The sequence below is a fragment of the Syzygium oleosum genome, unplaced genomic scaffold (assembly GCF_021117445.2).
Source record: "Syzygium oleosum isolate NSW1041296 unplaced genomic scaffold, Sole_v2.1 Sole_v2.13, whole genome shotgun sequence".
In the NCBI taxonomy this organism is placed as follows: Eukaryota; Viridiplantae; Streptophyta; class Magnoliopsida; order Myrtales; family Myrtaceae; genus Syzygium; species Syzygium oleosum.
The window spans coordinates 2,428,143-2,529,191 of NW_026607497.1; the positions used below are offsets into that span (position 1 = coordinate 2,428,143).

The 101,049-nt window shown below is 41.8% G+C and overlaps 5 protein-coding genes, 1 long non-coding RNA gene and 3 pseudogenes across 9 annotated transcripts; 2 read left to right on the forward strand and 7 right to left on the reverse strand.

Annotated features, from left to right (window-relative positions):
- Positions 1–1,230: 1,230 nt before the first annotated feature.
- On the reverse strand, positions 1,231–2,318 carry LOC130139631 (disease resistance protein RFL1-like). Its single transcript, XM_056317022.1, has one exon. The coding sequence runs from the start codon at positions 2,316–2,318 to the stop codon at positions 1,323–1,325; it is 996 nt and encodes a 331-aa protein (XP_056172997.1). The 3' UTR covers positions 1,231–1,322.
- A 6,611-nt stretch (positions 2,319–8,929) lies between these two features.
- Positions 8,930–12,124, reverse strand: LOC130139632 (uncharacterized). Its single transcript, XR_008817728.1, has 2 exons — positions 12,006–12,124; positions 8,930–10,090 (listed from the first exon to the last, which is right to left on the reverse strand). It is a non-coding gene; the product is annotated as an uncharacterized LOC130139632 (long non-coding RNA).
- Positions 12,125–19,947: 7,823 nt separating this feature from the next.
- LOC115687674 (3-deoxy-manno-octulosonate cytidylyltransferase, mitochondrial-like) lies at positions 19,948–24,753 on the forward strand (annotated as a pseudogene).
- Positions 24,754–37,911: 13,158 nt separating this feature from the next.
- On the reverse strand, positions 37,912–38,812 carry LOC115687673 (disease resistance protein RPS5-like; annotated as a pseudogene).
- Positions 38,813–48,918: 10,106 nt separating this feature from the next.
- Positions 48,919–50,080, reverse strand: LOC130139817 (disease resistance protein RFL1-like). The gene has a single exon (XM_056317534.1). It carries the CDS (start codon positions 50,078–50,080, stop codon positions 49,166–49,168), a length of 915 nt encoding a protein of 304 aa, XP_056173509.1. The 3' UTR covers positions 48,919–49,165.
- Positions 50,081–57,196: 7,116 nt separating this feature from the next.
- On the reverse strand, positions 57,197–60,095 carry LOC115687643 (uncharacterized). Its single transcript, XM_056317535.1, has 3 exons — positions 59,969–60,095; positions 58,063–59,078; positions 57,197–57,515 (listed from the first exon to the last, which is right to left on the reverse strand). Exons 1-2 carry the CDS (start codon positions 60,046–60,048, stop codon positions 58,538–58,540), a joined length of 621 nt encoding a protein of 206 aa, XP_056173510.1. The 5' UTR covers positions 60,049–60,095; the 3' UTR covers positions 57,197–57,515; positions 58,063–58,537.
- Positions 60,096–71,319: 11,224 nt separating this feature from the next.
- On the reverse strand, positions 71,320–76,526 carry LOC115687645 (uncharacterized). Of its 4 annotated transcripts, none has more exons than XM_056317531.1 (3): positions 76,382–76,488; positions 72,859–72,995; positions 71,320–72,662 (listed from the first exon to the last, which is right to left on the reverse strand). In XM_056317531.1, the coding sequence occupies exon 3, from the start codon at positions 72,653–72,655 to the stop codon at positions 71,570–71,572; it is 1,086 nt and encodes a 361-aa protein (XP_056173506.1). In that variant the 5' UTR covers positions 72,656–72,662; positions 72,859–72,995; positions 76,382–76,488; the 3' UTR covers positions 71,320–71,569. The 4 variants fall into 4 exon arrangements, with proteins under 4 accessions (XP_056173506.1, XP_056173508.1, XP_056173507.1 ...); XM_056317533.1 differs by having other exon boundaries at positions 71,320–72,665; XM_056317532.1 differs by lacking the exon at positions 72,859–72,995 and having other exon boundaries at positions 76,382–76,526.
- Positions 76,527–81,659: 5,133 nt separating this feature from the next.
- On the reverse strand, positions 81,660–86,756 carry LOC115687642 (disease resistance protein RPS5-like; annotated as a pseudogene).
- Positions 86,757–98,414: 11,658 nt separating this feature from the next.
- On the forward strand, positions 98,415–99,610 carry LOC115687634 (E3 ubiquitin-protein ligase RMA3-like). The gene has a single exon (XM_030613265.2). The coding sequence runs from the start codon at positions 98,713–98,715 to the stop codon at positions 99,433–99,435; it is 723 nt and encodes a 240-aa protein (XP_030469125.1). The 5' UTR covers positions 98,415–98,712; the 3' UTR covers positions 99,436–99,610.
- Positions 99,611–101,049: the final 1,439 nt, after the last annotated feature.

The following is a 101,049-nucleotide window of genomic DNA, read 5'->3' on the forward strand; positions in this document are numbered from 1 at the left end:
AAGCACACTAACCCCCTTTCTTATCAACCCATCACAGCCACTTCCCCAATCGAATTGACCATAGTTTCTTAGAAAAATCACTTAACAGCAGTTACCCATTTCCCACGTACCTCATCCCGCTTCTCCAAAATTGCAGCACAAGCTAAAGTCAAAACCTTTTTCTCTAAAAAGCGTAAAGTAGCGATCTTGCATTTGCCCTTTAATTCGAAGGAAAAACAACAACGAACAACAAACCCAAAGTACATCGAGCCTCACCTGGATCGCAGAGCGAGTAGAATTCATCCACATCTGAAACAAATTCACCCCAACACCAACAACGGCGTCAAGCCAGAAACAAAGAACTAAAAGAAACACAGACGGTGCACGCATTCAAACTCGGACCCAAGAAAAAAAGAGAAAAAACGCATGCATGTGAAGATCCAAAGAGGGGGGCGACCGCGCAATGATCAGTACCATAGGTGAGGGCGTGGACGAGGGCAGTGCACCGGGCGCTGTAGTCCTTGAAGATCTCTTCTACAGTGCGAGGACTGGAGAGGAACCACGTCCAGCGAGAAGCGGCGCCGATCTTGCGGAGAGACGAGAGGAGGAAGAGCCAAGGCGAGCTCAAGAGGGTGCGCATGCGGCGGCGCGTGAGCCCGAACGAAGACGAAGACAGAGGATGTCGCTTGAAGCCTTGAAGCGAAGCCCACCTCCATCACGAATGAGCTGGACCGCAGTTGATGAAGACAGAGGAAGAGCCAAGGCGGACACCGAACGGAGCGAGGAGAGGCGAGAGGGTCTCGTCGAGTCGTGGGTGTGGGGAGTGGGAGAGAGAGCGCAATGGAGGAGCGAGGGGAAATTTGGGAAGAAAAAGAAAGTTAGGGTTTTTATTTGTTTTAGGCTTGCGGTTCTGGTTCCGGGTCCGGTTCCGGTTCCGGTTCTTGTAGGAACCGTGAACTGGAACCGGAACCGGCGGTTCCTAAAAAATTAGAACCGGGAACCGGAACCTCGCACCCTAGAACCGGGAACCGAACCGGATCCGCCGGTTCGGTTCTTCGGTTCCCGATTCTACCATGAAACCGTGCTCAGCCCTAATGCAAATGACATCAAGAGAAACACCCACACCCACCCTCCAACGAAAAGACCAAAAAGAAGAAAGAAACCCTTTAGTCCAGATGCTGCAATGATCCAGAAAATGAAAGAATGAAAACTAAAAATTTCTTCTGATTTACATCAGGTTAAATGGAAATGATGCGAAGAGAGGTGCTTGTAAAATCCTCTCTAACTTGAAACATCTGCAGATCCCGAGTTGGTTAATGGAATCACAGATGATCGTGCCCCTCTTAACGTCCCCAGACGAATTCGTCAACGGCCTCAGACCCCCACCGTCCCTCTTCCAACATGCCCAACCCCTCTGATTCTAGTTTTGATACTTCTTCCAGCCCGTGAGGGATCTCCTCGGGAGGAGTTGGTACATGGACAAGCTCGTGGCAATCCATTTGCTCGCACACCTCCCTCGATCGTGATGTCACAATCATTTTGCATCCATTTCTCTCGAGGGCTATACCCACTTCTTCCAGAGAGTAAGGTTTCCCAACATCATCCAAGATAAGGAGGAGTTTCCTACCCTGCAATGCCCCCTTCAGTCTTGCGCCCCAGTAAACAGCGCTCGCCCCCGTCAAATCTAGTTCGAGATAGTTCACAATATCAGTTTGTATCGTACCAACAGTGCCTTCTTGCGATACAGCGACCAAACAAGCACCATCGAACCTTGGACAATCTTGCACTATTTGATCATGTATATGCTTCGCGAGTAAGGTTTTGCCCACTCCCGCCTGTCCCCAAACACCCACTCGGAGCACCTCTTCGTTCATCAAGCAATCCCAGATCTCATCCCTTTTTGTTTGAGAAGCTTGTCCCACTAATTCACCTGGTTGAAGTTCATAGCCTCGGGCCGGTTTCACATCCAGCGTGAGACCGTTATCAAATCTACCCTTCTCGTACAATTTGTCCACTTCAGTCGCAAGGGCACGCACCTGATGCGCCAACATGAAACGAAAAAGGAAATGACTCTCTCTGACTCTTCGTCCTAACTCGTGGACTTGATCCTCCAGCCATCCTGCTCGTTGCATCCACAAGTGAACTTCTGTCTTCCTTTTCTTTCCCGGTCTCCTCTCTTCCTGCTCTAGTTCCAAACTTATGTCAGCCTTCTTGGCTGACGCCGTTTCCATATTCCTTTGCAGAGCATCCATCTTCGCTTCGACTCTGCCGAGGTTGCTGACCTTTTCAACAACACTGATGGCATTGTTGGCGATTCCCACAAATTTGTTGACGTCCATAGTATTACTGCTGAAAGCATTGGGGGGAAAATGTTGTTAATTAATATTTCCACGTACAAAACTTTTTAGCGGTTAGAAAATTCAATCCAAAAAGCAAAACTTATATGTGAAACCAGACCATAAGAACATAAAGAGCATATAAACTCAGTAAAGAAGCTATCTAGATATATTAACATTAGCTTTCTATTTTGACTTTTATTCGATAATTGAGTACTCCAATATTTCCGAGTGTTAGTTGCTAATTAGGATTCGAGGTGCAAGAGAAGAATGAAAATGGAAGGACTCTAGAGAAAGAAAAGCATACAGTCCATGATGTGGTTATCTTGATGGAATTTATTATGGGAGAAGCTGCGGGGAATCAAAACGACAACTCAATTCGCTTCTGACGCTGCAATAATTTGAGGCAAAGAAGCAATTGGCAAGAGTCGGAACGTCCCAAGGACACATTCTTCCTTCGTTGGGAAATTCCAAGCCCATGAGCTACCCCGAATAACCCTGACCCTGCTAAGGTGCAAATCGAAACTTGGGTGGCTGACTCCACCTGCAATAGTCTTTGGGTGCGCTTGGACGGGCGAAAATGGTTCAAAAAGTCCTAAACTTATTGCACTTTTGTCCTAAACATTTTAATTATACAAATTGAGTCATAAACATTTTCACGTTTTGCTAATTGAGTCCATTCGATCAATTTTGGTCGGAAATCACTGACGTGGACGTTGTACGTCTTATGTCACACGGCCGGAATAGGACGGGCAGCGCTGACGTGGATAATTTTTAACACATATTTTAATATTTTTTTTGAATGAATGAATTAATTAATTTCTTTTTCTTTTCTTTTCTTTTTTTTCCTTCTTTACTTTTTTTTATTTTTACTATGGCCGGCAAGGGTTGCCGGGCCCTCGCCAGCCATTGGGCAAGGGTCACCAGGCTCTCGCCTAGATTTGGGTGAGGCCAGCCTCGCCCAGATCTGGGCAAGCGCCGGCACCTGCGGTTGCCATGGTCTGGGCGAGGCCCATGCCAGCAAAGGTCTTGGCCTGCGAGGAGAGAGGAGGCGACTTACCGAGAAGAGGTGTGTGCTCGCAAGGGAGGGGTTTCTGGGTCTGCGGCGACGAGCTCGCTTCTTTGTCGAACACCGTGTTTGAATCCGAGCTAAGACTGATCCGATCTCGTTCAAATCCGAAACTGGGTTGTGACAGTAAGAATTTCACCTGAAGAAAGACGCCAACTTTTTCGATTTCGCGCAATAATTGGTGCTTTACATTTGGGTCAGGATTGCACTCAAATCGAAAGTGATTCGAAGTTCTCGCACGGAGATGATGGAGGACTCAGGAGAGATAAGCGAGAATGAGAGGCAGCGAATGATGGTTAAGATTTCTCTTCCGGTCTTCAGCTTTTGGGTCGTTGATGATGAAGATGGTGGTGGGTCTGAATGCGAGGCTGGCCTCGCCCAGACCGGTCGAGGGCGAGAGCTCGGCGACCCTCGCCGGCCACAGTAAGAAAAAAAGTAAAGAAGGGGAAGAGAGGGGACCGGGTTACTGGGGATCCGGCAAGCCTCGCTCCAGCGTCGGTGAGCTTTGCATGAGCGTTGACCAGGCAACCAGTGGCGACAGTGCGAGTGTCTGCGAGCCTCGCGCGAGGGTCGACATTGGCGAGCTTCGCGCGAGGGTCGACCAGGCAACCAGCAGCCACCGGGCGAGCTAGCGTCGACCATGCAACCGGGCGACCAGAGGCGAGCATCGGCAAGGCGACGCCAAGATGGTACGACCTCAGGGGAGCTAGATTTGGACCCTCCTCGCACGACCCTTGGGCGACTACTGGTAGAAAGGAGAAGAATGAGAATCGGAGGCTTTGATGGGGGGTTGAAGTTTGAGAGAGAATTTGAGATTGGAAGAAGAAGAAGACGACCGAAGACGAAGATGGGCATGAGCCCAAATGGAAGAGACGCAAACAGGTGAGGGAAGGCCTTATCAGCTAATGGGCCACATGCATGGTATGAGATCAGTACAAGGAACATTTCTGTCTTTTTCTTCTTAACGAACGTCGTTTCACTAGCTACTGGCTCGAGCAATTCGAGGTAGTTCAAATGTCTCGAGGACAATAACAAAGGAGGACAGCCAACCAAAAAAGAAAAATAAAACAAAAAGAGGAGAACAGAACTAGAGATGGGGAGAAAAATGTACAGAATTTGGTTTTTACCAAATCAAATGACAATCGACCAGTAGTACTAGTTACGTGGAGAGCGCAGGAAAACTTACCAAAAGAACAGAGAGCTCCAAATTTGCACTAATCTAAGGCAGTCTCGCCCTGGTGAAACCTTGCTGATATTCCTCCCCGGAGATCAATTCAACAATGGAGTCAGAGAGACAACGGAGCTGCGGGAGAGGAAGTGCAGTCGAGATAAAGAGTGAAGTGGACAGATATAGATTTTTTTAGGACGCTGCCGGAACCAAGAAGTCTACGGGGAGAATCGCTGGGAAAATTCTTGACCCGGATTTTCCTTATTCTGCTTTTATAATCACATTGTATGAACTTATTCTTGCATAAATATGCAGGCACGAAATGATCATCAATAGTCTCGCACCCACCTTCTTGGAAGAACAGCCAAAGTCTTGGGGTCACATCCGAGGGATTTTCGCCCCCAAAAAAACTTAGATTTTATGTCAAAAACTAGTTGACGCCCCATGCATCGTCCCGATAAATACATAGTGAAAGATAGGGTTAATACGATGAAAATTCTAAAACTGATACATTTATGATAAATTTACTTCAAACTAATTTTTTGACCACAAAAAATCATAAATTAGTACACTTTGGCTGTTCTTCCACAAAAAATCATAAACTAATTTTTACCGTCAAATTTTTGAATTGGATGACATGTGGCAGTTGATAGGTGTATCAGTTTAGGGTTTTACTCTCTGTTTGTCAGCGGTGTACTAGTTTGTGATTTTTCGTGGTATTAATCCAATTAAACGAAGGGTAAATTTATCACAAATGTATCAGTTTGAGATTTTTGGTGGTTAAAAAATTAGTTTATGATAAATTTGTCATATGTGTACCAGTTTGGAAGTTTTGGTAGTCAAAAAATTAGTTTTGGGTAAATTTATCATAGGTGTATCAGTTTGGAAATTTTCGTAGTATTAACCCTAAATGATATTTGAGACTATTTCCGATTCAGGATCATATCATGTGATATGACAAATTTCTCAATCATATGAATTTTGGGTGCGTTTAGTAAATCTATATTTTGTGAAAAAAAATTTCTAAAAAATAATCATTTGTATTGCTTATAAAAATAAATCGACGAAAATGTTTAAACGCAAATTATTGTTGATGATGAAATTTTTCGTTAGCTAATGATTCTAAGTGATACATATAATCGGTTTCAAAAAAATATTTTTCAAATTATTAATTTTAGGTGAAACAAACACATCATCGGTAGGAAATCTCTCTTTTGTAGTAAAACCTACCTATTGCATAATATTCTCGTCATGGGATTAAACATCGCAGAAAAACAGTAGAACTTACCACGAATCCTATATTCGCCTTCTCGGAAGATAGCTCAAAGACCGTGGGAGGGTCACGGCACGACTTGAGACTTGCTCTGACGAATGTCTAGTCTACGGGGGATAGGTTTATACTCTTTATATTTTTCCTTTTCGGAACTGAAATGAAAAGTCGTTTTTTTTGGTCGAAAATTGAAAAGTTGTTGAAACAAACAAGATTAAGTATTTGGGTTGATACTAAGAAAACCCCAAATTGATACACATGTGATAAATTTACCTCTAAACTAATTTTTTTTATCACAAAAAATCCCAAACTGGTACACATGTGACAAATTTACTAAAAACTAATTTTTTTTATCATCAAAAACCCCAAATTTTTTGTCAAAAGTGTAATTTACCCAAAACTAATTACAAGCTAGTTTAGAGTAAATTTGACACAGGTGTACCAGTTTGAGATTTTTGGTGGTCAAAAAATTAATTTGGAGTAAATTTGTCACAAGTGTACCAGTTTGAGATTTTTCGTGATATTAACTCTAAAAAATATTTGAGACTATTTCCGATTCAGGATCAAATCATGTCGCATGAATCGACGTCTTTGGAAGATATGACAAATTTCGCAATCAAATGAATTTTGGGTGCGTTTAGTAAATCTATAATTCGTGAAAAAAAAATTCTCAAAAATGATCATTTATATCGCTTATAAAATAAATCGACGAAAATATTTAGACGTAAATTATTATTAATGATGAAAATATTTTCAGTTAGTTAGTGATTCTAAGTGATACATATAATCGGTTTTAAAAAAATATTTTTCAAATCATTAATTTTAGGTGAAACAATCACATCATCGGTACGAAATCTCTCTTTTGTAGTAAAACCTACTTATTGCATAATACTCTCGTCATGGGATTAAAAATCGCAGAAAAACAGTAGAACTTGCCGCGAATCCTATATTCGCCTTCTCGGAAGATAGCTAAAAGACTTTGGGAGGGTCACCGCACGACTTGAGACTTGAGACTTGCTCTGACGTATATCTAGTCTACAGGGGATAGGTTTATACTATTTATCTTTTTCCCTTTCGGAACTCAAATGAAAAGTTGTTTTTTTTTGTCGAAAATTGAAAAGTTGTTGAAACAGACAAGATTAAGTATTTGGGTGATATCACGAAAGCTCCAAAATGATACACATGTGATAAATTTACCCCTAAACTAATTTTTTTGATCACAAAAAATCCTAAACTGATACACATGTGACAAATTTACCAAAAACTAATTTTTTTACCACAAAAAACCCCAAACTAGTACACCTGTGATAAATTTATCCTCCGTTAGTTTGCATTAAATTGGATTAATATCACGAAAAATTACAAGCTAGCACACTATGACAAACGGAGGGTAAAACCCCAAATTGGTGCACCCATTAACTGCCATGTGTCATCCAACTCAACAATTTGACGGTAAATTTTAACGGAAACTAACGGAGGATAAATTTGTCACAAGTGTACCAATTTAGGGTTTTGGTAGTTTTGGGTAAATTTGTTACATGTGTACTAATTTGGGATTTTTCGTTGTATTAACCCTAAGTATTTAGCCCAATTACAATGATCCATTTAGAAAATACAATATAGAAAATCTTCCTGCAAATAAATGATGTGAGACGATCATAAAAAAAAATCATATATAATATAATAGGCCATGTTGGAAAAATGCTATTAGAGGATTATTAGAATAGTTATAGGCGGTTTTTACAAATAATTAAATTTTAAAAAATAAATATAATATATAAGAACGAAAATTTTATGTCCTATTTATAATTCCTATCACTTTATGATTGACTAGAACAAACTGTGAATTAAGAATTGGAAAAATTTCAAATAAGGACTCGAAGTGCCCTCATTTTCTCAAATAAGGATCTGAAGTGGACTTTGTGTCAAATAAGGACCTGAAGTGCTCTCTTTTCTCAAATAAGGGCCTAAAGTGGTTATAACAGTTTCAAATAAAAGGTCTCACTCCACCGGCTCACCGGCCGACGAAATTTTCTGGCCTATCAAGGGCATTTTCGTCCAAAAATAATTTTAATATAAATTTAGTTAAATTAAATTTCAAAAAAAGAAAAAAACAGGGGAGGGCTGGTCGCCCTCCCCCGCCTGTGGCCGCCACCCCATTGTCGGTGGGGCGGTGGCCATGGCCGGCGTTGTTGCTGGCGCTTCAGCGGGGGCTAGCGACCCTCACCAGAACCGGAACGGTCGGGCGACTCTCTCCTAGATCTGGCGAGGGTCGTCGGCCCTCGCCCAGGTCTGGGCGAGCGTCACCAGCCCTTGCCCTAGTCTAGGAGAGGGCCGCCAGACCTATGCCAAACCGGGACAAAGGCCGGCGGCCCTCGCCAAATCTGGGAGAGGGTCAGGCTCTCCTAGATCTGGCGAGGGTCACCGGGCCTCGCTGAAGCGCCGGCAACCCCGCCGACCATGGCCGCTACTCCACTGGCGATGGGGCGGCGGCCACAGTGGGCCGGTGGCCACAAGCGAGGGAGGGTTGGCCCTCCCCCTATTTTTTTTTTTTTTTGAGTTTGTTTTTTATGGAAAAAAAACACAAAAGGAAATAAAGAAAGAAAAAAAATTAAAAGACAAAAATGCCCTCAACTCCGGTAAGGTTAGACCCTTTTTTGAGACCGTGATAGTCACTTCAGACCCTTATCTGAGATAAGGTTCACTTCATATCTTTATTTGAGAAAATGAAGGCACTTTAGGCCCTTTTTTGACACAAGATTCACTTCATGTCCTTATTTGAGAAAATGAGAGCACTTCGAATCCTTATTTAAAATTTTCCCTTAAGAATTACAGTATATTTCTTAAAGAAAATGAGCCACTTCGATTAGTCTTGAAGAAATTCTTACAAACAATTATCTTTTGGTCAATGCAAATCTTACAAATAGATGAATAAAATTTAAATGATGAAAATGAGTAGATTATCAACAAAAATATTACATATAATTTCAAAACTTACAAAAGAAAAAAGCCTAGGTTTTGTTTCACCAAAAAAATCAGAAAAATTAATATTAGATTGACATCTAATTAACCTATCTTCATTTGGTAATGATAACTAAATGTTCACGTTTCTTTTTAATTTCGTCAAAGGGGTTGCTTCTCTAAGAAATATCAGATGAATTGCTATATGTTTGGACTCATTGAAGCCAAAAAAGGTAATTCCAATGAATTTTCAAAAGCAATCAAGACAATGCCAATCAACATTTAATGTATCCAACAAAATTCGTTAATGCAATAAAAATATTTTTGCACCTTACCTCAACTTTCAAACAAATGATGACATTTGCGCCTTGTTTCCTCCTCGAGTGCCCAATCAATCACTCGGAGTGTGGTTGTTCCCTTTGGATATCACATGGTGCAAAGCAAGTTTATATGCAAAATCGCCAATCTTCTTAAAATCAAGAACTGTCCCACATATTTTGAACTTAACTTGCCACGCATGCCGAGTCTCATAACGCCTTTCATGGGAGAAACTTTCTGGAACACGCAATCCCCATATTAAATTTCACTCCCCGCTTTTTAAAGTTTGCGTAACTTTTCTCACAACTTTGTGCCGTTTTGAGACGCTCTCGGACCAACTTATTTTTCTCTTCTAATTGTTGAATAAACTTTGGACTCTTTAGTCTCTTTTCACCAACACCATCCCAACAAATAGGATTTTTACATTTTCGACCATAAAAATCTTCAAAAAGAGCCATCTTAGTTAATCGATTTATAGCATTTTTACCACTTGACATTCGCGGCAGACCAATGATAATATGCTCCAACTGGTTTTCGATGCTCACTTTTCACTTGTTGACATCATTTTTCATGTTAATCCACCAGAAGCATTCTCTCAAATTCCTATTCATTTTAGTGTCCCAAAATGAATTGAGAATGTTAGCTTCTTGCTTTTTCAACTCTGAACCGATAGGAACGCATAGCCAACCAAGAATTGCACCCTTTCACGTGGATAGTGAAATTTACTTGTCCCCCAGCTTTTTACACCTTCTCTGATTTTCTGATTTTCTGCAACGGATGACCAATGCTCTGTTTAGATTGATTTTGCCAATCAAGGTCGGTTGTACTTGACGGTTAGCTAACCAAACACCAAATTAATGAACCAATATCTCAAGATCCAGCTTTCTCGTATCCTTGAGAATATATCTGTGACGTCGCTGACCTTTCGAACAAGACTGATGGCATGTTTGGTGATTCGGAGAATTTTGTTGACATCCACTGTGAGAATGCTGAGAACATTAGGGGGAAAATGTTGTCAGTTAGTATTCCAGGTTCAAAACTTTTTAGTTTTCAGCATGCGATCATCGAGTACTTCAGCATTTCCGAACTGTCAATTGTTAAATAGTGTTCGAGGTGCAAGGTAGTTCCAGTTGGGTGCCTTGAAAAAACACAGAAAACAGGACTATATAGAGAGTCAGAATGCTATAGAAACTAAGAAAAACGTACTAAATTTTGTTTACCAAATGATGTGGAATGTGATTATCGGTGAATTAAAGGGATTCACTCTTTGTATCAGATCCAACTTTTATAATATTAAAAAAAGACGACATAGGTAAGAACTGTGATTTTACGTCATTTAGTATAGAGTGTATAGTAACAATTCATTCACCCTAGTCCCTATTGACCAATATTATCATGTAGCCCACCAAATTCAGCGGTACATGTGGTATCAAAGTCCGTGCACCTGATCTATGCAATAATTTTCGAGTTTGATAGCATCTAGTTTTAATAAAAGTTATAGGTGAGGATAATAACCGTGCACAAACAGAGGATGTGACAGAGGAAGAAGTGTGGCAAGCTATGTTCCAGTTGGGTGCCTTGAAAACTCCTTGACTTGATGGCTTTGCAGGAATGATCTTTCAGAATTTTTGAGACTTAGTGTTGGGCCTTCAACAGCTAAAGAAGTCATCGGTATCTACCATGCAGGTGAACATCCTTCTCTACTAAACTTGAGAAATATCATTTTGATTCTGAGAAATTGACTCCCTGAGGAGTTTTATCACTTTAGTCCAGTTGGTTTGGGTAGTTTGTGTCCAGAATCATATGAAAATCCTGCGAATAGGCTGAATCTTTTACTTCCTGACAGCATCTCCGGTAATCAATGTGCTTTTGTCCATGTTACACTATTCCAGGACAATATTGTGATTGCTCATGAACGTTTTTGTTAAATGAGGATTAAGAACAAGGAACTGAAAGAGCGGTTTGCTGCTTAGATTGGTTTGAGCAAGGCCATGAGAGGTTTGAGCGGGGTATTTAGCAAAAAGTCATGGGAAAGAGGGGTTTTGTTGCTATTTGAATAACATGGATCGTGACTTGCCTTGTAGACTAATAATAACAGGGAAGGAGTCCAGCATCACAAGATATTTTTAGGGTTTCTCTTATGGCTAAAGCTTCCATCTCCAACTTCAGTTCCGTTCTGTCTTCAAAGTACTTGAGGGTTTCTGTCATGGCTAAAGCTTCCGCTTAAACAGTAGAGGAAGCGCGCTTGAACAGTAGAGGAGTAGAGGAAGCGCCCTTGAACAGTAGAGGAAGCGCACTTGAACAGTAGAGGAAGCGCGGAGCGCCAAATCGACAAGGCTATACAAATGCATGGGGACTTCTCACCATCAAACTAAATCTGGGCAGTGATAAGAAGTTGACTATTCTAGGTTTTACTATCGGTGGGCAACTTACAGCAAAATCTGCCTATTATTCTATGGGACTGTGCAGGAGATACCACGCAAGAAGGGAAATTCAAGCTCACATAACGTGAATCAGAAGGCAGGGGAGGCCAACTGGAGTGGGATAACAGGGTTATGGATGGTCCTCTCTTCTTTTTAGAAGCTTCTGTTTCTAATTGCTCTGTTCTGGAAAGTTTATTAGAACGAAGTAATTCTTTTGGCAAGGAAAAGAAACGTAAAGAAAAACAAACATAACGATGTATCTTTATTTGCTCGAGAATTAACAGATCTACAAAAGAGAGAACAGACAAACAACACAACACAGGACGTAAATTTTCTTTTCGGTCCTCGTGTGAAGGATGTGCCGAATAAATCGAGGAAAAATCGGTATGACAATTTACTGGCACCAGTTACATGAAGAGCGCAGGAAAATTTAGGAAAGAAAAGAGAGCTCCAAACTTGCACTAATCTGCAGTAAACTTACCTGCTAAATCCTCCAAATGAAATACCGCAACCAGAGATTAATCCAACAATGGAATTAAGCGGACGAGGAAGCTCCTGACGAAGACTACTCGGAGTTAAGAAACAGAGGGAGGAATGGCTTGCAAGAGAAGCCCGAGTCAAGGAAATTGTTGAAGTGAGGAGAAGCCTTTATACACGTTGGTCAAAGGGGGGTTCACCTTCCTGGAAGAGGGGCACGTATTACACCCCTCAAATTGCTTCTTCCATTTGGACCAAAAAACAAAATAATTGCTTCTTCCACAGCCTGCTACACATTAAAATACTGGAATAACAAAAACGCCCTCGACAGTATCCCAAGCTGCCTCTGATTGAAATCTTCTTAGTTGTCACAATCTCTCTCTTCTAGGATAGGTGTCACAATGAAATGAATAATAAATTTCAAATCGCGTCTTTACTTATTTTCCCTTTCACCGAGCTTTACTCCGTTTCTAATCCATTTTCATTTTGTTTTGCAACAAATGTTCCAAAAGATACGAAATTGTGATTGTTTGAGTTAACTTCAACTTAGGAGACGATCGAGTAATGTGCCTTGTTAATGTAACGGAGAGCCTTAATTGGATTTCGATGAGAGTTTGTACGTGGCTGAATATTACAACAAAGGAACGTGCCACTATATCCTTCTATTTCCTTCCTCTAATCGAGGGCTCCTTCTCGGTAATGGTACTTTTCATTCGAGTGTGTAATGAGTACTTCGGCTCAACAGGGAAGCAAAACGACGAGGAGGAGACTGAACTTCGGAGATGGAGGTTCGGCCAAAAAGATAAAACAGGAACTCTGGAGAAAACCAGTTGCCCTTATTCATAGAGGACAAGTTCGTCTATTTAAGTTTGCTAGGAACAAAGGGCGGTGGCAGGGGCATATTTGGTGTCAGTCGGGGGAAAAGCAGCTCCGTACTAAATTGTCCGAGTCGCACATAGAAAATCTACGAGTCAGCCATAGTTTTGTGCAAAAAAACAGGATTAATATCACGAAAAATTTCAAATTGATATACTTATGATAAATTTATTTCAAATTAATTTTTTGATCATAAAAAATCTAAAATTATACACTTGTGACAAATTTATCATAAATTAATTTTTTTATCACAATAAACCCTAAATTTATACATTTGTGACAAATTTACCCTCCGTTAGTTTCCGTTAAATTTGATTAATATCAGAAAAAATCACAAATTGGCATACATGTGACAAACGGAGGGTAAAATCCAAAATCGACACATTCGTCAACTGCCGCGTGTCATTTAATAAAGTAATTTGACAGTAAAATTTAACGGATGGTTTTCGTCAGCTTTTGCCGTAACACCGTTGAACCTGGTCGGACACTTTGTGTCCATCCTAGTTCGAAGGTTTTTGTGTTCGGCTCCCACTTGTACATTTGCGTTGAAAAGTTATAAACATCTTACCTTTACCAAAAAAAAAAAATTTAACGGATGGTAAATTTATCACAGGTGTATCAGTTTGGAAACGTTGTTGGTCAAAAAATTAGTTTTAGATAAATTTATTACAGACGTATCAATTTAGGAATTTTTTGTGATATTAACTCTAAAAAATATTGAGCAGGCCTATCTTGTGTCACTCCACTTTCCTCGTTGATCGCCATGTGTATGAGCAAAGCCCACTTTTCATTTTTTTTTTTTTTGTATCTTAATCTCTTCCCTACGTCACACACATGCACCCCACCCCCGCCGGGGGCGCCCGGCTTGCTCTCTGTGGCGTCTGTCTCCGCTACACGTACAATGCCTCCAACTCCACCCGTTGTCGCCCTTGAGCCGCCGCTGCCGCCCGCCGATGGCCACCAAGGAGCTGTCGCCCAGATCTGAACTGCTCTGTTTTTGCGTTCTATATATATACACGCAGAAGTTGCAGGGTTGTAACGGGGATTCTTGGTGAGGATAGGACCATTCGTGAGAGTTGCGAGAATTCGAACCCGTGGCTTGAGGGAGCTGAAGTTTGAAAAATAATCTTTGCTGCCCTGCCACAGGGAGCGGCTCCGCCAGTTGCCTCCCGTTCTGCGGCGGGCGAGAACACCACCGGTAGGTAGTGCTCCGCCTCGCTTGGGAACTTGGAGTTCTTGAAGTGCTCCTTCAACGCCTCCAAACCCTTCTTCCCGAAAAACCCAACTGTCATTGACGCCGAGGAGCTGTCCACCTTTGACGCCATGTTCTCCGATGTCACCCTCTGATCCCTCTTGCTCGAAAAAACCATGTCGGCTTCCCCTCCCTTTGAGCTCGACCACCGCGCCTTTCCCACCGTCGCCACCAGCGGAGTCGTCGGCACTGACTAGACTTGGTAAATGGGTGGACTGGATCATAAATGGTCTGATCCAACTTGACCAATTTAACCCGTTTATGACCAATTTATCATAATGCAAAAATTACCCAATCCAATCCATACCCAACCCATTTAACTAAATTTTGGAAATCTCATTTCTGATAATTATTTTAAAAAATTGTATTGCTAAAATATCTTCAAGCAATGCAAATCTTTTTAAAAAAATTGAGACTCCGTTTGTTTTACGGAAAATATAATATTTCTGGAAAATGTTTTTAGGAAAATGACAATATTTTTCGATATTTTGCTGAAATATGAAAATGAACTAGAAAATATTTTTCACCGTTTGGTATGAAAAATCATATTTTCCTTTATGCACTCATTTTAATATTTTATTTTTAAAAAATCATATTTTAATTAATTTTCTTTTTTCGTTTCCTTTTCCTTTTTGTTCTTTTTTTCTTTTCCTTTTTCCTTTTCTTTTTTTCTTTTTTCTTCTACCTCCGGCCAGTGGTTGACGGCTAGCCACAGGCCAGGGACGAGCTTGCCAATCTGGCGAGGCCGACACCTCGGCGGCCACTAGCGAACTGGAGTCTCGCCAGATCTAGCAAGGCTGAGGCCTCACCGGCTTTTGGCGAGTGGCCTCGCCAGATCTAGCGAGACTTGAGCTCGCCGAGCTAGGGTTGGCACTGGCCTCGGCCTCGCCGACTCGGCAAGCTCAAGTCTCGCCAGAGGCCAGTGAGGCCTCGACCTCGGTAGATCGGTGAGGCTCTCGGTGAGGCCAAGGCCAGCACCAGAGGCCAGTGAGACCTCGGCCTCGACAAATCGGCAAGGCTCAAGGCTTGCCAGTGGCCAGCAGGGCCTCGGCCTCACTGGATCTGGCAAGACTCGAGCTTGCCGAGCCGGGGCTGGCACTGGCTTCGGCCTTGTCAGCTCGATGAGCTTGAGTATTGCCAAAGGCCAGCAAGGCCTCGGCCTCGGCAGATCGGCGAGGCTCAAGGCTTGCTAGTGGCCAGCTGCCAGCGAAGGAAGAAGAAAAAAGAAAAAAAGAAAATGTAAAAGGAAAAGAAAAAGAAAAAGAATATAAAGAACATAGAAATCGGAAAATTAAAAATTGAAAATTTCACTTAAGCTTTTTTGGTAACCCATTTAATATCCATGTAGGACCCATTAAGTTAATAAACAATCCATTAATGACTCATTTAAGTCTATTTCTAAAACTAAACACAACCCATTTATAATTCACAATAATTAAATATGGGTTATTATATGGGTTCTTGACCCATTTACCACCTCTAGCGCTGACCGAGCTAACTAGATCTGGCTGGACGATGATGACGACGGCCATGGATGAGTGTCGCGCGAGCTAGTGAGAAAAGAAAACAGGCCGATGATGCTGCTGTTCATGGCCACAAGCCGGGATAAAGACACTAGGACTGTCATAACTTTCGTACGGCACTCACTTGAGTGCCATAACTTTTTTTTGGCTCACTTAAGTGCCACATCGGAGTAAAATATATTATTTGAGTGCCACTTCCAACGAAAATAGATCACTTGAGTACCATTTCTGGCGAATGAGCGACGTGGATTTTTTTAATGTTATTTTATTGATTTTTATTTTCTTTATCTTTTTATTTTTTATTTTTCCTTTTTTTTTTCAAGGTTGGCGAGAGTCGCCGGTGACCCTCGCCTGCGGTCGCGAACGCCCTTGGTGAGGCCATCGTGGCCTCACCGGCCGTGGGCGCGGCGGCGAAGGCTCTCGCCAGATTCGGCGAGGTTGCCTCGCCCGCAGCTGCGAAAGCCCTTGGTGAGGCCATTGCGGCCTCACCGGCCGTGGGCGCGGCGGCGAAGGCTCTCGCCAGATTCGGCGAGGTTGCCTCGCCCGCAACCGCGAAAGCCCTTGGTGAGACCATCGCGGCCTCGTCGGCGTGGGCGAGGTGGCGAGGGCCTCGCCCGTAGCGGTGAAGGTTTTCACCAGATTTGGCGAGGCCGCCTTGCTTGCGGCCGGCGAGACGGTCTTCGCGGCCTCGCCCACCGCTGGCGAGGCTACGACGGCCTCGCCCACCGCCGGCAAGGTCGCGACGGCCTTGCCCACTGCCTTCGCGGCCACGAGCATGGCGGCCCTCGCCCAATCTGGGCGAGGCCTTCACAGCCGACGAGGGTCGCCGGTGACCCTCGCCGGAATTGAAAAAAAAATTTGCAGAAATAAAAAATAAAAAAATTTAATAAAAAATTTAAAAAAATATTAAAATATTGTTCACATCAGCTCCGGCGAAATCACGTTAGATTTTCCAGCTGCCAAATAGCATTTGGCGCTCAAGTGATTACTTTTTCAATTTTTTGATATTTAAGCGAGAGTTATATAAAAGTTAAGGTACTTTTAATGTCCTTATCCCGCCCCGGGTCATGGTCGTCCATGAACTCAAAAGGCATAAAGAAACTGAAGAAAATAGTGGAGCACAGAGCGATGGAGGAGACAGAAAAAAATTGAAACGTGGGCCCATTCGGACACGTGCACTTAAAAAGTTGAGTTGAGATATGACCTACGTGACAAAGACACCCAACCCAATATTTTACTCAGTCAAGTCAGAAATGGTTAACTACCGAAATTTGTTCGAGTGACCACTCTTTTTATTTAGGAAAAGAGAAATAGGAAGTTTGAATTCTCGCATTTTTAAAGAGATTAGAGGTGAAAACATGTAATTTTAGATGTGGATTTCGACTCTTGCGCTCTGCAAGAAGTAGAATAAAAGTCTAAGAATGTGTTGCGAGTTACAGTAGGAAAGATTAAAAAAAAAGTCAAAAATGTTTGTTGACAAAAAAAAGTACATGGTTTTACGCAGTATGGTCTGAGTAAGACAAACGATAAGATTCTCGCGTACACCTTCGTGGAAATGGCCAAAGTTTCCGGCTTTCACATCATTTAATTGAATAACAAAATCCCTCCTCCGTCGTAGAGACCAACTTTTTGCAAAATACACTTGTCGTGGTGAGTTTAAAAACTATAGCAAAATGATGGAACTTGTCACGAATCTTGGATTCGCCTTCGCGGAAGGCAAGCTGAAAGTCTTGGGAGCACTTCATGATAAAGAGCCAGTTGACATTCGGCGCGCTGCTCAGATATACGTCACGTCTGGTCTATACGAGATGGTTTCAGACTATTTATCCCTTCTGTTGCCCAAGTCAAAATGAAGGTTCATTGAAACAAACACTATTAAGTATTTGACCCAGTTACGATGACTCCCGTTAAAATGTACATAATGTCTCTTGAGAGTTGTATGTATGTTCATATAGATCCTTCAGATGTTTGTTTTTTTTGTTGGTCGAAGATCCTTCAGATGTTGACAAGGGTAAATTCATCAATTCAATTGCGGGAGCCAAATCTTACTGGTGCATTTGTAGGAGAGGATAAGGAATCAAGTTGCCCTTCACATGGTTAAGGATATCGAATTGAGTAAATGGTCGATTAAGAAATATTCATACACATAATCCCTAAGCGTACTGACTAGTTTTTGTTTTACTTAAAATTGTCGATGAAATACCTTTCAAAATATGGATTGATCGATGAGTGAATTGACAAAAGTTACAAAGGGTCCTTTGTTGATTTTCAACAGGAAAGTCAATGACAAAAATTCGAAAGGTACGAAAACCGGAGGCAATTGCGGCCGGTCATGTAAACATAAAGATAAAGAACAAAGAATGTCGAGTTATGTAATTGATAAGAGGGTTTTACAAAGAGTACACTTGTACTATTTACAATATTTTACCGACGGTTATATATTACAGTTACATACAACGGTTACATATAGTGGTTTGGCATCTACTGAATTAATGGAACGATGGCATTGATCATTTTCGTATAATTTAGAGACTAAATTGAATATTTACCGATAGTTCAGGGATCACATCAAATATATTAAAAGTTCAGGGACGACAATGCACATTGAATCAAAGTTCATAGATCACTCGTATCATTTTCCTAAATATCTTGAGAAATAAAAGATATTGGAGGATAAAAGATAAATATCCATCATCACAAAACAAAAAATTACATTACATGTTTTACCAAATGACTGAATAAGAAGCAACTAATAGCAGATCATTAAGAAAATGTTATCCATTATTATAAAAGGGCTGATGAACAAAACAGAAGCATACAGCTATGATTTGGGTTGTCTTGGTGGAACTTACTCTAGAGGAAAACCTGCAACGACAACTTAAGTCGCTTTCGACGATGCCGTAATTTCAGGCAAATAAGCAATTGGCAAGAGTAAAAACGTGTTCTTGCTCCGTTGAGAAATTCGAAGCCCCATGAGCTAACCAATGGAGACTCGGGTGGCTGACTCAACATGCAATACTCTTCACGGTGGTGGTATGAACCATGTTATGCCATAATGCACACGTGCAAAAGTGAACTTTTTGAGAGCAATTTTAAAAGGAAAACAAGGAAATCTTTTTCTCAAAAGTAACCTATAGACTGAAAACAAGGTACTGTTGGATATAACAAAATCGAATGAAAGGTGGAAAATTTTTTGGCATAATTCGGGGGTAACGAAGCCATTCGAATAGATTTCTTTCTTCCTTTAATAAATGTTGTTTGACTAGTTACGGACACGATTAGATGAGCAGTTCGCGATAGTTCCAATGTGTCAAAGACATCACAAAGGAGGACATCAGCAAAAAACAAAAAAGCCTTAGAAAACAGGACTCGAGAGAGTGAGAAATGCTACGCGTACTACAAAAAACGTAGCAAATTTTGTATGTGGCATGTGACTATTGGTGAATTATAGGGATTCACTCTTTGCATCAGATTCAACTTTTAAAATATTAAAAAAAATGTTGACATAGGTGATTACTGTGATTTTACAACATTTAGTATAAAGTCTAGTCACTCACTTAAGCCCTATTGACCAATATTACGCATGGATTCAAAGTCCGTGCACCTGATCAATGCAATAATTCTGTAGTTTGATAGCATCTAGTTTTGATTAAGTTATAGGTGACGATATGAACCATGCAAAAACAGAGGATAGGACAGAGGAAGAAGTGAGGCACGCTATTTCCAGTTGGGTGCCTCGAAAACTCGTGGACTTCGATGGCTTTGGAGGAATCTTCCTTCAGACTCTTTGGGATGTACCGTAGTTGGGACATCAACAGCTAAAAAAGTCGTTGGTTTCTTCCATGTAGTTCAGCTTCCTTCTCTAATTAACTTGTCTCATATCGTTTTGATTATCGGAAATTTGACTCCCTGAGGAGTTTTATCACTTTAAACCAATTGGTTCTGTGTAGCTTGGTGACATCATATAGAAATAGTTGCGAATGGGCTGAATCTTTTTCTTCTTGACATTATATCACCTAATCAATGTGCCTTTTCGACATTATATGTCGATTGCTCTTGAACTTTTTCATCAGATGAGGATCAAGAACAAGGGGCTGAAAGAGGGTGTGAAGGGTGTGTGAATCAATCAAGGAACCCTAGGCATGACAATTTAGCAGTACTAGTTACACGGAGAGCGCTGGAAAATTTAGGTAAAAAAAGGCTCCAAGTTTTCACTAATCTAGAGCAGTCTTGCCTGATAAAAACTTGCTGATAATCCTCCAAATGAAATACCGCAACGAGGGATTGATTCAATAATGGAATTAAGAGACGATACAGGCAGAGTAAAGGAAGGGGATGGCCGCGAGAGAGAAGAAAGGTCGAGGAAAATGGTGAATTCAATAGAAGCAAAACTTTTCAAGTCAATGCCTGAAGCAAAAGTCTTGAGGCATGGCGTCTACGGAGGGAACCTTCCTGGAAGATGGTTGAGGCAGACAGACGACGAAACTATCATCAAGAGTCTCACATACAGCTTCTTGGAATTAGCCAAAGTCTTTTGGGTCATATCGGAGACGTTTCCTTGTCGCTTTCATGCGAATAGTTGATGCCTTTTGCATTGTGCGGCTAAAAATATATATATTCTATAAGATATTTGAGAACATATCTAGACACTTTTAGCTTTTCTGCTTCATCAGCATATCACATCGCATGAACCATGTATTCTGGAAATTAGGATAATTTTATAATCAAATGAAATTTCAGGATGCATTTATTTCTCGAAAAATTAACGATTAGACAAAGATTTTTTTTTTAAAATAATTACTTGTATCACTAACAAAATGAACCAAAGATAATTATCTTAATCAACAACGAAATTACTTAGATGTAGATTGTTGTGAATAATGCAAATATTTTTTTTTGAATAATAATTCTAAGTGATGTAAATAATCATTTTAGAAAAATATCTTTCAATTAATTGATTTTAAATTAAACGAATGCACTATCGGTTTGAAAAACAAATCCTCCAAACCTACTTGTTGCATAATACCCTTCTCATGGTAGATTAAAATTGCAGAAAAAACGTTAGAGCTTTATCACGAGTCTTGGGAGTGTTATGCACGACTCACATCGGAGACTTTTTTGTAGAAAAAACCATAGAACTTTCCCCGCGTTTGTGGTGTGTTAAGAACTAGTTGAGACTCAGGAACAAAATCTCTCCAAACCTACTTATTGCATAATACGCTTCTCATGGTAGATTAAAATTGCAGAAAAAACGTTAGAGCTTTATCATGAGTCTTGGGAGTGTTATGCACGACTCACATCGGAGACTTTTTTGTAGAAAAAACCATAGAACTTTCCCCGCGTTTGTGGTGTGTTAAGAACTAGTTGAGACTCGGGAACAAAATCTCTCCAAACCTACTTATTGCAAAATACCCTTCTCATGGTAGATTAAAATTGCAGAAAAAACGTTAGAACTTTATCATGAGTCTTGGGAGTGTTATGCACGACTCACATCGGAGGCTTTTTTGTAGAAAAAACCATAGAACTTTCCCCGCGTTTGTGGTGTGTTAAGAACTAGTTGAGACTCAGGACTCAGCCTTGCATTGCTCTGACAAGCATCTGGTCTGCAGAAGATAGTATTTAGATTATTTTATCTTTTCTGTTTCAGAACTCAAATGAAATTTTATTGAAACAACAAAATAGTATATAACCCCGTTACGACGACTCCATTTAAAATACACAATATATAAAAAAAATATCTTCACATATAACAGTGTTTAAAAAAACCATATATAGTACAATAGCCCATATTGGGCGAATAAATATTAGAGGATTATTGGAATAGTGGTTTTTGCAGATATGTCAATGTAGACAGTAAATAAATAATTACAAAACATAAAAACGACAATTTCATATATTTTTTATAGAAGAAAGGTATATTTTCAACATAATATACAGTTTTCCAGTTCATAAGTAAACATGGCTAAATGTCTAATTAGTTAAGACTATTATGATTAAATGCATAATTGTAGATAACTCTAATGATGTTATTTTCAAACGTTTACATCTGAAAATTAAATGTCAACAAAAATTAAAACAAAATTAGTGGCCTGTTATTGTAAACTTTTGGAATTATGACAAGATATGATTAAATGAATTGTCGAGGACAATTCCTATCACTATATGATTGATGAAGTTGCAGTAAGTTTTTAAAGGAGTTTCAGTATTCTATGGATATTGATAAGCCTTGAAGAAATTCTCACAACAAAGTATACTTTAGTTAGCACAGATTGTACAAATACATGATTAAAATAATAAATAGAAAAAATCAACAACAAAAAGTTACCTATGATTTCAAAATTAAAGGAAAAATATTGCCTAGGTGTTGCTTCACCAAGAATAATGAGATAAATAAATATTTTATTGGCATCTAATCAATCTAGCTAAATTTGGTAACGAAAAGTAAGACTTCACATGTTTTATCTTCGTCACAGGTGTTAATTCTTTGAGAAAAATCAAATAAACTGGTATATGTTGGGACTCGTTAGGAAAAATAAGGTAATTCGGATGAATTTTCTAAAGCGATCAAGACAATTGCGATCCACATTTAATATATCCAATAGAATTTGTCAACGCAATAACAATAATTTTGAACTATTGGCGTTCTGGTGAATTTTTTTTAAATGTTCAACTGTTATTTTATTTAGCTAATATTACTATCACATGGCTTATTTTTTGAGCTGCAAGAGGTTGTTCAAAGTATAGTCTGCATCATACTTTAACATATGTCTTATTTATATTTTATTTTAAATTCTAAACAATATCTCATTCTCCGATTTTCCCTTAATCTTGAAATTCATCCATCTAATATTTTAATTAAATGCAGTTTAACGATATCATCTCATGATACACTGCAGAATGTACTAAGGGGGGTTGCAAGAGAATGAGCTGCTCTATTAATATTGCACCATCCTTGAGTGGGTCATCAAGATTAGGCATCTGTATCAGTAACATCTAAGACACAACAAAACATCAGTCATCACGTGTCATCCATTTGAATTAGACTTGGCAACTACACGTGCTTGCGCAAAACAGGTCTGGAAACTTGGAAGTTCATCCACAAAACGGGTCATTGATCATTGGATATGCCTCTCAATTCTCATGCATACTTTGGAATTTGGATAACAGAGGTATGCTCGAGAAAATGAAGCAGTAGAAAGAGATGAGTTTCAAATTAGCTTAAAGACTCGTGGAACTAAAGATGCATCACTTCGATGCAGCATGAGAACAGAGCAAGCAAAACTTAAGATAAATCATCTCCTTATTGCTTCTTTCAGAGTAATCATGAAACTCAGATCAATTTATTTGTTCTCCTTCTTGGCCGTTCCTTTTAGATGAGAAGAATGGTATTTAATTCAATTTCACAGGATATATCAGAAGCCATAACATTACTTAGAAGTCTGTTGTACTCAATACCAAACGACAGAGCAAGGGCCAAATTTTATATAGCTTGGTTGTTATTGTTGTTCTGACGTTGAGCTACTTGGAGAGCGTTATGTTTTGTTGTGATTATTTCTAGGAGTGAACGCTGCAATGAAGCTCTACAAAGCTTGACAAAAAGTATGACATAGTCATCAACATCCAGGAGGATGAGCCTCTTATCGAACCCGAGATATTGATGGGGTTGTGAAAGCTCTGCAGGTAAATTGACTTCTCTTATTGCTACTATTTCTTATGGAAGGTTATTGCCACCTGCTTAAATTGATTCTCTGTTGATAACTGAAGTTTTCCTCTTCTAACTCTTCCAATGTCACTGCAAGTGGATGTTAAAATTTCTGATTCTTGAAGCTGAAGAATTTCCTCTAGGGTCACTTCACAAGATATAGCACCTTCCTCTATGTATCTGCAGTCATTTACCTTATGGTGTTTGCAAGCTGCCCCAGATGCAGTATTTAGCACTTCAATTACCTCCTTAAAACCTGAAAATGCATTTGATCCAGATCGTTTAAAATGTGTTGGCGATCGTGGCTATGCTATTTACTTCTCTAGGAGATTAATTCCACATAACAAGTAAGTTTCAATTTATCCCTGTTTCACCCTTATGCTCTACTATGATTGTGTATTGATTCTGCACTAGTCTCTCTATTTCTCAGAATTCTCTGTATATGTAATTATTAGTCATGATAGCACCCATCTCCCCGAATGAAACAGGTCTGGAAAGGTTGCTTCATCTTGGAATGAAGGTAGATTTTCAGTTTGCTTCTTGAATTTTGGTGAGGACCAGTGTTTGACGTGAATTTTAGTCCATCTTTGCTTCTGTTCTCTCTCAGAGCTATGATTCAAAGTTTCTGAAGATATATCCAGAGGTTCAGCCTACCCCGCTCCAGCTTGAGGATCTAGAACAGCTTAAAGTTCTTGAGAATGGTTATAAAATGATAGTAAACTGGACGTTTCCCTGATTCTTTTCATTAGTAAATCCTCGAGCTGCTTGGAAAATGCAAAGAAGTTTTGGTAGTTATGAAGATGATGTAACAAATTGGCAGTTGTTTATGGCCAAAATAAGGGTATTTGGTGCAATTTCTCTATTTTTGTGGATTTCCTCATGTAATGAGGAAGTAGATCTCATACCATGCTGGGGAAATCTACATCTTCAATGTAAGTACTTTTCTTGCTAAAATTTCAATCAACTCTCTTCTTGACTCTATCAGGATGCCGTTATCCAATAAAAAAAATCTGTATGCTAACATTCCTGAATCTCAGACGCATCACTGCTAATAGAACACAAACAAGCCGTTTCTTTTTCTGGCATTCTGATTGCACGGCTAATTTTTGTTTTTTTACTTAAACAGGTGACAAAGGTTGATCATGAAGCTCACGGTGTTGATACTCCAGAAGATGTTGATAAAATAGAATCATTTATGCATGAAAGGAACTTGTCCCAGGTTGGTGGGATTTTCTTGTTTTTCATTTTTTTGGGTCAATATGTACTTGCAAGTTACAGATGGCAGACTTTATCTTGCTCAGAATTAGTTAGCCTTGTTCAGCTCGAGGGTGAGAGAATTCGTGAGACACGGAGCACTGATTTTGTGGGGTGCTTTGCTTTGCTTTGCTTTGTAAGGTGATCCTGATTTATTTACTCATCCGGATGATCTATGTCACACCCCGAAACCTACCAGGATAGGGGATGACACGGCCGTCCTTTCATCTGAAGGACGCAGCCTCAAACCACCCAAAACTCCCCACGATATCGCTCTCGCTCTATTAGCTACTAATCAAAAAACCTGAAAAGATTGGGGAAAGAAAGGAGTGAGCAACCACAGCTCAGTAAGCAGTGCGTATCTCTTCTAAGCAGATCGAGCAACTACTATGCATATATAAAGTAATACTGAAAAACTCATAATTTAAACCTATAATATCATATACATATCATATTAAATATGAGTTATTGCATTTCATCAAAGCTTTATACAAATTCAGAAAATACTCATTTAAATCATCATAAACATCAATGGTCAAGTCCATTGATCAATCTCTATTAAAAACTACATCAATGGTCAATTCCATTGACTAATCTCAAATCACACATCAATGGTCTATTCCATTAATGAATCTCATCAAAAGCACATGCCAATGGTCCATTCCATTGGCTAATCTCATATCACATCACACATCGATGGTCCATTCTATCGATCAATCTATTGCTCAATATCAAATCATGGTCACGACACAAAGCCTTGTGACAAGGCTACCAAGATTCCCCCATTGGCAAGGTCTCCACCTACAAAGCTAGTAGCTCGGCCCAGAAGGATATCCTAAACTTGGTATGCATACCCCAAAACCCCTCAATGGGTCACAGTCATATTGAGCATCAAACAATCATCATCCAATATCAGAAATCCAATTCAGAATACATTTCACAAACCAAACAAATAATTTTCTCGCAACACTGCTCAACCTCCAGAAATACATTTCGGCATTTCTTGAATCATTTCCGAAGTCATTTCATAAACTAGTTCATAACGCAATATACATATGTATCCTTGCATAATACATTTATAAAAACAATTCCCAAATCATTTTCAAATACTAAAAAGTAGTAAATGCCCGATCCATACTTTTATGCAACAAATATGTTCTTTCACAACTCGTACGATTACTCAAATCCTTATTACTTTCAAAACATGAGTTTATAAACTCAAAGAAGAGATAGCACCACTCACCTGAGAATGCCCCATAACCAAACAACGTGGTTAAACTCACCGACGATCTCGTAATCCTATCAATTAAACGAGAATCGACGTCAAAACCAAGTAAAATACTATGACAATTACGAAACGGCTAAACGACGCTTAAACGCTAACAAGACAACTCAAAGGCGCCCACAAATTGCTTATCCAAAGCGATTATCCAAACCGTTCGCAATGCGGAGCTTGAGTGCGAAACTTGATTGCGCCATAACTTTCTCTACCGAACCCCGTTTCAAGCCACCTTATTGTCAATAGAAAGCCCATTCAGAGCACTACAAGAACCCTAATTTGGCCATCCCAAAATCGAGTCGAAAACCGACGAAAATCGGCCTAAAAGCTGCTGATCGCGCACTGTTCACCTTGTGCGGCCAACTTCAAAAATTCATATTGGGCAAACCGTAAGTCCAAATCAAGATCCGTAAAATCCCACGGCTCCAAGACACCATACACTACCAATTCTATATATATACGCAGCTCAACGACTCAAAAATCGGACTTCGCTGCTCAAATAACACAGAATTCCGAAATATGAGCCCTAACCCGGAAAATACTCCGATTAGACGAACGAGAAGCGTGAACACTTACCGTACATTGCGTTACGAACTCGAATCGGCTTGGCAAGACCCCGTGGCACCAAACCCTCTCTTTCTCTTCTTTCTTCTCCTTCTTCTTCTCTTTTCTTCTCTTTCTTTCTTTTCTGTTTCTGTCTCGGCTAAGGAGCTCTCGGCCTCCTTTTAATTTGGCCGAGTGTCCACTGTAGCTTCTTTTCTGCTTTTTGACTTGTTGACTTTTTTTTTTTTAAAACCAAATATTACATTCTCCCCTCCTTAAGAGAAATTTCGTCCTCAAAATTTGCACTTACCTCAATCAACAAACAGATAAGGATATTTGCATCTCGCCTTCTCCTCAGGCGCCTCTCTTTCCATGTGGTTCTGACATTGGATTTTCAAATAAGAAATAGTTTGCCACTGCAACACCTGATCTTTCGTATCAACAATGCGAATAGGTTGCTCCTCATACATTAAGTTACCCTTAACCTCAATGGTGTAAAATCTAGCACATGTTGAGGATTTGACACATATCTTCGCAATAAAGATGAATGGAACCCATCATGTACGCCGAATCTTATAACACCCTTCATAGTACAAAACCTTTAAGAATACATGATCTCTCGGACCAAACTCCACCTTGTGCCTTTTAAGGTTTGTGTAACTTTTCTAACGACTTTGAGCCGTTTTGGAGACGTTCTAGACCAACCTGACTTTTCCTTCGATTGCTGAATGAACTCGGGGTTAGTTAGTCATTTCTCACCAACATCATCACAACATATAGGAGTTATGCATTTTCGACCATACAGAACTTCAAAAGGTGTCATCTTAATGCTCAAATGATAACTATTATTATAAGAGGACTCTGCCAAATGTAGATGTTCATCCCAAGAACCACCAAAGTCAATGACGTAGGATCTCAACATGTCCTCTTGCATCTAGATCATTCTCTCTGACTGTCCATTTATCTGTGAGTGAAAAGCTGTACCGAAGTTGAGTTTAGTACCCAATGCTTCTTATAAATTCCAAAATTAAACACGAATCTGGATCCCTATTAGAATCGACACTTACTAAAACTCCATGAAGCCTCACTATCTCATTGACATATCACCTTGTCATAATTTCCAGTCAAAGGCTAAATTGATATGACAAAAAGTGTGCGAACTTGGTCAATCGATCAACAATCACTCATGTAGCATTTAAGTCCAATTTGCTCATATCCTCGAGAATAGATTTCCAAGTAATGAGTAAAGTTGTGACTTCCAGAAGACTTACAAGGCATTTGTTACTACGCTTGCCTTGCTTGTATTAATGGACGAACAAATCATAATCTTTCAAAAGCTCCAACCATCTCCTCTGCCTCATGTTCAATTTTGCTTGAGTAAAAAATATACTTTAAGCTCTTGTGATCCATAAAGACTCCGCGTTTTTCTTCATACAAGTAATGCCGCCATGTGATTTCATCTGTCTACAAGCATAAGCCCAACTTTACCATTTGCATCACCAAAATTCTGAAATTCCATTTTCCGTCCACTACTACTAAACATTTTCTAATTTCACATCTATTGCTTAGTCTTCCCATTTCGCATTACTATCCTCAAATCAATCCACCGAAAATTATTACTTACAATTTGTCATGCCTAAAAGATCACGCTACCAAAGTAGTCTAGCATCCAAACACCTATTCTTCTTCTTTTTATCAATTCCTACATAGTCTCTAATATCTCCAAAGTATCATCAATTAACAAAATACCGTTACGACAATTTTCTCCAGTACCATAAAGTTCATTATCATTCGCCATCACTTGAAATATAATCCGCAAAATATCCAAATAATCAAACATATCACAACCTGAATTTTCACACATTGTTGATTCTCCTTTCAACATTCCATTCACTTCTATTACGTACATAGTCCAAGAATATCACATCATCCACTTGAAGATTCGTGCAAATCAATTCTTATTTATTGCACAAAAACTTTTGAATACTTTTCCTGTCCTTACTAACACCTCGAGAAGAGATTATAGTAACACCCTCCACGCCAACCTTTCTCCATGGCCTTAGCAATCAATCCACCAATTTCCCTCTCACCATTAGTCGATATTGTTCCAACCCATGCAATCTCCTCTTATGTCTGTGCTCTGCTTTCTAAATTTGTTACCATTACACCAACTACTGGTGAGGCTATATCTCAGGTCTATTGCATTCATCCAGCTACAATTGACTTGCATCACTCAGTGAATATTGCTCGTATGAGGATTGTAGCGCATGTGGATCATTGGTTGCATTTGCAATTTGTTTTACAAGGCTAGGACCTGTCCTTGAACTCTAACACCCTTGTCATAGTAACACTGTCCTTTGTTACCTTGAGAGCATCAAAGCTTTGCTCAGTCACCACATTATGACTCCTCAAGCCCAAAGTGACCTTCATAGCAGATTCAAGGTCTTCTACACCCTTAAACATCACAGAACACGCCTCGATCCCAAATTTAAAATCTTTGATAGTATAATTCCTTGTCCAACTTGTTCTGCTTCTTGCGAGTTAGGATTTAGATCATAATAGCCCTCTTTATCTCCTCGTCAAAACCGCTCCTCAAAAATCTTAGGATACATTCTCGGTATCAAAGGCAACAACTCGCTTGCTTTTGTTATCCCTTACAAGGCAAAGCATGCTTCTAGTGCTTTCTCTGCATTGTTCTCTTGCCAAATTCCAACAATGGCATTCGCAATCAAGATCAAGAAAATCACAAGGGGTTCCACAACTATAGTTATTTGTATCTCTCCACCTTCCTCACCATCCAACCAAGCCAAAACAAAAGACACAATGGCAGCAACTAGTAAACTCCCAACTAAGGTTTCACTGAATTGATCTAAAATCAGTATAAAAATCGACACACCCCCGTGCTTCTCCAACTCATTAAGCCCGTAAATATGTTGCCTCTTTTCTACTTCTTAATTCAAAGACTGAAGCACTCACCTCTTGTTACCATTTTACCGAAAACCGCAACTGAAATTGATAGCCTCCACTAGTTCCACAAAAATTCTTTAGAGTAAGATCATAACCTGCTATTTAGAAGTTCACAAGCTGATCGCACTTATTTACCATAAGTAAATCTCTGTCTCAAATGTCAATTCAAGCTTATAACTTCTAAGATCAATTCTTATCATACCAAATATCGACACGTATCAGGACTTCCAATATAAATTCTCCTTTTCTACCAAGAAATAATAATCTATCTCAACCAGTCACGATGTAATTCTCAAAATCCCAACTTGCTATCTAGAGATCACAACTTATCAGAACAATGATTATGATTTATCACTTCCATAACATTAGTAGAGCGATTCTACTGACCAACTGCTTCAAATCCTCAAGTGCTATTTGTCTTTCTGTAGGCTCTCCTAGTACATCAATATGTCTTTGATGAACACCACTATAGATCTATTTGTACACTCTGTGAATACTCAGTTCATCAAAAACATGAAAGCATAAGGCACATTCATTAATCCAAGACGCATGATAAGAAATTCCTAATGGCCATATCTTGTTCCGAAAACAATTCTAGACACATCGTCTCCTTTTCGTTTTCAAGTTCAGAAAGTGTCATGCAATGCGGTGTCTTAAAGAAACTGATGCACCCAATATCCATTCGATACAGAAATCAATTTCTTTATTAGCAGATAAACCCGGTAGATTCTCAAGAAATACATCTAATAACAACAATACTTTCCAACTTCACAACATTCTTTCTTGTGTCTTTCATATCGGCCAGGTAATCACATTAGTATCATAATGTGAGGATAACCAATCAATCACCTGAAATAATATCGAAATCATGTATATTCAACTCCACTAGATTTCCATGCAACTCTTTATCATCCATTCGAAACACACTTCTTGAACACATGATTCGCAACTAAGAAATCACTACTTTATAAAGTGAAGTATGCTTCTCTAAATCAGGATCGATAACCATTTGGACTCAAAATGAATCATACATCTCAGTACTTAACAAAAGATTGACGCGTTCTAACATACTACCTCACAGCGTCCCATAGACTATGTACCCCAAAAATCATATCCTAAGCTCTGATACCACAAGATGTCACACCCCGAAACCTACTAGGATAGGGGATGACACGGCCATCCTTTCATCCGAAAGACGCAGCCTCAAACCACCCAAAACTCCCCACGATATTTGTGACATTCCGAATTTTGGCCCATTTTTGGGATTTATAAAACGGGTATTTCGTCAGTGCGCTTATAGTAAAAATCTCGCCCGGGAACTGATCACTCCCGGTTATTATTTTTAAATCTTGAGATTTCGCTAGAATCGCACTCGATCGAATTTGGCCGTTATTTAGAGCCCAAACTTTGGTGTCGAATTTCTTGGAAGTTCCGGGACGAAATAAATTGGACGGTGTCAATATTATCGTAGCCAGCGTTGAGATTGTCAGGAATAGTGAGAAAGTGGATTTTTGACCGGGTGCGAATTTGGACTAGTAGACCTCCCTCGTAGTGTGTTTTGGGTTATTTTCTTTTGGCCCTTTTTCCTAAATTATAATTAGGATTTTTGTGGACCGTGGGATAGTTTTCGGGTTCGAATCGTGACCGTTGGATCGCGATCATTGCTTTCTCTCTCTCTCTCTCTCTCTCTCTCTCTCTCTCTCTCTCTCTCTCTCTCTCTCTCTCTCTCTCTCTCCTCCTGCGCCGCGCGCATGTCTGCCCATGCATGCAGACGTCCCCTCTCCCTTCTTTTCCGCTCACGTCTCCTCCTTCTGTCTCCTCTTTTCTTTTCTTTTTCTTTTTCTTTTCTCCCTCTTCCCTTCCTCTTCTTCTTCGTCTCTTCTGCCCCCGACCCTTGCTTCTGCTTCTGCTTCTTCCTCCGCCCGACCGCACCTCGCCGACCGCCTCGCGCCGCCGTCGCTCCGACCGAGCTGCGCCGCCGCTCGCCAACCGCCAGCAGTCCCGTCGGTCGCCCCCGTCGCCTGGTCGCTCCCCTCTCTCCCCCGACTCCCGTCCACCTCCGCAGCTCCTCCCCGCCTCCGCAGCCCGCGCTGCTCGACCGCCTCTTCGCCTCCGCCCGACGCCGCCCCACGGTCGCCGTCGCGCCGCCGTCCTCCTCTCGCCGTCGTCGAGCCGCCGCGTCGCCCGCGGCTCCGCCCGGCGTTGCCTTCCTCCACTCCCGGCGCGCGAGCTCGGCTCGCCGCCGCTTGCCGCCGCGTTCGGCGAGTCCCGGCCGCGATCCGGTCGTCCGGCCCGGCTCCCAGCTCCGCCCGACGCCGAGTGTCGTTGTCGCCGCCGCCAGGTTCGCCCCCTCGGCCCCGGCTCGCCCCTCTCGCCACCATTGCCCTGCTTTCTTCCTCTCCCCTCTGGTCTCGGTTGCCGCCGTCGTGTCGCCTCGCCCAGCCCTTGACCCCGGCCAGCCGGCCGGTCGGCTCGCCGACCGGCTAGCCCGGCTCGCCCGGCCCGGCCCGGCTCGCCCGGCCCGCCGAGCCAGTGCGCCCCGCCGTAGCTCGCCTCCGTCGCCGTCCGACCGTCGTCTGGCCGGCCCACTTGCTAGGCCCGACCACCCGCCGAGCGGCTCGCCGGCCGAGCGTGCCCGGCCGTGCTCGAGCTCGCCGGTCGAGCGTCCGGCCGTGGCCGAGCTTGCCCGGCGCCGTGCCCGTCCGACCCGGGCGCGTCGCTCGTCCAACCAGGCGCGTCGCCCGGCCGTGGCCTCGGCGCCTTGCCCGTTCAGCCCAGGCACCTCGCCCGTTCAACTTGCCGTGCGCCCGGGCATGCCGTTCGGCCACCGCGCCAGCGCGCCAGCATGCTTGTCCGCCATTGTGCCCGCGTTGGCCGGCCACCGCGCCCGTTGACCCATGCCCGCGCCTAGTTCGGCATTGTTCACCCGGGCCATTTTAGGCCCGAGCCGATTTTCTCCGGGCCAAAACCAAGTAAGTAACTTCCTAAACCCTACCTAGTACTTTGGGTATTTTTAGACTTGTTTAGGATGTGTTTAGTACCGGCTTAGGACTTTAATTAGGCGTGGGCTAATTAGACTGATTGTGCTTAATTGGTGAATTATTGTGGCGAAAATTGTGCGGCTAATTTAGTGATTGACTGAGATAAATATGCCTGACGTCGAATTGTCGTGGCGCTTGTGGGTGAATTGGATTAATTGAATGTGCCGACATGAATGTCGGGTCAGTGGACCGATGTGGGGAGCATGAATTGAGTTGACTGATGTGGCGTGCGAGATTGACATTAGTGAAAGGGTGGTGATTGAAATTGATTTATATGACTAAGAGCATGGTGAATTTTGTATTATGGTGCATGTGCATGAGAAAAGCCCGGATCGATCGGAGGGCTGCCAACCTGAGGGGTGTTGACCCGGGTTGTGAGAAAGGACCTGTGGGGTGTTGACCCGGGTCGTGTGAAAGTAAGAAAGGTCCTGTGGGGTGTTGACCCGGGACAGAGCCCGGATTGATCGGAGGGCGGACTGTGGGGTGTTGACCGGGTCGTGTGAAAGTAAGAAAGGTCACGTGGGGTGTTGACCGGGACGAGCCGGATTGATCGGAGGGCGGCACTGTGGGGTGTTGACCGGGTCGTGTGAAAGTAAGAAAGGTCACGTGGGGTGTTGACCGGGACAGAGCCCGGATTGATCGGAGGGCTGACCTGTGGGGTGTTGACCCGGGTCGTGTGAAAGTAAGAAAGGTCCTGTGGGGTGTTGACCCGGGACAGAGCCCGGATTGATCGGAAGGCTGACCTGTGGGGTGTTGACCCGGGTCGTGTGAAAGTTGGATGGATGCGCATGTGAAATGTGTTTGGGTTGAATTGGATGAACGTACGTGTGTATGGCGCTCAAATGATTTTGATGTGTCATTGACTATTATTGCATTATTATGATTTGACTAATGTGCTATGTGGGCATGTGGTTGGATGGCGAGGTAAGTCCATTTATGTGAATTATATATATGTAATCGGGTAGATTGCATGTACGACTTGTCTGGGTACGCATTGGCCTATGTGGGGTATAGGGGGTTGCTTATTGAGACTCGTTCTCACGGTTATTATATAACCATTTTCAGATCTGCGACCGTGATTGATTGGAGACGACACCAGGGTATCTCGGGGATGGAGGACGGGTCAAGTTACCCCATATTTTGTGTGCCCCTCTTTTGTATAGCGAAGTAGGATACCCCACCACTATTCCCTTTTGATGTTGTGTATTTGGAATTATTGTTTTGTGCTATCCCTTTGTCATATTTTATGTATGCAGGTTGTTTTAATTTCGCTTCCGCTTGCCTTTATCGTTGGGTGTTTCGTTTGGGTTGGCGACGCGTCCTGGGACGTCGCGTTCAATGATTGACCATCGAGGGGTGTCGCGAGCCCGTTGGGGTTCGGGGCGTGACAATATTGCTCTCGCTCTATTGGCTACTAACCAAAGAACCTGAAAAGATTGGGGAAAGAAAGGAGTGAGCAACCACAACTCGGTAAGCAGTGCGTATCTCTTCTAAGCAGATCAAGCAACTACTATGCATATATAAAGTAATACTGAAAAACTCATAATTTAAACCTATAATATCATATACATATCATATTAAATATGAGTTATTGCATTTCATCAAAGCTTTATACAAATTCAGAAAATACTCATTTAAATCATCATAAACATCAATGGTCAAGTCCATTGATCAATCTCTATTAAAAACTACATCAATGGTCAATTCCATTGACTAATCTCAAATCACACATCAATGGTCTATTCCATTAATGAATCTCATCAAAAGCACATGCCAATGGTCCATTCCATTGGCTAATCTCATATCACATCACACATCGAGTCCATTCTATCGATCAATCTATTGCTTAATATCAAACCATGGTCACGACACAAAGCCTTGTGACAAGGCTACCAAGATTCCCCCATTGGCAAGGTCTCCACCTACAAAGCTAGTAGCTCGGCCCAGAAGGATATCCTAAACTCGGTATGCATACCCCAAAACCCCTCAATGGGTTCACAGTCATATTGAGCATCAAACAATCAGCATCCAATATCAGAAATCCAATTCAGAATACATTTCACAAACCAAATAAATAACTTTCTCGCAACACGGCTCAACCTCCAGAAAGACATTTCGGCATTTCTTGAATCATTTCCGAAGTCATTTCATAAACTAGTTCATAACGCAATATACATATGTATCCTTGCACAATACATTTATAAAAACGATTCCCAAATCATTCTCAAATACTAAAAAGTAGTAAATGCCCGATCCATACTTTTATACAACAAATATGTTGTTTCACAACTCGTACGATTACTCAAATCCTTATTACTTTCAAAATATGAGTTTATAAAATCAAAGAAGAGATAGCACCACTCACCTGAGAATGCCCCATAACCAAACAACGTGGCTAAACTCACCGACGATCTCGTAATCCTATCAATTAAACGAGAATCGACGTCAAAACCAAGTAAAATACTATGACAATTACGAAACGGCTAAACGACACTTAAACGCTAACAAGACAACTCAAAGGCGCCCACAAATTGCTTATCCAAAGCGATTATCCAAACCGTTCGCAATGCGGAGCTTGAGTGCGAAACTTGATTGCGCCATAACTTTCTCTACCGAACCCCGTTTCAAGCCAACTTATTGTCAATAGAAAGCCCATTCAGAGCACTACAAGAACCCTAATTTGGCCATCCCAAAATCGAGTCGAAAACCGACGAAAATCGGCCTAAAAGCTGCTGATCGCGCACTGTTCACCTTGTGCGGCCAACTTCAAAAATTCATATTGGGCAAACCGTAAGTCCAAATCAAGATCCGTAAAATCCCACGGTTCCAAGACACCATAAACTACCAATTCTATATATATATACGCAGCTCAACGATTCAAAAATCGGACTTCGCCGCTCAAATAACACATAATTCCGAAATATGAGCCCTAACCCGGAAAATACTCCAATTAGACGAACGAGAGGCGTGAGTTCTTACCGTACATTGCGTTACGAACTCGAATCGGCTTGGCAAGACCCCGTGGCACCAAACCCTCTCTTTCTCTTCTTTCTTCTTCTTCTTCTTCTCTTTTCTTCTCTTTCTTTCTTTTCTGTTTCTGTCTCGGCTAAGGAGCTCTCGGCCTCCTTTTAATTTGGCCGAGTGTCCACTGTAGCTTCTTTTCTGCTTTTTGACTTGTTGACTTTTTTTTTTTTTAAAACCAAATATTACAATCTACATAATACAGGGCTTGCAAACATCTTGGGGGCAGATGGTGATACCTTCTGATAGTAGGTTCTGGTTCTCTACTGCGCATGGAGTCAACATAAGTGCTAATGTATGCGGGAACGCGATATTACCTTCGGCTCCTTTCAAAGAAATGATTGTAGATTGGAAAATGATTGGTTCTCCGGTTATAAATGCTTCCCAATGAGACAATAAAAATTGACCCATTGTCGTTGTTAATTAAATAGATGCCAACGTTGGGCATGTTTTCTTCGGAGGATGCATGATCACTTTTGTAGATGATGTCAAAACCCTTTTTCTTTCGATTTATGCTGGAATAAGTCGTTAGAGCTGGTACATTAAAAGTTGTTGAAGAGCTGTATCAAGTACACATACGAAGGAGGAGAATGCATATATTCTCCAGCGTTACCATTGTTAATTATGAAGAAGTCCTAATTTTCTTGCCCGAATATCTGCTTCACTTCCCCAAAAGATAAGGTCGGATAAGGAGAGCAGAGGGTGTGCGAGAATGAGAGTAGAAAGCGAGTCATTTGATTATTGCATCTAGTTCTTACTCCGGAAGTCGGATAAAAGAGAGGCTAGCAAAAATATTGAAGAGTTGTGCACCAAGACAGGTCCCCGTAGAAAGTTTCACAATAGCTTCAAAGAGCACTTGTGCTGGAACATAAACAAAAAGCACTGGAATTAAGAACATGGATAGACAGAGAGAAAAGTTATTCGGCGCATCCACAAACTTTCAAGCTAAGCCCAGTCAATGCAAATGCCATCAAGAAAGCACCTCCCCCCCCCCATAAAAACAAAAAGGTAGAAAGAAACCCTTTAGTCCAGATGTCCTCGTTCAAACATCTAACTAGTCAAAATGCTGCGATGATAGGGAGAGGAAGAAAATGAAAACCAAAGTTTCTTTGGTTATGCGTGACGTTAAATGGGAATGATGCAAAGAGAGTTTATTCATATTTACAGATTTATTTATTCACAATTAAATTAGGGGGAAAATCTCCTTATGTCATTTGTTAAAATATATCTCGAGTTTGAGCCTGATAGATGAAACCCTACCCAAAATAAATTAAAGGAAAATCTGGAAGTTGAATATCTGTAGATGTCTACCGTGGAAATCTATATTTCCTGTTCAATTTTGGAGTGCAAAGCCATGTTGGAATTCTAATAGTGAAAAATAGACTTCAAAAAGGAAAGTGGATATTTGGATTTCAAGTTGCTGATTTGTTGAGTCCAACAAAGTTTCAGTAGATTACGGAAATCAATTTCCGTATAAACGTTGGTCAACAAAATAGGAAAGTGGACTTGGTTTCCTTCTCTAACTCAACATGTGTCAATAAAGGAAATAACAGAAGTCCAACTTTTAGTGGGACTTGGCAGAGGGCAGCATATATTGACTAATATATATATGCACATAATACAAGCCAGGGGATGCTTCTTCACGTAGACTTGAAGTGCCGAAGTCTTGTTGCGCTATTGTTGATGAAGAAGACTTCTTGAAGCGCCTCTGGCTTGCGAGTGCTTGGTGTGCCAAGACGTGCAGAGGGAATTCGTGAATTACATTCATGAAGTTAGTGTTGAAGCCGATTAAATTCTTGTGGTAAGAATTTGTGTATAATTCCTTCGCGAGATTGAGAGATTATTTCATGAGGAATTGTGGGACTAAACAATGCGTGAATTATTAAGTGTAATTGGGGCTTGGAAAACACTTAGAGTGTTTGAGTGATTCGAGTATGGTTGTAATCTCCGTTGTATCGCTTGATCTATAGTGGAATTCTGTGCTGCTCTCCCCGTGGACGTAGGTCACTACGACCAAACTATGTAAATCTGGTGTCCGATTTATTTTCTTATTTTGTCAATTTTATTGTTCGATTGCTTGACTTCCGCAACATTATTATTTACAAAACAGGATTGAAGAAAAAATATGGAGAATATCCGGACATGCCAAAGCGAAGAGGGATCGCAGATGATTGTGCCCCTCTAACATCCTAGTGAAATTCATCATCGAACTCAGATAGAATTGCCTCAAATTCTTCAATGCCGTCGTCGGACGGAATTGCCTCAAATTCATCAACGCCCTCCGAAGGAAATGTCTCAAAGGGAATCGCCTCAAATTCATTAACGTCCTCAGACAGTAACTTCAAATTCTTCAACGCCCTAAGACAGAATTGCCTCTCTAACGTCCCAGTCATATTCATCAACGCCCAGTGACCCACACCACCCTCTTCCAACTCCCCCAAATGGTAGTTTCTCAAGTTTGACACTTCTTCCAACCTTTGAGGCAACTCTCCTGGAAGAGTTGCCACATGGACAAGCTTGTGGCAATTCATTTGCACGCACACATCGCTGAATCTTGACGTCACGATCAATTTACATCCATTTCTTTCTAGGGGTATCCCCACTTCTTTCAGAGAGTAATAATGCCAAACGTCATCTAAGATGGGGAGGAGTTTCCTACCCTGCAATGCCTCCTTCAGCCTTGCGCCCCAGTAAACACCGCTCACCTCCTTCAAATCTAGTTTGAGATAGTTCGCAATATCAGTTTGTATCATATTAACAGTGCCTTCTTGAGATCCAGTGACCAAACAAGCACCATCAAACCTGGTACAATCTTGCACCATTTGATCATGTCTATGCTTCGCGAGAAAGGTTTTGCCCACTCCGCCCTGTCCCCAAACACCCACACGGAGCTCCTCTTCGTTCATCAAGCAATCCCTGATCTCATCCCTTTTGGTTTGAGAAGCTTCTCCCACTAGCTCACCTGGTTGCAGTTCATAGCCTCAGGCCGGTTTCACATCCAGCATGAGACCGTTATCGAATCTTCCCTTCTCGTGCAATTTTTCCACTTGAGCTGCAAGGCCACGCACATGATTCTCCAACACGAGACGAGAAAAGAAATGCCCCTCTTTAACATTTCGTCCCAACTAGTGGACTCGATCCTCTAGCGATCCTACGCTCTGCATCTACAAGTCAACTTCTTTCTTCCTTTTCTTTCCCGGTCTCCTCTCTTCCTGCTCTAGTTCGAAACTTATGTCTGCTTTCCTGGCTGACACCATTCGCATATTCGCTTTGATTCCACTGGTCTCGCTGACCTTTCCAACAACACCGTAGATGGCATCTTTGGCGAATTCCACAAGTTTGGTGACATCCATTGCAACACTGCTGAGAGCATTAGGATAAAAATGAAGTCAAATTTCCAGGTATAAAACTTTTTAGCTTTCAGCATTTATTTATTGACTTTGATCCAATGATCGAGAGTACCTCAGTATTTCCGAGTGGCGATTGTTAATTAGGATTCGAGGTGCAAGACAAGAATGAAAATGGAAGGAATCTAGAGAAAGAAAAGAAGCACACAGCCTTGATTTGGGTTGTCTTGGTTGAATTTTGCTATTGGAGATGGTGCCCGGGAATCAAAACGACAACTTAATTCGCTTTTGACGCTGCTATGATTTGAGGCAAAGAAGCAATAGGCAAGAGTTGGAACGTACGTCCCAAGGATATGATCTTCCTTCGTTGAGAAATTCCATGAGCTACCGCGAATCACCCTAACCCTGGTAAGGTGCAGATCGAAACTTGGGTGGGTGACTCCACATGCAATAGTCTTCATGCGGTGGTATGAATTACGTTGTGCCATAATCCACGCCTACCAAAGTAATCTTTTTGAGATCAGTTTTCAAAGGAAAACACGAAAAATTATTCTCAAAATTAACTTATAGATTGAAAACAAGGTATTATTTGATATAAGAAAATCGCATAACGCTTTTGGCATAGTTCGGGGCAACGGAGCCATTCGAAATCAATTGCTTTATTCTCCATTAAACATCATCTCACTAGCTATTGAATCAATTATACAAGCAATTCGAGATAGTTCGAGTGTGTCAAGGACAATTACAAAGGAGGTCATCAACACAAAAAAAGAAGAAGAAAAAACATAGAAAAACAGGCCTATAGAGAGTGAGAAATGCTATGGCTTCGCATGGCAACCATTCTGTGCTCGGGAACAGATTCTGATCAGAAATGATTCTTTTTGATTCTGTGCCCGGGAACTGATTCTGAGCATTTGAAGGCGTTTGGTAACGGCCCAAAATTTCTATTCCTGAAATAGTAAAAGAACAGAAATGCGTTTGGTAACGGCATAAAATTTCTTTCTATTAATAATATTTTAATAACATTTTAAATATTTTAATATTTCTTTCTTTTGTTTTTTTGTTCTCCTCCTTCTTGGCCATGGCCGGTAAAATATTTTTTAATTAATAATTTTTATTGAAAATATTTTTTTCTTTTTTTTTCGCCATGGCCTGGTCGCTGGCAATGGCTAGTAAAATATTTTTATTGAAATTATTATTTTTATTTTTTTTCCATGGCTTGGTCGCTGGCCATGGCCGGTAAGATATTTTTTTATAAATAATTTTTTTATTAATAATATTTTAATAAAAATATTTTTATTGAAAATATTTTTTTTATTTTTTTCGCCATGGCCTGGTCGCTGGCCATGGCCGGTAAAATTTTTTTATTAATAATATTTTTTTATTAAAATATTTTAATCTCGCTAGATACGGCGAGGGTGGCCCTCGCACCGGATATTAGAAGCTATATTAAAAACCAAGAAAAAGAAGAAGAAAAAAAACTGATTCTCATTTTTGTTCCCAGAATCAAGAAGCTACTTTTTTTTTATTCTTGATTTTGCTCCAAAACTGATTCTGGGCACAAATTTGCAAGAATTTGTGCCCAGAATCAAAAAATTAAACAAACGGATTTTTATTTCCAAACTGATTCTGGGAACAAAAGAACAGAATCAAATACTATTTGGCAAGTTGCCATGCGCAGCCTATATGTACCGAGAAAAAAGTACTAAATTTTGTCTGCCAAATGAAATGACAGCTTACCAGTAATAGTTACATGGAGAGCGCAGGGATTTAGGAAAAAAAAAACAGAGAGCTCCAACTTTTCACTAATCTAAAGCAGTCCCACCTGGTAAAAACTTGTTGATAATTCTTCAAATAAAATACCGCAAGCAGAGATTAATTCAGGAATGATATTAAGAGACAACATCGGGGAGAGTAAAGGAAGGAATGGCTGCTACAGAGAAGCCAAAGTCGAGGAATATGGTGAAGTGAATAGAAGCAAAAGTCTTGGGGCATGCGGTCTACAGGGGACATACCACCTTGGAAGATGGTTTTAGTAAATTTAAAATTATTAAGCCCTCTTTATCTCTTCGGCTTCGTCATCAGGTATTCAAGTTGCATCAGCTTACCTTGCATTATGGTCCGAGTTAGACAAACGATAGAGTTATCATCAACAGTCGTGCTTACACCCTTCTCGGAAGATAGCCAATATCTTGGGGTCACATTGGAGGCAATTTTTTCCCCCCAAAAAGGTCACTTTCATGTCAAAAGTAATCTACGTTATGGAAGGTTACTGCCACCGGCTTAAATTGATTCTTTGTTCACAACTGAAGTTTTCCTCTTCTAACTCTTCCAATGTCACTGCGAGTGCATGTCAAAAATTCTGATTTCTCGAAGCTGCGGTATTTCTTCTAGGGTCACTTTACGAGATAGAGCATTCTATGTTTCTTTAGTCATTTCCCCTTTTGGTGTTTGCAGGCTGCCCCAGATGCAGTATTTAGCACTGCGGTTACCTCTTCAAAACCTGGAGATGCATTTGATACTAATCGGGTTAAATGTGTTGTGGATAATAGTGGCTATGCTATTTACTTCTCTAGCGGACTAAATCCAGATAACGAGTAAGTTTAATTTTATCCCGGACGTGCGTCCGCGCCTCGGTCCTTGGACATGCGCAGAGAAGGGGGAGCCTCTCTTGTCCCACATCGCTTAGGGGGGAGTCATGGACTGGCTTCTAAGGTTCGAGATTCTCTATCTGTACATACGCGTTCTGAGCCTATGGGTGAAGGAAACAAAACCTTGAGGGAGGCAGCGGGGAGCTGCGGCTGCGATACATTCATGCCAGTGAAGCGTATTTACCAATAGAGGACAATATATTGGCTTGGGAGAGGGATGGTGATGCGTTCGCGCCTCTGCCCCTGCAATATGCGTTTTCTGGGTGAAGTCCAGAGGAACAAAACCATGAGGGCCCAGTGGAGCCCAAAGTGGACAATATGTGTACATTGGCGAACCCGAGGCGTTACAGGTGGTATCAGAGCCGACTCCTGATCGCGTGTGGGGTCACAGCGAGGGCACTGTGCCAGTAAGAGGTGGAGAGTGTGATGGCCCAGGCAGTGGTGCGCAGGGAGGAGGGATAGCGGTGCATCCACACCTCGGTCCTCGGACGTGCGCAGGAAAGAGGGGAGTCTCTCTTTTCCCACATCGCCTAAGGGGGAGTCCTGGACTAGTTGATAAGGCTTGGGGTTCTCTACTCTGTGTAACGCGTTTTAAAGCCGTGAGAGTCAATGGGCCCAAAGCGTATAATATTACACAATATAGACTCGGGGTGTTACAGTAATCACCCTTATGCTCTACTATGATTGTGTGTAGATATTTTGCACTCATCACTCTATTTCTTGGAATTATGTGTATATATAATAGTTTGTCACGAATGAAACAGGTCTTGAATTGTCACACCCCCAACTCTACTAGTACAGGGGCAATGACACAGTCATCCTTCCATCCAAAGGACACAGCCTCAAATATAACTATCATCAACCTGTTATCAAAATATATATACTTACATATATTTGATGAGAGAGTCATTTGGTTATAGTATTGGAGTTTCTATAAATTATCAAAAGAATAGGTACATTTGAAACTAACAACTAACTTAGAAGTTCGCCATAGCCATATTATAACTCATATCCAAAAAAATCCCACTATCAAAATGTCTTCCTGATAATGTAAAGGTTCTCATCTTACTTGCAGCTAGGTGCAAAACCTGAAAAACAAGTAAAACGAATAGAATGAGCAACCATTGTTTAATGAGTAGTACGTTTCTTTTAAGCCGATCGAACATTTACTATGAATCTTTATAAATTAATATCAAATCCAAAATACGATATACGTAAAATATAAAAAGTGGATGATATCTTTTCACCAAAACTTTTTATGTATAAGATCAATCAACAATATCAACTCAACAATAACAAATCAGCCATCAACGGTGTATTCCAATGATCAATTCCAATCAAATCAAATGTCAATAGTCCATTTCATCGATTAATCTAATGCTCAACATCTAACTATGGTCTCAATTAACACCTATGATAAAGGTGACCAACTTTCCTCCTTTGGCTAGGTCTCCAACTATATTAGCCGGTGATTCGGTCTAGAAGAACGTCCTGACAAGTAGAGGTGATTGGTTCCCGGTCCGGTCCGGTGGTTCCAAGGTGGAACTGGGAACCGGACTGGTTGGTCCTAGGACCGGGAATCGGACCAGACCGGGCCAATGGAACTGGTCACTTAGGGTTTAGTTTTTTTTTTTTGGTCAAACACTTAAGGTTTAGTTCACATTTTATTAATTTTTGTCAATGAAGTTTACTCAGGGTTTAATTCATATTTTACTAAATTTTATCACTAAATTTTTGTCAATGAAGTTCACTTAAAGTTTAGTTCAAATTTTACTAATTTTTTTGAAAAAAAATTAAAATATATATTGTCTGTCCGGTCCGGTCCGGTTCCCCCTTGGAACTGGGAACCGGACCCCCCGGACACCGGTTCCACTTTTAGAAACCAAGAACTGGACCGATACTCCCGGGAACTGGACCAAATTGGCCGATCCAGTCTGGTCCGGGCGGTCCGTTTTGCACACCCCTACTAACAAGTATGCATACTTACAACTCTCAATGAGTTCTAATCATAGCAACATGAGCATAATCCACTAACAAAATTCTCCAATAAACCACAATCAAATTTACAATCCATTTAAAAACTCAAGTTCAATAACCAAATCATATCACTTTTCACGATTTAATTTATCAAACATAGATACAACATTTCATAAATCATATTCAAAGTCAAGAACTTTTCATGTTTCTTTCATAAAAAGTTTTGCAAACCATTTACGAACAATCAACTCAAACTGTAATCAAAAGATATCTTGCCATTTCAAATAGACAATGCAGTTGTAAATGCTCGATCCATATGCAACAAAAAATGTGATTTCTTTACTCATAATATAATTAATTCATATCGCTTTCAATGAGTTTACAAATTCGAATAAGAGATAATACCGCTCACCTGGAAAAGCTTGAAACCAACTTACGAAGGTTACTCGAGCCGATGCATTTGTATTCCTATCAATTACTCGAAAAACAATATCAAAATCCGAGTAATACACTATTCTAACGAACAACTCGACTTAACTACACTTATTCATTGATCAATCAACACCTAAGCGCCAATGAAGAAACTCGTTTACAACGAATGGTCATCTGTCCTTTACGCATATTGTCCATTACGCGTAACTCGCACACAAAATTTCATAATTTTGTTCTAATCAAACCATACTTCAAAATTGATTTTCGTCAAATCCTACAACTCTACAATGCCCTAAACTATCATTTCCATATAAATCCACAGCTTAATAACTTCTCAATCGAGCATCGCAATTCAAAATTGACAAAACTTCGAATTAATGACCTAATTTCGAAAATTATTTCGATCAAATGAATAATGGGCTTGAATACTTAGCAGGGCGTTGCAAAACAAAGTTGATTCAGCTTGTCGGGATGACCGAAACGTGTACGCACAAAAATTTCTCCCTCTTTTCTTCGTTTCTGCTTTCCTTGTTTTTAACAATCTTCTCTCTCTTCCTTTCTTCTCATTATATGCTTTGCTCATTTATTCACTTGCGTGCAAGCTGAATGACAAGAAAACACTTAGAATGGGCTTAAGTGACTTGGAGTTGGGCCCTTTGTTTTCTTATCTTTCTTTTATAAGCCCAAATCTTACATTTGAGGAGAACAGGTGTTCAACGGGGGCTTTAATGTATCTTTGTTTCTGATCTGTCACAGTGATATGATTCAAAGTTTTTAAAGATATATCCAGAGCTCCAGCCTACCCCACTCCAGCTTGAGGAAGATCTAGAACAGCTTATAATTGTTGAGAATGGTTATAAAATCTAGGTACCCTAGACTTTTTACTTTCTCTTTTTATCAGTAGTAAATCCTCAAGCTGCTTGGAGGATACAAAAAAGGGGGTAAGAACAGCATTGGTGCCAAAACTTGTGTACGGAGGCCACTTTGGTGCCAAAAGTTCCATTTGGATCACTTTAGTGCCAAAAAATTTGAAAAACAATCTTTTAAGTGCCAACTCCGATCTGATTGGTCGGAAATCTGACATGGCAATTTTTTATTAGTATTTAAAGCCGACGTGGCTCGCCGGAGATACAGTGAGCACGCACAGTCAGCATTTTTTATTTTAAATAACTTTTTTTCTTTTTTCCTTTTTATTTCTTTTCTTTCTTTTTTCCTTCTTTTCTTTTTTCTTTTCTTTCTTCTCCCTTTGGTCACCGCCGGTGACCGGAGGCCGGCCGCCTGGCCTCGCCCGGACGAGGCCGCCGCCGCCCGCCACAGGCGAGGCCCGGCAGACCCTCGCCTGGGCGACGGCGGGCAAGCCCCGGCGAGGTCGGCCTCACCTCGCATGGGTGAGGGCGAGCCCCGGCAAGGGCTTCCCTCGCCAGATCCGGCGAGGCCGGCCGTCGCCGGCCACGGCGGCCCCGCCGGACGTCGCCGGGAAGACGACCCCGCCGGGCCGCCGTGGCCTGGGCGACGGCCGGCCTCGCCCGGATCGGCGAGGAGCCCTTGCCGGGGCTCGCCCTCGGCCATGCGAGGCGAGGCCGACCTCGCCAGGGCTTGCCCGCCGTCGCCCAAGCAAGGGTCGGTCGGGCCTCGCTCGGACGAGGCCGCCGCCGCCGCTCGCCACGAGGCGAGGCCCGGCCACGGCCGGCCTCGCCCAGATCTGGCGAGGAGCCCTCGCCGGGGCTCGCCCTCGCCCATGCGAGGCGAGGCCGACCTCGCCGGGGCTTGCCCGCCGTTGCCCAAGCGAGGGTCGGTCGGGCCTCGCCTGTGGCGGGCGGCGGCGGCCTCGTCCGGGCGAGGCCAGGCGGCCGGTGACCAAAAGGAGAAAAAAGAAAAGAAAAAAAGAGAAGAAGAAAAAAAAGAAAAAAATTCAGAAAAGTATTTAAAAAATCGAAATATATACGTGGAAATGCCACGTAGATTAATTTTTAAAAAAAATCCAACTAAGATTAAAAATTTAATTATAAATGCCACGTATTAATTTGGCCGGAATTTCTCGCCGTTGACACCAAAGTGATCATTTTTCTTCCGATTTGGCACTAAAGTGATCCAAATGAAACTTTTGGCACCAAAGTGGCCTCCGTACACAAGTTTTGGCACCAATGATGTTCTTCCCCCTACAAAAAAGTAAACTTTTGGTAGTTATGAAGATGATGTAACAAATTGGCAATTTTTTTTCTTTTTTTTGTGGCCAAAATAAAAACTTATCAGCCAACAATGTTCAATGTCATCTTATTAGTTAAGAGCACTTGGTGCAAATTCTCAATTTTTGAGGATTTTCTCATGTAAATTGAGGCTAAAATGAGGAAGTAGATCTCATATCATGTTGGGGAAATCATCTTCAAGATAAATACTTGCTAAACTTTCAATCACTTCTTTTCTTGACTCTTCAGGATGCTTTCATCCGACAAAAAACTCTGTCTACTAACATTACTAAATCTCAGACGGGTCACGAATGGAACACAAAGTAAGCCGTTTCTTTTTCTGGCATTCTGATTGCACGGCTCATTTTCTTTTTACTTATGCAGGTGATAAAGGTTGATCACGAGGCTCATTGTGTTGACACTCCAGAAGATGTTGATAAAATAGAATCGTTTATGCATGAAAGGAACTTGTCCCAAGTGTATGGGATTTTCTTGTTTTTTTTTTTTGGCTTCGGTTAATATGTACTTGTAAGCTACTGATCAGACTTCATCTTGCTCAAAGTTTGATAGCCTTGCTCGGCTCGAGGATGAGAGAATTCGGGAGACACGGAGCACTGATTTTGTGTCATGCTTTGCTTCGTAAGGTAATGTTGAGTTATCTACTCGTCCAGATTCTCTATAATATGCAGGGCTTACAAACATATTGTGGCATATGGTAATACCTTATGATAGTGTGACAACCCGGTCCGATGAGAGCGGGGAGTGATCGTCGGGGTCCGAGGACTTGAACAAGGAGCGGCTCCTGGCAGGCTTCTAGGATGGCGAAGGGGGCACGTCTCTCCTGTCCCACATCGCTTGAGGGGGGAGTCCTGGGTAACTTATAAAGGCTTGGGAAGCCTTAACTTGCAAGAGGCCTTTTCTGGGGGTAGTATGGGCTGCCATCGGAGGAACAAAACCGTGAGGACTTAGTGTCCAAAGCAGACAATATCTTGCGAGTTGGACCCAGGTCGTTACAGGTGGTATCAGAGCCGACTCCCGATCGCGTGTGGGGCCACAGCGAGGACGTTGTGCTCGAAGGGGGGGGAGAGTGTGACAACCCGGTCCGATGAGGGCGGGGAGTGGTCATCGGGATCCGAGGACCTGGACAAGGAATGGCTCCTGGCAGGGTTATAGGATGGCGAAGGGGGCATGTCTCTCCTGTCCCACATCGCTTGAGGGCGGAGTCCTGGGTAACTTATAAAGGCTTGGGAAGCCTTAATTTGCAAGAGGCCTTTTCTGGGGGTAGTATGGGCCGCCTTCGGAGGAACAAAACCGTGAGGACTTAGTGTCCAAAGCAGACAATATCTTGCGAGTGGGACCCAGGTCGTTACAGATAGTAGGTTCTGGTTCTGGGCAGCGCATGGAGTTGAGATAAGTGCTAATGTATGTGGGAACATTGAGGAACATAGTCAAACCTTGGGCTCCTTTTAAGGAAATGATTGTAGATTGGAAAATGATTGGTTCTCCGAGTATAGAAGGGTGAATTCCAAAAAAAAAATCCCAACTTTAGGTCAAGTCCCAAATCTACCCCGAACTTTTTTTTGTCTCAGAAAAAACCCCAAACTTTAGGTTAAGTCTCAAATCTGCTCCAAACTTTTTTTTGTTTCAGAAAAAACCTCAAACTTTATCTTATGTCCCAAATCTGCCCCAAATTTTGTTTTGTGTAAAACAATCAGCAAATTTTATTTATTTTAAAAAATATACTCCCGTTATCTAGTCCCAACTTGACGTGGCACTTCGACGTCCATAACAAATCCACGTCAGCAAAGTAATAGGGCAATAGGTACAGGCTGACGTCCCATTTCTACTTCGATAACATATCCAACCCAATATAAATTGTTGACCGACCTAGGATACGAAAGTTACGGACGTTAACAAATCCACTCCAAAGAAAAATTAATATAAAAAAAACCCAATTTTTAGGTTGAGTCCAGATTTGCCTCGAACTTTTCTTTGTAAAAAAAAAAGCCTCATTATTTTGTTAATGTGGATTTGTTATCGACGTAGAAGTGCCACGTCAAGTTGAGACTAGATCAAGAGAGTATATTTTGAAAATAAATTAAATTTTGATAATTTTTTTTACACAAAACAAAATTTGGGGCAGATTTGGGACATGAATTAAAGTTTGGGATTTTTTCTAAGACAAAAAAAAGTTTGGGGCATATTTGGGATTGGACCTATAGTTCGAGGTTTTTTTTTAGATAAAAAAAAGTTCGGGACATATTTGTGACTTGACCTAAAGTTTGGAGTTTTTTAGGGAATTAGGCCAATATAGAATAATGCTTCCCAATTAGACTCTAAAAATCACCCCATTGTTGTTGTTAATTACGTGGATGCCATTACGTGGTCTTCGGTTGATACTCTTGTAGATTATGTGCAAAACCCTTTTTTTTTTCGGCTTCAGTTCTGGAAGAGTTTTATCATAAGTAGACATAGGGAGGAGGAGCGTGCATCCTTCACCGTTGCCGTTATTAAATATGAAGAAGTCGTAATTATTTCGTTCGAAAATATGCTTTCACTTCTCCGTGAGATGGGGTAGGATGAGGCGAGCAGAGGGCTGTGAGAGGACGAGAGTTGAAAGCAGTCATTTCATTATTGCATTCAGTTCTTACTCCGGAAGTCAGGAAAAAGGGCGGTTAGTAAATAAATGAAGAGGGGTTAATTTCAAGTGCACCCGAACTTGTAATTAACATTTGAGGAGTTTCGCGATAAGTTTGAAAGAGCACTTGGGCTGAACATAAACAAAAAGCACACGCATTTGAACATGAGCAGGCAGACTGAAAAGTTATACGGTGCATACACAATTCAGACATCAAGCTTGTCAAATTGCTGCAATGAATCAGAAATGAAAAGAATGAAAATTAAAATTTCGTCTATCATGGGTTATGTTAAATGGAAATGATGAAGAGAGGTGCTTCTAAAATCCTCTCTAACTTGGGGACATCTGCAAATCCCGAGTTGCTCAATGGAATCACAGATGATCTTACCCCTCTAACATCCCAGTCAAATTCATCAACGCTCTCAGACCCACACCTTCCCTCTTCCAACTTCCCCGACCCCTCTATTTCTAGTTTTTACACTTCTTCTTCCAACCCTTGAGGTATCTTCTGGGGAAGAGTTGCTACATGGACAAGCTTGTGGCAATTCATTAGCTCGCACACATCCCTAGATCGTGACGTCACAATCAATTTGCATCCATTTCTTTCTAGGGCCATCCCCACTTCTTCCAAAGAGTAATATTTCTCAACATCATCCAAGATAAAGAGGAATCTCCTACCCTGCAATGCCTCCTTCAGTCTCGCGCCCCAGTAAACACGGCTCACCTCCATCAAATCTAGTTTGAGATACTTCGCAATATCGGTTTGTATCGTACCAACAGTGCCTTCTCGCGATACAGTGACCAAACAAGCACCAACGAACCTTGGACTATCTCGCACTATTTGATCATGTATATGCTTCGCGAGAAAGGTTTTGCCCACTACCGCCTGTCCCCAAACACCCACTTGGAGCACCTCTTCGTTTATTAAGAAATCCCAGATCTCATCCCTTTTTCTTTGAGAAGCTTGTCCCACTAGTTCACTAGGTTGCAGTTCATAGCCTCGGGCCGGTTTCACATCCAGCGTGAGACCGTTATCAAATCGACCCATCTCACGCAATTTGTCCACTTCAGTCGCAAGGGCACTGACCTGATCCGCCAACATGAGACGAGAAAAGAAATGCCTCTCTTTAACTTTTCGTCCTAACTCGGGGACTTGTTCCTCCCGCGATCCTACACTTTGCATCCACAAGTCAACTTCTCTCTTCCTTTTCTTTCCTGGTCTCCTCTCTTCCTGCTCTAGTTCCAAAGTTATGTCAGCCTTCTTGGCTGACAGCAGTCCCATACTCATTTCCAGAGCATCCATCTTCGCTTCGACTCCACTGACGTTGCTGACCTTTTGAACAACACCGAAGACATTGTTGGCGATTCCCACAATTTTGTTCACATCCATTGTCAGACTGTTGAGAGCATTAGAGGAAAGATGTTGTAGATTAGTATTCCAGGTAAAAAACTTGTTAGCTTTCAGCATTTATATTTGACTTTTATCCGATAATTGAGTACTTCAGTATTCCAGAGTGTTAATTGTTAATTCGTACTCGAGGTGCAGGACAAGAATGGAATGGAAGGACTCTAGATACAGAAAAGAAGCATACAGCCATGATTTGGGTTGTCTTGGTGGAATTTGCTATGGGAAAACCTGCGGGGAATAAAACGATAACTTAATTTGCTTTTGACGCTGCAATAATTTGAAGCAAAGAAGCAATTGGCAAGAGTTGGAACGTCCCAAGGATATGCTCTTCCTTCGTTGGGAAATTCCAAGCCCATGAGCTACCCCGAATCACCCTGACCCTGGTAAGGTGCAAATCGAAACTTGGGTGGCTGCCTCCACGTGCAATAGTCTTTTGGTGCGTTGGGAGAGCTTTCAGATAATGCAAGTCATTCTCCCAAAGTCCTTTCCCTCAAAGTTTATTTGCTCAGGGAAAGGTTTAAAGAGAGGGTGGGGTCACCGGGCGAGCCTTGGTGAGGCAACCAGCGGCGGCGACCAGGCTAGCATCGACCAGGCAACCAGAGGCAACCAGAGCTGAGCTTCGCACGAGGTCGACCAAGCAACCAGCGGCGACCAGGCGAGCCTCACTCGAGCATCGACCAGGCGACCAGTTGCAACCAGAGGTGAGCCTCGGTGAGCTTCGTGCAAGCGTCGACCAGGCAACCAGCAGAAACCGGGCGAGCCTTGGGGAGCCTCGCGTTAGCGTCGACCAGGTGACCAGAGGCAAACCAGAGGTGAGCTTCGCACGAGCATCGACCAGGCAGCCAGCAGAGAGCCTCGTGCGAGCGTCGATTGGGTGATCAGAGGCAACCAGAGAGGCGAGCATTGGCAAGCTTTGCGCAAGCGTCGATCAGGCGACCAGAGTCGAGCTTTGCACGAGTGTCGACCAGTCGGCGAGCCTCGTGTGAACGTCGACCAGGCAACCGGAGGTGACCATAGGCGAGGATCAGCGAGGTGACGCCGAGATCGAACGACCTCAGGCGAGCTAGATTGGACCCTCCCATGACCCTCGGCAACCCTCCTTGCACCACTCTCGGCGACTAGTGCTAGAGCGAGAAGAAGAATGACAATCGAAGGGATTGATGGCTGTTTAAGTTTCAGAGAATTTGAGATATGAAGAAGACGACGAAGACGAAGATGGAAGCGAGAGGCACAGTTTCGTATGAGCCGAAATGAAAGAGACGCAAACAGGGGTGGAGATTTTCGGGAGGGAAGGCCTTATGGGCTACTGGGGGCAACGTGCAGACCGTGGTTGTAAAATATGGGTTAAAAAAAAAAGGAAAATGGTTGAAAAGTCAAAAGAAGCAACAGTGATGCTCGGCTCGTTTTAAGAAGCCAAGAGCACGAACAGAAACAGAAGAAAAGAGAGGAAAAGAGGAGAAATGAGAGGAAAGGAAAGACGAAGAAGAAAAAGAAAAAAGAGAAGAGGGCTTTGCACCGTGGGGGTCTCGCTAAGCCGATTCGACTTCGTAACGCGACGCTCCGTAAGTATTCGCACCCCTCGTTCAATTAATCTGAATATTTTTCGGGTTAGGGCTCGTAATTCGGAGTTATGTGTTATTCGAGTGGCGAAGTCAGATTTTTGAGTCGTAGAGCTGCGTATTTTTATAGAATTGGTAGTTTATGGTATTGCGGAGCCGTGAGATTTTACAGAATCTGATTTGGACATACTATTTGCCGGATATGAATTTTTGAAGTTGAACGCGCGCAGTGAACAGTGCACGACCAGCGGCTTTTAGGCCGATTTTCGTTGGTTTTCAGCTCGATTTTGGGGCTACCAAGTTGGGGTTCCTGTAGTGTTCCGAATGAGCTTTCTTTTGACTATCAACTTGCTTGGATTGGAGTTTAGTGGAGCAAGTTATGGCGCAATAAAGTTTTGCGCTTAGGCTTCGCATTGTGGACGATTTTGGATAATCGCTTTAGACGAGCGATTTGAGGGCGTCTTTTAGTGGTTATATTAGCGTCTAAGCCTAGTTTAGCCGAGTCGTAGTTGAAGTAACATTTTACTTGGTTTTGATACCGTTTTTCGATTTATTGTTAGGTATTCGAGTGCGTCGGCTCGAGAAATCGCCGTAGGTTAGTTTTTCGGCTTTTCAAGGTGAGTGGTACTATTTTTTCTTTGAATTTGTAAGCTCATGTTTAGAAAATGAGATGTTATAGATATGTTATCATATAATAAATGACATTTTATTTGCATAAAACTAGATCGAGCATTTACTGTCATTTTGTGTATTTGAAATAGAAGATTCTTTTTTGTTTCGGTTTGAACTTATGGAATGTAAAGGGATTTGTGAAACCTTTTGTGAAAGACTTATGAGGAGTTTTTGAGTTTGAATGTGATTTTTGAAGGGTTATATATCCGTTTGCGAAATGATTTCTGAATATTGGTGTTTTTTTTATTGTGGATTGGATTTGCTGGTATGGGAGGATGTGGATTTTGATGCTTAGTGTCTTTTTGAACCCAATGAGGGGTTATGAGTATGCACATACTAGTCTAGGATATCCTTGTGGGCGGAGCCACCAGCTTATAGTAGGTGGAAACCTTGCCAAGGGGGGAATCTTGGTCGTCTTTCACGGGGTGTTATCTGTGATCATAGTTAGATTTCTGAGCATGAGATTGGCTAATGGAATGGACCATTAGCGTGTGCTTTTTGATGAGATTGACCAATGGAATGGACCATTGGCATGTGCTTTTTGACGAGATTGGCCAATGGATTTGACCATTGGTTTCTTCTTTGATATTATTAATTGGAATGAGTTTTCCTATTGTGAAAATGTGATATTTAAAGTAGCATATAACGTATTTTGAACCTGGAGTTTGTTATATGTTGGGTTAATTGAGCTTTCGTTTGATCTTATAACTGTGTGCATAGTGGGTGCTCGATCTACTTAGAAGAAATGTATTACTCACTGAGCTGTGATAGCTCATTCCTTTCATCTTACTTGTTTTTCAGGTTCTTCACCGAGCCGCAAGTAGAGTGTGAGAGTTTCGATATCGGGGTGGACATTTTGATAGTTGGGACTTTTTGGTACGAGTTATGCATAGATGTGGAACTTAATGTATTAGCTTGTTTCTGGTTATGTACTTAGCTTTTTAATGGATTGTAGTTAACTCTGATATTGTAACCAAATAAACTCTATATCATGTATATATGTGGATGCATATATTATGATATTAGATGAGTTTTGGTTATGTTTAGGCCGCGTTCTTTGGTGAAAGGATGGCGTGTCATGCCCTTGTTCTTGTTGAGTTTGGGGTGTGACAGTGGTGGTATGAATTATGTTGTGCCATAATCCACACGTACCAAAGTAATCCTTGAGATCAGTTTTCACACGAAAACAAGGAAAAATGTACGTTTTGCTTTGTTTACCAAATCAGATGACAACCTACCAGCACTGGGTTCCATGGAGAGCGCACGAAATTTGAGGAAAATAAAGAGAGCTCCAAATTTTTGCCCTAATCTAATCTAAAGCAGTCTCACCTGGTTAAAAACTTGCTTGATACTCCCTCGAATGAAAACTCGCAACAATGGACTCGAGAGACTATATAGGCAGAGTGAATGGAAAGAATGGCTGCGAGAGAGAGGCTTCTTTCATTTTGTATTTTTGGGGCCACAAGAGAAAAGCTTCAGTGGAGATAAAAAAAGTGAGCTGATTAGAAGCAGAGATTTAAGGCAACGACTGAAGCCAAAGTCTCGAGAGCTCCAAATTTTTGCACTCCTTCCAGGAAAATGGTTTATGTTCAGGGCTACGTTTATTTCGCGAAAAATGAATAATTTATAAAATATTTTCCTACGCTTGGTCACTTGTATCACTTGAAATAATTAATTAATAGAAAATATTTTCACTAATGACAGTAATTCATGTATAAATATTTTCTGAAATTTTCTTTTCTCGTTCGTTCATTTTTGTTAGCGATACGAACGATTATTTTCAGAAAAATATTTTTTAAATTATTCATTTTTCGCGAAACGAATGCACCTTCAGATTAAATTTTTTAAGTCCTACACTTACCTACTGTCGTGTAATTATGTTGCCCGAACTTGCCCTGTGTAAACTGTCCTATTGTCGCGTACTAGAGGATGTCAAAGGAACTATGCCTATCCCCTTCGCTGTGGATTAGAGAACCATTAACTAATTTAACATTGGACATAAACTCGTGAAAGTCAAAAAAGATACCTAAAAATCCAGTCATATGATCGGTAGCACCTAAATCAATGACCCAGGGGAGAGAGCCAAAACAAAGACACGCTATTGCATTACCTGTCTGGACAAAAGTAGCTATGGAGGAGGACTGTGAAACCGGTTGGGAAATCTGAAACTGATCGTACCTAACAAATTCCTCCTTTGTCATTTTGATCACCTTTCTTCCTTCAGAAGATTGCGAAGAGATACCAGACTCTACTGCATTGGCTACATTAGCCGCAGCTTGTTGAGGGGGCCTTCCATGAAGCTTATAATAGAATCTCTGAATGTGTCTAGGTAAACCACAGTGATGAGAAGTCCGGACAAATCCGGTATTACCCCATGTGTCACTAGAAGTGTTACTAGATGAGGGTGGTTGGCCTCTACCAAAACCGCGGCCGCCACCACCACTTCAGCCACCACTCTGACCTCGACTACCACCGCAATTTCCTTGGGGTGCCAAGGCTGAGCTATCACTCGTAGAGAATGCATATTTAGATGGTTCACGTGAGACCCTCAAGACATGAGCAAACATCTCTGTGAGTGAAGTTGCCTTATCTTCTCCAAGTATTTGGGAATGGACTGCATCATACTCTGGTCCTAGTCCTCCCAAAAAACCCATAAACAACTAATTGCTCTCGCTGCTCTTGCATCTTCTTAACATCAGAGGTAATGGGTAGCAAAGAATTAAGCTCCTCAAACATCTGTTTAAAATTAGCAAAATATTGAGTAAGTGGCCGACCCTTTCTATCAACCCTATAAAATCTTGGGATACTTCATAAATCCTTGAAAGATTATTTTGTCCAGAATAAAGGACATTCAAGTAGTCCCCCAACTCCTTCATTACATCAATATGTGTAACCAAATCCACAACTTGGGATTCCATGGAGTTCAACCATTCAACCAAGAATTCTGGCGTCCACAGTTTCCCAATTTGTATCAGAGACAAATTTGTTACCTGTTAGATGATTATGTTGCTCTCTCCCAGTCAATACTAACAACACGATTTCCCTCCATTGCTAGAAATTGGTGATACCTTATAACTTCTTCCCTGTTAAACGACTAAAGGATGTAGACACAACCTCAGCCACTACACCTTTATGCTCCGCCACAACCCGATGTGTACCAATAAACACAAATTTTCGGCACAATAATTAGATAGAAATCCCACCAACTAGAATTCAATTCAACAGATTACCGCAATTTGTTTCAAACAGTCCAAATCTCCACGACACTTCAATCAAATTCATCTATTTTATCAAAGGGATAAGTGCATTCAAAGTCCTAAAACTTGTCACGAAAGTGCAATTGAGTCCTAAAACTTTCATAATGTGCAATTAAGTCCTAAAACTTGTTAGGAAAGTGCACTTGAGTCCTAAAACTTTTAAAAAGTGCAAACAAGTCCTAAAACTTGTCACGAAAGTGCAAACAAGTCCTAAAACTTGTTAAATTTGTTCAACCAAGTCTTTCAATTGATTATACTTTTTGAAAGTTTTAGGACTTGATTGCACCTTCGTGATAAGTTTTAGGATTTGATTGCACTTTTTGAAAGTTTTAGGACTTGATTGTACTTTCGTGACAAATTTTAGGATTTGATAGCATTTTTTTAAAGTTTTAGGACTCAATTGTACTTTCTTGACAAGTTTTAGGACTTCTATTGCACTTATCTCTTTATCAAAACGTACACCGAAACCGTATATTACGCCCAAACAGAAAGCACCTCATTCAACATCAATTTCGAGGTGAATACGGTCAGTAGCTCCATCAAGCAGGCTGCTGCAATTTTTTTTTTAAGAATATAGAAAACAACAAACACATGAACGAATCCCTAGAGGACCAAGGAGCTCAAATTGGCGACCACAGAGCTCAGATCAGCTCGCAGGGAGGGACGCGAGCTTGACCAGTGTCAGATCTTGGCTGGTCGACGTTGGGTCTGGGATGAACGAGACCACACAATGCCAGACAACACCTGATTTGAGCTGACGATGCTTGCCAGCGTCAGATCTTACTCAACAAGGCTGAGCGACGCCGGTTTTGGTTTGGACGACACTCGCCAGCATCAAATCTAGACTCAGCAAAGCTGGGCAGTGCTAAATTGGGCTGGATAATGCTCGTCGATGTCAAATCTGAACTCGCAACGACTAGATTTTTTTTTATGGCTCTAATACCATGTAGAAATTGATATAGAACAAAAGAGGAGCGTAAAAAACTCATTAGAGTTTGTCACTCCTCACACTTTTATTATTAATTAAATAACACTAATGACCATCATAAACCTCTCACACTTTAACGTTAACAATAATAAAAAAATCATTTCAGTCCATCAAATGATATCTACTTGCTGGTCCGTCGGGCCAGTAGATGACCGGGTCCACAGTACCCGCAACCGGCCGTCCTCGCTGCGCGGCCGTTATTGATCAGGACGTCGCAGTTCAGCAGTAGCACCATGTTGCCCATGACCCGAGCTTGGGGCATCGTCTCCATGGCCCATTTGCAGGTTCAGGTTGGTTATTCCGATATACCTGAGCGTGTTCTTTAAACATGCACAAACAAGGGAAAAAACTCCCAGTCGCAGTTCAGCAGTAGCACCATGTTGCCCATGACCCGAGCTTGGGGCATCGTCTCCATGGCCCATTTGCAGGTTCGGGTTGGTTATTCCGATATACCTGAGCGCGTTCTTTAAACATGCACAAACAAGGGAAAAAACTCCCAGCTTTGAAATATCTGAATTCATTCAGCAACCTAATCTATATAACCTTCCAATCTCCAATCAGGTCCGTCTTTAACATTGGAGTTCGAAGGAAACTGGAAAACTCGTGAAGTTCACAGATACAGTAGGGAGACAAATATCATCCTTCAACTCAAGAAAACGATAATCTCAAACTTGTTCTTCAACAAAAGATGGAGGACCAAAGCCAACCTTATTCTTTCAATCTACTTATCAGCACAGACAGAAAAAGCTTTGCTTTCAATTACAAATAAGCAAGATGCGTAGCATCAAGATCACCAAAGTCCAGATAGACAATAAGAAGGATTTCAAACAACACCGCCCCAACTTCAAATCTTCAGCTCCGCCGCAGACCAAGACTTCAGCTTCGGCATCTTTCGCGGATTGTGCAGAGTCGTCTTCAGCGGAAGCAACACAGAGTAGCCCCTGCTCAGTTAAAATGAATAGATTGCCGTTAACATTGAGGTGGACAAACGGGTAGAGATTGTTCACGATTGCCGCGGTCATCTGTCTGGATAAAAACCGGCAGGCTATAGACATTCGAAGCTCTGGAGCTCAAAAAGATGATATAAAGATCATGCCAGTCCTACTATTCAAATTACGAATTTATTCCAATGCTAACTTCAGAATTAAACTCCGGAGACTTTTCCCTTACCTAAATTCTTTGAAAACCCAACCAAACTTCAAGTTTGTACCGGACTATCAACTGGTTCATGAAATTTGCTGAGCTCAAGGATCAGCTATCATATGAGCTTTTTGAAACAGAGTAGCAATAGCAACTACCTTTGAATCACTAATTTAGGACACTGAATAGAACCCACGCGATAAATACAACAGAATCATATGATTTCGAGCTTCGGCAAAGATTAATTCATGCAAAATCGATGTGCTTGCATCTGATTGAAAGCTTTGAAGGGGAAAGAGATTGACAACTCCAGCAAATGAGCATACCATAACCAGAAAAGAAGCGTACCTCTGCGATCAAGAAGCGAAGCCAGAAGAATATAGAGTTGCAGCGGGGAAGATCTGGTTGCTCGCGTGCCAAACGACACGCTGCCAAAACTGTTCCTATCAGCCTTGATCCTTCGTCAAGCAACTTGGTCTGCCTCAAAATTGAGGTCACAGAGGCGCGGCGTCGAAGCTGGAGGCGGCGAGGATCGGCCGTCGGGGCCGGAGACGATGAAGACCGAGACGAGTCAAAAAAAAAAAAAAGAACGAAGCCAGAGAGAGATAGAGATGGCTCAGATCCGACACGAGGGGAAGAGAGACGGACGGAGGTGGGCCATGGCGGCGTGGCGGCGAGCGCTGCGGCCGCTTGCGAGGGCCGAGATCGGTGGTGGCATGTCTCTATTCATCATGCACTTGCACAGTGCCAGGGTGATTCAACCTAATGTTCTAAATGGGTCATGAACCCGAACAATTGTTTTTTTGGGTCATAAATATACCTTTCATATTAAATTGACCCATTTTGACACCTCTACGTAGTGCCAAGGGCCCACTCGGAGCACCTCCCCGTCGATCAAGCAATCCCAAATCTCATCCCATTTTGTTTGAGAAGCTTGTCCCACTGGTTCACCAGGAGGCAGCTCATAGCCTCCGGCCAGTTCCACATCCAGCGTGAGACCGTGATCAAATCTACCCATCTCCTGCAATTTTTCCACTTGAGTCGCGAGGCCACTCACCTGGTTCTCCAACGTGAGATGAGAAAAGAAATGCCCCTCTTCCACTTTTCGTCCCACCTTGTGGACTCGATCCTCCAGCGACGCTGCATTTTGCATCCACGCATCGACTTCTCTCTTCCTTTTCTTCCCCGGTCTCCTCTCTTCCTGCTCTAGTTCCAAAACTATGTCAGCCTTCCTTGCCGACACCATTCGCATATTCATTTCCAAAGCGTCCATCTTCTCTTTGACTCCGCTGACGTCGGTGACCTTTTGAACGATGAGACCGATGGCATTGTTGGCGATTCCCAGAATAGTATCCATTGGAAGACTGCCATGAGCATTGAGGGAAAAATGTTGTCGATTAGTATTCGATGTGCAAAACTCTTTAGCTTTCAGCATTTGTGCTTTGACTTTTATCGGATAATCGACTACTTGAGCAGATATTTCCGAGTGTTAATTGTTAATTAGTGTTCGAGGTGCACGACAATAATGAATATGGAAGGACTCTAGAGAAAGGGAAAAGCTTTTGGCGCAGTTCGGGGCAACGAAGCCATTCGAACTAGGTTTTTTTTTCCTTTAATAAACATCGTTTTACTAGCTACTGGATCGATTATGCGAGCAATACAAGATAGTTCGATTGGGTCAAGGACTTTAACAAAAGAGGAAATCAACAAAACAAATACACAGAAAACAGGACCGGAGAGAGTGAAAAACGTACTGAATCTGGTTTACCAGAAGCAAAAGAGGTTAGCCAATCATTCTTATTGACTAGACCACTGATCTGACAGCTATTCTGACTCTGTATAACGCAACTTGAGTTGTAAAGTCTTGTGCTATGGAGGCATAAGCAGGTAAAGAGGACATGCGTTTGGATTACTAATTGGTGGATGCCAGGCAATCCGAAACTTTTTTGTGTCGTTCCGTAACGAAAGTGTATTGGAATGACGTGATTCTTTTGGGCAAGAAAAAGAAACAGCAAAACAAACATAACAAAGTCTCCTATCATGGCGATTTGCTCAAGAATTAACAGATCTACAAAAGAGAGAACAGACAAAAGACCCAACACAGGATGTAAATTTTCTTTTCGTTCCTTGTGCGAAATAAATCAAGAAAAACTAGGCATGACAATTTACCAGTACCAGTTACACGGAGAGCGGAGGGAAATTTAGGGAAAAAAAAAATACAGACAGCTTTTTCACTAATCTAAAGCAGTCTCACCTGGCGAAAACTTGCTGATAACCCTCCAAAGTAAGGAATGGCTGCGAGAGAGGAAGCCGAAGAGTAAAATGATGAGGCATATAGAAGCAGAGGAAGCTTCGCAGTCGCTGTGCTCACTTAAGTCTTGACGCGTGGGCTCTTGGGGGGGCCACCTTCTTGGAAGATGGTTTTCGTCATGAAATTTGTAAGCCCTCTTCCCATTTTCTGCTTTATTATCACGTAATCACGCTGCATGAATGGTTACCCTTGCATGATTGTCCCAGTCCGTCAAACGACAGCCTCGTCATCAAGAGTCTTGCGTACGCATTCATGGAAATAGCCAAAAGTCTTTGGTTAACACATTACTGGCATTTCCCCTCCTCCACCGCCGCCGCCGCCCCGCACCACCCCCCAACCCCACACCACCACCCCCCCCCCCCCCCCTGCCTCCAAAGTGATAAAACATAAAAAATTCTAAACTATGCTTACTGTGACATATTTATTTTGAACTTTTTTTCTTGTGACATCAAAAACTCTCAACTATGCTCACCGTGATACATTTATCCTAAACATTTTCTTGTGACATAAAAAATCGTAAATTTGTACCTCTGTGACACATTTATTCTCCGTCAGAGTTCCATTAAATGATTTTTCGACGAAAACAACGTCATTTTTATTTGGGAAAAAATCACCAAAAACCCCAAACTTTACCACTTGTGACACATTTACCCCGAACTTTTTTTTGTGCCATGAAAAACCCCAAACTATGCAACTTGTGACACATTTACCCCAATATACTGTAGCCTAGGGCATTTTAGTCTTTTTCCCTTTTTCTATTTTTTTTCTGTTTTTTTTTCTTTTTTCCGGCGGGGGCTGCCCTCGCCGGCGGGGGCTGCCCTCGCCGGCGAGGGCGGGACCCTCGCCCGCCCGGGCGAGGGTCGCCCTCGCCGGCGTTAGGCGAGGCGCCCTCGCCTCGGGGCGTCGGGCGAGTGGCCCCTCGCCCGCCCGGCAAGGCTAGGGCGCTCGCCTCGCCGGCGTCGGGCGAGGGCTTCCTCCCCGCCCAAGCGAGGGCGGCGTCGGGCAGCCCTCCCCGCCCGGGCGAGAGCGGCATCGGCGGCCCTCGCCGACAGCCGGCGAGGCGGCCCTCGCTCGCAGCCGGCGGGCGACCTCGCCCGCCCGGGCGAGGGTCCCTCGCCCGACGCCCGGCGAGGCGAGGGCTGCCCTCGCCCAACGTCGGCGAGGGTAGCCCTCGCCTGGGCGGGGCGAGGGCAGCCCCTGCCGAAAAAAAGAAAAAAAATAGAAAAAAAAATAGAAAAGGGGAAAAAGACTAAAATACCCTAGGCTACAGTATATTGGGGTAAATGTGTCACAAATTGCATAGTTTGGGGTTTTTCATGACACAAAAAAAAGTTCGGAGTAAATGTGTCACAAGTGATAAAGTTTGGGGTTTTTGGTGGTTTTTTCCCTTTTTATTTTATTTAAGCCACGTGTGGGTATCATGTCAACACTTTTGGCTTTTATGGCATCCTTTTGTCTAAAAGCTTCTTTTATGGCATACATTTAAGTAAATTTTTAACGGTTCTCATTAACAAAACTTTGATGTAGGGTAAATATGTCACACGGAAACAAGTTTGGAATTTTTTGCGTCACAGAAAAAAATTTTAGTGGTTTTTGCCCTTATAAAATATATTCGAGACTATTGCTTGTCCTCTTTAGTGATATCACATGGCATGAACCTAGGGGTGAGTAAAAGGAATCGCTCGGACCGAACTGGCTAATTTTGGGCTGTTTTCGGAGGCACCGGTCCAGTTTTCGGTTCCCAGTTCCATGGGTGGAATTGCCCACGCGGACCAATTAGATCGGAACTATTTTTTTTTTAATTTCTTACAAATTTGTAAAAACTTTATAAGGCCTAATCCTTCACAACACAACTCAAGCACTCTCTTGCACGCATGACTCACTCTCTCCCTCTTTGAACAAAAACCCTAATCTCAATTGATCTCCTGCTCGATTCGCTTGCCTCACTCTCTCTCAACCATCGCCTCCCTCTCATGGTCTCTCTCGACTCTTACTTGAGTCGCCCATGTCTCTCTCGCTCGACTCTCGCCTCCCTCTCTCGATCTCACTCTCTTGCTTGACTCTTGCCTCCCTTTCTTGCTCTATTTTTGGCCGATCGCGATCGCGATCGCAATCGCAATCGCAATCGCATCTTATCGAGGTAAATAATCAACGCACTGTTTTTCTGAGAACTTGTTCAGGAAATTGCATATTTAAAGTCTCTTTGTGGTTTGAAATTGAAACTTTCTTGCGCTTCTAAAAGTCTCGAGGTAAATAATCAACGCACTGTTTAAACCTTGGCCTGACTTGAGGCAAGAACTTGTACGGTGCTCCCGTCATGCTCTGCTTAACATTGTACATTGGTTTTCGTAGAATCTTTCTAGTCAAATACTTGCTTGTTGTGGTTCAGCCATTGCAAAGGACACCTGATCTGGCTTCTTTTATGAACAAAAATGCCTGAAATATCTGAAGAAATTGAAGAATCAAATGGAAGTGTTGAAAACGAACATGCAACCCGTTCCATTGGCCTACCCGAAAATAGAACCGGATTGTGCCCAGTTCCCTATTCTAGAAATTGGGAATCGAATCATTTGGGAACTAATCACTCCTACATGAACCAATGTTTCTGCAAGATAGGACGATTGTGTAATGAAGTGAGTTTTGCATTTATTTTGTGAAATATCAACGATTCAAAAAATATTTCCTTAAAAATAATTTGTCAGTATCGCTTACAAAATGAACTAAAGAAAAATATGTTAATCGGCGACGAAACATGTTTACACGTAGATTATTGTTACTTAAATTATTTTTCATTGATCAATAATTCAAAGCGCTATAGACAATTATTCTTAGAATAATGTTCTTCAATTTCAAGTGAAATAACGCACCGTCGTTTGAAAAACGAAATCCCTCTTATGTCATGAAACCTGCTTATTGCATTATACCCTTTTCATATGTTGCAAAACTACAAGCGACAATTTACCCCGAACCGAGAAGGAGAGAGACACATGATTTCACTAATGAGAGAGAAGAAGAGAGTAAGTTACTGTGCCTGGCATAATTTGGCATATCTTGTGTCGGTTCGATCCAGAGACTAGAAGCGAAATTGAGGGGAATGGTAAAGTGAGAAGCACAAGAAGCAGAGAAAACTTCACGGGGCTCATGGTTCTGAGATGCCTCAAAGGTCAAATTAAAAGTCTTCAGGGATGAAGATTAGTTAATTAGTTTAAGCAATTTCTTAGCTTCTTTTCTTTTTGTTTTGCTTTTGTCTTATTCACAGGGCTCATGATTAGCTTAATTTGAGGCAAAGACGCAATTGGCGGTCGTGTGGTGGCTGACTCAACATGCAATGGTCTCCATGCGGTGGTGTGAATTATGTCCAGCCATGATCAACGAGTACAAAAAGCAATCCTTCTGAGGTCAGTTTTCAAAGGAAAACAAGGAAAAATTATCCTAAAAGTTAACTTACAGATTGAAAAAAAAAGGTATTATTCGACATAAGAAAAATCGAATGAAAAGTAAAAAGCTTTTGGCTTGGTTTGGGGCAACGAAGCCATTCAAAATAGATTATTTCACTTTCTTTAATAAATATCGTTTCATTAGCTACTGAATCGACGATATGGGCAATTTGAGATAGTTCGAATGTGCAAAGAACATTAACAAAGGAGGACATCAACAAAACAAATATATAGTTAAAAGCGTACTAGGGGCATGTGATTATTGCTGAATTAAGGGCATTCACTCTTCTTATCAGATCCAACTTTCAAAATATTGAAACAAGATGACACAGGCAATTACTCCGATTTTACATCATTAAGTAAGGAGTCTGTAGTAAGAATTCATTCAGTTTAGTCCTATTGACCAATGCTACTACGCATGGAGCCCACCGAATTCCGTGGGACATATGGATTCAAAGTTCGTGCACCTGATCTATGCAATAATTTTTCGAGTTTGATGCATCTAGTTTCAATAACAGATGTGACAGAGGAAGAAGTGAGAAGCAAGTGGTGCCCCGAAAACTCCTGGAGTTGTAGGCTTTGCAGGAATCTTCTTTCAGACTTTTTGGGTTGTAGCTGGGCAAAATTACATACAGCAACGGAATCACCATGTGTAAAATCACGACCAATGAATTATCTTTTACTTGAGCGCATGAGTTTCTCCTCCTCATGATGTCCTTCCTGGGGTTTAGTTTCCTGTTTTGACAAAGATATCCTGCATCTGGTTGTTTGTTCGCCACTTCAAAATTGACAGATAAATAAGAAGTATAAAAGAACACGCATTTCAGAAAGTCATGGGGTATAGCATCTTTCTTATGACACAAGTTTGTGGTGGTGGGCGCTGGCAAAACTTCAAAACATCCTATTGAGTCGGCACTGCTTATTGACATCGCCTCGTCCACTGTAAGTTTTCCAATGCTCGACAGTTGATACACAAAATCTGAAGAGAAGGGAAAGGAGATTCTTCACTTTGAGGAGGTGCAGCCTCATTGGCATCCTCTCTCACTTGCAACAGTTGCAAATTATTACACTCTGGATGGAATCGCTGACGATTGTTTCATCACAGACACTTCAGTTCCAGTAAATTCTTCAAAGTGGGTTTCCTCAAGTTCGTGAGACGAAGAGTGGGAGACAAGCAATCACATGGAACCTGGTTAAAGTTGATGCTGATAATTCTTTATTCGACCATCATCTCTCCGCTTCTGTTCACTTCATCTTCTAACGCTAATTTAGCTGCTATTATCTTTTCCATTCCATCGCAATTCTCAACAACATTATCTTCCGTGTTAGCAAGGAGTGATCAACAGACGTAAAAAGCTCTTGATTTTCCGGCATTCTCTGATCTTAATAAAAATAAGGTTGGAAAAGATGTCATTGCCAGGAGTTGGCACAGGCGATGGTGGAATGGCGGCTTCTTCTTCTGAGAAAGTGAGAATTCAATGAGGGCTCTCCATTCACTCAGTCCTCTTGAGAGTTAAAACACCCCATTTGTGGAAAGAGGGTGTGGTACCGTGAAGCAGAACACAGCAAACAGATATGTGCGTAAATCCTCCACAACTCTTGATCGCGTATCTCTTCAACTTACACAAGTTATCAAACGACCCAACATTAATAAAACTTCTCAAGTTGTTACAACCCTCAATTTTCAGAATTTTACGTCCTCTTGTAGTTGGACTAGCAACTTTTCCTCCAATGCAACAATCCAATACTGTCCCCAATTTATTTTCCAACTCTATCTTTTGGATCAACATTTCCCAAAGGAGCTCCCAGTAATCGAGATCCTGGCATTGATTTCACAAGTATCTCACACAAGTGATAAATGCAATGAGTCATCAATACAACATCATAAGTCTTCCAATTTTCTCAATCTCATTAACTCCTCTGCTTCAAATTTGGGTCCACCAAGACAGTTAAGGAGTTGGACATTCAAGAGCTGAGGTAGAAATCCAGCGTGCACGTCCTTCATATTCTCTGTTTGACGCAAATTAAGATGTCTCAAGTTGGACAAGCTTTCCATTCCTTCAGGCGTCTCTTTTTGATTCCGCTTTCATAGAGGTCTGGTGTTCTCCACGCTGTCAGTTTTATGAGTGAAGGCACATATTTCATATCTTAACATTCTCGTAAATATAATGCTGTGAGGTTTACGATACCAGTACAAGACAGATTCAAGTTCTGGAGAGCCTGCATGTGCCTGAAGAACGAACTTGCCATGCGTTCGATGGGGTATGTTTTGCAACAACGAGGTTGAAATTCCAGCAAATTCTGGAGATAAATCCAATGGGATTTCTTCAATCGAATATGATACAGGACTGAGTATCCTAGCTTTCAATTCATCCGGCATTCTCGTGGCCTGTACCGTCTCATGATTCTCGTTCTTCAGATCTAGACCAAGAGAAGTAATAAAGGGCTTTCAATTTTATTTGTGCTACATTCTTGTGATACGGTCACCCAACGAGCACCATCAAACGTGTTATCTCTTGCCAAACTCCAATGTATGTATGGGTCACGAGAGAGGTTTTGCGCAGTCCTGCCATTCTACAGACACGGATGCAGTGCATCTCCTCATTCATTAAGCAATCCAAAATCTTACCAAAATTTGCTTGAAAAGCCTTTCCAACTCGGCCCTCTTGTTGGCAGTTCATAAATTCTGTTCTGCTTCACGTATAGCGTGAGACCTTCACCGAATCTACCTTGCTCGCAAAATCGTTCCACTTTCTCGCTAGCTCTTCCACACGATTCCCCATTTCTAAACTTAAACGGTACAAAAAGTTGGCTGCTTCAACCTTTTGCTCCACCTGCTGCGCTTCACCTATTATCTTCTCCACATTTTGCAAGCAATTGCCGACCTCCTTTCTATTCATTCCGGCATCCTCTCTGGAGGTTCTACTTCTGCATACATGTCAGCCACCCTGTCGGTCACAATCTCCAATTTTCTTTTGAGAGTTTGAAAGCTCTCTTCCAACCCTTAGAGATCAGGTTGGCGCAATTTCAGGCCATTTCGACACGATTCCTAACGAACTCCATCACTGGAAAGATGACAACACGCCGTCAAAAAACTGAAATTTGTGTTCCAGTTGCAAAATTTAATGCAGTTGGATAAGATCAGAGGTCGGTTTAGAGCTGATTGGTTCATTTTGCTCGACTGTCAATGAATGTAACATAGATTCTCTTCTGGCCTAGCCATATCAGAAAAGTTCTGAGAAACCACAGTAATAACTAATACTTTTCGCATCACTTTCCGTCATCGGAGGTCAGTTCGTTTCATTTAGCAAGTGGAAATGTACCAGTTCGTCTATGGAAGACACCGAACTGGATGCTGCATTTCATTGCAGAACAGGAGTTCTGGACAACATTAAGTTGTTACGAAACTAAACGGGTCCTTCCAACTTCCAGCAAATGCACATCTCCAATAATTTCTACTTCAAGCAGACGCATCCATTTCCACGGTGACATCTTTGCATGGGCTAGATGCAACTGAGAAAGGGTCCATCTGCAACGTCGAGGCTTATCATTTAAAACGATTTCATGGGCAACAATTCTGAACCCGTAGGCGGACAATCTCCCTGCGTCACCGTCCTAATCCGTCGCCAGCCAAGCACCTTCCGTCAATCAAACAACCTGATTCCCTATGTAGCACCGACACCGACACGCCACACACTACACGACACGACACGACACGCGACACGTCATTTCTCAAAAAATAGAAAATTCCGACACGTTAGGACACGTTATATATTAAATATATATTTTTATATATACATAATAAATTATTATTTTTAAATTTGATTTAAATCCACAAATAAATAATAATAATAAACCTATAATTTACTTCGTGTCTTGAAAAAATAAATAATAAAAAATGATGGCGCGTGCCGGGAGGGAGAGGAGGAGGAGCTATCTGCTAGAGGGGTTCTTGGTCCAGGAAATGGAGGAGGGTGGTGGTGGGTTCAGGGTCTGAGGATGGGGATTCGGGGGCTTGGAGCTTGGAGGATGCAAAGGGAGAAGATGAGAAATGGTGAGGAAATAGACGCAATCAGTGTTCTTCTTCCAGGCCTCCTCCTCGACGGACGGACGTCGTTGGTTCAAGCAAAGAAGAGAAATCACGAATCGAGAGGTGGAGGGAGAGCATAGTGTGAGTGAAAGCACTCTGAAGATGAGAAGTGAGAACCGAAGACTAGGGTTTTCTTTCACCTTTTTTTTATTTTTATTTTTATAAATTTATTTGTTGACTCCTAATTTTTTGAAAATTTATAAAATTGACCCCGTGCGTGTCGGAATAGCGTGTCGGGATTCCAGACTCACATGTTGGCAACGTGTCCGGCGCGTTGACCGCGTGTCGAATTTTCGACACCTATTGACCTCGTGTCGGAACGTGTCGGAGCATATTGCAACGTGTCAAACACGTGTCGCATGTCGAACACCGACACGTCGGCCTCCTGAACATGTTCGTGCTACATAGCTGAACCCTCGTCAGATTCCTCATCTCGCCACGTGTCGTGCCACCCACATCGGCTTTCTTGGTCGGTTCCCTTGAATCTCGGGACACTGTCGGACCCACACACGAGTATGACGAGGACCCATGTCACATCTCATCAGTAGAAGGAAGGCCTCGTTGATGTCCATTTTCAATTGGCGGGGGTCGGAACAATGACGTGGCGATCGTCTAGAAGGTCAAGTCCTTTTGATATAAATTATGAATTGGTTACGTGAATTTTTGGAGGATCATGGTATTGGCTTGATGCTCGCTATCAATCTAGGTAGGGATATCTCGATATACATAATGTTCAGAATATCCATTTGGACCAGGTCACTGGTAATATACGTGGAGAGACCTAACCAAGAGGGTAAATCTTGGTAGCCTTGACATTGTTGTGATCATGGTTAAATATTAAGCATACAAATTGATCAATAGAATTGACAATTAATATGTAAAATAAAATTGATCAATAAAATAGATCATTAATGTATAAGTATTTTTTATACTTGAAAAGCTTTGTGGAAAGATATAATCCAATTTCGGTATTGTACGTATATGAAATATGGAATTTGAGATAAATGAGTATTTTTGTAATTCAATGTTTATTTTTACTGTATTTGACTATCCACGTTTGATTGTAGGTTCTGGTTCTCTTAAGTGCATGAAGTCAACATAGTGCTGATGTATGCACCAACGTTGTGGAACGTAGTCGAATCGTCGCCTTTTTTTAAAGGAAATGATTGAAGATTGGAAAATGATTGGTTCTCCTATTACAGACTCCGAAATGCTTCCAAATGAGACAATAAAAAAATCACCCCATTGTTGTCATTAACTACATGGATGCCATTGAGTGGTATTCGGACCACTTTCGGCTTGTTTTCTTCGGGAGGATGCATGATCACTCTTGTATGTTATGTGCAAAACCTTTTTTGATTCGGTTTATGTCGGAATTAAGTCATTTGAGATGTTAGATTAAAAGTGAGAAAATGACTGAATTTTGGCTCAATGTATAACATAGTCCATGAACTTTTAATTTGTTCAATGTGATCCCTGAACATTTTGTACATGTCCAAACTAGTCTCTAAACTAAATATGAAAATAGTCAATATTGTCCTAGGGATAACATTGAACATTTTCGTATGATCTAAAGACTAGTTTGAACATATATCAAAAATTCAAAGACCGCATTGAACAAATTAAAAGTTTAGGGACCTACATTGAACAAATTGAAAGTTCAAGAATTACATTACATATTGAGTCAAAGTCCAATGACCATTTGTATCATCATCTCATTAAAAGTTCTTAAAGAGTTGTATCAAGTACACATACCAAGCAGGAGAGCAGAGGATGTTCGAGAATGAGAGTCGAAAGCAAGTCATTTGGATAATTGCATATATTTCTTACAAAGGAAGTCGGATAAAAAGGAGGTTAGTGGAAAAAACGAAGGTTGTTATTTCAAGTGCACACGAAGGTTGTTATTTCAAGTGCACCCAAACATGTTACATTTGAGGAGTTTCACAGGAGCTTAAACAGAAAGCACTTGAATTGAGGGAAAAGTGCCAAAAAAGTCATAAACCTTTTGCATTAGTGCCAATTTAATCCTAAACCTTTTTTTGGTGCCAATTCAGTCCTAAATCTTTTGCATTGATGCCAATTTAGTTCTAAATCTTTTTTTGGCGCCAATTTAGTCCTAAACCTTTTGCATTGGTGCCAATTCAGTCCTAAACATTTTGTCTTTGTGCCAATTCAGTCCTTCTAGCCAATTTTGACCGGATTTTGGTGACGTGGATATTGACCGATCGGCGGCCGGTCACCGCCGATCACGTGGAAAACTTTAATAATATTTTAATTTTTTTTTGAATTTTTATTTATTTTTTTTTCTCTCCCCTCCCTCCTTCCTCCAGCCGGTCGCTGGACCGGCGACCGGCCTCTGACGAGGGCAGCCTTGCACTGGGCGAGGTCGGGCCTCGTCCAGCCATGGCGAGGCTCGAGCCCTCATCGGCGACCTCCGGCAAGGGCTCAAGCCTCACCATGGCTAGGCGAGGCCCGATCTCGCCGGCGGCAAGACAAGGCACGACCTCACCGGATCTGGCGAGATCGGGCCTCACCCAGCCATGGCAAGGCTCGCCTTCGCCGTTGCCGGCGAGGCTCGCCCTCGCCAGCCGCTGGGCGAGGCCCGACCTCGCCGGATCTGGCAAGGTCGAGCCTCGTCAGCGACTGGGCAAGGCACGACCTCGCCAATGGCCGGCGAGGCTTGCCCTCACCGGCGCCGGCCTCTGGCCTCTGGTCGGTCGCCGGTCCGGCGACTGGCTGGAGGAAGGAGGGAGGGGAGGGAAAAAAAAAAGAAAAGAAAGAAAATAAAATAATAAATAAAAATTCAAAAAAATATTAAAATTGTTCACGTCAGCGCCGGTGATCGGTCGGCGTCTACAATAGCAAAACCCAGCCAAAATTGGCTAGAAGGACTGAATGGTACAAAGACAAAAGGTTTAGGACTGAATTGGCACCAATGCAAAAGGTTTAAGACTGAATTGACACAAAAAAAAAGTTTAGGACTAAATTGGCACCAATACAAAAGGTTTAGGACTTTTTGGCACTTTTCCCCTTGAATTGAATAGGCAGAGTGAAAAGTTATGCCATGGATTCATGTACTTTTAAGCTAAGCTTTGGCTCCATCCGTTTTGCTAAAAAATGAATTATTTGGAAATAAAAGTTTTTAGAAATATCATTTATATTGCTTATAAATATAAATAAATGAAAGATATTTTCATTATTCACGAAAGATGTTTAAACATAAACTGTTATCGAAAATGAAAACATCTTTCTCTTTCTAATTATTTCTAGCAATACAAGCAATCATTTTTAGGAAAATATTTTTCCAATTATTTATTTTTTGTGAAACAAACCAAGCCTAATCAATGAAAATGCCATCAAGAAAAGCCCCACCCGAAGAAAAATAATGATCAATTCCATTAAAATTATCAAACTGGTGCCTTCGAGACAATCTATTCCAAACCAAATTTTGTTTTTCAAATAACTCTCAAACTGATACCTCTAATCCAAATTTACTATCCATTAGCATTTCGTTCAATATCATATCCAAATACGTGAATTCTTCACGTTGCATTTTTTATTCACCACGTCAAGTACGTGTTGCAATCATACGTTGTGTGTGACATGTAAGTACTTTAATGAGATACTAGCTAGAATGTTAATGAAGGGTAAATTTAGGTCAAAGTACCAATTTTATAAATTCTCGTGAGACAAAACTTAATTTGAAGTTAACGTGTCCTAGGTACAAGTTTTGGATTTTTAACGGTATTAACCAAAAAAAAAAAAAGGGAACCAAGAAACCCTTTAGTCCAGACGTCCTCATTCACGCATCAAACTGGTCAAATCGCTGCAATGATAGAGAAAGGAGAAGAACGAAAATTCAAATTTCCTTGACGCTGCGTTGCGTCAACTAGGAATGACGTGAAGAAAGATTGTTCAAACTAAAATATTTATTTATCCGGTGTCCTGAGGGAGAAAAGCGCGACATACAGAGGGGATAGGAGAATCGTCCATACACCCCTTTCGGAACGAACCTCTCTAACTTGGAATTGGAATCACAGATGATTCTGCCCCGCTAGCATCCCAGTCATATTCATCAAGGCACTCGGACCCCCGCCCTTCCTCTTCCAACTTTCCTAACCGCTTGATCAGTTTTTCCTCAAATTCATCACGCAAATGCTTCCGCGGAATGGTTTTGTCCGCTCCCCCCTGTCCCCAAACGCCCACTAGCGCCTTTTCGTTCCTCGAGCCATCCAAGAGGTCAAACGCTTCTTTTAGAGAAGCGTCGTCTGGTCCCCATAGTTTAAGGCCTGAGTACGGTTCCCCATCCAGCGTGAGACCGTCCTCAAATCTACCCATCTCGTGCAATTCTTTCACTTCAGTCATAAGGTCACTCCCAACATCCACCACCTTGGAAGGAGAAAGGAAACGCACCATTGTAACTGGTCTGAACTTGGCGACTCGATCCTCCAGTGTTTCTCCTTTAAAATAGTCAGCAGCATTAGTTAGTGTCATACCAGCAGTGCCTTCTTCCGATCCATTGACCAAGTTGAACCCTGTCCAATCTGGTCCAGTTTGATCACCTATATGCTTCAGGAAGGTTTTGTCCACTCCCCACTGTTGAGCAGGACGCACTAGGAGCACCCTGCCGCCACAGTTGATCTCCCAGGAGATGAGCCTTTCTGGTTGAGAAGCTTGTCCCACTAGTTCACCTGGTCGTATTTCGAAGCCTGGGTCTTGTTCCACATCCAGCGTGAGACCGTCCTCAAATCTACCCATCTTGTGCAATTCTTCCACTTCAGTCTTAAGGTCATTCACCTCATTCTCCAATATGAGAGGAGAAAGGAAATGCCCCTCTTCAAGTTTTCGTCCTACCCTGTGGACTCGATCCTCCACCGATGCTACACTTTGCATCCAAAAGTCAACTTCTTCCTTCCTTTTCTTTCCTGGTCGCCTCTCTTCCTGCTCTAGTTCGAAACTTACGTCAGCCTTCTTGGCCGACAACATTCCCATAGTCCTTTTCAGAGAACCCATCTTCCCTTTGACTTTGTTGGTGTCGCTGCTGACCTTTCGAACCAAATCGACGGCATATTGGACGCCGTCCAGAATTTTGGTGGCATCCATTGGAAGACTGCTGAGAGCATTAGGGGAAAAATGTTGCCAATCAGTATTCCAAGTACAAAACTTTTTAGCTTTCAGAATATATATTTTGACTTATATCCAATGATCGAGTACCTCAGTTTTTTGGTGTGTTAACTGTTAATTAGTATTCGAAGTGCAAGACAAAAACAAAAGTGGAAGGACTCTAAAAAAAGAAAGAAGCGTACAGCCACGATTTGGGTAGTCCTGGTGAAATTTGCTAGGGGAAAACCGGCGGGGATATAAAACTACTTAATTCGCTTGGGTGGCTGACTCAACATGCAATAGTCTTCATGTGGTTGTATGAAATATGCTGTGCCATAATCTACACATATAAAATTATTCTTTTTTAGATCAGTTTCCCAAAGAAAGCAAGGCAAAATTATTCTTAAAATTAACTTATTGTCTGAAAACAAGGAATTAATTGATATAAGAAAATCAAATGAAATATGGCCAAGCTATCAGTGTATTATGGGGTAATGAAGCATTCGAAATAGATTGCTTTTTCCTTTAATAAACATAGTTTCATTAGCTACTGAATCAATTATACCAGCAATTTGAGATAGATCAAATGTGTCAAGGACATTAACAAAGGAAGACATCAACAAAACAAAAATATAGCAAAGAGGACTAGAGAGAGTAAGAAATGCTATATGTATTATGAAAAACATAAAACCAAATGATGTGACAAGTGTTATTGATCAATAACACTAGAGAGAGTAAGAAAGGCATTCTTTGCATCAGATCCAACTTTTGAAATAAAAGATGACACAGGTGATTGCTGTGATTTTACATCATTTAGTAAAGAGAGTAAGAATTCATTCACTCCGACCCTATTGATCAACATTACACACGGAGCCCACCAAATTCAGCAGTACACATGGATTCAAAGTCCGTGCACCTGATCTATGCAATGACTTTCAAGTTTGATAGCATCTATTTAATAAAGTTATAACTGAGGATATGAACCATGCACTAATAGAGGAAAAAGTGAAGCAGGCTATGTTCCAGTTAGGTGCCTTAAAAACTCCTGTACTTGATGGCTTTGCAGGAATCTTCTTTCAGACTTTTTGGGATGTAGTGTAGTTGGGCCTTTAACAGCTAAAGAAATCATCGGTTTCTTCCATGCAGGTCAGCTTCCTTCTATAATGAACTTGACAAATATCATTTTGACACTCGGAAATCGAGTCCCTGAGGAGTTTTATCACTTAGATTTGGTCTGTGTAGCTTTGTGACCAGAATCATATAACAATCCTCGCTAATAGTCTAAATCTTTTTCTTCCGGACATCATCCCCCCTAATCAATGTGCCTTTCGTCAGTTTTACACAATTCCAAGACAATATTGTGATTGCTCATGAACGTTTTCATTAGATATTGAGAACAAGGGACTCAAAGAGTGGTGTGCCGCTACAACCGGTATGAGCAAGACCTATGATAGTGGGGGTATTCAGCAAAAAGTCATTGAAAAAACGGGTTTTGATCCTATATGGATCAAATGGATCATGACTTGTGTATCAACTTATAAATAATAGACTAGTTAGAAATAGGAAAGAGTTCAGCATCGCAAGATCTTCTCAGGTGAATAGACAAGGAGACCCCAATCTCCATTGCTATTTACAATTTTCGCTGATGTCTTGTCTGCCTAACTCGATAAGGCGGTCATCTGCATTAAAATGAAGGGTGCCAAGGTGAAAAGGAGCTGCCTCAGTTATCCCAGTCTTTTTTTGCTGATGGTTATCTGTTCTTTTTAGAAGCTTCTGGTTCTAATTTTAGGACATTGAAGGAACTTTTAGAATCTAATTACCTTGCATGAGGTCAAGAAATTAGTGTGCAGAATCTGCTGTCTTTCAGTACTGGTTCTTCCCAGAACACTAAGAAAGAAATGTGTAATGCTGTAGGTATGCCTTCTGCTGAGAATTCTGATAAATACCTGGGGTTTCCTTTAATCTGGGCCTCCGGGGGAAATCTAAATGTGAGGCAGTAAACTTTTTAAGGGATAGCATGGCTAGAAATATGCTCAGGTGGAAACGGTTATTTCTTTCTCAAGCTGGAAGAGATGTGTGTAAATGAGTAAAGAGCGTGATTTCCAACTATTAGTGGGGACAGAGGGAACAAGAAGGTAAATTCATTGCAAGAGTTGGCAGTGTCTTACTCAACCTAAATTCGTGGGAGGATAAGGATTCATATTCTTTCTGTGTTTGATGGGGCCTTGCTAATGAAACTTCAAAACTTGCCCCGAGAACAACTAAAGATTTGATGGACAGAAAAGAAATTGCACGTGTCGAATGGACCAGAGAAGGTAGGGTTCCTATACCATTCTCTATGGGTGAAGGTGCTGAAAGGAATTTGTTAGCCTAATTGCTCCTTTATTTAAGCTAAACAAAGGAGCAAGAGCTTCTGGGGGATGGACCAGTCTACTAGAAGGAATGGAGATAGTCGGACAAGGAGTAATGTGGCAAGTTTATCATGGAAAGAATGTCAGCACGTGGAATGAAGATGGCTACCAAGACTAGAGGGATGTCAATTAAAATCAGTAGGTGGAGTATGTCAGTAGAAGCATGTTAATGGAGAGCCTAATTGACAAGGAGACCAATGCACGGTACTTCTCGCCCATCCAACCAAATCTGCGCAGGGATAAGAAATTGGCTGTTCAAAGTGTCACTATCGGTGTGGGCAACTCACAGCAATATCTGCATTATATTTTTTGGAATTGTGAAGGAGATACCATGCAAGAAGGGACATTTAAGCTCACATAAATTGAATCAGAAGGCAGGGAAGACCATCTTGGTGTACTGACTCTCCTCCCAAACAGAACAACTACGGGCCATTTCTGATGCAATGGTGCAGAACAAGGCTAGCTGTTGTCTTTCTGGCAAGGAAGAACCTGTTGAGCATATGCTTGGCCTCTTTTGTTTGGAACGGTGTATTGGGCATTAAAATTGAAAGGGCAAATGTTGCCACCTTGAATGCATTGTGGACGAATTTAAGCTCCGGAGATGCAAAGTCGGTACAACAAGGTATATCTGGTCTTTCAACCAAGATTTCCTGAGCAGTTTGAATCAATCTCAGTGGAGAATATCATTAGGAAGTCCAATGAAAAAGCCAATTGGATATCATTGGCTGCTAGTGCTAATTGGAAGATGGGTCCTCGGAATCGGATTCCTTTAATGACAAGGCTTTTCCCCCATTAACAGTTTTTTTGCCTCAGGTCAACCAAAAGCGAAAGAGGTTAGCCAATCATTCACAATTGACTAGATCATGATGAATCTGTGTCAGAACAAGGGTTTCTACACTGATCGGCACGACGCAGCTTGAGTAGTAAAGCCTTGTGTAAAGAGTACACGTGTTTGGATTACTAATTGGGGGAATACTAGGCGATCCGAAACTCTTTTGGATTGAAGCATTTCTTTTGGCAAGAAAAAGAGACAAAAGCCAAACTTAGCAGCGTATCGTATCATGGTAATATGCTCATGAACTAACAGATCTACAATCTAGAAAAGAGAGAACAGACAAACGACACAACACCGGATGTAAATTTTATTTTTTTTCCGTATCTTGTGTGAAGGATGTCTGAAATAAAATCAAGAAAAGCTAGGCACAGCAATTTACCAGTAGCAGTTACATGAAGAGAGCGCAAGAAAATTTAGGGCAAAGAGAAAGAAAGCTCCAAATTTTCACCAAATTTTCCCACTAATCTAAAGCAGACTCACCTGGCAAAAGCTTGCTGATGATTCCCCGATGAAAAAATGCCCGCGACGGAGAAGCGGGAGTCCAGGAAAATGGTGGAATGAAGAGAAGCAAGAATCTTTTAGCCCAAAAAAAAAATAATTAAAAAATAAAAGAAAGAAAGGAAGCAAAAGTCTTGACTCTGAGGCATAGGGTCCACGGGGGACACCTGCCTTGAAGATGATTTTAGTTTAATTGAAAAATTTTAAGCCCCGAGATAAGATCATTCGATCATGACGTCTATACTTCTGAACATCAATCCAAGATCAGGACTCATTTCCTACCCTCCGATGCTTGCTTCTATCTTGCGGACCGATAAGGGCTTTTCCAGCATAATAGTCTTCGGGTAATCGAGAGAATAACGACCCATTATGAGCCATAAATTTTTAAAAGAGTAGACTCCACAATAATTTATAATTATTTATTATGCGATTTTTTATTGTCCAGAACATACTGTTGTTCTCACAGTTGATTAAAGACTCTCACACAATCATTTCTCGTGCAATAATCGTCAGTGATATTAGTTAGATCCTGCCAAAGATAATTAGCAATGTCGCTGTGGTCGGCGAAGGCATCACCCCCTCACCTAGAGCTAGCGAGGGCCACGAAGCCCTCAACTGTGGCTAGCGAGGGTATCTCGACCCTCGGCCCCCTCACCTAGATCCGACGACCTTCGCCAGCTATCACTAAGGTCGCGGACCAGCATAGGGACATAAGGGAAAAAAGGAAAGGAAAAAATAGGAAACAAAATCAGAAAAATTTAAAAGGATTGCAAATATTGTCAATGTCAGTGCCGGTTGTGCCACGTAGGACGGTTGTCGTCCAGGTCAATATTGCAGGTCAAAATTGACCAAAAAGGGTTGCATTAGTAAATCGTCAAAATGTTTATGACTAAATTGGCCAAATTGAAAAATAAAAAACTGAATAGGCAACCATAAATAGGTTTATGACATTTTTTGATAATTTTTCTGGTTTGTTCATACGATACTTACACTTTTCTTGCCATTTATAACCATCTTAATGTAAATTTTAACAATACTCTTATTCTTATCTGGATTATCTACGCACTGAAAGCTAATGCGGATCCGGATATTCAAGCACTTTATTAAAATAAGTGGCAAAGTTTAGAAATGATTTATTCATACAGAAACGAAAAACGATATCTGCAGCATCTAATTGCCAAGACCCGGCAATTATGAATAGACACAGGTTGTTATTAAAGACAAAAACAGGAAATCTTGATTTTTACATATAGATTATTTGTGTTGCAGGAAATAATATTTATTATTATAATCCTTTGTGTTCTCAAAACGAAATTTTTTTATGTCCGGCAACTATCAAGAGCATTGGGAAAAGTGCCAAAAAAGTCCTAAACATTTTGTATTAGTGCCAATTTAGTCCTAAACCTTTTTTTGGTGCCAATTCAGTCCTAAACTTTTTGCATTGGTGACAATTTAGTCCTAAACCTTTTTTTTGTGCCAATTAAGTCCTAAACCTTTTAAATTGGTGCCAATTCAGTCATAAACCTTTTGTTTTTGTGCCAATTTAGTCCTTCCGGTCAATTTTGATCGGAATTTGCCGACGTGGACGCCTGCCGACCGGCGGCCGGTCACCGGCGCCGACGTGGCGCTGACGTGGACAACTTTAATAATATTTTAATATTTTTTGAATTTTTATTTTTTTTCCTTTTTTTTCTTTTTTTTTCCACTTTTTTTGTCCCCCTCCTTCCTCGGCCGGTCGCGGTCCGGCGCGCTCAGGCCGGCGAGCTCGACCTCGCCGGCCACCGCGAGGGCGGCGGCCTCGCCGGCGAGGGCTAGCCTCGCCTTGGTCGGGCGAGGCTCAACCTCGCCGGATCCGGCGAGGTCGGGCCTCGCCGCGGCCTCCGTCGAGGGCTCGAGCCTCGCCCGACCAATGCGAGGCTAGCCCTCGCCGGGCGAGCAGGCCGCCGCCCTCGCCGGTGGCCGGCAAGGTCGAGCTCGCCGGCCTCGGCCTGCGGCCGGTCGCCGGACGGACCGGCGACCGGCCAGAGGAAGGAGGGGGCGAGCCTCGCCCAAGCAACCTCACCCGAGATCCGACGAGGGCTCGAGCCTCGCCTTGGTCGGGCGAGGCTCGACCTCGCCGGATCCGGCGAGGTCGGGCCTCGCCCAACCATGGAGAGGCTCGAGCCCTCACCGGAGGCCGCGGCGAGGCCCGACCTCGCCGGATCTGGCGAGGTCGAGCCTCACCCGACCAAGGCAAGGCTCGCCCTCGCCAGAGGCCAGAGGTCGGCGACCGGCCAGAGGACGGAGGGGGGACCAAAAAAAAAAAGTGGAAAAAAAAAGAAAAAAAAGGAAAAAAAATAAAATTGAAAAAATATTAAAATATTATTAAAGTTGTCCACGTCAGCGCTACGTCGGCATCGGTGACTGGCCGTCGGCCGTCAAGCGTCCACGTCGGCAAATTCCGGTCAAAATTGACCGGAAGGACTAAATTGGCACAAAAACAAAAGGTTTAGGACTGAATTGGCACCAATTTAAAAGGTTTAGAACTTAATTGGCACCAAAAAAAGGTTTAGGACTAAATTGGCACCAATGCAAAAGATTTAGGACTGAATTGACACCAAAAAAAGGTTTATGACTAAATTGGCACTAATGCAAAAGGTTTAGGACTTTTTTGGCACTTTTCCCCAAGAGCATTCGAAGAAAGAAAGGTTCTTTATACATTTCTTAGGTTCTAATCAAATGACATGGAAACTTTGATTGTGCTAAGTGCGCCAAAATTGTTAACTATCAATAATGGGTGTGTTTGTTTCACTGAAAACTTCATGATAAATAAAAATATTTTTCATGAAATTCATTTTCAAGGAAAATAGTTAGTTTTCATATGTTTGGTAACCGAGAGAAAGTGATTTCTTATTGTTAGAAGAGGAAGTCGTTTTCCAAATATAAGCTAGCTTGTTGTTTTCAATAGGAAAAGTACCAAAAAATTCCTAAACCTAATGCATTTATGTCCATTCAGTTCTAAATTTTTTTAATTGTACTAATTGAGTCATAAACCTTTTGACAATTTGTCAATATATTTCATCTAGCCAATTTTGGCTGGAAATCGCTAATATGGATGTTAGCCATCTTATGTGGCACAACTGATGCTGACGTAGACAATTTTTAAAAATTTTATATTTATTTTATTTTTTCTAAAATTTTTATTACTTTTTCCTCTCTTTTTTCCCAACTATGGACTAACAAGGTCGCTAATCATAGGCAAGGTTTGAACAAGGGCATCAGCCCCTTACCAGCCACAGGTGAGGGCGTTGGGCCCTCACCTAGATCTAGGAAAGGATTGTGACCAGCGAGGGCGTCGCGACCCTCACCTGTGGCCGGCGAGGATTCAGAAGCCCTTGCCCAGACCACCCTCACGGGGCAAAAGTTGTAGAAAAATAAAGAAGGGAAAGAAAAGAGAAAAAAAAGAAAAAATATTAAAAAATTCAAAAATTTTGTAAATTTGTACGTGTCAATGCCAGTCGTGCCATGTAAAACAGTCAATATCTATGTTAGCGGATTCCAATCAAAATTGGTCAGATAGACTACATTGACAATTCGTCAAAAGGTTAGGACTCAATTGGTACAATTGAACAGTTTATAGCTAAATTGGCATAAATGCAATAAGTTTAGGACTTGTTTAGTACTTTTCCCGTTTTCAATACATAGAAATTTTTTTTTGTAGATTAATTAGTTTTTCATCATCAAAACATCAAAATGTCATAAAACAATTGTCCGAAAATAATTTTCTTTCAAACAAACGGATCATAAGTTTTCTGAATATTCATAGACATTATTGGTTTATCTATTAAATTCGAGCTTGTAATTGCGACAAATACATGCGCATGCTATGATTTTCTAGGTTTCTTGTAGAAGCTGAGGTTACGGCATGTGGAACGTTCATAATTGTATCATGAAGAAGCTCAAAAGACGGTAGGGAAGTCAGCAAGTGAATTGAACGGAGCGGATTATGAGAAAGCGAAAAGCGACGAACGTTTACATTACTAATTAGTGTCTTCTTTTTATCAATCCTATGACTATTACTTATAATTCGTTTACTTTTCATGGATTTGACAGGATAATGAGGATGAGGATTCCTTTCTTAAAGAAATTAGCGCGCTGGTTGATTCAACTTATATTTTCTGTATAAAAGCAGGAGAACTAAATCTTCCAAGAATGGAATGATAAAAATTATAGAAAAATATCAACACAAACGTAATCCAGAATTCCTTACCAAAAAAAAAAAAACGTAATCCAGAAAATAGGGAAAATTGTTCAAAAAATCCTAATTCTATTTTACAATGGCCAATTCAATCATAAACCTTTTTAATTGTGCCGATTTAGTCATAAACCATTTAACCATTGGCAAATTTAGTCATAAACCTTTCAATTATACCAATATAGACATAAACCTTTTGGTGATTTATCAATTTAGTCCTTCCGGAAAGAATATAATCATTTATGCATGAAAGGATAAATGATACCATCCCTTGCTCAGCTCGAGGACGAGAGAATTCGTGACTCACATACCGCTGATATCGGGTCAGGCTTTGCTTCCTAAGGTAATGTTGAGTCATTTACTCGTCCGGATGATCTACAAAATACAGGGCTCACAAACATATGGTGGCAGATGGTAATACCTTTCGATAGTAGGTTCTGGTTCACCGCAGCGCATGGAGTCAAGGATAAATGCTAATGTACGTGGGAACATGGCGGGATGTAGTCGTTTCTTTGGCTCCTTTTAAGGAACTGATTGAAGATTGGAAAATGGTTCTCCGATTATATCAAATCTGAAATGCTCCCAAACGAGACTCTAAAAAAATCACCTCATTGTCGTAAATAATTATACGGATGCCATTGACTGGTATTCAGACCTCATTCGGCTTGTTTTGTTTGAAGGATGTATGATCGCTCTTGTAGATTATGGGCAAAACCCTTTTTCATTCGGGTTTTGCCGGAATAAGTCGTTAGAGCTGTTAGATTGAGAGTTCTTGGACGAGTTGTATCAAGCACACACACGAAGGAGGAGCATGCATATCTTCTCCACCGTTACTGTTGTTAATGATGAAGAAGTCCCAGTTTCCGTGCTCGAAATTCTGCTTCACTTCTCCGAGAGATGGGGATGGATAAAGAGAGCGAAGGGTGTGCAAGAACGAGGGTGGGAAGCGAGTCAATTGATCGTTGCATTCAGTTCTTACTCCGGAAGTCGGATAAAAGGGAGGTTAGTGAAAAGATTGAAGAGGTGTTTATTTCTAGTGCACCCAAACATGTTACATTGATGGAGTTTCAGAATAGCTCCAGAGAGAACTTGGGCTGTGCCCTTACATATGCTCGTCACTTTCCCGAAATCATGTACATAAAGCTTCCACAGCTTTGGGAGACGGTAAAAGGGAGTCAAAGGCTCAAAGGGAAGCTCAAAGCGATTCAATTTCATGCCCCCACCACAGTCGATATGCTAACCTTCCACATCTTCGCTTCCTACTGTTTGAGAGTCCACGTCTCCCCTATCCACCTCCTCCATATCGTTACCTGTTTTTTGAGTCCATGAAGACGAAGTCATCTTGGAGATCTTTGAATCCCAACCAAACATCCCAGTCATTCAGCCCGGGCGTTGACCCTAAGTAGAGAAATGGAGTATGGAATTATGTTGTAAGAGACTTCATGTGCTTAAAGAATGAATCTGAAATGTGCACGAGCAAGGTCGAAATCTTAGGACATCGAGAGGATTTGAGCCGTCTGATTTGTCCAATCTTGTTGAACAAAACCGAAACTTTCTTGAGTCTCTCCTTCCATTGTGGCTCTTCTGGTAGTTCACTCAGTTCTAGACCAGCTTTCACCATGAGTTCACCGTCTGTCATTTTGATCGCCGTGTCCTCTGACAAATCATGCATCTTTACTACACGTGAACCACCACCGTTTGTTTCTCCTTCCAATAAGCAGGCGTTCACCAATTCATCAGGAGTTGCGTAGCCTTTGTCGAGCTGTGCTTGCCTCTCCTCCCCATTCTCAATGATTTTGGAATCAGTAATATATTGAACACGTTTCCTCTTCGTAACTCTATGGTCCTCAGGGTATAAAGCAACCTGCAAAAAGCATTCTTGCCTAATCAAAGCCAACCGATGACAGCTAAAAGTTAATACTCTAAAGACCTCATCTTCCGTAAACTCTGGAGTAAATTTCAAATCCCGTAGCTCTCTCAATGCATTCCACCACTGATGAATGTGCCTCTTCCCCCTCATGACTTCAGATAACACCACGATCCCAAGTGGAAGACCCGCACATTCTTTTGCAACTGCTCGGGCTACCTCTTCTAAGCCGGGAGGAAAAGGCGCATCGCAATTTAGGTTCTTTGTGAATAAGCACCAAGCTTCTTCCTCAGGAAGAGTTGCCACATGGACAAGCTCGTGGCAATTCATTTGCTCACACACATCACTCGATCGCGACGTCATGATCAATTTACATCCATTTCGTTCTAGGGCTATCCCCAGTTCTTCCAAAGAGTAATATTTCCAGACGTCATCCAAGATAAGGAGTTTCCTACCCTGCAATGCCTCCTTCAGTCTTGCGCCCCAGTAAACACCGCTCACCTCTGTCAAATCTAGTTTGAGATAGTTCGCAATATCAGTTTGTATCATACCAACAGTGCCTTCTTGCGATACACTGACCAAACAAGCACCGTCGAACCTGCTACGATCTTGCACTATTTGATCCTGTATATGCTTCACGAGGGAGGTTTTGCCCACTCCCCACTGTCCCCAAACACCAACATGGAGCACCTCTTCGTTCATCAAGCAATCCCAGATCTCAGCCCTTTTGGATTGAGAAGTTTGTCCCACTAGTTCGCCGAGTTGTAATTCATAGCCTCGGTCCAGTTTCACATGCAGCGTGAGACCGTTATCAAATCTACCTTCTCGTGCAATTTTTGCACTTGAGCCCCAAGGCAACTCACCTGAACCTCCAACATGAGATGAGAAAAGAAATGTCCCTCTTTAACTCTTCGTCCTAACTCGTGGACTTGATCCTCCAGTGAGGCTACACTTTGCATCCAAAAGTCAACTTCTTTCTTCCTTTTCTTTCCCGATCTCCTCTCTCCCTGCTCTAGTTGGATACTTATGTCAGCCTTCCTGGCTGACACCATTCCCATATTCGTTTCCAGAGAATCCATCTTCACTTTGACTCCATTGACATCGCTGACCTTTTGAACAAGACTGATGGCATTGTTGGCGATTCCCAGAATTTTGTCGACGCCCATTGTGAGACTGCTGAGAACATTCGTGGAAAAATGTTGTCAATTAGTATTCCAGGTACAAAACTTTTTAGCTTTCAGCATTTATGTGTTGAATTTTATCCCATAGTTGAGTACCTCAGTACTTTCGAGTGTTTATTATGAATTAGTATTCGAGGTGCAAGACAAGAATGAAATTGGAAGGACTCTAGAGAAAAAGAAGAAGCATATGGCCGTGATTTGGCTTGTCTTGTGGAATTTCCAAATTGACAACTTAGAGTGCATTTGTTTCATTGAAAACTTCATGATAAAGAAATTTATTTTCCAAAGTTTTAATTTGTTTAGTGGCTTAAGGGAAGTGATTATTTTCTTGTTAGAAGATAAAGTAGTTTTTCTCCAATCTAAGCTTGTTGTTTTTAGTCTATGGAAAACATTTTCCACAAATTGATTAGTTTTCCATTATCCAAACGTTGGAAAGTCGAAAAACAATTTCCAAGTTCTATTTGTTTCGTAGAAAATGAGTGATTTGGAAAAAAAAAATTTCTAAAAGTAATCACTTAAATCGCTTGAAATAATTAGTCGATAGAAAAAGTCTTCATTATCGATAACAACTTATGCCTAAACATTTTCTTGGATGATAAAAAAATATTTCGTCCATTCAGTTTTGTAAACGATACAAATAATTATTTTTAGGTAAATATTTTATAAATCATTTATTTTTCCCCGAAACTGGAGCATTAATTTGCTTTTGACACTGCTGCAATTTGAGGCAAAGAGGCAGTTGGCGAGAGTTTTTTTCTTTTATGGTCGAAAGTTGGCAAGAGTTGGAACGTCCCACGGACATGTTCTTCATTTGTTCAGAAATTTCCAAGCCCATGAGCTACCCCCTCTAACCCTATTATAGGACCCTGGTAAGATGCAAATCGAGACTTGGGTGGCTGACTCAACATGCAACACTCTTCGTGTGGTGGTATGAGTTATGTTGTGCCATAATCCACACGTACAAAGTAATCTTTTCCGGACAAGTTTTCAAAGGAAAACAAGGAAAAACTATTCTCAAAATTAACATATAGACCGAAAACAAGGTACTATTTGATACAGAAAAAAAAATCGAATGAAAAGTGGAAAAGCTTTCGGCGTAATTTGGGGCAATGAAGCCATTCGAAATAGATTGCCTTTCTCTTTATAAACATCGTTTGACTATCCACCGAATCAATTATACAAGCATCTCGAGATAGTTCGAATGTGTCAAGACAAAGGAGGACATCAACCAAACAAATACACAGAAAACAGGACTAGAGAAAGTGAAAAATGCACCAAATCTTGTCTACAAAATAATATGGCATGTGAATGTCGTTGAATTAACGGCATTCACTCTTTGTATCAGATCCAACTTGAAAAAAGATGACATGAGTGACCACAGTGATTTTACGTCATTTGGTAAGGAGTTTATAGTGAGAATTCATTCACCCTAGCTGAATTGACCAATATTAGGCGCGGAACCCACCAAATTCAGCGGTACACATGGATTCAAGGTCCGTGCACCTGATCTATGCTTATAATTTTTGAGCAAGATAGCATCTAGTTTTAGTAAAGTTATAACTGAGGATAAGAACCATGCGCTAACAGAGGATGTGACAGAGGACGAAGTGAAGCAAGATGTGTTCCAGTTGGGTGCCTTGAAGACTAGCTTCTGCACTTGATGGCTTTGCAGGAATCTTCTTTTCCGACTTTTTGGGATGAAGTGTAGTTTGGCCTCTAACAGCTAAAGAAGTCATCGGTTTCTTCCATGCAGGTCATCTTCCTTCTCTAATCAACTCGACATATATCATTTTGATTCTCGAAAATCGACTCCCTGAGGAGTTTCGTCGCTCTAGACCAATTGGTTTGTGTAGCTTTGTGAAATCATATACAAATCATTGAGAATAGGCAGAATCTGTTCTTCCTGATATCATCTCACCTTATCAATGTGCCTTTTGTCAATGTTACACAATTGCAGGACAGTGTTGTGATAGCTCATGAACTTTTTCATTAAACGAGAATTAAGAACAAGGGACGGACAGTGTTGTGAAGGACGTGTGTATTGAAAATATATCTCGAGTTTGAGCCCAAAGTAAAATTTAAATATTTCTAATTGAATATTTTGCGGATCTTCGAAATCGAGTAAAAGGAAATATACGGACACATCAATTTTGTTATTCTCATGTTGGAGTCCGAATCGTGTAATAGAAGGACCGAAAAGGAAAGCAAACCGTGGACTTGTGTCAAAGAAAGGAAATAAAATCCTACTTGAAGTCTGCCAAAGAAAGACAAAATAGGAAAGTTCAAACTTGGACTTGTTGACTGAATTTTGTGGAATATCTCTTCCTCGTTGAAGTCGGCCACTTCAATTTTTTTTTGGGCTATATAAGGGCTGTTCTTTTGCCGCAAGATTGGCACGCAGTTGTTGATGAATACGTGAAGTTATTCTTGAAGCAGCGCCGCTGGTGTGTGAGTGCTTGGCGGTGGGCAATTTTCGTGGTTTTGTTCGTAGAATTACACCAAGAGTTTAAGTGTTCGTAGCGATTAAATCTTGTGTTAAGATTTGTGTATAATTCCTTTGCAAGATTGAGATATTATTTCGTGAGGAATTGTGGGGCTAAACACTGCGTGTATTATTGGGTGTAATTGGGTCTTGGGAAATACTTAGAGTGTTTGAGTGACTCGAGGGTGGTTGTAATCTCCGTTGTATCGCTTGATCTATAGTGGAATTCTGTGCTGCTCTCTCCGTGGACGTAGGTCACTACGATCGAACCACGTAAATCTGGTGTCCGATTTATTTTTTTTATTCTGTCAATTTTATTGTTCGATCGCTTGTTTCCGCAACAGTGTGGAATAAATCAAGGAAAAGTTGGATTGACAATTTACCAGTACTAGTTACATGAGAGCATGAAAATATAGGGAAAAAAGCATCAAGTTTCACTAATCTAAAGCTCTCACCCGGTAAAAACTTGCTGATAATCCTCCAAATGAAACACCGCAACAAGAGATTAATTCAACAACGGAACTAAGAGACAAAATATAGGGAGAGTAAAAGGAAGGAATGGCTGCAAGAGAAAAGCCAAAGTCGAGGAAAATGCTGTAGTCAATAGAAGCAGAGTGAACTTCGCAGTCGCTCTGCACTTTAAAGGCCTGAAGCGAAAGTCGAGGCATAGGGTCTTCAGGGAACACCTTCCCGGAAGATGGTTTTAGTTGATTAGAAGTGTTTCATTTGTCTTTTCTGCCTTGCTATCTCGTATTCACATTGCAGGAACTTACCTTGCATAATTGTCCGAGCCCGAAAAACTATAGAACTATCATCAAGAGTCATGCATGCACCTTCTCGGAAGATGGCCAAAGTCTTGGGCTCACATTGGAGGCGTTTTTCATACGCCTGTAAAAGTTAGCTTTCATGTCAAAAACTAGTTGCTGCGTTCGTACTGATAAACATATAATTTGTAAAAGATATTTGAGACTAGTTCTAGTCCTCTTTAGCTTTTTCTGCTTCATTATCATATCGCCTCTCAGGAACCAACGCTCCTGGAAGAGAGATAATTTTGTAATCAAATGAATATTCAGGGTGTGTATTTGTAATCTCCTCCACCTATTAACTTAACTTGCCTAGTTTATTTTGCGTGTGCTGCCCCTGTACATGAGGGGTACTTAAGTATCCAGCTTGTCTACAGATTTATGTTCTCTTTTTATACATACGTGACCTTCCTCCACCTGGGTTAGACATTTTAACACCCCAAACCAAGAAGAAGAGTGTAAGTCATGTGCCATATCTTGGGCCGGTTCGATCTAGAGGTTAGAGTGGATTGGCTGTTGCGACAAAGAGAAGGGAATTTCAGCGAAATGGTAAACTGAGAAGAACAAGAAGCAGAGGAAACTTCACAGTTACACACTTCACATGGCTCATGGTTCTGTGATGCCTCAAAAGTCAAAAAGTCTTCAGGGCTGAAGAATAGTCTATTTAGTTTAAGCAATTTTTAACTTCTTTCCCTTTGTTTTCTTTTTGACTCCTTCACTAGGCTGAGTAGGTCCGTGATTAGTTTAGTTTGAGGAAAAGAAGCAAATGGCAAGAGTTGGAACGTCCCAAGGACATGTTCTTCCTTTGTCGAGAAATTCCAAGCGCATGAGGTGCCCCCACTTACCCTCTTAAAGGACTTCTGGACTTCTGGTATGGTGCAAATCCAAACTCGGGTGGCTGACTCAACATGGAATACACTTCGTGTGTTGGTATGATTTTTGTTGTTCCATAATCTGTACAAACAAAAGTAATCTTTTTGAGATCATTTTTCGTTGAAAAACCAGGAAAAATTATTCTCAAAGTTTAACTTACGGACTGAAAACAAGGTGTTCTTTGATATAAGAAAATCGAATGAAAAGTGGAAAAGCTTTTGGCGGAGATTCGTGGTAACGAATCCATTCAAAATAAATTGCTTTTTTCTTTAATAAACATCGTTCGATGAGACGAGTAATTCGAGATAGTTCGAATGCGTCACGGACATTAACAAAGGACGACATCAACAAAACAAATACATAGAAACAGGAGTAGAGAGTGAAAAACGTAGTTTACCAAATGATGTGGTATGTGATTATGGCTGAATAAAAGGCATTCACTCCTTGTATCAGATCGGCCTATTAAAATATTGAAAATCGATGACTTAGGTGATTGCTATGATTTTACATCATTGAGGAGCCCATAGTAAGAAGTCATTCTCTCTGCCTTATTGACCAATATTATGCATGGATTCAAAGTGCGTGCACCTGATCTATGCAATAATTTTCGAGTTTGATGGCATCTGGTTTGATAAAGTTATAACTGAGGATATGAACCACGATGCCCTAATAGAGGACGTGACGGAGGAAGAAGTCAAGCAAGCTATGTTCCCATTAGGTGCCTTGAAAACTCCTGGAGTCAATGGCTTTGCGGGAATCTTCTTTCAGACTTTTTGGGATGTAGTTGGCCAATATTAGACATAGCAAAGCAATCGCCATGCGTAAAATCACGACCAAATGTTTTATCTTGGACTTGAGTGCATGAGTTTCTCCTCCTCATGACGTCCATCCTGGGGTTGAGTTTCCTGTTCTAACATAGATATCCCGCATTTGGTTGTTTGTTCTCCACTTCAACATTGACAGATATAAATAACCAGGAATAAAAGAACAAGCATTTCCAAAAGTCACGGTTTATAGAATCTTTCTTATGATGCAAGTTTGTGGTGGTGGGCATTGGCAAAACTTCAAGACATCCAACTGAGTCGGCACTGCATATCCATGTCGCCCCATCCAATTATGCCATCCAGATATTGACAGTTGATACATAGAAAATCTGAACGGGAGATTTTTCACTTCGAGGAAGGTGCAGCTGCCATCCTCTCCAACCAACAATTTCAAAGTATTACACTCCGGATAGAATGCTTGTTTCATTGCATACACTTCAGTTCCAATAAATTCTTCAACACGAGTTTTATCAACTTCTGGCAGAGTGGAGACAAGCAATAAAATGGAAGCTGGTTTAAGTCATGCTGCTAACTCTTTCTTCGACCATTCCCTCTCCCCTTCTGTTCACTTTATCTTCTGCTGCTAATCAGTTGCTATCATCTCCTCCATTCCATCACAATTCTTAATGCCAAGATCTTCTGTGTTCGCAAAGAGTGATGTAATCAGAGGTGTGCGCAGCTTCTTGATTTTCGGACATTCGCTTATCTTAAGAAATCTAAGGTTGGAAAAGATGCCAATGCCAGGAGTAGGCACGCGTGGCTGTGGGCTGGCAGCTGCGGAAAGGGTGTGGTACTGGGAAGCAGAACACAGTAAACAGCTAGTGCGCTTAAATGCTCCGCAACTTTCAATCACATGTCTCTTCAACTCACACTAGTTATTAAACGACCCAACATTGTAATAACTTCTCATGTCGTTACAACCCTTAATTTTTACGTCCTCTGGTAGTTGGACTAGCACCATTTTCTCCAATGCAACAGTCCGATATTGTCACCAATTTATTTCCAACTCAATATCTCTAGGATCAACATTTCCCAAAGGAGTTCCCATTAATCGAGATCCTGGCATTGACCTCACAAGTTTATCACACAAGTGATAAATTCAATGATGTCATCAAACCAACATCGTTAGTCTTCCAATTTTCTCAACCTGATTAGCTCCTCTGCTTCGAATTTGGGTTGGACATGCAAGAGCTGCGGTAGAATTCCATCATGCACGTCCTTCATATTCTCTGTTTGACCCAAATTAAGATGTCTCAAGTTGGACAAGCTTTCCATTCATTCAGGCGTCTCTTTTGATTCCGCTTTCATAGAGGTCTAGTGTTCTCCACGCTGTCAGTTTTGTGAGCGAAGGCACATATTTTATGTCTTAACATTCTCGTCAATATAATGCTGTGAGGTTCTCCAAGTCAGAGATTGAATCTGGGAATCTGCTCATACCAGTATAAGACAGATTCAAGATCTGGAGAGCCTGCATGTGCCTGAAGAACAAACTTGCAATGCGTTTGATGGGATAATCTTTGCAACAGCAAGATTGAAATTCCAGGAAATTCTGGAGACATATCCAATGGGATTTCTTCAATCGACTATGACACGGGACTGAGTTTCCTAGCTTTCAATTCATTTGACATTCTGGCGGCCTTTACCGTCTCATCATTCTCGTTCTTCAGATCTAGACAAAGATAAGTAATAAAGGGCTTTCAACTTATATGTGCTACATTCTTGTGATACGGTTAACCCAACGAGCACCATCAAACATATTATCTCTTGCAAAACTCTATTGTATATATGAGTCACGAGAGAGGTTTTGCCCAGTCCTGCCATTCTGCAGACGCAGGTGCAGTGCATCTCCTCATTCATTAAGCAATCCCAAATCTTACCGGAATTTGCTTCAAAAGCCTTTCCCACTCGGCCCTCTTGTTGGCTGTTCACAAATTCTATTCTGCTTCACGTCTAGCGTGAGACCTTCACCAAATCTACCTTGCTCGGAAAATCATTCGACTTTCTCGCTAGCTCTTCCACATGATTCCCCATTTCCAAACTCAAACGGGACAAAAAGGTGGCTGCTTCAACCTTTTGCTCCACCTCCTGCACGACACCTATTATCTTCTCCACATTTTGAAAGCAATTGCCGACCTCCTTTCTTTTCTTTCTGGCATCCTCTCCGCAAGTTCTAGTTCCGCATACATGTCAGCCACCCTGTCGGTCACAATCTCCAATTTTCTTTTGAGAGTTTGAAAGCTCTCTTCCAACCCTTAGAGATCAGGTTGGCACAATTTCTGGCCATTTCGACACGATTCCTAACGAGCTCCATCACTGGAAAGATGACAACACGCTGTCAAAAAACTGAAATTTTTGTTCCAGTTACAAAACTTAATGCAGTTGGAACGAGCAGAGGTCGATTTAGAGTGGATTAGTTCGTTTTGCTCTACTGTCAACGAATGTAACATTGATTCCCCTCTGGCCTAGCCAAATAAGAAAAGTTCTGAGAAACCACAGTAACACCTAATACTTTTCGCGTCACTATCGGTCATGGGATGACGCAGCGTTCCGCGAATAATTCAAGCAAAACCTTACTTAGAGAGAAAAATCTCGAAATTCAATATTGATGATAAGAATGTTCTGTCTTCAAAACAACCCTAAACACCCTTTTATAGGGGTTAAACCTAATTACAATAGGAAACCTAATCATAATAGGAAAGTTACCTAATCTAAATTGGAAACCTAATCATAATAGGAAAGTTACCTAATCTGAATTGGAAACCTAATCATAATAGGAAAGTTACCTAATCTAAATTGGAAAGCGTAAAACATCAAAATTAGAAAACTGCCTTTTTAAATTAACTCATAAAAAATATCCGATGTCGTCGATCAGGTCCACCGGTTCTAGTCACATCACTGTTTCGTCTTCCGTTTGGACTTCTGCCTGTCCAATCGGTCCAGAAACGCACCACTAATAGATTCCGCATCATTCTCCTCCACTTGAAAAGAACTCGTCCTCGAGTTAAAATCAGGATCTGGATATAACGGCTCTGTGGACTCATGAACCGGTGACAAATCAGCAACATTAAAAGTGTTGGATATGCCCATGCTATGTGGAAGGTCTATAACATAAGCATTATCGTTGATTTTCTTGCTGACAGCGTAAGGTCCATACTTCTTTGGCTGTAATTTACTGTAAGATCCAGCTGGTAATCGCTCTTTACGAAGAAAAACCAAGACTTGATCACCTACCGCAAACACCTGCTTCCGCCGGTGCTTATCTGCTGCAGCTTTATACTTCTGATTAGCTTCCTCCAGCTTCTGTTTGACTTCACGATGCACCTCCACAATCTGTTTAGCCATATGATCCGCTGTTACACTTTTATCCGCTTGCTTAGGCAACTGTACCAAATCCAGAGTATGCTGAGGCGCCTTTGTATAAACAACAGAAAAAGGCGACCTGCCAATAGAACTATGAACTGCATTATTATAAGCAAACTCTGCTTGTGATAAAGCAACATCCCATTGCTTCGGCTTATCTCCACAAATGCTTCGAATCAAGTTTCCCAGAGTTCTATTAGCCACCTCTGTTTGCCCATCAGTCTGCGGGTGAGCTGCGCTACTGAAATTCAAAGATGAATCAAACAGTTTCCATAAAGTCCGCCAAAAATGCCCTAGAAATTTACTATCCCTATCTGAGGTAATAGACTTGGGCACACCATGCAAACGAACCACTTCCTTAAAGAATAATCTGGCCACACTTACTGCATCAGAAGTTTTCCTACAAGGAATGAAGTGCGCCATCTTGGAAAATCTGTCAACCATAACGAAAACAGAATCCACGCCTCTTTGTGTCCGTGGTAACCCAAGCACAAAATACATGGACAGATCTTCCCATATATTGTTAGGAACAGGTAAAGGCATATATAGACATGTATTCTTAGATTGATCCTTAGCAGTCTGGTAAACATAACACTTTTGTACGTACCTACTGACATCTCTACGCAACTGGGGCTAGTAAAATCGCTCCCAGACTGCAGCAATAGTTTTATCACGACCTAGATGTGCAGCTAATCCACCATCATGTAAATCGCGAATTACCTTCTCTCGTAATGATGTTCGAGGAAAGCAAAGCTGGTTGCTACGCATCAAATAGCCATCTTGCACATAAAATTCTTGTACAAGTTGACCAGCAGCACATGACTCCCAAATTTTTCCAAAGTCATCATCATCTGCATAACAGTCTTTCAACTGCTCAAACCCCAAGATGTCTTGGCTTAATGTAATCAACAAGCTAGCTCTCCTACTCAATGTATCTGCTACGACATTATGCACACCTGACTTGTGCTGTAATCTGAAAGGAAATTTTTGCAAGAATTGACACCATCGCGCATGCATATCTTTGCTAATCCTCTTCTGACTATTCAGATACTTCAAAGCTTCATGATCGAATAAAGGACGAATTCTTTCCCAATCGATAATGCTCCAGTGTCTTCAAAGCCCTTGACGAATAGAATTCTTTATCATAAGTGCTCCACTTCGCCTTGCATCACTGAGCTTCTCACTAAAATAGCAAACTGGTCTGCGCTCTTGAGATAAAACAGCTCCTATACCCACTCCACTAGCATCATAGTCCACTTCAAACAGTTTATCAAAATCAGGTAAAGCAAGAACAGGTGCAGTACATAACTTCTCCTTCAAAATAGCAAAATTATTCTCAGCTTCCTCTCCCCCATAGAAATTTGCCTTTCTTCATATATTCAGTAATTAGGGCTGCAATAGTACTGAAATTCTTAATAAATCGCCGATAGAAAGTAGCTAACCCATGAAAACTCCTAACGTCAGAAACTGTTTTAGGAGTCGGCCACTCTCTGATTGCTCTTACATTCGCCTCATCTACCTCTATTCCTTCAGCAGTAATAATAAACCCCAAGAATAACAGCTTATTAGTTAAAAAACTGCACTTCTTAAGATTAATATACAGCTTATTAATCTGTAAGGCTGTCAACACCTCCTTTAAATGCATCAGATGATCCTCCTCGGTCTTATTATAAATCAGGATATCATCAAAATAAACTACAACAAATTTGCCAATAAAAGATTTCAGAACCTGATTCATAAGCCTCATGAAAGTGCTTGGAGCATTGGAAAGTCCGAAAGGCATCACCAACCAGTCGTACAACCCCTCCTTTGTTTTGAAAGTTGTCTTCCACTCATCTCCGGGCCGAATTCGAATCTGATGGTATCATTCTTCAAATCCAGCTTCGAAAACCACTTAGCACCGTGCAACCTATCCAGCATGTCATCCAATCTTGGAATTGGAAACTTGTACCCCACGGTTATTTTATTAATAGCCCTGCTATCTACACACATCCGCCAACTCCCATCTTTCTTAGGAGTCAACAAGGCCGGAACAGCACATGGGCTCATGCTATTCTGAATGTGTCCCTTTCGCAACAACTCCTCCACCTTCTCTTTTAGAATCTCGCTCTCTTTTGGACTCATCCTGTAGTGCGGTAAATTTGGCAGACTAGCACCAGAAATTAAGTCTATATGGTGCTGAATATCACGCATAGGCGGCAACCCATCTGGAATCTCTTCAGGCATCAGTTCGCTAAATTCCTTCAATAAAGGTTTAACTGATTCGGGCTGCTCCTCCACTTGTAATTCAGCCTCAGTCTCAATTGCTTGTTTCACGACCAGCACGTGAATCTGTCGGGTTTCCTTAACCTCAGCTTCAAATTTCCTCGTAAGGGTAAGGAAATTATTTTCAACAGCTTGTTTTCCTTTGTTCTTTAGTGGCAGCAACGTATACTTCACTCCATCCTTCACGAGGTTATACTGATTGCTTCTTCCCGAATGCTGAGCATCTACGTCAAATTGCCACGGTCTCCCAAATAACACATGACATACATCCATGTCTACTACATCACAATACAGCTCATCATGATATTTACCGATGAAGAAGGGAATTTTGCATCGTTCAGTCACATGAATGCTTTCCGCTCCAGATTTAATCCATCCTAACGTATAGGGATTAGGATGCTTCTCCACGGGTATCCCCAGCTTCTTCAATGCCTCCTTCCCAATGATATTCTCCATACTTCCACTATCAATAACCACAGCAAAGATCTTTCCCAAAATGGTGCACCTGGTTCGGAATAACTGATGGCGCTGCGAATCATCTTCTTGTTTTGGGGCCAACATCATTCTACGCACCACACAGTTTACTTGCTCCTCTTCTTCATCTTCAAAATCATCGTCCTCACCATCCGGCGCACAGCAATATCCATCTTCCTCCTCTTCTCTCGCTGCTACGTTTACGGTCTTTCTCTGAGGGCATTCATTAGAACGGTGCCCAGGCTGATTACACATGTAACACTTTATCGTGGCTGGTTTAGTATAAGGGTTAGGGTTCGCAGTTTTCTGTGCTTGCGTTCCCTTATCCCTCGGCTCGTTCATAGGGCGCTTTTCTACCGCCTTATCTTCCTGATTTTGCCCTGCGTTAAAGCGATTATTGAAACTGCTCTTTTCTACCGAATTGCTCGAGCTGCTACCTCGATAATTTTCATAGCCTCTTCTTCCCCTATCTTGCTGCATCAATTCTGCCTTCATCGCCATATTCTTGGCTTCAGTTAAATTTTGCAGAAACTGCACTCCAATTTTATCTCGAATGAAGGGTTTCAAACCATCAAGATATCTGGCCACCTGCTGTCCCTCCGTCTCTGATAAATTATTCCGCTCCGCCAATCTCATAAATTCGGCCGTATACTCATGCACAGTCCGATTGCCCTGCTGGCAATGTTGGTATTGCTGGAACATAATTTGCTCATAGTCGGGTGGAAGGAATTCTTGCTTCAGCAGCCTCCTCATCCTAGTCCAAGTTCGAACTCTCTCTTTCCCTTCTCGTTCTCTCCTATTCTGTAATCTCTCCCACCATGCAGACGCACCGCCCTTTAATCTACAGGCTACTAATCGCACCCTTTTCTCACCAGGGGTCTCCATATAGTCGAAAAATCTATTTATATCAGCAAGCCAATCCAGAAATTCTTCTATGCCCAGACTACCATTAAAATAAGAGATATCGACTTTCAATTTAAAGTCGTTACCTTCACGATCGTCATAGCGTCGTCTTCCATCTCTCCGATCATATCCTCTTTGAAATCCTCCATGACGACGTCTGCCGCCATAATCAGCACGTTCCTCATCAAAATTTTCAGTTTCTTCTTCTTCCGAACTCTCTGAAAACAGAGGGTTATTCTGCCTACGGACAAGAACATGCCTATCAACAGGATCACCGCGAGCAAGATCTGCACCCGGCCTTCTGTCGTTCCGTCGATTCCGGTTCACATCAACGCCGAGACCTTCGAATCGTTCTGTTAACTCGTCAAATCGTTCTTCGAAACGACGAAGACTTTGATCGAATCGTTGATCCAAGCGTTCCATTAAACGCTGCTCCAAACGTTGCAGCGCGTCGTCCCCAAGGGTTGGGGCTCCAGTCTCCTGAGCATCGTCACGAAGACCACCGCCAGTCGCCATAGGCTCTGATACCACCTAACGCAGCGTTCCGCGAATAATTCAAGCAAAACCTTGCTTAGAGAGAAAAATCTCGAAATTCAATATTGATGATAAGAATGTTCTGTCTTCAAAACAACCCTAAACACCCTTTTATAGGGGTTAAACCTAATTACAATAGGAAACCTAATCATAATAGGAAAGTTACCTAATCTAAATTGGAAACCTAATCATAATAGGAAAGTTACCTAATCTAAATTGGAAAGCATAAAACATCAAAATTAGAAAACTGCCTTTTTAAATTAACTCATAAAAAATATCCGATGTCGTCGATCGGGTCCATCGGTCGGGTCCATCGGTTCTAGTCACATCACTGTTTCGCCTTCCGTTTGGACTTCTGCCTGTCCAATCGGTCCAGAAACGCACCACTAACAGATTCCGCATCATGGGAGGTCAGTTTCTTTCATTTAGCCAGCGGAAGTGCAGCAGTTCATCTATGGAAGACGCCGAACTGGCTGCTGAACTTCGTTGCAGAACAAGAGAGTTCTGGACAACACAAGTTGTTGCGAAACTAAACGGGTCCTTCCAACTTCAAGCAAATGAACATCTTCAATTTTCTGAAGAGATGTATCGAGAACCGAAACAGAACGATCACGCAGAAATCAGAGAAAATAGACGATGCATGAATTTACCCAGGTTCACCCTCGAATAGGGCTACGCCCTGCAAAGAGATTTTACTATATTTTCGGTTTACAGCCACTCAACTCGTTACAATGATCAGAAAAATGAGCAAAATATATATGTGCCCCAAACGGGCCCAAAACCTAAACCTATACGAAATCTCTTAATCTCGCACCATACGGGCCAGCTTAAATAAAAGCCCAAACCCATTGAGGTTTGGGGCAACGCCTTACGAGTCCCCGTGCTCGACTTCGCGAGCGGGCGGCCAAATCCAGCATTGAGCCAGGTCGGGTGAAACCCCGTCTCCGGGGCGCGCCGAACCCCAGCGTGGCCAAGGCGGCCGAGACACCCGTGTCGGGGGCGCTGCCCCCGAATCCCCGCATTCCGCACGCAGGAGTCACATGTCGTCGGATAACACTTTAGTTTCCCTAAGCTCATGTGGGCGTATCTAGTGTGAGAAATAAAGGTAGCCGAAGTATTCGTCAACTCCAACATTTTCTACTTCTTCAAGCAGACGCACCCATTTCGATTGTGACGTCTTTGCATGCGCTAGATGCAACTGAGAAAGGGTCCATCTGCAACGTCGAAGCTTATCATTTAAAACGATTTCGTGGGCAAGAATTCTGAACCCGTAGGCGGAGAATCTCCCTGCGTCACCGTTCTAATCCGTCGCCACCGAGCACCCTTCGTCAAACAACCTGATCCCTCGTCAGAGTCCTCATCTCGCCACGTGTCGTGCCACCCACGTCGGCTTTCTTGGTCGGTTCTCTTGAATCTCGGGACATTGCCGGACCCACACACGCGTATGACGAGGACCCACGTCACATCTCATCAGAAAGAGGAAAGCCAACACGTTGGTGTTGTCCATTTCCAATTGGTGGGCGTCGGATTGGTGACACGATGATCATCCAGAAGGTCAAGTCCTTCCAGACGGTCGTCGGCTCTTGATTCGATCCGATGATGACTCGACTCCTTTGACTTTTTGGCATCACGTTTAAAGACTTTTATTACCACAAAGGACAAGATTCTGAGTCCACTCCTGACGGGTAATTTTCATCGCCGATGTTTTCCTTCTAGATTGCCCATTAAGTGCGTGTGTGCTTCTAGATGAAAAGGCTACCACTTGCAGGCAGATATTTTGTTTACTATCAACCTATGTTATTAAGGTCCTAAATACAAATTCACTGAACATTCCATTGTTGGGTACAAATCGAAATTTAGTTCCACTCAAGTGACATTTGAAAGATCTCATTTTTAAACCCAAGTTCATTACTCCAAATATTGGCGAATCTAATGATTATGATCATGCTATGGGTGTCCAATTTATGGGTGTTTTGAAACGCAAAAATTAATTTACGAGGATGGGACACGAGCTCATCGGTTAAGAATTTTGTTGGTGGTATTATCGATAAAGTTGGCTCAAAGGAGAGAATATTCATTAGATCACGACCTTGCTAGGGCTACGTACGCCAATACACTCAAGAAAAAGATTCATTCTCACTTACACCGGCGTGTTTGGGCTGCGGAGAAAAGTCCATGAACGTGAGGGTCCCTTGTCAACCGGGTCACGCCCCTCTTGGAAGGAAGCAGCCGAGTGTATTGAGAATGTTAAACCAAGAAAGAACCACAAGACGCGGTTATCTGCAGAACGTGGAAACATCTATGTTCATCCCTATATATACGTAGCGCCCACACAATACTGTCTCATATCTATCAGCAATCCCCTCCGTCTCTCTCTCGTCCAGAAAGCTGCAATATTTTCTCTTCCTTCTTGTTGAACCCTGAACTGAAGCCGTCCGACTGACCCGTCTCGCGTCGCGTCTCGACTTCGATCCAAGAGGGCTACTTTCTTCTTTCCGAGAACAGATCATCGCATGGCTGTTGCTGGGCAAACTGTTTCAGAGGCCGCGTCGAGCTTTGGATGCGGCAGAGACGCTCCTTCTGAGCAGAAGCTGGGTCTTCTGTCGGGGAAGGGGACGGTCGATGATGCCGGTGTTGATGGGTGCTTCGACTGCAACATATGCTTCGATTCGGCAACCGATCCCGTGGTCACCCTTTGTGGCCACCTGTACTGTTGGCCATGCCTATATAGGTGGTTCGATGCGCAAGGCTCATCCGATGAACCGGATCAGCGGCATCAGACTTGCCCAATTTGCAAGGCCGGGATCTCACCCTCCACGTTGATACCACTATACGGCCGGGGATCTTCTTCTTCTGAAAGCGACTCCGAGAAACTTGATTCAGACATTGCCATACCTCGTAGGCCGTCTCCTGGTGCGCTGAATCTGAACTCTAGCAACGGTCCAAGCTGGCAACATCGTTGCTCGAACCCTGTCCTTTCGCATTCACAGTTACCTCAGGAGCAGCTGATAGCTAGTTTGGGCACCAACGCTGGCATGTTTGGTGAGATGGTCTATGCTCGGATGTTCGGATGCTCTGACACGAGTCTCAGCAACTATCCTCACGCATACTCCTATCCTGGAGTTGCGAACAGCGGTCGTAGATTGAGAAGGCAAGAAGTGAAGCTGGATCGGTCCCTCAACCGATTATCGGTCTTTCTTTTCTGTTGTATGATGCTCTGTCTCCTTCTGTTCTAATTAGCTTCAATCGTATTGCTTTGGAGCTACTAATTTTTGGTCAGATGTAAATTAGTTCTAGTGTGAAGGCCAGATGGGTATATATGTAGGCCGACATTGTTTGATTTGTACAAAGTGTTATAGCTCAAGCGACGAGCATGATTTTGCCTTTTCAATCTTAGTCAGTTTCATCTCATCAGAATATCTCTATCCTGGTTTCTGTTGAAGGGAAAAACAAAAGCATCGTAAACAATTGGCTTTACAGTCCTCAAAGCGTGAGAACAACGAGTGATATCCGCCGAAATGGGAATTCGCCTTTTTATTAAATTAGCAGTTGCACCATTTTTCTCGTTTTCATTGAGTAACGTCACGGTTGCTCCATTTCCTAATCGTCCGGAGCAGTGGACAGAGCACAGATGAACAGTGTAAGGTAGAATCTGCAGAGTGAATAATGATCTTTTTCCAAATCAACTCAACCCATCAGAAAAGTAGGATTCATAGGAGTCTCCAGGAAAATCATAATAGCAAAAACCATTCATCCTCTCTGGCTCATGATAGTCTCAAGGGCTAATTACCAGAACCTTCAATCACGTCTCCTCCACATCATTGTGGGCCATTCTCCCACTGTTGACATTTAGACCTCCAGAAGAGAAAGTGGGGTTTGGGCAGATCTTTCTCCTGAGGAAGGTGCAGCTTCAAACAACCTAATCTGTCCACGTGGCACGGGGCTTCACCCCTTGCGCCCCCTAGCAAGTTCGGGGGACAGACCCTCCTCTTTGGCCGCACACCTCAGGAAAAATTCTCATATCGGGTCGCGACCAAAACTTATCGAATCTGGCTGACACATGAAAAAACCAAAGCCACGATTATCAGATCACACTACATTGTCCAGGGCCCTTGCAACATTGCAATCAGGGTCAATGAAAACACCGACAGTAGCTTCGTATATGGTCGGTCAAATATACCAGGACCAGCAAACTCCGCGCCTGAACTTTTGCAGCTTCAATCAGTAACTCCGGCCAGTCAGCCCAGAGTCACACAGACATCTTGATCAAGATATTGGGCTGCTCTGCTCATGGCCTTTGCTTAGGGCTTGCTATCATTGACCCATGATGAATTTGAACACGGTACGGCAATGCACCGGTGGTGGGCCAATCTGTCAAGGGCACGTGTACGTGTCGCTGTGGTCCCTCTAGCATTCCCTCCCCCTGCCACTGTCCTTGTCACGTTGAGCGGCGAATATTTTACTGGGATTTCAGGAAATTAGACAATTCCCACCATGTCCTGCTCTTCGGCCGTCGGCGGCTCGCCGGCTCGTTCTCGGCTCCTGGCTTCCTCGTCCAGCCCTGTTTCGATTTTGACCAGTTGGTGTGCAATGTGCTTCCCAAGAAAGCCGTTTGATTAAAACTTTAGACAGAGACAATTCTTTGCGGATTGTAAGGTTAATGCCTTTTGACTATTGTAAAAGGGGGCAATTAGATTAAAATGGTCGGAGGAACACTAAAGTGAGTGATTTCCTAATTCTGTTCGACAAATAATTTGCGAGTAAATTATCTTTTCGTATATAAGGCAATCCAAAATGATGTGTTCTTTTACTAATCCAAGGCTTTAATTGTGATTCGCAAGCTATTTGAA

Excerpts from the sequence above, each read along its gene's own strand:
- LOC130139631 (XM_056317022.1), bottom strand. The coding sequence starts at position 2,318 with ATGGACGTCAACAAATTTGTGGGAATCGCCAACAATGCCATCAGTGTT.
- LOC130139817 (XM_056317534.1), bottom strand. The coding sequence starts at position 50,080 with ATGGATGTGAACAAAATTGTGGGAATCGCCAACAATGTCTTCGGTGTT.
- LOC115687643 (XM_056317535.1), bottom strand. The coding sequence starts at position 60,048 with ATGCCTCATCATTTTACTCTTCGGCTTCCTCTCTCGCAGCCATTCCTT. Across the intron at positions 59,079-59,968 it reads TATCAGCAAGTTTTCGCCAG|TCTTCCAATGGATACTATTC; the intron begins GTGAGACTGCTT and ends TGCTCATGGCAG.
- LOC115687645 (XM_056317532.1), bottom strand. The coding sequence starts at position 72,655 with ATGGATGCCACCAAAATTCTGGACGGCGTCCAATATGCCGTCGATTTG.
- LOC115687634 (XM_030613265.2), top strand. The coding sequence starts at position 98,713 with ATGGCTGTTGCTGGGCAAACTGTTTCAGAGGCCGCGTCGAGCTTTGGA.